The sequence below is a fragment of the Lytechinus pictus genome, chromosome 18, assembly GCF_037042905.1.
Source record: "Lytechinus pictus isolate F3 Inbred chromosome 18, Lp3.0, whole genome shotgun sequence".
Taxonomy (NCBI): domain Eukaryota; kingdom Metazoa; phylum Echinodermata; class Echinoidea; order Temnopleuroida; family Toxopneustidae; genus Lytechinus; species Lytechinus pictus.
In genome coordinates, this window is record NC_087262.1 from 15,800,128 (window position 1) to 15,920,757 (window position 120,630).

General features: G+C 36.5%; 3 protein-coding genes across 3 annotated transcripts; 1 reads left to right on the top strand and 2 right to left on the bottom strand.

Moving 5' to 3' along the window:
• Nucleotides 1-53,166: 53,166 nt before the first annotated feature.
• LOC129281300 (bone morphogenetic protein 3-like) lies at nt 53,167-57,635 on the top strand. The gene is made up of 2 exons (XM_054917239.2): nt 53,167-54,139; nt 54,878-57,635. The coding sequence occupies exons 1-2, from the start codon at nt 53,207-53,209 to the stop codon at nt 55,067-55,069; spliced, it is 1,125 nt and encodes a 374-aa protein (XP_054773214.2). The 5' UTR covers nt 53,167-53,206; the 3' UTR covers nt 55,070-57,635.
• An 11,109-nt stretch (nt 57,636-68,744) lies between these two features.
• LOC129281846 (uncharacterized) lies at nt 68,745-73,265 on the bottom strand. The gene has a single exon (XM_064113355.1). The coding sequence runs from the start codon at nt 73,225-73,227 to the stop codon at nt 72,475-72,477; it is 753 nt and encodes a 250-aa protein (XP_063969425.1). The 5' UTR covers nt 73,228-73,265; the 3' UTR covers nt 68,745-72,474.
• A 26,638-nt stretch (nt 73,266-99,903) lies between these two features.
• Nucleotides 99,904-118,711, bottom strand: LOC129281428 (flavin-containing monooxygenase 5-like). Its single transcript, XM_064113257.1, has 8 exons — nt 117,705-118,711; nt 115,292-115,508; nt 114,510-114,652; nt 114,177-114,313; nt 112,142-112,539; nt 111,593-111,696; nt 108,927-110,919; nt 99,904-101,051 (listed from the first exon to the last, which is right to left on the bottom strand). Exons 1-7 carry the CDS (start codon nt 117,981-117,983, stop codon nt 110,530-110,532), a joined length of 1,668 nt encoding a protein of 555 aa, XP_063969327.1. The 5' UTR covers nt 117,984-118,711; the 3' UTR covers nt 99,904-101,051; nt 108,927-110,529.
• Nucleotides 118,712-120,630: the final 1,919 nt, after the last annotated feature.

Genomic DNA, 120,630 nt, shown 5'->3' on the forward strand with positions numbered 1-120,630 from the left:
TGGAGACAGCAGCGCATTTATAATGAACAGATATGAAATAATAGTCCAACCGTGGCAACAGTACCATGTCGACCACTGATTGTCGAATCATTTTGTTCCCATTCCATGTGCCAAATCCTGTAAGTGTTGGAAGGACGAAAAAAAAGTCAAAAACATACTTTTCATCATCAGGAATTCTAGGTCTATCTAAAAACAAGAAGAAAAACTCAAGCCCCAAAACAGAGTGAAAAACAAGACGATCTCTCATCGCTTTGCACTATGGGTGATAAAAACATGAGCATAGATGTAAACTATAGGGTGTGTTTTTATCAAAAAAGCCACAAACAAAATCATAAAAGACGGCCTTTTGATCACCAAAATCATGTTTTCAGTGCTCAGCATTCAAACATTTTGCTTGAATAAAAACTTATGGTTAGGGCGTGTTGCTTAGTTCTATAAAAACTTTATTGGATAAATAGGCGTAAAAACTATACTTTGGCTATTGTGTTAAGTATTTTATTGAGGAGCGATGTTTTAAATTGCAAAGGTTCGCTGAATTGGCCAGGTCGACCAACTATCATGACTATTATAAGTGGCTCATACTTTGTATGAAATTCGTGGCTTATAATTATCAGAGGAAATATGAAATAGACATCTATTCACTGGCGGATACTATAAATATTATATTTTAGCTCTCCGGCGTGTCCATCTTGCACTCATCATAAATCTCGAACATGAAGAAAGAGGCAAGATGAAGTGCATGGCCAAAATGTACTTCTTGGACCTGTGATCTGTTCTCGTGCTATTTTCTCGCACCAACCATGCCAATGATTTCATATGATATATAATTTTGTAAAGGTGTTTTCATAAAAGTTCTTAAAAAATAGAAAACACGTCTTATGAATAGCCGGTACCTCAACACTCCAATGCTATGCAGGCCCATTTAGGTCAGAACAATTCTGTTGATTCGACTGTATACAGCGTGACATGGTTTCATATACATTCATGTAACATACATGTTTCATTTCAACGACAGTGGTTTAATTCTTGGTATTCCTTCTGTTGACTTTTAATGATTTTTTTTTCGACACAATCTGAGCTCAATGGGTCAATCAATACGACAAGTCACATTTTTTTATTTGAATTTTATTGATCTCAACACGTCCCTTGTCTACTTGTCGTGTAAACAAGGCTACGCTTTCGAAGAGAAACAATGCGATTGTCACTGATACCTTCTGTGAAGTTGCTCTTTGTAGAATGATTAGAAAATGGAAACACTTTGTGTGAAAGAATGGGGAATGAAAGGGGCAGAGGCGTATCTTGAGGGGGCAGTATGCATGTGCCCAAGAAGCCACATTCAGGGTGACGAAAAAGAAAAAAAAGTGATGGTGAAAAAAAAAGAAGATAAAGATAAGCTTTGAATCTTTCACCTCACGAAGAAAGTAAAAAAGCTATATATACACTCTTAAAATCTTGGGCAACATACTGTCCACACAAAAATTGGTTAAAAATGTTGTCCAATTCTGGGTAGTTTTCAACCAATACTGTGTATTTTTCACTCAAAGCACACATCAGTGGTTTAAAACTACCCAGAATTTGATAAAATTTTAACTAATTGCTTGTGTGGACAGTATGTTGCCCAATATTTTTAAGAGTGTATACATACGGTTAAAAGTATAAGCAGGGGAGCCAACTATGCTAGAAGGGGCGAAATTTTATTTCCTAGATTGACATGGGACGAGAGAAGGACAAGATGAGGGGGAGGGGGGAGGAGAGGGGATGAAAGGAGGGCATAGGCAAGGGCAGAGGGTGGCCAGAAAAAAATGAGATGACGGAGAGAGAGAATTGGGGAATGGCATGGTTTCCTTTCATGTGAAAGTGTCTTGCCCAAATTTGATTTCATTTCTTTCTCTCTACCATGGTTTCACTAATCAGAAACTACTTTAAATGGACTGGAACATGTTTTTTTTTCCCCCGAAGAAAAGAGCTTTTTTCACCAACATCATTCTGAACATACAACAAATCCCAACTTCTCCTGTAAGTGTAACTCAGGTGGGATTTGGCATGGAATTGCTCGCACTCATTGACAATAAGCTACAAATGGGGAAGAAAAATATTGGAACAACCCTGCTGCAATTCGTGTCCCATTTCTCACCATTTTCGTCATAGACAGTAAACAACTATTGTACACGCGAATCGTTACCAGAGGTTCGCGTTCTTTTTATGGCAATATAATGCAACAATAAAGTCCTCGCTTTGGTATATTCTTCGGAAAACCAAGACAGTGTCTTGTCAAAACCACGACAATTTCATGGCCACTTTTTGAAAAGCGAAATGGGTGACAGGGGCCAATTAACTGCACAAACACCTTCATTATAGCAGAGCTAACATCTGCGCCAGCCTCGGCAACAGTGGTCGAGCTCAGTTGCCTTTACCCCCTTCTTCGACAAAAAAATGCAATATCCTTTTACAAGAAGTAAGGACATTCAAACATTTTCCGCCAGTGAAATGTCAACAATCTTTCCCGGCCGACGAACGTTTCGAGTTCATTTCCCTTTGTCGTCCGCCGTGTCTTAAAAATCACTTTCAATTAGCTTATTCCCTTATGAATATTATGACCTAATAATATTATCGACTACTCAATCCCTTTTTGAAAGGGTTTGAGAAAGCAAATCATTTGCTTTTCAGGACTTCTGTAAGAGTCTTTTTTTATTGGTTGTTGACATGTTATATCTTTCAGCAAGTGCAAATGCATTTGTTAGCTTTATCTCTCTTTACCATTGACTTAAAATGTAGTGTGCGCTAGGTTTACTTTTCGCACGTTCTCTATGATTTCTTCATAATTCTATTAGCACACTTTATAAAGTCCTGTAATGGCTTGATAAGCTGTCATCACTTGTATTGCACGAGGATGTAGAATATTATGAAATCTACGCTGGAATCGATAAATGGGCATGAATATGATTATTGAAGTTCAGAGGTAATAATTCAATTGAAAAGGGGTGAAATAATAATGACAGTGTGTGTGAGATAGAGGAAAAAAGATAAAGATTTCACAGCGTTGGGATAGAAAGAAGAAGACAAGGATAAAGAAGAGAAAGAAGGAGGTAGAGAGGGGAAGGAGACATAGAAATTAGATTAATATTCTTTTAGAAATTAACAAAAAACAATTTTATAGTTTATTTGCATCAAGGAAATTTCCCATTAGCTACATTGAATATAAAAGAAAAAATAGGCACTGATTGATGTGTTATACATAAAGAAAATAACCTCATGAAGAAAACGTTTTAAACTTTCTTTCCCTGTGGGTTTAGGTTATGCAATACTATCATGGCATATTAAATGTTTCGATAAAAGCTGAGAACAAATTACACTGTTCCTTTATTACTCAGCGAAAAAAAACTGCCCTCATAATTTGGAGAGTCTACCCGACAACCACTCAAGCTAATTAGCGTACAAATTGCGTCAATTCATGGTATTAGACATAATTTGATGAAATTAGTTAATTAGACGGAAATACACATCGACACCTCCATGTAAATCTGGAGAAGCAGGTTCAGATTTGGAGCAACATGAATGAGAGAGGGCGCGCTCTTCAGCAAATTATTCATATTACGACATGATCTGATAAAAGGGCCATCTCTAAATTTGTTGATTTCTTTTTATATCATACATCCCAAAAATAATAAAATATGTTATTTTGACTCGCCATAACAAACAACCCACATAAATATTTGTTTGAGAAATTAACATTATTACATTATATGTTTTTGTTATCATCTGATTCATGGCGCTTAAGTAAGAGATGACGTATCTTTCCGAAATTTACAAAACAAAAGAAATATGACACATGGATACAATTTGGCCAAGACAATTTGCCCCAGAAAAAAAATAGGTCTGGCCAAGTTTTGCTTTGTCGAAACTGGGCCTTACATTCCCTATGCTTCATTATTCCACTTTCAGATTTAAAAAACAAGAATAAAATACTGGAACTGCATCACTTTTGTGCTTCATCATGACTAGGTATTATAAAGATATGTCGCTTTCTTACCAAGTCGAGTTCCAACGATACAAACGACTTCCTATAGCAGTATTAATGACGTCATCGTCGAGGGACCGTTTAAGACAATGAACTTGAAGGAGTAATCGTAAGAGCTTACACGATTTTGTAATTTAGAACATTGTTGGCCTCTATTTTTCCTTCCTGACCATGATTCTCGAGGTTGGATTACTCTTGCTGAGTGATGGATTCATTTTCAGCTAAGGAATTTGAAGAAAATGATGAGGTTGATTCGAGCATCAAAACTTATTCTTTCTCGCATTTTTGCCGAGTGATTGATACATTTTTCATATGAGAATATAGGAATGAACTTGGTGGTTAAAATATTATTCTTAATTGTCGCTCATTTTCTTGTTCTTATCCCTGTTTAATTCTTTTGGTCATGAAAAGAATAAAGAACATGAAGAATGATCTTTCGGATTTGTTCATTAAAAATAATCATTTGCACTGGCCGCCATGATATCATTGCCCTTTAGCAGAGAACATCTCTGAGATGACATTCTAGTTAGAATGTTCTTCCACTCGGGTAATATAATTATGATTATCTATCCCATGAAAATTGCGAATTCATGTTATGCCTCTCCTAATATTTATATCCGTATCGTATTGATTAATATCTTTAGTGACAGTTCGCCAATCCTATGAAGTTACAAGCACGAGATCTTTGATGTTGTGGGCATGACGTAATACCATTATTTTGTCTGATTCTTAACTGGAATCTTCGGAAATTGTCTCTATTTATCAACACAGTCAGAAGGCTGACGGTATAGATGTTCAGTATTTTCTTAAAAAAAACATTTAATTTTGGTTTTATTTACTTTGCGTTAGTCTGATATTTTCGTTTATTCATTTTTTATACGTTTATATTCATCCAGTTATTTACCACATTATTCATAAGATGATTTATTCTTTCATTCCTTTATTGATTCATCTATTTTCTTAACTTATTATGGATTCATTCGTTTATCAATAAGTTTATATACATATATTATCGAGTCATTCGATCAGTTATTAATTCACTAAAAAATATTAATAGAAAACTCAATAAAATGAAAGAAAAAAGTTTGAAAATTATGATTCCTAAAACTCATGTTTATGAACTTTCTGCCTGTATGGGATGAGCATCGTGAGCGTATGATATAAACTATATTTCAAGGGGACGATTGGTCTTTAATTTTGGGTTACATAAGGTTTCCTGTCCGATTTTAGAACAGTAGTGGCAGTGGTAGTCAAATATTAAAAACAATGTGTATTTTTTCAATGATTTCCTTCTGTTGGACGCTTGGTACAACACCTTTTGAGCAAGTCATAGTTCAAATGAATGGTCTTTTACACAAAAGTATGAATGTGACCGTTCTCTTTAGCCGAATGTATTTGGAATATAAAAGATGACAATCGAAAGCTTTTATTGTTTAATTTCTTCATTTTTTAATATTGGACCTATCGTCAACTTATACACACAGGTAATAGGGAGTGGCGCTCAAATCACCGAATGAGGTCAACTACTTCAAGAAAAATGAAAAGGGGGAAAATGAAATTGTCATGGGGAAGGAATCTATCTGTCTTCAGATACTCGAGATTTTCCGTTTCTCTTTTCATCCATACATCGAGATAAGACAAGTTCAACGGCAGCCTTCGTGTTATTTCATTGGTAGATGCAGGCTGAGAGAGAGACTCACTCACAGAATGAGAGAGAGAGAAGAGGGGCATTGACCTCTGACTTTTTATATTCACATAGCTCCAATTTTCATGATTTTCCTCTTTTTGATCTAAATGATCATGATCATTGCAAAATAAAGATTGAAAACTTAAAAAAATTTCGGCAACTGATTGGTCCTGAAACACTGTGCAGTGCATACAAATTTTGTTCGTATTTTTACAACAGGTAATGTCAAAGTAAACTTATTCAAGATACTGAAAACGGAGAAGGTGCAACTGAGTTTTGCATCCCACCAATGACATTCCCTTTAGGATGTAATATTGTACCCTAAAATTTTAAGAGATGTGATTTTGCCCTCTACCCCCCCCCCCCCAAAAAAAAAAAAAACCCGCACGTGCTAAACAGAAGAGAATGATGCAAATATGCAATTATGTCTGTGTGACTTTGTACTACACTTCAATTATTGGATAATTCTGCACCCCATGGGTTGCAAAATAAAGCTCTCTGCATCCCTAATGGTGCACAGTGCTACTACGGGTTCAAAGTCGCGCCCTTGAGGGACTCCTAACATTGTTGCAATAAACATTGAAGGGCGCAAAATTGTATTTTTTAAGTTCGCACATTCGTCATGTTCGTGGTTAAAAGCCCCCTCATGCACACCTGACCGAATGTAGGCGGACGAAGGGTGACGAATGGGAAAATAAAATTTCCGTCAGATCATGCGATCAGTAACTATTGTCAAATTTTATCAACGAACGGTAAGCGAAGGATAAATATGACATTCAAAGGATATCGACTTTTCGGTTCACCTCTTTGAGAAAATTGCTGCCGAAGGCGAGCGAATGGTTGATACAACCCGATAAGACGAAGGAACAGTCACCAATGGTTTGAAATGGCGTGCGATTAGAAACGAAGACGAGGGAATAGATCAGGCAATCAAGTTCGTTGTGTCATCGTGTTGCTTCGTTACGGGTTCTTTCGAGATCGGTCCACTTTGGCAAAAGCGCGAAGAGGGACTATGTGCGACAAAAACACACGAACGATAAACAAACGATTACCGCAAACTAAATAAGAGATGCGAATTCAAACAGATGACCAACGATTTTTCAATTCGTCGGGAAATATTAAACATGCTCAAAATTTCCGCGTGAATTTGAATAATCGCAGCTGTTAGTTCAGAAGATGTACGAACCCAAACACGAAGGGTAAATATGATTTACCATTAGTTATCATCGAAAACGATTTTTTTTAAAATGCGTTTCGCCAGCCATTGCAAGGCATATTTCAGGCAATTCGGTTAGGTGTGAGGGGGCCTTTAACGGGGGATGCTATTCGTAAAGTTATACCTCAGCCATTTGCTCTACAAACACCACACACAATTATGTAGCTAATACAAAAATGTTTAAACGGGTGCTTTCGACTTGCCGTACTGCCGCCATCAATGTGACTGAGGCAAGAACTGGAATGAGAAATTCCAAATTATGAGCTAAATATATTTACAGTTTAACAATAAAGTCTTTTAACTTAGGCAACATTTGCTCTACAAACACCACACACAATTATGTAGCTAATACAAAAATGTTTAAACGGGTGTTTACGGGTGTTTTCGACTTGCCGCCATTAATATGACTGAGGCAAGAACTGGAATGAGAAATTCCAAATTATTTACAGTTTAACAATAAAGTCTTTTAACTTAGGCAACATTTGCTCTACAAACACCACACACAATTATGTAGCTAATACAAAAAAAAAATTTAAACGGGTGTTTACGGGTGTTTTCGACTTGCTGTAATGCCGCCATTAATGTGACTGAGGTAAAAACTGGAATGAGAAATTCCAAATTATGAGCTAAATATATTTACAGTTTAACAATAAAGTCTTTTAACTTAGGCAATATGTTTATGAAACCTATCCCTTGGTATGGAATTTTATTCTACCAGTATACTGAATGTAACGTCTATAAGATATTGGAATACATAATATGATAAAGTTGTAGAAACGCCTGAAGACTTCATATAAAGTAAACAATGATTTGTGTTCATGGAAGACGCATTATTTCAAAGGAATTCACCAATTCCCAATATTTTTTCCTGGCATCATTGAGCTTCAAATCAGAGTTGGATAATAGCGATGAGATTATTGATAAGATACCGCGGGCCAAAAAAATATTTTAATTGTGATCAGCTAAAAGACGTCATTGTCATCCTAATGAGTAAGAGCAACATTGAAATCGAATGTCAGACTGGCTTTTATTTCGCAGAGACATACTCCCCAATCTTGTCTTTTGGACGCTGGCGTCTTAGTTAATTTCAAATTGAATAGAGACCATTACTACACGAGTCTCCACTCCTCACAATTAACCACCAAGTCATTTTCCATAATCAAAAGACTTAAAAATGGGAAGCAATTCCCAAGTCATTATAGACCTGTCTATACTACGTCAGCCAAAGCCAGTCAGATCAGTCATCAATAATCATTAAACTCTCCATACAGAGCATAATTTCTAAAATCGGCTATTTCCTCGTGAAAGGAATGTTCATGTTAGGGTACTGCATCGCGCCGACGTTGTCGGCATGGCATGCTTTGCCATCCAGCCATACAACATCCCCTCATAAGCAATATCAAAGAACACTGTTTGGTTACGACGCTGATAATACAACGAAATAGGAGGATCCTATCCCATAAAATAGACCCCTAATCCCGTCATATTGGTGATGAAATGAATGGAAAAAAAAGAGGAATACTTTTGAAAGAACTTCGAAATAGATGCTCCATCGCCGGAGGGTTTTAGTTGATGATGTTAACGATAACAAAACCCTCAAATAAAGTCACTACAATAGGGGGCTGATTGAACCACCGGGGTCACGTTTTTTTTTTCTTTTTTTACTTTGAACTTTAAAATACTGCCAGCCTATTTCGTGCTTCCAAATATAAAAGTTTTTGAAAGAATAGCGTTTTGCCGATGTTGGAGCCAGGCGCTATGAAAGAAGGGATTGATTTTGGATTTTTGAGGGGTAATTGGAGGGTACATGTATAGCAAATATATACGTATTTGGATGGACCTCAACTGATCATCGGAACTTTTGTATATGATTACGAAGTGAAGGTAGAGTATGCAGTACGGAGACCGAGGGGGGGGGGGGGGTGACGAGACTGGGGAGAGGACAAAGGAGAGTTCAACGATCATTATTAATCAACTAGAGTGATAAAAAATAGAATTTCCCTGTATTGCCAAAAATACTCAAGCATTTTTCAGTTTCCATGAATATTAAATTGATTCTTTTTCATAGCTTGAATCATTGGTCCATGCTTGAATTCACTGTCGTAAGGTGATCTGAACGGAAAGTGGCCCCTGGCCTGTTGAACTTGCAAAAGATCATAATTACATGGCAATGTTACGTTTGTTTAATGAAAAGTGGGGGTGGGGCTGAAGCCCCCCCCCCCCCACCCCCGTTCCACTGATTATTGTCATCGAACTGTTGTAGGAATGGAATGTTAAAATGATATAGCATTTGGAATATTTTTTAAAACTTTAGAAACAAATAATTTAAAAAAAATGTAGGCCTATTAACATGGTATCGACATCGGCTTTGAAATTTAATGAAATCATATAACTGTAAAATTGCTAAAAATGAGCAGAACTTGTATGGGAATACATCGGAGCTTCGCTAACTTGATAACTGTTACGATAGCACGGTTACCAAACTGTTTGAAAATTTGGAGTAGGCAGGCTAATTGATAACTACAAAAAAATAGTGATTACTGAACCAAAACTTTGATGTCAATATTATAATCTTATATGAGAGATGTTGTCATCAATCAAATATAGACGTTGTAGATAGTAATAGTACTGATTCAGTGTGAATACCATTGAATAACTATAATCCCATTTTTCTGCTTATTCAAATAAAAGTGTCATTCCTATTTCAGTTTGATTGATTTGGGGGTCGAAGAGCCACACGAAAGATGCTAAATGGTGTCAACCCTTTGTATTTTAGTCCAGAGCTGATGCTCGTAGCCGTTCTAGTTTCTAATAGTGCCTCTGCATCCGGGCTCCTAGCACGTGATACGAAGGGGGTGAAATAGTAAATCGTTACTCTAGTTATTTCCCATCCAAAAGTATGATATACGGTAAAGCTAACAATGACATTAGTTTCATTATAAATTTTGCCATAAATTATCATGATTATAATGTGGTTATGAAAGAGCGTGTTAGGGTAGCAGTCTAAAAATCCCATAAACACATTTGAACGAATAAATTGTAAGACAGAATTAAAAACAAAAGTATTCTGATTATTCGTTAAAGGAACGGGACCATATTTCTCTTTCAAATGTCAAATTAGGCTTTCATTACAGATGACTAATAATCAATTAATTATGATCGCTGTATCAGAAACCATAGGGCCTATAATAATATGTTATACTATTGATTAATTTCATCGTAATCAGTAGATTGTTTTTTTATTAGTTTTTTTTCCTTATTATGATAAATTACGTAACGTTTAGTCACGTGATGAATCAAAAGTGAGAAAGAAAAACAAGAGGAAATATGAGCTATGCAAACAGAAAATGAATAGAAATAGAGGAAGAAGAGCAACAAAGAAGTAAGATAAGAATGACGATGCAGAAGATTGTGAATAAAATTAAGAAGGTGGAGCAGGAGAAGGAGAACAATACGATCTATAAGTTGGAAGAGAAGGAGAAGGAGGGGAAAAGAAGATAAGATAGACGTAAAGAAAAGTAGAAGAAAAAGGAAGGTAGAGAAGAAAAGGGAAAAAAACCTTCCGACTTTTACCCATCTTCAAAATATAGCAGCATTCATCACCACCCTATTCAAGAGCTAGAGAATGTGAAGATGATATATCGTGTCTACATCTCTGCATTCTTGCTACACCTCTCGGCAAATTCTTTCACGCAACTCTTCAGACCAAGTGCTTGTTCAAACTCAATAGAATGATTAATAGCTATCTACTTAATTTTGTAAACTATAGAACGGGACAGGTTTATGTCATGATGTTTTGGACGTTTTGGATGACACAAGTTTGTCATCGCAAATCGAATCAATGCATTGATAAAGTGCAACGAGTGAATAGATCAGTGAGGCTATGTTTATATGAAGGAAGAACAATAATTTCCTACAAGAAATAGATTTTCTAAAATAGTTTATTGAAATTCATTTCAATATCGAACACATGACATTCGTTCCATTTTGTTTCTTCAATAAATCACTTCCATTCATTCCATCTGTTTACTACCGATTTGGTATACTATGGTTCTGCATTTGGGACCCCATATTCATTAATATAGATCGTTCTAATTATGTGATTTGTTTTTATTGAAGGTATTTCATTTGTTTTCAATGAGGTAATTCTTACCAATCTTAATCATTAATATTTCAAATATGTCAAATTATTTTTTATTTTGCTCCAATTGTTTTTTTTAATTGCTTAAGTTAGGTCTTTTGATTTTATTCGTCTGCAACAAACCGGCTATAAAACAATATTCATCAATCGAATGGGACCACACAATTTACTTTGACCTCTAAAGGTTGAAAAGGGAGACTGGGATGAAATTCAAGAAGATGGAAATATGAGTATTTCAAAAAGGAATTCGATCACTGACGGCATCTATTATAAACTACTAAATCATCTTATTCATCATGTTCATCGTAATGTGATGCAATTTGAAGTCTGAAAACATTGTTTTGGTAATAATTTACCTGTTTGTTTTTTTTTCTTTTCAATTTCCCCGTGTGTACATGATGCCTCAAATGATTTTGTTTTCTGCATATTTTTTGTGAGGAATGAATTTGTTGAAATATGACCAGCCCAATCTTTGATCAAAAGGTAAATTGATGTTATGAAGTGCATTTGACGTCGTAAAACTTCTGTGTATGCGGCATGGGAAGGAGATGAGGTATGCCCCCATGTACCCCTACCCGTACATCTCCAGTGATATATCTCATTCATAAAAAGTCAATGCCAATGGATTTGTTGGGAATGTATTGCCTTTGGTGGAATAAGACCCGCCCATCTTATGACTAAGGTGTAGATTACTGCCATAAAATATTACAAAGTGCATTTTACATATTACCATTTATGCATATTTTAACGTACTAGTCAATAATCTAATAATCATACCGATATTCAAAGGGCATGCGAATAGCAAATATATGAAAGACTAGTAGTAAGCCTATTTCAAATATGACGTCAGGCATTTATTTTCGAACTCTTATAGGCTTTGTATAAGTGAATGGTTTTATCCCTTAATTCAATCGTTGATCGTTATCCCCCATGACGTTCATCAAGCAAATCAAATAATTTTACCGAGGACATAATATTTTGAACTCGCCACTGATCCACTAAAATTGAATTCATAATGTATATCAGTATACTGTAAAAACTGTGGTGTTAACACAATGAGGTGTTAAAATTACACCCTAGAGATTGAACATAACACCAAAGAGTGTAAATGTAACAACCAAAGGTGTTGTAATAACACCTATAGGTATTAAACTAACACTGTCAATTTAACACCGGTGTAAAATAACTGGTGTGGTCCTCTCTGTACACCGGTTAACACCACAGTTTTTGCTGTGTATCAAGCTATTGAATGCAGAAAGGAAAACAGGAGTTAGAAAGAGAACTGGAGAAAGTGGGCATGTTGGGAGGAGAGTGGAGGGGAGGATGGAGAGAGAGAGAGACAGAGAGAGAAGAGGAAGAGGATAAAAGGGGAATGATGGTGAGAAATTTTAAATGGAGGGGTACAGTGCACAAGTGATACGGGTCATCACTTTCGTTCCTCGAAAATAAAAGGACTTTTCTTACCAAAAAAAAACCTCTTTCTCTATTCAGAAAAAATAAATTATTTCCTTTGATAATTCATCAAAAGCAAATGAAAAAACACCATTGTCCAAACATAATTTATGTGTACATTCTTTTTAAAAATAAAATTACATTCCTTATTTCTAGTTTCGATAGGTTTATCATCTGATCATTTGTATTTCTGAATGAACAATGAAAAATGGATTACTTATTATTGTTTATTTATTTATCTATCGATTTTCTCATTTTGATAGCGTTGAGACAAACCAGCCCCTTCCCCCACCCCTCTATCTGTCTCTCTCTCTCTCTCCCTCACTTTGTGCATCTCTACATGTAACATTCCTTGATATTGTGGGATGTGGAATGGATGCCGAAATAGGAATGTTTTGCGGAGGACGCCTTTGGCCCAACCTCACGTCATCGAAGCAATTGCTCCACAGCAGGCATTAAATATGAGCTCATAGTATGTACGGTTTACAACATATCAGACATGTCCACGGCGAGTATTTTAACGGTGGGATGAAAATAAAATTCGTTCGGGCGGGGGTGGTGCGAGGGGCGTGCTGGGGGGGGGGCGTAAAGGGAATAAGTCCCGCAACGAGCAGACGACATGCGCATGCCACTAGACGCCCCGTAGAGCAAAAATTATTTCGCACAATTTTTGCGGTGAGTGCTTAAATGCCTGTGGGATGAACATGATGAAGAGATGAATTTTAAAGGTTTATATATATAAATGAATAAATGAATATATATATATATATATACATTTCATGCATTAGGTTATATCAATTTCCCCAAAGCCATAAATATGAAAACCCGAAGATCATCTAATATCAACAGGGTTTAATGTTCCCTGATTAAAGAGATGGTCCGGGCTGGGAATGTTTATATCTAAATAAATAGAGTAAAATTCACAGAGCAAAATGCTGAAAATTTCATCAAAATTTGATAACAAATAACGAAATTATTGAATTTTAAAGTTTATCAATATTTTGTGAAAACAGTTATATGCACATCGTCATGAATTTTCATTAGGTGGGCTGATGATGTCACATCCCCACTTCCCTTTTTCTTATTTTATTACATCTGATCATAAATGTTTCATTTTCTCATACATGTGTTAATGATGTGTCTCCATTTATATGTTGAAATGAGTTGCGGCAATAAATAACTAATTTCATTTCATTTATTCAATACTTTCATTAAAAAACATATAACAATGTAGATATATACACACATATAAAGGAGTATAAAGAAAACATATAAAACAAATAATACAAATGTACAAATGAAAGTATTAGGAGAGGCAGAAAGGCAGAGCCTTATATTAAAAGCCAATCTCCATACAGATCAAAAGATTTAAAAATTGAATTGTTGATTAAAAGTAGCAAAGTAAAATTAATTGAAAATAGTACATTTAAATAAAACACCCATACATCAACATCAACACACATACACCATTCGTAATCAAACACCCGCAAACACACAGACATACATTTCTTATTTAAAATATCAAACTGTTACATTTTAGAGGTACTTATGTAATAGTAAAGATTTCATTTTTCTTTTAAAAGTATTCAGCGTTGGACTCTGGCTTATTGTAATTGGTAATTCATTCCAAATTAATGGACCTTTAATAAAAAATTGTATTTTGGTAGGTTGAAGTTTTTGTTAAAGGAAAGTGAAAATTATTGGAATGCCTAGTTTGATATTCATGAATATTTCTGTTCAGTTGGAAATATGAAATAATAGATGTTGGTAATAATTTGTGGATACATAAATACATGAATATTGCACATTGGTATACATATATATCAGGCATTTTCAGAGTCTTTAGATTAAAGAATATAGGGCTAATGTACTCAATCAGTTGTCAATCGGATTGTTTTAGTTCTTGGTAGAAAAAATTTGAATAAACCTAATTTTATATAATAAAATACAAAAGAACAAGTGAATATATGATATCAGCAGCCCACCTAATGAATATTCATTAAAACTTGCCTAGAACTGTTTCACCGTATTTGCAAATCTTTAAAATTCAATAACTTCGTAATTTGTTATCCGATTTTGATGACATTTTCAGCATTTTGCTTTGTGACTTTTACTCTATTTATTAAGATATAAATATCTCCAGCCTGGACCATCCCTTTAAGTTTCTACTTAATAACCAATATTTCCTTTTCAGTTTACCGTGTATAATGCTTCTGAATATATTTTTCCCGAATATTTGTATGTGCATTTTGTGTGCTATTTGTGATTCTTTTATCGATATTACACGTATTCATCTTGAAGTGGAAATCAATGCAAAAATTATTCTTTGATTAGCAGGTTGTTTGATATCATTTGAACATCTGCAGTTTTCTGGTTTGGGGGTTTATAATCTTTTAAAATTGCTAATTTGATATGTTTCCTATTCAGCAAGCCTTTAAAACCTGTTCAGAAAGATCACTATTCCACTAAAATCGTTTATTTTTTTGTTTGACAGATAAACAAGAAGAATTTAACCACCACAGTAACGACAGTCTTGAACTTCATACATACCGCACACTTTGCAACGTCGCGACGTGCCGTTTTAATCATCCAAAAAATATTTTCTTCAAAAGATTCATTATCAAAGTAAGCTCTGTTCATGTCATAAAATTGATGTAAAATAAAATGCGAAGCAATGTGACTAGTATAATATTTACAAAGGATTAAGCCGTGCAGCCTCATGAAGTGTTTAATTGTCCTTGACAAAGCTGACAATCGTAAACCACGTAATGACTTCATTTGTAAATTGAATGATTGTTACCTTTTGAGAGAAAACTAAAATTTACTCGTGGTACAAGCATCGAATGAGTTGACGAATGTCGCGAATATTTAGCGCGAGCTTTTCGAATTCAAGCAAATCAAACGTTAATTTGAATCTACATGGATTCTTTTTTTTTTAATCCAAAGACGAGATAAAACATGGATCAATTGGATATTACAAGGGCCTGGAGATGAAGAGGGAGGGGATAAATGCCCCAATCTGATTCGTGCAAGTGATTTTTTGGGGGGGTGGTGAGTCTCCAACACTTCTATTTTGAAAAAACGATGGCTATATTTTTTTTGAACTTCTGACTCGCTTCACCTATCCCAGTTCATTCTCTTTCTGTCATATTTGTGGATGTTTAGCACATACTTAAAAAGTAAACCAGAAAGAATTATATTTTTCGATGTAGTCTTGAAGTTTTTTTTTGTTTAACTACGAACACACATCAGAAAGGTATAAATTCATCTTACTTTTATAGAGAGTAAATCAAATTATCTTCTTCATTTGTCTTCTAGCTTGACAAATTCGTTTATGCATGTCTATTTCTTTTTCTCATGACGAAGGCCTATTATCAAAGTTGTGTATATGAGCCTTGGATCCGAGGTCAAGGCCAAAGCCAAGGGCCCAAGAACAAGGAATGGGTGCCCGGGGTCAATGACAAGGCTACGGCCATACAATTTGTCTTGTGTCAGATGTTGGTCTCGAGGATCACAGCACTGCTGGCCAGTGGCGTAATGAGCTCTAAAAATAGTGACAAAGAGGCCAAACACATTGTAGCCCTATGGGGCAAAATTTATTTTAAAAGTTTCGAGAGGGCAAAACGTTAACATGCTCTTCACCCATTTCCCTTTCCTTCTCTCATGTTTTTTTTTTAGTCGTGGAACTTAGGGGAGCATGGCCCCAGCCCACTAGCGTACCTACGGGGGGGCAGGGGGGGCACTCTGCCCCCCCTGACGAGCCACAACCCATACAAAATACATATCACTGCCCCCCCTGACGAGCTTGAAAGACCTTTTATGCCCCCCCTGACGAGCTTGAAGACCTTTATTGCCCCCCCCCCTGACGAGCTTGAAGACCTTTTTTTTTTTTTTTTTTTTTTTTTTTTTTTTGCTTGTCAATTTTTTTTTTCTGGTACAATAACCTTAATTTTTGATTGAAGACCTTTTTTTTTTTTTTTTTTTTTTTTCTTTTTGCCTGTCAATTTTTTTGGCGGCCGATTTTGCCCCCCCCCCCCTGTGGAAAATCCTAGGTACGCCACTGCCCCAGCCCCCCTCCATCTATATGCCAGTGCTAGCTGCTGGCGCACACTTTCAAATTTTCATTGTCGGCAGGGGCACTCCTGCAAATCCGTGACGCTACGCCATGACACTGACGATGTTTCACCTAAATCACGTCAATAGACATTGGATGACATACCTCTTTTTCAGCTCTCGAATCGGAACACGTGCTTGGCTTAAATTTCTACACATCGGATATTAGGATGAGAAAACAATTTATTGAATGTAATTCTACATCCTGGAAATGGAGATGTTTTATAATGCAAAATATGATCACGTGATTTCCCCATGAGGGAGCCCTATACAATGACAGATACAGGTGATTATAATTGTTTGAAAGGATATATCCCGGGATATGATTCCTAATATTTTCTTTCTCACGGTCCCTTAAGCATGAGCAGCATATTGCTCATAAATATCACGTTTTAACTGAATACCTTTTCATCGCGATTTATTATAAATAATGTTTATTTTAACATTGCCAAAATACTCGTCTCCGACCCTTCATTTGTTATCAATGTCACCCCTCCCCCTGCCCCCCATGCCCCCTCTCTCTCCCTCCCCCTCTCCCTCTCTCCCTCCCTCTCTCCCTCTCTGTCACTTTATCTTGTTTCTCTCATGTATATCTGTCTTTCATTGCGTTATGAGCAGATTTGCAGAGTGGATTTGGGCGCATTATTATTATCATGATTTATATTGAACTCGATTGAATTGAAATCCTATGATTTAGTTTTAGTAAAATGTTACACATCATCCAAGCTTGTAGATTAGATAACACCGCAATAACAAAGGAAGAGAGAGACTGTTTCGCTTTACGGATCAAATTAGATTCACATTCTGCAATCTCTCCGAGAGCAAAAAAAGGTTGCATTACTTTATTATTCATTTTCACGTAATTTTTTTTAGAAAACTTAACCAAAACATCTACTTCTCTGTTATATTTGGTGGAATTATTGAAAATCTTCACTGTGGCTAGAAATTGAGTGTAGATTTCGCCCCCTGTTCCCTCACTGTCATGTACAAACCCCACGATTTCAAATATAAAAAATATACAGTAATTGAGGAGGACAGGAATATATTCGATTCGGAAGTCTTCTTTGATTGGATTCGGAAAATGGTTTTATGAGGAAAAATATTATACAAAGACTTTCTTGGGAACTGTTTAGGATTCTGCCAAATTCATACACTGTCTCTTCTTTGTCTTGTCTGTAGAACGTCACGAAATCATGCAAAATTTGTTTTTTATCCCAAAAAAATACAAAATATTGGGAATTGGTAATTGTTCGGAAGAAAGATTTGTAGAATAGTCGGTTGATGAATGAAATGAGAAAGGGAAATGAAAATAGAGAGATATTAGACAGTTATAAAAGTGGTTTAATACCAATTTCCAAATGTTTTTGTAACATTTTGTTGTATATTGAAATGTTAACAACAAGGGGATGTGTACCCTAAATTTCTTAAATTAGAAAATGATTTTAAAATCCAAAATTATTGTGGAGGTATATTTAATATTGAATTCAAACAGATAATTTCCATTTTAGATTTGGATCCTAAACTAATTTTGGAATGGTCTAGAATCGTATATGTAGATAGTAAGAAACCAGAGGATCTACGGCTCTAAATCCTCGTCAGTATATATATATTTTTTCACACTGCAGTCATACTTTATTAGATATTTTGAAATGGATTAACAAATTAATTTGGCGAAAAGGGCACAAAGAATATAGGTCAAAGTCAATGTTCAGTTTTTGGACATCTGGGGGGCATTTCATCAACATTTCTGTCCGACAAGTTGTCAGATCTAACATCTTTCCTTGATTTTGATTGGCTGAGAAGCACTGTAACTATGGTAACTGTCGGATAAAATGGGACTTGTCGGATAAAACGTCTGACATGTCCTTTCATGAAATGCTCCCCTGTTTCAGAAGTTAATGTCAACATGTTCGGTGTAAAACGGAAACCTAATTTGTAATAAATCTGAAATACCAATCACCATGGTTGATACAAAATGTCATTTTATCATAATATCTAACCATGGCCAGCTTTGTCAATTCATTTTTGATGCATTGCTATATTATTCAAATGACATGAGAGGAAAACTAAGATTAAATCGATATTTTATAAACATTTCAATATGAAGGATTCTCATTCTGCCTTAATTTGATCCAGGTGCGAAAATGATGAGCTGTACTTACACTTTACAAATCGTAATATAATCTCGACTATTATAGGGTTCTGCAATTTTGGTGTAATATTCGTGATTTCAATTTTGTTATCTCATAATGACGCATTTGATTTTAATCTGGGTACAAATGGCATAGGAACTATCCCACTTTATAGTGAGAAAAGCATCTTTACAGATATCTCATCGAATTATCCTTAAGCGAAAATGCAAGCATACAGATTTAAAAAGATTCACAGCTCCCGGATGGCTTATAGTCCCCAGGGGTGTGTTATAATGGGGGGGAAACTTGACTTATTGCGTCCTTCGAAATTTGATGAGTTCTTCTTCATTTTATAACTGCTCCTAAACTTTATTCTGGAAGTGCAGGGTGACAGTTTTATTAACGAAAAGGACAAGGGTGAGATATTAATCTTTATCAATTTTTCTTTTTTATGTCAAGTACAATGAAATAGACTGAAATGATTGAAGATGCGTATCTTGTATAACCTTGAATTTTGTGAATGAAATTGTTAGACACACCTGCCGAATGACTTTAGAAGAGTCAAGAGTATTTCATCATCTTTTCACTCTATTTCCTTTACTTTATTTCGCAATTATTTTTCTTTAATGGGTGGTTAGTGATTCACTTTTCATTCATTGTTCATGGAGATATAGGGTAGGATTGATGAACGTGATAAAGGGAATACCTGCCAGATAGCACGGAGGCGTTGATTTTATTCACCCCATTTTGATTTTTATTAAAATAGATTTAATCAGGTCACGCATACATTTTTATTCAATTATTTGTGACAAAATTTTGAAGGTGTCATTTTAGATGATACAGTTTGTTGACAATGTTGTTATTTCGAATTTCCGAAATTCTCTTTTGCAGCAATAAGCTAATTGTATTGTGAATACAAACTTTATATTAAAAAAAATACAATATTATCGTAAAGCGTGATGACCCAGCTAACGGAATTCCTCAGAAATGAAATATTAACTGTATTCATCGCGATGTGCTACTCTCTAAAAAAATTGTGTAACTTCGGTAATCATTCAATCAACAATTCAACATTCTGCTGAAGTAAGATTTTGATTTGCGATTCAGAAAAAAATATATAAATTATTTTGCACCCTTCCAGTTCAAATTCACTTTGCAGCCATTTACAAGAATTGTGATTAAATCTGGGCCCCGTTGCATAAGTTACTTTTATGGTAACTTTGCCATCCAATGGTAACTACCAAGCTAACACCGATCAACAGCCAATCAAAATGAAGGATTCCATGCACGTTACCATTGGATGGCAAAGTTAACATAATGGGAACTTTATGCAACGAGGCCCTGGACGAATTATGGCTTGCAATCGATTTCAAATTTTCCCGCACTGCTCCTTAAGTCTACATGATAGCCAATGCACGGTCTGACAGAAAAACAATTCAGACCCCATACATGCCATATATGAATCTATAGGCCTGAGATACTATCACACAAACAATCAATCAATCGACAATTCACTACAAAAGAAATTACATAGCCGAATTAACAATCGCAGATTTCTATCTGGACTTTACTGAGTGATGTATTCATTATGTCTCTCCAGTCCTGTGTCTTTTAGTGGTTTCCATTTTGTTGTCGATTTGTTTACTCAAATATTCGTCATCAGTGAACGATTCACTCACCCACCAACTTGTGATCGATAATTATTAATCGATCAAAGTATTACGCATCAATCAAACGGTCAACCATGATGACAACTTCAGTTTGGATGAACATATCTATACATAAAAATTTGTTTAATTTATTTAATTTTCAACAATGATCATGATGGTCATGATGACGTATGCAGCTATTTACATTTCGTGCACACTTTGAGGAGTTCATATAATATTTGTAATAAAATTTCTAACTCCAAAGTAATACAAGCTGTTTAATTAAAAGTATACAAGTATCAAATTATCATAGTTATAACCAGTGGCGTACCTAGGATTTTCCACAGGGGGGGCAAAACCGTCCGCCAAAAAATTTGACAAGCAAAAAAAAAAAAAAAAAGAAGGTCTTCGATCACAAATAAAGGATTCCGTACCAGAAAAAAATTGACAAGCAAAAAAAAAAAAAAAAAAAGGTCTTCAAGCTCGTCAGGGGGGCAATGAAGGTCTTCAAGCTCGTCAGGGGGGGGCAAAACAGGTTTTTCAAGCCCGTCAGGTGGGGCAAAGATACGTCTTTTGCATTGGTTGTGACTCGTCAGGGGGGCAGAGTGCCCCCCTGCCCCCCCCCCCGTAGGTACGCTAGTGGTTATAACCAATTATTATTGTTTAAACTTATTGAAAGGAAAAAAAGACACAATCTCTAATTTCCATTCCATAATGCATTGCGATAATGACATGGACATAGTGATCAATATGATCTATTACGGTTGCATACTAGGTGTCATATTTTTTCTTTGCGTATTCTCAATACTATTCTAAAATCATCGAACTGCCTTCTTTTGAAACTCCAAAGGTGATTTGTAAATTTGAATTAGCTTTCGTATCTTCTTAATGGGCTCCAGTCCGGGGGACACTTTTTTTGTTCTTTAATCCACTCATCGCATATCGCTTTCAAAATCATGCGCGCCATTTTTCAGATAACGCGCGAATCCCTCACCTGATAATGTTATCTGATGGAGAAAAGATGTTAATGGCGGGTATGAAACGTATCTCTTGATGGCCATCTTCCTCTGTGAGACCCACAGATGTGCATCCGCCATTCAACTTTCTAAGTCTCGCTGGATGCCCAAAAGGAACAAAGAAAGGGGAGCACCGTTCTGTTTTTAAAAGAGCAAATTAGTGTGACAGCTTTGACAAAGCCTAAAAAAATGAAAAGAAAGGTAACAATTCGTTGGCGAAGAATGTTTGCAGTGATGTCGATCTTTGAAATCATCATCAGAGTTCATGCTTTGGGTTTTTCCCCCATATTTCAAATAACCACTCTTAATCATAGAACGGGCATTGAGCTTTATTTTACACTGGCAAGAACTAAACTTGCAAACTCTATAAGGGATGAAGTGTACCTCATTTTTACCAATGATTAATTAGAACAAGGGAAGAAACAATAATTTGTAATGTGTTTTTTAATTTAAAAAAACGACGTCTTTTCTCTATAGGCTTTTAAGATGTCCACTATTCAACTGTTATTAAGTGGAAGACTCATGGAATATTTTGAATGTATAAAGACATCATTTTCTCTCACCCTATACTCATGTGAATTACACAAGTTTCAATTGACTACAAAGGGTTTAGGGGCAGAAAAAACAACCCTTCAAACTCTGCTAAGTGGAAACTGCACTGAGCTACTTTATCACCGACAGTGAATATAATTACGTGATACATCCTGTATGATCTTTTAATAATTATCTTTCCCATCCTCATCAATTCATCATGATATCCCCCTAAACTTCAATCTTTTTTTCATTATTTCCTCACGAAATGAAACAGTCCCCTACCAAAGGGTTCATTTAGGGGCTGAATTAGGGATCTAGGTTTTCCGGGAGGTTTTATTGAAATCGAACTTTCCGACAAGGTCAGGTTTTTTTTAATCGAAGCGAACAAGGATAACTCGAAAGTACAAAATGGCGGCGAATTATTGAGTCCCCTTTGAGGTCTTTATGTTAATGACATTCCTCGTCTAATGATGGAGGATCAAGAAGAATTAATATGATCACGAACTTGGATTATTGTCAAATTACTGAGCAGTTTCGTCCCAGTGATTCCTTAGGAGCGGTGGACCCTAATTGTTGTGGCTTTGCCGTCGGACTATTGTTGATAAATTATGATTCAGAAAATAATTGTCATCGTGGGTATACGATGGTAGATCGTGAATTGAAATTCGATCTATACCCGATTCGTGAGGAATAATCCTATTTCATCAGGACACATACACATTTTTATTGATGAACTGATTTCCTCTAACGATTCGTTCAGTTTTTATATGTTAATTTATTTTCTGACTTGTCACCTATCCCAGTTAAGTTAACTGGTTAAGCACAAGTGTTCAGGGCCAATCCCCCCCTCCCCATTTTCACCTCATTCGGGATTTTAAAGAATTTTCCTTCAGAGGTAAATCTAATTTATTTCAAACACGCAAAGATGCGCGACTGATAACCTTTACAAGAGGTTTTCAAAGTTACCTACACATACACCGGGTTTCCAAAAATGTCTGAACAAAATTTTATAATAAATTTTGAAAGGCAATAATCTTGTAGAGATGAAAAATGAACAAGAGACTTTAGCGTTACGGTATATAGCTACTGTACTATACCGTATACGTCTTGAATATAATTATACTCGGGATGAAGAAATCATCCCTGTATGAATAGAAATTAAATCTTAATATCCATTTACTCAATTCATTAGTTAATATTAAGTCCAATTAAATAATTTATCAATTTTCAGTATTTGCCATACTTGTTGTGGTGTATTTTCTTCTTTTAATTTTCAAACGTTTCTATTAAGTTCGTCTAAATAAACAAAAGCTGAAACACTAAAACTGGTTCACTGCGCCATCCTTTTGTTTGTTCCCGTAACAGTACACTGCAAAAAAAACTCCGGTGTTAATTCAACACCAGCCTGGTATCTAAATCAGTCCACACCAGAGAGGTGTTGAAACAACACCGGTTAAGAATCAAACGATATAGGTTTAAGACTAATTGGTGTTGCTTAAATGCCAAATTGGTGTTAGCCTAATGCCAAACCGGTGTTGTTTCAACACCTCTCCGATATGGACCGATATAAATACCAGGCTGGTGTTAAATTAACACCAGCGTTTTTGCAGCATACGGTATATGTATTGAACATAATATATGCAAGTGTTATAATTATATGCCTACTGCTACTCTCTACTTGTCAAATATTTTTGGACATGAAAACATGTTTTGCTTTTCATATAACCAGATTTGACCGTGTCAGTTCTAATAAGATGATTAGATAGTGATTCACTTGTTGCCCCATAAGTTGTTCGAAATATTTTTCCCTGTCACAATTAGATCATCTTGGTTATATTATAAGTTTTCCTCCTGCAATTTGATTTTCAAATTACGATTGTAATCACACTTCCGTTAAAATTACGAACGATATTATTCACTTATTTTGCTTCCTTAAAAACATATATTGATATCGATCGTGTTAAAGACAAGTCGGTTTTTATTGGGTGGTATAAGGTGACATAAACATTGTTAAGTTTAGTTTCACCTCCCAAATCAAATAACATGATTGCGATAAATATTAATTAAAGCACATCCGAAATTCGTAGCACCTTTTTAGAACGATAAATGTATAAGGTCCAAGTCTAAGTAAAATGTATCAAAACTTGATAAATTTTGTTTTTCTTCTATTGTGTCCATCTAACGCGTCGGCGAATGAACAAACACCCGGAACCGTTTCATCTTATTCAAAGTGAGTCAATAATTTCTTTCACTATTTTGGAAACCTCAGTTGTAATAAGATGAAGTCATGTTTGGAGAAGATTCACCCTTTCCCCTCGAGTAGATTGTTATTTGAAAACAATTTTGTCACCTCTGGGAGTCTGGGACAGCGCTGACGAATGTATACGTGTGACTAACTTTGTAAGCGTTTGATAATTTGGAAAAAATTAGGAGTCTTTCTTTTTTCATTTCCCATTTTACTTTTCCATGAATATATGCATATGTCAATGTTTTCTTTGAATTCATCGTGTGTCATTTTATTTGCGTGACATTAAATCCTTTGGAGGTCGTCATAGATAAAGACTATATCATAAGAACGTTAATATATATAAATTTTATGTAGAAAAGATATTTTTTTTTTGTACAAAAATATAATATTCCAGACCAGACCGAATCTAGGCATACCTCCTGCTTTCAAATTTACAAGGTATGTTGTCTTTGGGGTGCCCCTTTTCGGGGAAATGAATATTCACCTTGAATAAATAATAAATGAATAAACTTACCATGTTAATAAAACATGAGACTGCCGCTCTTCAGTGCTTTGCGGCGTCCTCATTGGCCAATCCCTGTCACGTGATACCCGCACGGCGTCCACGGAAGCCACACACACACGTCCCCTTGTTGATGCAAACTCATCGATCACACCCTCCTTAACACGTCACTCATCTATCATATCAACATTGCTATTTCTTACTTGGACCAGGTAACACGAGAATGGGGGCGAGATTAGGTAATTTGGTCAGGGATTAGCCGCCGACAAGAGAAGGGCTTTCGTCCGATGAGCTCGGAGGTCCGAGGCCGAGATTTTAAAACCCAAAATGGGATGAAATTTTGTTATGGTTTACTTGAAAATGGAAGGGGGTTTAAGTTCATGAGACATCAAAGGAATATAATATTGAGGAGCTAACTTGGAGGTAATCTAGCGTGTGTGTAATTGTTATTTGAAACAAGTACGAATTTGGGGGAGATGAAAGGCGATAGTGTAGGCCTGTAGGAACATTAAAATATGACAATATATCAAAGTTCGACAACTAAACATGGTAACTGTTTCCTATATAATCAATCAAACTTGCTTTATCAAAAGTTTATAGTTGACGCTTCTTCCTTCTTCAGCTCGACTTATTGATTTTTTTTGGGGGGGGGGCGAGAAACCATTAGCGAAAATTTTAATTTGAATTTCAGTGTTGACGTTATTTTTTTTGCAAATTTTTTTTTAAAACAAAAATATATACCAAAAAAAATACGTATCTATAATTTGACGTCAAGATTTTACGTATAATTCACCAAATGTATCATAAATGTAGGTCCTAAATAAACAATTTAAATGGTATTTTCTGTTACACAATGAATACGATGGTTGCAGCATACAGGGGCCGCGGAACGGTTTTCAAAGTGGTGAGGGGCTGAGCTAAAAGGGGGTGGGGCTGGTCATTTTTACGTTTTTGTACACGATTTGGGAAAAAGTGGGGGCTGAAGCCCCCCCCCCCCCCCCGCATCCCCGGCCCCTGGCATATATAGGGTCGTTTAGTACTTGGATTTGAGATGTTAAATTACGAATTCGTTAATGATGTAAATTTATGTTCAATCAAATGAGTGCAAACTGGACCTTGTATTCGTTTGATCAATTGAAATTTCGAAGATTACTCGATTTTTGATATCGCTTGAAATATAATGACGGTCGAAAAGAAATCCCTTTTTTAATCAAACAAAAAAATATTGATATCTCAGGACTCCGGGAGTCGGGAGCCTATACACATACAGGGTCTTCCTACATCTTCAACTTTCGAGAGTATACCTCTTCACCTTCAAGTTGCTTGCTTGCTGGCGTAGGATTATTTCTTTTAGATGGTAGGTAATCCGGGCTCTTACAAGACGAGCTAGTTAATCCCTATAGATGCATTTCCTCGTTGAGTGATGACAATATCTCAAGTTCGATGACATCTCAACCTTCTTACCTGAGAGTGGAGATGCCACCGACGGAAGCTTGTTTTTGAAGTGGGGGTCGAATTCTGACGGGGCGGCTCGAGAAGGCAAGCACCAAAAAGGGGGGGGGGATGGTTCTCCTATAAAACAGAAATCACCGGCCTACAAAAATTAAAAGTGAAAGAAATAGCATCCGTAGTCTTAAAAAATGACGTAGTTCCTCCTCCAAATTAAATGGCATGCAAATTGGGGGTTGTTACCTCTAAAACAGGAGCAATTCTATTTTTAAACAGAGGCACAGGGGCGGGGCTCGGAACACTAAGTTGTGATAAACCTGACTTGAGATTTTCATAAATAGTATTATAATTTTCATTGTTTTCGAATAATAAATTCTTTACATGTAGCGTTCTCTGGAAGTTTTTGTCGACATAATTTGTATTCGCATAGATGTAATATGATTGTAGGAAATCCAGTCCCATTTTATTGAAACACCAGGGAAAGCTTTTGGGGTATCTCACACGTACAAGGACTATGAAGATAGGTCAGGCATGAGACGTGCTTAAAGTCGAGGGTAGAATTCGGACAGCTTTGTAAAACTTCTCTTAGTGATACTGAAGAAATAAAGATTCTTTGTTTGTATTATCATAAGAAAGGGTATATGTTTTCATATTTATACTTCAAAAATCATTAAGGATCATTCGATTCTGTCTGAACATACAATGAAAATCCAACACGGGCGACTACCTCTCTCGTTCTTTTCTGCCGAGTTGCCTAAAAAGTCATTCATAGACCTGACGATCAAGCGAAAAGCTTATTGTGACGTCACCAAGGTGACCACCAAACAGATCCCAATAAAAACAGTTACCTGTCGAAGGTGTAGGATATTGTTTATTCAATTCCAACAAACAATCATCGATATCAAAATAAGCATCTTCGCCTTCTCTTCTTTGCCCAACGCCCCACCCATCCATCGCTCCACAAACCTCGAAGTGCTATGAATGTGACCAATGCCAAGTCAAAAGCATGAAGTTGCAGTTATGTGAATACAGAACAAAAACATTTGAAGTAGCAACAACAACAGAATTATGAAAATATGTTGGATATATATCTCCGAATGTCGAGCTAAGATTTTCAGCCGAGTCACGAAGTTTCTGGGCCAGGGGATTACCGGGCTGCCTGATGCCATGGGGACGTTGTAATCGCAGGGGCGGTAAAATGAGATCGAAATTCATGCCTTTTTGAAGAAGAAGAATGGAAAGTAGTTATCGTCATATAGATAAATAAAATCGGATGACACTGCAAGAAGTCATGTTTGACGTACGGACAAGTAAAAATGAAATGAGAAGTTGAGTGACAGTAAGATGTTCCATGTCAAAGAATATAAATAGATTACATTGATATAAAATGACATGACATGACAAAGTTTTGAGCCCGATGTCGTTTCTTACCATTTTCTCAAATAAAAAAATAAAGCGATTACATTTGAAATTGCAGAAAAATATTTTGCACTAAGATATAACTCAATCAGCATCTACATAATTATCTTAGATAATCTTAGGTATTTTATGATATCAGGAAATTATCTCTTTAACGTTTAGATATTCATAATTCATTCAAAGTTCAAGAGGATTGCAAAACTCTTGCAAAATTATGGAACACCGGTTTTACCTTAACACACTATTAAAATGGTAACAAAAAATCAAGCCCTCACAATACTACCATGTTACAAAACCACTCACCTTTGCTTATCATTCCCATCTCTCACCTGTACAAAATATTACCTGCCCTTTTGATGCCTATCAAGGCAAATTGCAAAGAAAACTATGGCAGATATAGAAAGCCCTGAAGAACGGCACACAGGTACTTAAACACATCCCATACCTCATACCTTCATCCAATTTAGCAGAGCAAAGACTTAATCTTTTCTCTCAGGAAAACAGGTATGAAGCACTTGCAAAATATAAACAACATTGCGTCTGCTGCTTGGACATCTCCTGCCAAATTCCATTTTTTTTTAATCTCTCTAGAAAAGCCTGTCATATGAAAGTGATTTTTAAAGGGAATATTTATTGGAATAATTACATTTCGCTGTTTACCTCTCGAATCTATGGAATTAAGCTCTTCGTTCATGAATATCAACTTAATCAAGGAACTGAAACTGGCATTTTGTGAAATTCATTTACACTGTTAGAAAATTTATCCTTAAAATAAAAAAAGTTCCTGCAGCAGAGTCTCGAGAACATCTGTAATCTTACCAGATTGCGTAATTTTACAGGAAATTGGTATTTGGTGTATGGAATCTTACAAATTTCCTTGAATAAAGCACCCTTTTCCCCCTTTTAAACAGACCTGTTCTGTTAAATTGCAGAAAAATCCTGTTTTATGAATTTACAGAATGATTCTGTTATTGCTTTCTGCAAAATCTTTTTTTTTATCTGTAAAATCACAGTTTTTTTAACAGTGTATAAAACAGAATATTAAGACTAGTGAGGCAGACTCGTCACCATTTCAAGCCGGGATTTCAAGCTGCATATTCTTCTGTTTTTTTGTTGTTGCCAGGGTTACTGAAAATAACCCCAAACTTCGTGGTTTGATTTAAATATTGACCATAGATACCTTTACTATGGTTTTCATACACCATTCTACATTCCTGATGATATGAAATTGACTTGATCGCATGTTCGAATCATTGAAAACGACCTACTCATAACAAGTTGAACAGCCCAATCAGTTTGGTGATATTTATCATTGGAAAGCCAAGTTATTTTCCGTTACGCACTATTTATCTTGCCAGTTTCGAAAAAAATGTTTTCAAGTGTTTTACAAGCTTTAAACATGTTAAAATGGGATTTTGTACATTGTTGGTTAATAATGTTTGTACACTATTCTCCAATTGAGACTTACGTTACCAGACGGGAATGCTCCCGAGAAAGCTATAAAGTGCACATTTTCCCGCACGCAAGGCAGACGAGGGTTGTCTGGCCCTTTGGTCTGGCCTCTTTAGGGAATACGACGGATTCAAGAACATAGAAAGTGTATTGTCAAATGACCTTCATGACAATTAACAACCGAAAGTTCTTTGTCGAAAATTATAGTGAATCAAAACAGCAGTTTCGTCTTGGACTCTGGACAAACGAAACGGCATAATTTAAGATTTTTTTTCGTCAGCTCCTATACTTAAGATGAAACTACTATTCTGGTTCACAATTTTCGACAAAGACCTCCCAGCCGTTCCTTTGTCATTTTGACGGGTATTTTCAATACAAGTCATGTAGTGTGTTTTTAAATCCGTCGTACCTCGCGGCGCGAAATCTCCATCTTCAGCGTTTCGGGAACGTTCCCGCACTGTAACGTAAAATCCATGTTACCTAAAGATTCCACTAGCGCAAGTGTCAAAGTACTGTGCCACTTTAAGATGTCGTCCATGTAGTCAGAGATAACGGTCGTCTTGTTCTATCCAAATGTAACCTTTTGTTATTCTGATGGGGCAGGAGGGTTCTGCCAGATGGCGAGGGTTTACTTAGGGAAACTCGTCCGCATTTTCTAAAGTGATATCTTTTATTGGTTAATGCGATCAATATGGACAGGAAAAGAACATAAATGGATTTCGCATTGGCATTCGGGAGTGCAGTGTAGACGCCGGGCTTGGGGGTGGCGTCTCAGCGTTAAGCCTTTGGCTGCCGAACTCTTCTTTCTTCGTTTTACGTGTAACCGAACACAAAACACGGAACCATAGATGGGTTAACCAACTGAAGTTGGAAACGAAACGTGAGTATCGACCTTTGTGCAAACATTGTCAAGGCTAAACGCCCTCTTAGCATACTAAGTGAAAGAAAAACAATTGAGAAGAATTTTGAAACATTAAGGCTCAGATACGTGCCTATAAGACGGGGTCGTTCAACTTTTTACAGAAATATGAGAGAGAAACACTTCCGTTCGAGACGTCGCTTAGGGTAAAGGAGGGGTGGGCAGGGCAAGTTCATCCTCAATCGAATATCTTTTAACAATACCATATTAGGAAACAATGTTTGACGGGGGACTGAGGAAGTGGCAGATATGATGATGCAACCTCCAATGTCATCCAAAACCAACTACTCACCAAGTAAATCCAATTTACGTCATAAAACAAGTGCCCACCCATAACAATTCTACCCCACCCCTAAGATGTGGAAGCGCCGTGATGTAGCGGTTCTGAATCTCGACTCGCAAACAAAGGGTCGTGTGTTCGAATCCCACCGCCAAATAGCGTCCTTTGGCAGGGTGTCAATCCACACATTGCCACTCTCCAATCAAGTGTTTAATGGATGCGAAAGCTTATGTAGTATGCCTAGCAGTTTAGTCTTAGAACTCTTGCTGGAATACTCCCCTAAGGAGTGGAGAAAGTGCATACATTGTATTCGGACATGTCAGGATCCGACGACCGGGGTAATAATATACTGAGCGCTATATAAAAGAGGAATATTATCATTAAATCTAGGCTACCTCGCCGAGAGAAGATAAAAGTGTGATATGCAAATAAAGCAGTCACACCGAACCCGACTCCAAACCGACCAATTGTAAGTCATTGAAAACAAGGTAAAAAACATAATTGGACTGGAGTCGGTACCCCAGTGGAACGTCGCAGATGAAAAATTGCGGGAACAACGACGAAAACAATTGCCAGACGTAGAATATAGAGTTCAATCAATTCATCCAGGTCATCAGACTACATGGGTTTTTGTTTTTATATGCACTTTTACCTTATTAGACGCCCGCATTCAATTCAGAAATATTAGGTCAATAACAGCAATTGGGCCAATATTGATATTGGTACACAGATCTTGCTCTGGAACGATGTATGCTAGATTTATGTATGTAGGATGTTCACGAGCAGTGCAGGTATATACGAGTACACTGAAAAGCTGAAAAGCGCTCTTTATTTTCTTCATTTGGGACCCTCTAAATCGTCCTCATAATAACCTGGCCACGAAGCTTGGTGTGGAATAAAATATAACAAAAGATGAATGATGGGTTCTTTTTCCTGATATCTGAAGAACAAATATTTTTGAGGGCACGTTTTTGATCTGAGACTTTGATTAAATACCAGACCTATTTTATTATATTGTTGGATAAGATATTTACCAGTATGAAAACTTGTACAGCACGATACCTTGAACTTACCCTGGAATAGACAAAAAGCAGTTGTATGTTAGTATAGGAGTCATGAAATAGTTGACATTTGTGGGTAGGCTCCGTAGCGCTATGGGGCAGCAATACGTAGAATGTAAGGGAACGTGGCTTATTTGGAAGAAAATGCGATCGAGCCGATACGAGAGCGTTTTCTAAACTTTTCATTGCTCAGAATTCTGTTTAGAAAGCCCCAACTTATCCCTTTTTTAACTTTTGAAAAGTGACATTTTGCATTTTGCTCAGTCATGCATGACTTAAATGATCAATTAGATTTCCATACAAAAATAAAAAAAGAAATCAAAGAGAAGACAAAAAATTGCCAAATTATTTGTCCAATTTAATTTCGTTCGAAACGTAGGTATATGAAAATACCGACTGCTGCATTTTTGTTGTGTTTGATTTGGATAAATTTAACTCCTAAAAGTAATGAAACATGTTAAATGTTACAGATTTATCTGTCTTAATAATATAGGTTTTATGCAATGCAGAAACAATTAAATATCACTTTTCTTGATCAACTTTAGACATTGCAAATTCTAATATGAAATTTGTACTGATTTATTGAATATTGCAAAAATGAACCAACCAATTAATTTTCATTTTTAAGCCCAGTTTAGACCTGTCTTCTCTCCGTATATTTCATCGAGTCGCTCTTGTTCAATCACCCGAGACCATCGGGGGTCTCGAAAAGGAAACCCTCGTTATCGCGCTGCGAAAATCCTCGGCCCACAAACCGTAATCCATGAATGTCGAATCCATTTGCGCCATTTCCGCCAACAATCAACAGGTCTTGACAATGTTAAGTGTGTTAAAGCTACAATTTTTTTTTACCATAAAGGGAATATCCATCCTGGTGTGATCATATCAATATTTCATTAATATTTATTTTTACGGTCACACAATAATACAATAAAACGTGTCCATCTATCCACAAATGAATAGATAAATAGATAAATAAATGAATAAAAAGAATATATATATATATATATATATATATCTATTGTGAAAGGAATGGATTTCCAAAGGGCAGATAGCTCTGGGGAACCTTGATTTAAGCTACGCCTACCATTGTTCTCTTTATCCATTCTGACTGATTATCTTAACATTTTATGTAATTTCTAATATTATTGATAATACATACTCAAACATGTCAAAATATTAAATTATATTGAATGTTTTTATATTAATACCCATTCATATTTCCAGAATGGACTAATAACAACATGAACACACCCTACTTTGTTGAACGTTATTTCATAAAAGTGAATATTTCATTGGTTTTCACTTTTTCACAATATTTTTGGCGATACAATTGGCGCCTCATAGTTCATCATTACCATTTAATGGCATTTGATTGCTTCAGTATTTCTTGATATTAATTCTAAAGATATCGAGAAGTACATATTTAGATGCTGATTTCCGGGGGGGGGGGTTTTTTGCCGTCTTGTCTCATCTTCCCATCCTGGCATCGAAAAGAGATTTTTTATTTCTCCAGTTGGGAAACAGAAACAAGCGGAACAATAATGTTTATTGCGGGGATGGGTAATTTACGACGCTGTGAAATTCTTGTGAATTGTTTCTGTTGGTTAAACTTGAACTGATATTTATTTTGCTCTGAGGAGCGAAACGTGTGAAATGGCGGAAAATTGGAAGCCATTATTCGGCGCTAACAAGGGAGAAAGGTCAATATCTTTTCCTTATTTATTTACGATGCGTCAACCGGGACTATTTTATATCAGTGATGTGTCTTGTAAAGTTTGTGTGATGGCACTATCTTGCAGAGACGTTGAACTTTCGTGACCTTCAATTTGTAAGATCTCCGGAACTCTGTGTTTTTGAGTGATTAAACGATATTGTGATTTTATTAACGGCACCAGTTTGCCAATAGTAGTGATATTCAGAATATAATGTTTACCTTTTTATGCATAAAATGCATTTACTTTAGTCTATGGTATTCTATGCAGGCAGGAAAAGAATCGTGGACATGCGCCATTCTGTACATTTCAAACAATCTTTCAATACATAGGACCTATTGCTTTGTAAATGGTCATGATGTATAAAACTTAGGCCAATATGTAGATGGTTTGTGCCATCACGTCGGGTTATCGCGTCTGGTCGGGATATTGCGTTACCCGACCATTCGGCTAAATTCACGACACGTTGGGTCCAGTTTACCCATGGACTTATTACAAATAGGTCCATGGTTTACCCAACCATTCGAGAATAAGGGCCCCAAATTCCCAAATGGTCGGGTCAAATTTATCCGATGTTTCGTGAAAATTATAGCAAAATTTTCGAATGGCCGGGTAAAATGGACCCTATACGTTTCGGGGATTTAGGGAGCCCTTTTCTCGAATGGTCGGGTTTCGCAATTGCCCGACCCAAAGTCCCGAATGATCGGGTGTAATTTATCCGATGTTTCATGAAAATTCTAGCCAAATTCTCGAATGGTTGGGTAAACTGGACGCGACGTTTCGAAAATTTAGGGAGCCCTTTTCTCGAATGGTCAGTATCGCGATTGCCCGACCCGACGCGATAACCCGACGTGATATGTTTGGCCTTCCATAACGTGATGGCACAAGCCCATGATTGTAGATCGCTGACCTGTACCACACGACTTAAACAGGAGTGAGACATTCTGCATCCATTATGAAAATATATAGAAATAACTAGTAGACATGTCCATTCATAAAATGGAATTTGATCTTTTCATTTTATGAATTCCATACTTTGTGGGGAATGCACTGGCCGTTTGTATTACATTGTCAAAAAAACAGCCCCGCCGGTTGAAATTTCTCGCCCAACTGTTGCTTTTAAAACCGTCAAATCGTTGCTTCGGGCCAGCCATTTGTCACAGCCGTGTCAAAGTAAGAATTAAAGGCGAATCCAAATAGAAGAAATATGCAAGATTTATGTTTTTGATAAGCAAAAGAATGACATAAATTCATACCCTTTTTCGCCCTTTCTCACTCATTTTAACTATCCTAATGCGTGCATGAGGGAGAAAATATCGCAGGTGTGCTGAAAGCTTTCAAAAGACTTCTGCTTCTCTTGCTCGTGTTAGCCTTGTGGGCATGTTGTGGTGTTAAAAAGAGAACTCCGCTAAAATCTTACCCTTTCTGTCCTTCGTATTCGAACCCTATATGAAGCCGTTGGCATCTTTGGTTTTGGAAGTTTTTTTAAGCATTGCCAGCTTTTTGATTTCTTGTTTTGAGATCCTTCGGAGAATGTTTTGATACCAGCTATTAAACCAGATTAAATCCCTTTGAACATCATATTGCACTGATGTGGTGGGATGACAAAGAATGCTCATCATTTCTCGTGACGTCCATCTGGATTAAGAGGGGGTTGATGACACCGTATTTTGGCAACAGGGGGTCATTGCACTCTTGTCTGACGTTGGTCATTTCCTATAGTTCACCTGACCCTCTCGCCTTGTTTGAAAATTCGACAGAAAGTTGTAAACTTTTGAAACCCCCTCCCATGATAAATAAACACCTTAAACTATAAAAACACCGGTGTTAATTTAACACTATATCGGTCCACACCAGAGAGGTGTTGATACAACACCGGTTTGGCGTTAGGCGAACACCAATTAGTGTTAAACCCATATCGGTTTGATTCTTAACTGGTGTTGTTTCAAGGCTTCTCTCGTGTGGACCGATAGATACCAGGCTGGTGTTAAATCAACACCGGTATTTTTGCAGTGTATAATTTCATTACTAATACCTGAATTAAGATTTTTAGCAATCAACGCTAACTGACAAAAAAATATTACCTACAGTCACATTTCCCCTACGGTGAATCGAAAACAGCCGTTTTATCGGCTCGCCGTACGGCCGTCGTAGAGCAAATGTGATTGAGGTTTCAATGAACATTCTAAAATATATTTTAATCAAGTAAATCAACCCAAGTTAAACACCATGACAATTTATACCTCTTATTCGTCAACGCAATGTATATTGGCACAGTTTGGCTAGTACTGGTGTAAAAGCCAATACGGTAACGAAATACATGTAAATAATAATTGTTTTGTGCAATTTCACTTTTTTTTAAGTAACAGTCGGTCTGTTCATATTTTCACCAAACTGATATTCTTATTGTCAGAGTCAGGGGCGATGCAGTGTATTTTTTTCAATTCCAAATTATGACATACTTTAATTTCTACATTACTTTTGTTTTATAATTATAGGAATCATATATTTTTATGACTCTTTCTCATAGCCATTGGGAAATTATGAAGTAAATATCAACTAATATCTTTTTCCATACACTGTAAAATTGAAGTGCTAGTTTAGCACTTACAGTGCTTGTATATTGACTGCACTACGAGTGTTGATTTTCTAGTTTAAATTTGAACTAGAAAATCAGCACTAGTAGTGCAGTCCCTATAAAAGCACCGTGAGTGCTAAATTAGCACTTCATTTTTTACAGTGTATGTTCTATTTTTTTTAACTTGTTGTTTTTAATTTTCAAATTGTAAAAAGTTCGTAAAATATGAAGAAGAGGAAGAAAATCCCATACTTCCCCACTCTGGTCCGGATTGCATGTTAGATCGATCCGAATGCATCCAAACTGTCAGGATGCCACATCCATTGTGATTTTGATTTATCTGATGAAATCCAAAACATGCTGTTTTTCCGCCGGCAAATTTTCGCATTCCATAAAACCCAATCTATCAATGCACAAGGGAGCAAGGGACATAAAAGAAATCCATGACAACACAGAAATTAACTAACTCTTATAGGATCATTTCTGGATATTAAATGAGTAATTGAAAGAGATTCTAAAGATCCGAATTTTCGAAAACAGGTTTTTTAGTCTACGTCCCAGGGATGTCAACAGTCCGACGTATTGTATTTTTTGCACCCAAGAGAATAATAAACATCCCCATGTCTTGTGTTCATAGATTTCATTCGTATATCCTGCAGTATATTCCATATACAATAATGGCATTGATATGTGTTAGTTACAACATAACCATACTTTTGAAGCTTTGAAGTTTGACCATGTTGGCGAGACGATGGACCCTATCGCGAGATACAGATAGAATTTAATCGACGCCTTTAATTCTAAAAGACGTATAGGCATGACTTGTCGATTCCCCCTTTTTGTTGTTTCTGATGATTTTGCATTTCATCAATATTGAATTTATGCCGTTGTTGAAAAATCCATGATGAAATTTAATGAAGATATTATTCAAGAAAAAATAGGGTTTAAGTATTATATCGATTCAATCAATCAGTTCTTTTTATTGTCGTTTTGATAAAAAAAACACAAAACTTGTCGTCAAACTCTGACTGAAGAAGTGCATGGGAAAAAGTGTATTACATTATAGGCATAATCACCATTCATTTTGAGGAAATTAAATGTCAAAATAAGCAAAAGAAAAAAGATCTTGAATCAAAGACTCGAGAATGTCAAAATGGTAAAATAATTTTACAAAGGTCTTCACTCTAGCTTTAAATCTTCCAGCATGGTTATTCTCACATACTAATACCAACAAGGAATTGTCAAATCTTAACCTTTATTTCACGAGTTGGTATGTCAGCTCTTATACTGATATGGTTATGCGGATAGTCTATTTCCATCAAATAATAATAACCACCAAATGTTGCGGGCTCGGAGACGGTGTCCATTAAACTGTCTTGAATTTTTTGTTCCGCGAAGAACATGTCTAAAATGATGGCCATCCGACAAAAGTCTTGGACCAAACAGGAAAATGCATTAGTCGAATTATGGCTAAAATTACACTTGCTCTTCGTTTAGTTTCGCTATTCTACATATTCAGACACCATTCTGTTATTGATAATGGTATTGGTCAAGTCTATGGTGGGTTCCTTGGGGACGTGATAAGGCAGTAATTCGTGCAAAGACTCGGGTTCGAAACCAATGTGGCGTTCAAATGTCCCCATTTTGGTAGAGAAAGCTGGTCCTCATTTACTAGGCCAAGAAGTGGGCAAGAATCCCAAATCATAATTTTGTCTGTTCGATCCGTAAATTATAAAAGGCTTTACAAGATACGAAATAGAATACTATAGAAAAATTTGTGTTTTCTTAGAGATCACATAAATAAAACTGCTATATACAGAATCACTTTAAATTTGATACATGCAGCATATGACACAATCACGTCTGGAGCATTATTAATATAGAATTTATCTAAATAGCTTAAGAGTGAATCCGAGTTTATTTAAAGAATTTCGAAGACCATTTGTAGAACAATTCAATAGCAAAAGATGATACTATAATGAAAAAAAATCATACTTTAACACCTCCAAAACATTCTTCTCCCACTTATTTTCAAATTAGGGCTTTGAGATTTCAAAGAAAAAAATACACTACCCCAAACCACACTAAAATCGTTACAACTCATTATGCATAGCAATAACCGAAAAAATGATAATGAGCCCGTTAAGTTGTTTATGTTTCTGAAACAAAAATTGAGAACAAGAAATTCGGAAGATCAATCTACAGCAAACATCGAATCATTAAATTCTAGTCTTAAAAAAAACCGCTCAAAACAAACATTTTACCTGCTGAGATCACATTTGGAAATAGTAGTCTTTTTTTCTGCCTACCAGATATTAAATTTTGCTCTTATCGTTTCAATGTCTGCAAATGAAGAATAACCAATCAATGTTAATGACATAAAGACATCCGCTGTCGCCTTGGCAACCGAAGAAAGGCGCGAAGATTCAGATCGTCTGCTTGAAATGTCATTCAGATGTAGGCATCCGATGAAGTATGATTTAATTCACAAATATGATGATAGGTCGTCCCGGAGGATCGCTGTTATGACGTGTAAATTGTTATTTTTAGACGCAATTTCAGACAAAGACATTGAGAGGCGAGAGGGTGAGAAGGGGAAAGGCGGGAAGGGGTTAAAGATGTCAGTATTATGACCATTCGAAATCTTATGGTTAACAAGTGAACACTTTTATACTTTTGTATTTTCAGCAAACTGAAGCCCTATCAGTGGCAGATCTACTGGGGTATGGGGCGTAGGGAGTTTAACCCCCCCCCCCCGGGCCCTTTTTGTACTTTTGAAATATTTTGGTAACTAAAATGACCCGCTTTTGGTAGTGAATTTTTTTTATGCTTGTCAAATTTCTCATGCAGTCTCAGTCAAACCTCCCTCTTAGAAAAAAAATAGATCCGCGCCTGCATGTCAAACAAGACCCATATTGCCCTTGCCTGCGACTCGAGGCAAAACAAGACTGATTTGGGTAATATAATCTTAAAGGGGTTGTCCAGGCTGGAAATATTTATATCTCAATGAATAGAGTAAAATTCAATTCAATGAAATTCAAAGCAAAATGCTGAAAATTTCATCAAAATCGGATAACAAATAAAAAACTTATTGAGTTTTAAAGATTTGCATTATTCTAGTGAAACATTTCTAGGCATGTCTTCATTAATATTTATTAGGTGGGTCGATGATGTCATATCCTCACTTGATCGTTTGTATTTTATTATAAGAAATTAGGTTTATTCAAATATTTTCTACCAAGAACTAAAGCAATTGGATTGACAACTGATTAAGTGCATTAGTTATTTATTGCTGCTTATTTCATCATAATGGCGACACATCATTTACACATGTATAAAAAAATGAAACAATTAGTATTTCATGTAATAGCTTAAGAAAAGGGAAAGTGGGGATGTGACATCATCAGCCCACTTAATGAATATTCATGACGACGTGCATAACTGTTTTCACAAAATATTGATAAAGTTGAAAACTCAATAACTTTTTTATTTGTTATCTGATTTTGATGAAATTTTTAGCATTTTGCTCTCTGAATTTTACTCTATTTATTTAGATAAAAACATTTTAGGCCCGGAACATCACATTAAGTAGTAAGGCGGATCCGGGAATGGCCTATTGGAGGGGGGGGGGGGAGTCTGACAGAAAATAAGAGTTCAAAGGTCATCATCACATCATCACATTTTAAAAATCAGAAGTAAAGAGACAGGTGAAAAGTTACTACCAATTAAAGGGATGGTCCGGGCTGAAAGTATTTATAGCTTAATAAATAGAGTAGAATTCACTAAGCAAAATGCCGAAAATTTCATCAAAATCGGATAACAAATAACAAAGTTATTGAATTTTAAAGTTTAGCAATATTTTGTGAAAACAGTCGTCATGAATATTCATTAGATGGGCTGATGATGTCACATCTCCACTTGTTCTTTTGTATTTTATTATATGAAATTAGGTTTATTCAATTTTTTTCCTCCAAGAACTAGAAAAATTGGATTGACAACTGATTTAGTGCATTAGATATTTATTGCTGCAACTTATTTCATTATAAGGGAGAGATATTATTCACACAAGTATGAAATAATGAAAAAATTACGATTTTATGTAAACATAAGGAAACGGAAAGTGGGGATGTGACATCATCAGCCCACCTAATGAATATTCATGACGACTGTTTTCACAAAATATTGCTCAACTTTGAACTTCAATAACTTTATTATTTGTTATCCGATTTTGATTCTACTCTATGTATTAAGATATGAATATTTTCAGCCCGGACCATCCCTTTAACGAGAGGGCGAACCGACCGAATGTTCGATTGTGATTTATGCTTTTTGTTGTTTTATTGTTTCATTAACACACGACCCAGAAATGAATTTGAGGGCTTTCGAACAATGTTAGATGGAAATTGAGGGATATGGTGCTAACCTACTTTTAAGCTATAATGGGAATTAAACATAAATTTTATGTTTGTTACTTCAATAAAATATTTTGCTTCCTAGATGTTGTCACTTTTAAAGTGACAAGATCTATGAAGCAAAATATTTATTGAAGTAACAAAAATAAATTAAAACGATGGAGGTGTACCGTCTAACTAGGAGATTTCTTAATCCGTACATAGGCCTATTAGTGAAAAATCCAATATAAAGGGGATGATACGTGTAATTATAATTGTCCATCCTTGATTTTAAGAATAAATTCTGATAGGTCAATGGCTTAATGCAATACAAGAATAGTCATGTCACTCATCAAACGCGTACATCCTTATCATAGAAGAAGCAATCGTTCTGTTCGAAAATATGTCCAGACTTATCCCAGCGGAAACACATTTTTCTCTCGGGTTATGTTCCCTAAACTCTTCCCTCCCTGTTCTCCGTCTTTCACCGATCCTGCGTCCATTGAGGGATTCATCTTCCGATCAGAGCCAATTAGCATCCTATCCTTGTCAACATGTTTCAGAATTACCCAAGGATGGCAAGCACATCCAATGTTTTCGACATCTTGAGGGGATAATAGCTTATTGAACGCGTTAAAGCTCACCATTATTGCCTGTGATAGTTACATTCATTTGATTTGTGAGAAAAGAGTTTTAAGATTTTCTTAAATGTTGCTGAATCGAAATGAAACAAACTTTAACTTTAACTAAAGTACATTGCTGAAGATCTCTGTCGGGAATCGAACGCAGGACTTTCGCACGCTTTTTATAGAACAATCTACCACAGCACCTCCACGATAAGCAGCAAATTAAAAGTATAAAATAGGCTTATATTATGTGTGAGATCAGTTGATCATGAAGTGATTTCTCTACGACTTCAGGAGCGGATCCTCATTCGAACTTTAACGGGTGCGAATGTGCCCTAAAACTTTGACCAGCAAAAAAAAATTGTTTTAAAAATGGGCCATCAGTAAATTTGGTGGACATTTCGCCCCCGAAAACAAAAACGAAAAGTCGCCGCTCATTTCACTGGGTGAGCAATCAATGCATTCTACAATGTTATACGAGCTGTTATACGTCATTAAAATATTTACGGGGTACGCACGCACCTTCCGCCCACCCCCCCCCCCCCCCTGGACACGTGTCTGGATTAAACATTACACTCATGATTTTCTGTGAATTGCAATGTAGTGCTATGTAGGATCCCGAGGTTATATAAAATACTTTAATCAAACTTGCCATTTTTTATTGGAAAATTGACCCGAATATCAACGATGAAATATAGTCCACCTCCATGATTATGTTTGTGTTCAACTTAAAAAAAAAATGTTCCAATGTACATACTTGATGACATGACTCCTCAATGTTGCTAATATGCATGGATAATGAATTCACACACTCATTTTAATTCATTCTGTATTCCATATATTATATTTGAAAATATTGATAAGGTATTTATGCGTTCTTTGTTCTTTTGTTCTGACCTATGAGTGTAATATATAGTTCTTAAACTTTTGTCTTTTGTCCTTTCTACAAATCGTATCACATAATCATTTTATCGGATTTAAGGAGGCTTATCTCGTTTTCATTTCTGTATGACTTTGTGGAATGGTTTCGACGTCTGATCTGTATCAGTCTACGGTGAAAGTCGATATGAGATATCATATCTGGATTATTGTCTTAAATTCTAGTTAGAGATTTATGGTGGTATTGTTCGAAATGTAGGACAGGAGACAAGTTGACAGAATAAGGTTAAGGATCCATTTGCTGCACTGTTAGAGGGGTAAATGTGCACCCCTTTGATGCTTGACCCCCCCCCCCCCCTCTCTATCTGATATGGGGAGGGGGTGCCTTGTTGCACGTAAGTCTAGATTTTTCAAGGCATGGGGTTTAGTGCCTTTTTCTTTCCTCTTTCTCATTCTCTCTGCCCCCCCCCCCCCCCCGTCTCCACCCCTCCCCGATCTTTGCCGTCTTTCCTCTCTTCATCGCCATCTCTATCTCCTTCTCTCTCGGAAATAGTTTCATCGCATCAATCACAAGGAGGATTTTCTGCCCAATAAAGGAGCTTTGGAATATCTTCTGGGTCAACTGAAGTTACCGACCCATTTTGAAATCTTCCCAAAACACTCCTCAAATCTTCGATCCTTTCCTCTCGTCTCACAATGACGCGGCGAATAATTGAATGCTCAATCATTCTCCATTTTAAGGCCCATTTTCAATCATTACAGTAAGAAAAAAATGACAAATCACTATTTATTCGAGCTCTGTACGTTATCTAGCGCTGTGTGATGTTTGCGATATCAATGAAAACAATTGAAGTATGCTACTTGATCTGGGTGAAAATGTGATAGCATTGTATTGCCGAAGCAGTATACTTACCGGTGATTGACCCAAATAAAATATCCCGATCCTTCCCCTCCCCCTCCTCACCCCCCCCCCCTTATACCCATTCGCTCCCCCTCTCTCTCTTTCTCTCTATACACATGCCTTCATAATAATATATTATATTTGAATTCGCCTCCTATACTTCAACCATGTTCATGATGTATGAAATATTGAATGCGGTGCTTCGACGCCCAGAAAGGGCAAAATAGAGACTAAAAGCATACTGTAGAGTACATGAATAAAAAAAATGCATTCTCCAAATTACATAGATTCAAAATCAGCTGTGGTTAGTGACGAGTCGAATCATGGATGTACCTTTTCTCTTGGAGATTATTTTTAGATCTCAAATACTTGTAATTGTTTCGAGTTCAAATCTGCCTTTAATATATCCAGCGTTCGGCTTGTGACGAACCGCAGCCAATCGAGGTTTGTTTTAAATCCACAAAATGTATAGGCCTATCAATAAAATGTGTCATCCTATCTATATTGTCTACTTCGGAATATTAAACACATTTCCGCTATGTAAATTGTGTCAAGTAAATTCTCATTGTTTGAATATAAATCAACAAAAAGTCTTTTAAATCATAAAATACCACACAAAAGACTATACGCCACCTTTACACAAGGCCCGTATGAAAAAACATCTCTGTGAAAACTGAAAAAAAAATGACATCAAACTTCACCAAAATGATGCATCAAGACTCCATTATTTTTGTCAGCTTTTGTTGTCCCAAAAGTGATCGTTTCCGCGTTGTGCAATGCGAATTTCCTTTCCATCGTTTTCTTCAATCAAATATTACAAATCAAAACAAATCTTTCTTTCCGCTTGTTCTGTCTCAACCGCATTTACACTCTGTGTATTTCCTGCCAACAAAGGGGGAAACGAACGTAAAATTGTCGCAAATAAAATAGTGAATTGATTTCTTGACCCGTTAGTAAGTCTTCTTAAAAAGATGAAGAGAATTGATTGGTGTAGCCCCTCAAATTTCTCGCTCGTTAGATGTGGCAATAAACAGGTGTTTTTGTATTGTATTTTGATATTGATCAGAATGATTATATACGGACGTTGCTGGATTTGATTTCTGTCAATTTCTTTGATTATTTCTCTCCTCTAAACAACGCCTTGCACGGCATTGGCATTTTTATTATACATGTTATGTGTAGATATATAAGATTTGATGTCTCATGAAATATTTATGCAGAGCGATCCAAATTTTGCAAAGTTCATATTTTTTATGACATGTGAAAACATAGGTTGCATATAAATATCACCCCTTTCATCTTCACACAAAACCAAAATTCAAATCATGTTGGATGAACATTTTTTATTCAAATTTTCTTTCGCAATACTGTTTTGTGAAAACAAGAAAAGGAGGTTTAACTTTATATTTTACAGTTATTTTATGAACTTTTCAGCATAAAAGTCGTGTTTGATTTCTCTATTATTCAATCATCTCGCTGTTGTGGGTGAACATGGTGAACTTGGTCTTTAATTTGGCTATTACCGCGAGTGCCCAGGAGGTTTCGAAGGGTAGAAATTGGTGGATTGCGATTTTCTCCTTCCAAATGTCTTTCATTGCTCATCATGGTCGATCTACTATGTCCATAAATGTCTCGTCAACTTGTCAAAATATTTGGCCAGGTTCAAAGCAGTTAAACTCAACGGGTGCCGCAGAATGGCAAGGTGTTCTTAAAATATCTCATTTCTTCGAACACCGGCATAACATGTGGATATAGATGAGATGCCCCCTCCCTCAGCCATGTCTGTGAAGAAGTAAACTGGAATCTATATTTCGTTTGATTCAATACAGTGAATTAAACATGTTGCTAAATTCCCTAAAATAACACAGCTTCCCAACTACCCCAAAGGATTTTTTTGTAATTTTCAACGCTTTCAGAATTTTTAACCAAGTTGTTATTACCCCTACCAAAGCATGTTCCAGTCAACTATATAGGCTAATTTTTACTATAAGATAATCTATATCCGTAAGTTGTTACCAGAAAATGTTCGTTCTATATTTCTTATTGTGAAGATGAAGAAGAATGGCTTAAGTTTAGCTCAAAATGACACTAAAATTTAGATTTTCGTCGATTCCCTGCACCGACAACACCGACGTGATGACCCCGACCCCTCGCGTGCCGATTTCCAGTCATATACGGTGGTCTCAAACTCGACATCATGGCGAAAAAATAATTCTGTCACAGTATGCAAGGTGTTAGACGGGAATGACCTCTGACCTTTGTCCTCATAGTTGGGCTACCATTTCGCCTGCCCCCTGTTCTAAAGCGCAATATAGTGTCACAAAGAGTCAATCGAAAACAGCGGTGAACAAATTCGAAGTCCCAGAGGCTAATAACGGTAAATAACTTATCACTTTTCGATCCAGGATGACATTTTTATTTCTTGACAGGTAGAAGCATCGTAAAATAAAATCGTTACATTAGATTTTGGCAGCTGAGGATTTACTGGTTGAATTCAAATTGTATTTTAAAATTATAGCATGGAATTTGAAATGAAAGATGCATTCTTGGCCGTCTCCACTATAGCGCCCTCAACGTTATTTTGGTCCTTATTTCAAAACTTTGATGCCCCCCCCCCTCATTATTATTTATCCAGTGACATCGAATACATCTTGATTGAAACATATATATACGTCAATTTTAATATCAACAATAAATATTAAATGATGTAAACATTTGAACCCAAGCGTATGTCTATGAAGGTAACCCTATGTTCAATCATGGACCTATTAGGTCCATAGTTCAATGAAGGATGGGGGTAAATGTAAATGATGTAAATTTGAAAGGAATCTGGCAATAATTTTTTTAAGAGTCATTGCTGTTTTGAAAATTGTGATCATTGGTCTATGTTAGTCTTCAATTGTCATGACAATGTCCCCTTAAAACAAAAATGTTATCTTGCGTAAAACTTTTTGAAATACTGCATTTAATTCATTTTGTGTGTTGGACCGTATACGATAATGTGTGACAAATTTGTTATCGCCTTTATGTATAGTGCTTCACCGCCTTTTTACCCCTATAATGTACCAAAATAAAACGATTTTTTTCGAATCTTTATTTTAAGTGATCTAACTGCGTTTTTTAATTTCCTTTCATACAAGTCCTTTGCTTTCAAGTGCCAAAGTACTCACAAAGAAAAGCAGATACCACCCTCTCTCTCTCTGTCCTCAAAATGCTTCTCATTCTCCTCCCTACTTATACTTACTCAAGGTCTCCCCTTCATCATTTTAGCAAACGTCCAATAAAAGCGTAGCCTGCTCAAAATCAAACTTGACCACCAAACTTGACTTTTTGACATCTTGAGTAATGATGGAGTTTATATCGTAAAACTCTACTGGGAAATCATCCAGTCTTGGTTTCTTCCAAAGTCTATTGACATCCGAGAAAATGGTCTTAAACAGTGACTCGTGATTCATTCGAAAATGTGGCGGAGCCACGATATTCGCATGGGGTTGGGGACGACCGAATTTAGAACAAGAGAGAACTAGGCCTAGAAGGTAAAGGCCAATCAGTCACAACGTTTCAATTTTTGTGTTTTTGATTGGTTGCAATTTAAAGAGGAAGTTCACTTTTACGAAATTCATTGTAAAAATTGAACATAGAATAATAAAAAATATTGGTGAAGGTTTGAGCGGAATCCATCAAAGATTTTAAAAGCTATTAGAATTTTCAAAATTTGTTGTGACGTCTTATGAGAGCAGCTTCCTACATAGCGTGAATTAAAGATATTAATGACATGTCATTTTCTCAAAAATTTGAAAATGGTTTATATTGTACCTTCAGTATATCAACAGACAAATCATTTCACACTCGCTCCTGAGAGAGAAAAAAGTTAGTCATTAAGAACAATGGAAATTTGAAATTTATGAATTTTGTATCATTTTGTTAATTCTAATACTATAGATAATCATCTTGATAAACAATATCCGCTTCCTTCCATATTCCTCGTTCTGTATTAATCCTTATGCCAAGAACATTTTATGTATGCAATTTTTCATGAAACATACCAAAGCACATTCTTTTAACACAAAGAATGAAAATGTAATCAATAAACGTGTAAGTGAAATGACCAGACAAATCTCAGAAGTTTGGAAAAAGACGCCACTTATCTTGTGTTTAGGTTCATGGTAATTTGGACCCTATGAAGTGTCTGAGTCCCCGAAGTCATTTGCCCCACACTATGACGGGCATCGTGATCTCCCCCGAGATCAACGACCACCGTAAATTGAAGAGCGTGTGGCGCTAATGCAGACTTAAAGGGGCGGTCAGCAAGTAACTGGCAAAATATTGAGGATGTATGCAACTAGTTTTATGAATGACAAAGGAAATGATTCTAACAAAGATTGCACCAAATTTTCAGAATTCCCCTCACAATTTTGACCCCATGTCATGCAATATTTCCTTTGATTTCTCCTTTAACATTACAGTGAGCCTCGAGCCCCATGCAGCCCACTCCCATTAAACGATACTCGCTCGTTTTCGTTTTATTTAATACGCATGATTATCCTTTATTCCGAAATGATTATCCCTTTTCTCTTTTACGCGCTCATTAGAATTTAGACCCCTAAGAACAAATTATTTCGTTTGACTGATATATGTAATAAACATAGATTACAATTAGGGGATAAATGAATTATTTAAGAAGAGAATTGTCAGATAAATAAAGAAAAATAATATCAGTTCAACTGATTTTTTTCTGTCATGGTGATGGAGGTATATTTCACCTTTAAATCCAGATTCCTGGGAGCTTTTACAAATAGCGGGCAACCTTCTCCCCTCGCCTGGAAAACGAACTTACCCTTTGTCCAATTTACCCATCTTTCATGAAGCAACACAGATTGAGTGGAAAATGACATGTTCATTCTCAAATCAGAGCTGACACAAGGCTCGCTGCTGGCTCGCCTCCACGGCTGGACCAGGAAAGGCATGACGATGTATCCCTGGAGAGGCGGGATGGTTGTATGTATAGGGGAAAGGGGATATCGCACCCGATTGAACGATGGAATGAATGTTGTGAGCCCCCTGAAACATAAAATAAATAAAATATATGAGAAATATATTATATATCGAGGATTTATTATTCAGGCCTTTAATTGTGACATTGTTATGTCTTATTTGTTTGGGTTGTTTTTGTTTATTTCACCAATATATTCACTTTGACAAAATAGTGTTACATTTGCAGAAAAAATGAATAATAGGAACAAAATATATATCTGAAGTACAGAGCCCCTTGAATAGCATAGTAGACAAGTAAGATTCCTTGATAGAAAACTTGATTTGAAATAAAGCGTTCGTAGTCATGGGCGTCAGCGCAGAGGATTGTCTTTTGTTCCTAGGGGGCGTGACATCTATTGTTGCTTCCCCCAATACACACACAAACAAAAGATAATCCTGTGCGCTGACGGCCACAGTAACGAAAAAAAATTAAACTGAATATAAAAGTATGCCTCTATAAAATATTAAAATACAATTTAGATATTAAGGTATTGAAATATTAAACCCGACTCTTGCTTCTGGCTGTTTGCCGCCCTCCAACACCCACCCCCCCCCCAAAAAAATGAAGAGGATCTCGTTTCTCCATCATTGACGTAATTAAATAGAGGTAGGGCGGGATCTGAGGCTGGTGAGAGGGGATTGGTGATAAACAGTGTAAGATGAAAGAAAATGAATGAAAACTAATTTATTCTTGACAATATTGAATTGATTGCAGGTCGAGTTTTTATTGATGTAATTAATTCTCTCGAGATGAAATACGCTGAGCCGTTTTATATTCATCTGATTAGACTTAGTTATGACAGTAGGCATATCACCTTCCGACGAAAAACAACTACTATGACCACCCCGAATAACTTGGATTGATTAATGATATTTGTAGATTTTGTAAGCGTTTGTACAGACACCATACAACCAGTCCTTTTGTATTCATGTTTCCTTAAAGAATATTTCGAAAATAAATATTTATGTAGGTCAGATTGTGTCGATGAGTAACATCGAGTGTTTGTCACCCCCTCCCCTTATTTTCATCCATCAAAATTTATGAAGTACCCTGGGATTACCTAACTACCCCCGTTTTTAATGACCCGTAATATTAATCGCCTCTTGGAAGAAATTATCATTCAGAAACTCGCGGTTGTTGTGGTTTTGCTAACAAGGGTTGTGCTCGAAATGAGCTGTAAAATATGGTCATCTTTATTTGTAGGTATACAATAATAACTAAACAAACAAGACGAGTATTTTGAACTACGATGATGTTTTCATGTTCCTAAGAAACCTTGGTGTCTTTTGTAAGAAGGAATGTTTGGGTTTTTGTTTTCAATCTACTAAAGGGCGAGGTTGAATTTAGGAAATGAATGGTTCGACTGACCCCTCCCCCTTTTGATTGATAATTACATGATAGATTTACTGATATACAAGGTAAGTGATTGATTGGGAGATAAGTTTGTCACAAGGGGCCATCGATGTGTAGTAAAAAATAATTGATATTACTTTTTGCAGTCAATCAATGTTTTGAATCTGATATATTGGCCTTTGATAGCCTGAAAATAAATAGTAATGCATCAACGAATGATTGACACTTGCACCAATCGCAAAGCAAAGTTAAAATCTTAAATTAGAGAAGGGAAAAAGAAAAAGATGATGGTAATTGTTGAGATGGCGATAATGTTCGTGGTGATAATTTGTATTATGTTTATGGTGTTGATGGAAGAAGAAGAAAAATGATAATAAGAAGAAGAGGGATGGGGGATGAGGGAGATGGATAGAAAAATAAATAGGTAAAGAGTTAAATAAATATGGCAGAACGAAAGAAAGAAAGATAGAAAGGAAAAAAGAAAGAATGAAAAAGAAAGAAAGAAAGAACATGAAGAAAGAAAGAAAGAAAAAAAGAAAGAATAAAAAAGAAAGAATAAAAAAGGATAGAAAGAAAGAAAGGAAGGAAGGAAGGAAAATCGACATGAGATGCTGAAATAGAAATCGACCTTGCTTTTGTCTAGTGGTTGCACTATTTTCCTTTTTTTGTCAAAAGAAATATTCATGAATGACACTTTAACAACATACACTTTCTTCCATTCGTCGTACCACCCACAACGGTAATAAGCTCTATCATAAACACGATTAGCTGTCTGATCTCAGTCATTTACCCCTGGAGATCAAAACTCAACTAAACTTTTTTTTCTTCTGAAATTGTGAAAAATGGCGCAAAACATTTTTTTTCCGCCTTGATCTGGGATAAAAGTAGGTCTAGAAAAAAGACCTGTTTGGAGGAATTTCCCTCTTTCCAAAGGTATCTAAGTAAATATTGCAGAGTTTATTTTTCCTGGATTTTCTTTGCATGCTCAGTGTAAAGGTCCGTCGACAAGTCAGTTGAGTTCTTCCCCCGTGTCAAAATTCTTGATTTTCGTCGGCAATAAAGAAGTGTATGCTATAGAAGTAGGGGTGTCAGCTCTTTTATAGCAATTTATCATCCCAACACCATCAGTGGTGCACAATGGTTTTCCGTCAAGCAAAAATAAGTAAATGAATAAATAAATAAAAAGAGGTCAGAGGTCTCTACCACCGAAGCAACTGGTAAAACGAATGGGTCAAACGAAACGGGGGATCAAGGCCCCTTCACCCCCCCCCCCCCTCCTCCCTGAGTCCACCCCTATACCCCGTCATATTTCTGTCTAATGTAAGGCTGATTGCACGTGGTAAACGAAGTGTATCAAATGATTTGAAATCGTATTTTTCAATCATTCATTTCGATGTTTTGATACAAGTTCAAATTCAAGATCAGGTTTTTTAGAAGAATATCCCATACAAAGCGAGAAATGAATCTTACCTTTTTAATTCTTTAAACAAAACATCGTTAATAAACTTTCATCGAGATCTCTCTTTTCCAATATCAAATCAAAGTAGATTTCTCATTGACACAGAGTAAAACAAAAAGAAATTTTAATAGAAAAGATTACGCAGAGTCCTCAAGAAAGGAAAAGAAAAGCAAAAACTCTCCATTCGATAATTTCATTCATTTCATACATTTTGTTGCAATCTTGGTGTTATTTGTTCAGCTGAGATAAAGTGGGGGAGACCGAATCAAAGAGTGGTGATAGTTTCTATTTACAACTTGTATATTTTTCAGCTTTTTTTTTACTACGTTCGTCATGATTGATCGGTGTGAATACAAAAACGCGTATGATGAAAGACCAAAATGGCGTGCTAATTCCGTTTTTTTTTTCTTACAAGTGCGTGAATGAGGGAGAGGCTGGTTCGTGCGAGAGGCTTGGGGCTTGGGAAGAACCCATTTTCTTTATTCTTCCTTTCAATGTATTTTTCTTTCTCCAAAAACATTTGATAGGTTCTTTCATGATATCTGATTGTGTATCTGTCTTCCTATCTATTCATATGGGCTTATCTACTTACCTATCATCTACCCGCCTGTCTGTCTGTCTATCTATCTATCTATCTATCTATCTATCTAGCTAGCTATCTATCTATCTATCTATCAATCTATCCATCCATCCACCCATCTATCTATCTATATATCTATCTATATATCTATCAATCTATCTATCTATCTGTCTGTCTGTCTGTCTATCTATCTATCGATCTATCTATCTATCTATCTACCTATCTATCTTTCTAAGTTAACCTGGCTTTCTTATTTATATCTATCTACCTTTAAACATATATCTTTCAATTGATTCACCCATCTGTCTTTGTCCTGCACCCCCCCTCCCCTGCCCAACACGAACTATGTATTTTATGCAAATACAAGTGATGATTTAGGGCCGTGAAAGCTGTTCGAATTCGAAGGTGTTTATTGAATTTGTCACGTGGCTACTTAGCCCTAGAAAGAAAATGACAGCGTAGGTGATATATAGGAGGAATAGTATTTTTATTGAGTCATTCATCGGCGACCAAGAACTTGTTGTTGATGACCATGTTCAAAGCCATGATAAACACGATGGAAACAATTCTGAACACTGGCAAGTAGGATGATGATAACTGATTACTGAAAAATATGCTTGTATCCCATTGCTTTGTTTCATAAAATTTCGCACGAATTGAGGATATTAGACATACATTAATACCTTATTGTCATTGTTTCACTCGATTTTCTGTATATTTCCTATGATGCCATAATCAATTCATTGCTTTCATTTTAGTAGGGTTTTTTTTATCAGTGAATGAATTATACAATTAGTAGTTTTAAAATTCGTAACTGTTCTCTTTTGATGACTTAAATATTTCAGTTTTATTCATACTGTCATTTAAGTAAAAATATTTGTTTGTTTATGTTACCAAGCATTGTTATCTTTGACTCAGATTTGACTTTATTTTTATGTATGATATGATGATTTTTGTTGTTGTTGTTTATGTTTACATCAGGTCATTGATGAAAAACAGTTTTATGCTGATCTTTTGTACCTGAATAAATATGTTCTAATAAATAAATAAATATTTTTTTAAACCTCTCTTGATTTTTGATACCCACCCCCTTCCCCCGAAAAGGTTTCTACTATTTTTACCAGTTTCAACTGGCATTGTTCAGTACGTTAGTTCACCACATATTATGAACATGTGTGTCTGGAAACTTTTACGCTGTATATAGATGAGATGGAAACAAAATTTCGATTTTACATGAAATTTATTTTTTGTCGGGACTCCGACAGAAAATGATATTGTGGTTCAAGGCAACCATTGGTTAATTTCCCTTCATATTTTCGTACTCAATTTCTTGCTTTCAAATTAATGTCATATTTGTAAATATATTCAAGTAATTCCTTTGTGATATGATATTTGTTCCATGTTTAGGTCTGAAATCAGAAATGAAAACCCAGCTGAGCCCATATTGGCGTAATGAGTGCCAATCATGTCAATAGGGCAGTAAATATTGGTAAACTATTCCATTGCAACTATTTAAAGGAGAATGAAACTCTTGGAGCAAGTTAGCTTTTGTGAAAGCAGAAAAATCAAAGAATAAGATCAACAAAAGTTTGAGTAAAATAGGACTAGCAATAGAAGAGTTATGAGCATTTGAATGTCGAGATCACTAATGCTATGGAGATCCTCCCATTGGCAATGCGACCAAGATCTATGATGTCACAGATGAACAACTCTCCCCTTTTGGACACTGAAAATATACCCCAAAACATCTCTTTTTGCTCATTCTAATCATATGACAAACGATTCATCAATGATATAATGTTGTGAAACCTCTGTACTCGTCCTCTCATAAAGAGAACACCTCACCTTGTGATAGACTCTATAAAAGTGAGAATATAAGTGAAATAAGTACTAAAGTAATGAGGGAGTTGTACGTGTGTGACATCACAGATCTTGGTCGCATTGCCGATGGGAGGATCTACATAGCATTAGTGATCTCGACATTCAAATGCTCATAACTTTCTTATTATTCATTCAATCTTCCTCAAACTTTCAACAATATGTTTCTTTGATTTTTCTTTTTGATATGGATTCAGCTGGTTTCAAGGGTTTCATTCTCCTTTAAGAGTGTTGTAACCCATGACGTTAGATGTCGCTGTTCAATTTTCGGATTACATGAAATCGAGTCCGTATGGCAATGCAGAGTGTACGCGGGAGTGAGCGGTGAAGCCGAGGGGTTGCCAAACTATGCTTGATATTGATCCAAAAAGATGATCTATATAATGGTATTTCCGTGTTGTTGTTGAATTGGTTTTGGTTTCTGAATAAATTTGCTAACCATTCTCTTTCATTTTACTTTCACTATCCTTTCAAATCTGCAGGACAAAAATGCACAGGACTTGGGGAAGCGTACGTCTTCACGATGCGACCAATGCACTCGCTCGACGACCCGGAAGAACTTAAATATGCAGAGCTTCACTTCTATGCCAAGAACTTCCTGGAGATTGACAGCCAAGAACATGAGGAGATCCCCATCTCATTCTACTACATCAAAGCTTCGGAGTGCCATCCAATCGGCGTCCAGAATTTGAAAATCCCGAAGAATGGTTGGCTGGTGACGAATGTGACGTCATTGCTCAATCACGTCTTGATCGACGCGACAGAGAGGGTGACGATAGCTATGTACATCGGGGAAGGCGTGGTCAGTCACCAGGCCACGCCCTATCAAGACGGCTCTCATGAAAAGTTGGTAAAACCGTTTGTGTTCTTGTACACGGAGGACGTCTCTGCGGAAAAAGGAAACGCGCAATCGAATTGGCAAAGATTAGCCGAGAAGTTAGCGAGAAAAGAAATGGATTCGCTGCTCCCTGATCAAGAAGTGAGGCGACGCAGAAGCGCGGAGGCCAATGACACCAACGAAACATTCGACGACAACGATACGCTCTTCAGCAACGAAGTAGTAGACGTCGAGCCGGTCGACAACAATGAGTACCCCCTGCATCCTGTCGTGAAAACCTTCCCAGCTACGACGCACACGGCCTTCTCATTTTTCGCAGAGCAGAACATGAGGCGCATCAAGTCGAACAGGAGGCGAGCGCGGAATCAGCGAAAAAAGGAGAAGAGCAAAAACATGATGTTGGACGCGGAGGAGAAGTCACGTGCACGGAAGAAGAAGCTGAACAAGCCACGCCCAAAGCATCTCGACATCGGGCCGGTGACGGAAGCTACCGATGTATGTGACAGGCACTCGATGAACGTTGACTTCCAGGCCATTGGATGGGATGATTACGTCATCGCACCAGCAAGGTTTCAGGCGTTCTACTGTGCTGGGCAGTGCTCCTTCCCAATCCAAAAGGTGAGAAAGAAAAATGAAAGTGGATGTCCTATTCGTAGATACAGAGCACATTTACTAGTAAAAAAATCAATCGAATGTCCATTTGCCAGTTTACCTCATATAAATGGCGCTGATAAAACTCCATTCAGAGTCGTGGTGATTATAAGATTTCTTTTTCGACCTTGTATTTCAGACCATCTTCAAGAACTAAAGATGATTCGGTTCTTGAAGGTGATCTCAAATAAAATGTTGAAATGGAGCTCACAATCATGACTGTCACATGAGTTTTATTCGTTACCATGGTTACCTGCTTATCGGATTTGAGGAATGATCGTCTGTCAAGCTGTCTGTCGATTTGCTTTCAATATGTACTGATAAAGTGATTCTGGATATATACACTGTCTTGATGTTATTATGTTATCCATGCAGTTCCCTCGTTCTACCAAAATGCACTTGACGTTTATTATTTCAACTGAGTCCTCCGGGTTTTTTTTTCTTCAAATGAGTAAATAACGTGATACATGAGATATATTATATAAGGCAGGTTAATTGATACCTTCAAGCGATAGAGTTTTTGGTTGTTTGGGTGTTAACGGACATTTTGGATAATTATCATTTCGACATTTTCTATTAATTTTACATCGTATATGATTTTTTCAATATGTTTTCACAATGCACCATTAACAAAGCAAACATTACATAAATATACTACTAATGTTTTTTTTCTTCTTCTTCTTTCCTTTTTTTTAATGATTGCAGGAACTTCATCCGTCAAACCACGCCCTAATTCAGAGCATAATGCACTTGCTGGGGGTCCAAACGGGGGTGCCAACTCCATGCTGCGTCCCGGACAAGATGGAACCGTTAATCCTTCTCTACATCGAACGGGACTCGACAGTCACGCTAAAGAAATACAGCGATATGATTGTCGAATCCTGCGGATGTCACTGAGCCTGAACAGATCCTCTAAATGGCAACGTAAAGACACTTGAACTGTGAAAAAAAACAATGTGTTGTCATTTAAATTCTATCGGAAAGGAATATTTTTAAACACAGTCATGTCAGAGAAAACTTCCACAGGATTATTACAGTTTATAATCAAAGTTGACTGTGCTAAGATTAAGGAATATTAAGCTGAATTATTGGAGGGGAAAATTAAAGCAACTGCCTGTAGTCACCTCACCAATCATCAAGACTACTTGAAATTATTATCCAACTTAGCTTCACCCTGCTTGCCGGGGATTGACATGGTTGATGATATCAAACATAAGAGCGACCTCTATCGTCAAAGATTGTTGATGGAATGATTTGGTTAGCGAGTTGGACTGTTGTACATGTATATCAGCGTAAAGCAAATCAACTCAAACATAGACAAACGAGAAAAGAATCCGTTTCATACTTCGTCTTAAATGTTCATTAATATCAAAGTGATTGCTATACTCCTGACGTATCTTGCAATAATTCAAGCAATGTTTTATCTTTCTCTCAGTGAATGTGTTATTCATGAAAGTGATGGGGCGGTGATTGCTTTTCGAGGCATCATTAATTATTTTCATTATAGTCTTCATCAGTGTCAAGTTGTCAGTCAAAGAATCAATAGATGTCTTTGTTTTGAATTTGGAACTGCTGAACAATCATTGTTTCTATGGAAACTAAAGTTAATACCTATCAATAGCATATGGTGACGTCAACCAAAAATGAAAAGTTTAGGCACATAAAGCTAGTGCGTTGATTTATTAATAATTTTCTGACAGGCGAATAGAAGGTATCTCTTTCCAAACAAGACACTAAGCTGCCTGAGAAATTTGACAAACATCCCACCCCCGCCCCCCCCCCAAAAAAAAAAAAAAATAAGATAATTATTTTAATAAAAAAACAAACAAAATATTTCAATGACAAATTGGCGCGTCTCTAAAAGAGGGCGCACGCTACACAATTTTGAACTTATGGGGACACTTGTCCCCTGAGCTCACCCCCCCCCCCCCCCCTCTCACTCTGGATCCACGTCTGCTAAGATTTTCTGCAATTGACTACAATCATTCACATAATCAAAAGTACTTGGTTGGCTGGTGTTGCCATCCGGTGTTGCCGACTTATGGGGCAATGCAGGAAAACTTACACTTCAAAAACACCGGTGTTGATATAACACCAGCCCGGAATCTATATATGTCCACACCAGAGAAGTGTTAAACAACACCAGTTTGGTTTTGGTCTAACACCAGATAGGTGTTCATACAACACCAATTAGTATTAAAACAGCATCGGTTTGATTCCAAACCGGTGTTGTTTCAATACGTCTCTAGTGTGGACATATATAGATTCCGGGCTCGTGTTAAATCAACACCTGAGTTTTTGCAGTGTACAATCGATTGCAAGTCAAGTTTAGGTATTACAATCAATCACAAATCTTAATTAATTGCAAATTTGCAATTGATTACTGGGCTCCGTCTTACAAAGAATTACGATTGATCTAATCAATCTCAACTGTATGGAAATCCATTCCATGCCATAATTTTTTTCTGCAGGAAATTTGCACAATCTCCTTAGTAAACAACGAGAATCACACTGAATCTTCAAGAGAACAATGAATGTATGAATATACATCAATTATCTAGACTATATTTTGAAAAATTGTATTTTAGATGTTGACGTTGCTGGCTTTCCATAGTTGTGGTTAGTCGGATCAATCGCAACTCTTTGTAAGACGGGACCCATCAGGTCTGCTTCTTGCATTAACAAGTATAAATTGATTTACTTTAGATAAAACTGATTTATCATTTGTGACTTTTCAACTGAAATTGATTGCAAATATTTTCTTGCAACAGCCCATAAAAGTAACAAAGAAGGAAGTTAATGAAATTACTGTTCGAATTTTTATGAAATTGAATGTTTATGATCTGATGATAAAAGAAAACAAAACTTACGATACACCTGTATGATTACTCATATAATTTTCATATCTTGTATTCATTACTTTGCACTTTGTCCTAGGTGGTGATTGGTATTCATTCAGTGAGGCTGAAAAGAGGAAAGTATTATCCTGAGAAAAATGGGAGAAGTTTTTATTTGTATTTAATCTGCATCTGCAAGCTATTTAACGGATTTATGTATATTTGTATTTCAATATTAAGAACATAGAGCATGTTTATAAATATGTATTGTTTTAACTCTTACAATTGATGTAATATATGTTTGTCACCATGTAGATACGCGAAAAGGAGCTTCACCATTTTTAATGGAGGCCTTTTTAATTTGGTATATATTAGACGTATTTCAACACTCGCAATTTATAGCTCCTGATGTAAAATTTCCCAGCTATAGTTTGTCATTAAACTTGTTTTCCTTTCAATCAAATTGCCAATACTATGAAATCATTTTATGCAGCATTTTTAATTTAAAAATATTCAAATTGTTTGGTTCTACAAATAGATCTGTAATACGAAACTAATTGTATTGATGTTTGTATAAAGTACTGTATAAACTTATTTGGTGTATATTAAATATCTTATTTACTCAATCGCACGTTTGTCGTGTATTTTTTTAAATCTTAAATACCAGATATATTAAGAATGCACAATTCAAAATGCTATGGCCAATGTATTTCACAATCATTCCAGAAACTAAAACCTTCACGTGTTTTTTTTTCCAAGCCTTTGTAACGATGGCATACTCGGGCGGATCCATGACTTTTCACAAATCGGTCCACACCCCCCCCCCCCCAAATGAACAAGAATTGACGTCGCGGGGGTGGCAAACGAAATAAAATGCACACTTTTCTAGGTAACTGTCCCTTTTCTGAATTTGCAGCCTACAATTTTCACATGGGGGAGGGGGGAGGCTGGATACACCACTCATTCTCTTGGGTGTAATTTTAACATCACGATAACTGTTGTCAGTTTAATAACCCAGCTTTTTAGAGTGTAAAATATATGTTGAATGTTTTGTTCATCACCTCGCGATGTTTTTTTTTTTCAAACTTTAATTCATAATTATATCAGTGGTGAATCTAGCCCACACCCCGTGTGAAAAATATAGACTATTAATAGTGACAACAGAAAGAGTATAGAGATGGGTGTATAGCGAAGGAAGAGAAGGGCATGAGAAGGCCATGCAGAGAGAGAGGGGGAGGGAGAGAGAGAGAGAGAGGGGAGGGGGAGAGAGGGGGAGGGAGAGAGAGAGGGGGAGAGAGAGGGGGAGAGAGATAGGAAGGAAGGGGGGCGAAAGAAAGAAAGATAGACGGGGAGGGGGAATGGTGGTTTTTATTTTTATTATTATCTTCTTCTTCTTCTACTTCTTCTTCTCTTGCTTTTTCTTCTTCTTTCTTTCCTTCTTTCTTTCTTTCTTCTTCCTCTTCTTCTTCTTCTTCTTCTTCCTCTTATTCTTCTTCTACTTCTATTTCTTCTTCTTCATGTTATTATTCATCTCCTTCTTCTTCTTCTTCTAATTCTTCCCCTTCTTCTTCTTCTTTTTCTTCTCCTCCTCCGTTTTCTCCTCCTCCCTTTTCTTCTTTTTCTTATTTCTTCTTCTTCTTTCTGTCTTTCTTCTCCTTCTCCTTCTTCTTCTCCTTCTTCTCCTTCTTCTTCTTCTTCCACCTCTTCTTCACCAAGGATTTCAAAATTGCTGTTGCTAAAATCATCTCATAGCAAAAGCAATCTTATCGCCGCAAAATAACCACATTAAGCCTAATGGAAAGTGGATGAAAAACAAAAACCTTTTTAAAATAACATTCTTGTAATGTAATTTTCCATTATGCATGCAATGATGAATGTGGTATGTATATTGACGGATTTTTAACCATGCATGATTGAAAGTACGTAAGCAGTTATTTTCTCTTAACATACCCATCTCTACATCCGATAAGCTATTTTCTCTTAATATCGATTTCTTTCACTCAATTATTTTTGGTCTGCTTAGATTTAGCATTTTATTCTTGTTCATATTTGGTAAATTGGTCGAAGCTCACTTCGCGTAATACAATCTCAGAATATGATTATGAAATACAAAATTAAGCTATAGAGTTGACTGGGCAGTCAATAAGAATCATGTTTAATCCTCAGAGCTTTCTCGCCTTCGATTTGTCTGTAACCGTAATCTTTAAGATCTTTTTAAGCTTTTCAAGTTATCACAAGTCACCTTTGAATTCAAATTACATATCCAATCTACGAATTAGTTGGTCCAACGAATATGTATTGTGTGTACCGAAATAGCTAAACCAATAAAAAAACTCATGTATACCGATTTTTTAATATCATGTATAAATAGTAACAACTTGAGTTTAAACTAGGTGTGTAATCAAGGGAGATAAATAAACTTGAATTTTTGAGAAAAAAAAATTTACAAGGAAATTCAACGGACAGAACAAAATTGGAGGAAGAGCATATTTGTCGCATGATTTGAACTTGCTATATAATGGAGGGGGGGGGGCGTTGGCAAAACTTTGTGCCCGCGGGTTTGGTAAATTGGTCGAGGCTCACTTCACGCAATATATTCTCAGAATAAAATTATGATTATCAAATATAAAATTAAGCTATAGAGTTGGGCAGTCAATAAGAATCATGTTTAATGTTTATGGCGTATTTTGCTTCATATCCAAAAAGGACGGGGAAGACCCAGATCACATCTTATGAAAATATAAATCAAGACAAAACTACAAGATGCAAGTCAAGATAGTCATGATAACACTCTCATTAACCTAGAACTAACCCCATGTTGATATTTGAGCGTTGCAATCTTCAGAGCAGTTTATTATCCGACAGTGATGCTGGTCAAGATCTTCCAAGAAATGTATTCCCAAGCAACGCAACATCCGCATCGTCACCGTTTATCTCCTATTAGAATGTTGAATGGAACAGATGTAAACCACTGGCTTACACGACCAAGAAAAAAAGAAAAATAAAAAAGGAAAGAGAGAAGAGTGAAATCAATTTCTGAATATTATGTAAAAATGTATCACAAAGTTTTATTTTTGTAGTAGAAAATGTCGAAATTTTTCGCTCGCTTTACTTGCAAATTTTTTGTGGTAAATTTTGTCCGCTATGCCTTATTTGCCGCAGTCAAAATTTTGGCTCATTACACCACTGATATAAATAAATATTTATGAATTACGGGTGTATATCCTATTACAGGCATCTGCCTACTGGGATTTACGCCCTCTTACTGGTTCACATAATTTGTAAATATTGCATTCGTAATATCTTTGTACTACATAACTGATTTCTATAACTTTGCATGAAAAAAGTCAATTGGAAGAAAATGAATGTTGATTGAATCGAATTGGAAATCCTATTATAGTCACCGGATGTTAATATGACAATTACTACGATCCCAGATCAAACCACAGTTACATTTTCTCTGGAAGTGTTTCTCTATTTAGAAAGGCAAGGTTCTTGCAATTGTCAGACTCTGTCAATAGATATTTAATGGTCAAGATAGGGGCTTTTAAACCACCCTCCCCTGTTCATTATTCAACTAATTCTGGAAGTCACTGTGTTGATTTGATCCACAGAGATTTTATTCAGCGTGAATGACAGTCAAATTATTCCATGAACCAGTGAACTGTGACCGTTGCTGTTTCTATCCAAAGACTAATGGTAAACAAGGAACGATTTTGACAGAGGGGGCTGAACAAAAAAAACCCTCACTTATGTGATCGTGATATTAACTAAACAAGAAGAGATTGAAGCACTATACAATGGTATGTGTCTATACCATTACATCGGGTTAACTCGTTGAGAAAGGGGACTCTTAATCTGTTAATCCCCGAAAGGTCGGGTCCACTTTACCCGACCATTCGAAAATTTTTGCTATAATTTTCGCAAAACATCGGGTAAACTGAACCGACGGGACCATTCGGGAATTAAGGGTGCCCTTTCTCGAATGGTCGGGTAAACTGGACCCGACCTCATATTTCGGGAAATTAGTGGCCCTTTTTGTTTTCGAATAGTCGGGTTTCGCGATTGCCCGACCGGACGCGACAACCCGATGTAATGGCACAAGCCACTAAATCACGGGGTCATAATTTTACTACTTCGTAAGTGGAAAAAATGAATGAAATATTCATCCCCCCCTTCCTCAATAAAAAACACTAATCACAGTTGACCACTTCAATCTTCAGAAACTCCCTGAGAGGTTCTCTTCAAAATCAACCATAAAGATAATAATACAAATAGTAATATAGGTATATTTACCTAGGGTATCCACTTCAGTTCTGAAAACTGTTCTCCCAGCGGGCCCTGTTATTATTAACTATGAAAATATCAGACGACGGTCAATCTTTTCTGATTTCTGATTTTCCTATACAAATCAAGCTTTCCATATATGGGAGGGGTTCTCTTGACCAGTGGCGGATCCAGGGGTGGAGGGCACAGCCGGCCCGTGCCCCCTTCGAGAGCCATAATCAAAATTTGCAATGTAAATATACCATTTTTACCCAAGCGTGCCCCCCCCCCCCTTGAAAGTGAGGACATATTTTTTTTTTTTTTTGCTTTTCAAATTTACCGCGGACGAAATGACCTTAAATTTTCGGTGAAAACATCTTTTGGAAAACCCAGGATCCGCCCCTGCTCTTGTCCACAGCTATAGAAATCACTTGATGCTAGGCTGCTGACCATTATCCTCATACGTTCTTCAACACATTTGAAGTATCACCCGACTGACAAATTATTCCTGGAATTGTTATTTTCTTCACGGTTTGTCTCAAAAGAATATGAGATGGAATAAATATGAAAATACTCCTCCTGACTGCTTCCCCATGTATTCTTCAACTACTAGTAAGTATCATCAATGACGGTTAAATTATTCCTGGAATTGTCATTTTTTCAACGGTTTGTTTCATAAGAACATGAAGAATATGAGATGGAATGGATATGATAAAAGTACTCATCCTGATAGCTTTCCCAGGGGTTCTTAAACTATGCTAGTATCATCAATGACGGTCATATTAACTATTCCTGGAATTGTTCTCTTCTTCGCAGTTTGCTTCATTGTGGGATTGCATGGATGGAAGTATTCCTCCCGACTCCACATCTGAGGCCCGTTGCATAAAACGTTTGCCATAAAAAAACTCTGGCAAATAAACAAAAACTCTGGCAAACCAAATTATGCAATTGAAAATTACACATTAAATTAAATTGATGGCAAAAGTTTTATACAACGGGCCCCTGATGTCAGGCGGGTGGTTCTCACATTCCCCTTGTTATCCTCTTTGTTATCTCCCTAAGATCGGGGAGGGTAGCACATCTCATTGATAAGAGGGCTCTTAAAGTAAATAAAATTCTTCTGAATTTTCTGACAAAAAACACCCCTATGTGCGGCCCTCACCTTGGAATTCCCTCCCCAAGAGATCCGTAATAGCAAGTGTGTCAAAACATTCAAGATTAAGCTAAAACTTACACCTCCTTTTATCAATGATTTCTGTGTTCCTGTGATGTTGTGTTTACTTCCTTCCTTCACTCCTGTGCGCCTTGAGCATTTCTAACGAGATGGGCATGGCGCCAAATAAATTGCATTTGTTATTATTATTATTACATGTTAATATGTTCTTGCACGAAAAGGAAAACAAATGAATGAATACAATCAAATGAAACAGTCACTTCGGGAAGGGAAGACATTTAAAAAAATACTGAGGCAGAATTGTATTTTGTTTACTATACAGGGAGCGGTGGCGCTCCTCCCCTGGATCTGCGTCTGCATATGGAGACGTTGCAAATCAAATACAAATTATGTTTAATCGAAGGACTTGTACTGTGATTTGGGGGCTTACCCTGGAATTGGTTTTGAACGCTTTAAAGGTTCTTGCACCCCCCCCCTAGTCATTCTCTTCTATCCGTTTTGTTGATCAGTCCTGGCAATTATCGGCCCTAGCGTGTCAAGAAGTATCAGGTGGCGGTGAAATCATATGAGGCGCCGAATGTACCAATATTATATAGAACAATTATTTGTTATATAATCATTATTTATTAAATAATAACTATTATTTATATATAATTCACATTTTATTTGTAAATAACTACTATTATATAAAATATCATTTCTAATTATTTATATATAATTCCAAGTAATACTTCATTATTTGTAAATAATAATAGTTCGACATTCCATTATTTATAAATAATGATTATTTGTTTTTCATTATTTATAAATAATGATTATTTGTTTTTCATTATTTATCAATAATGATTATTTGTTTTTCATTATTTATAAATAATGATTATTTGTTTTTCATTATTTATAAATAATGATTATTTGTTTTTCATTATTTATAAATAATTTGTTGAGTTTTCCATTATTTATAAATAATGATTATTTGTTAAATAATGAAAACGTCTACTTCATTATTTATAAATAATTTTTTCGAGTGCACCATTATTCTCATTATTTATAAATAATCATTATTTAATGTTCGAGTTTTCCATTATTTATAAATAAAGATTATTTGTTAAATAATGAAATATCTACTTCATTATTTATAAATAATAATTTTGTTTCAATATCCCATTATTTATAAATAATCATTATTTATAAACAATTTTTACAGTTTGCCATTATATACAAATAATCATTATTTATATACAAATAACCATTATTTATTAAATAATGCCATTATTTATTAAATAATGCCATTATTTATTAAATAATGGAAAACTCGCTATAACATGCAAATGTGGGACCGCCCATGATATGAATATTCATGATGCGATTTCCTTTTTCGTGATTTTTCTTCACAAATTTTTGTCCATTTCCTCTTCATAATGACATTTCTTGAAGCAATTTTCTAGGGATATGGTCTGATTGTAATATTCTTCATTTTCTATATAACTTCGTCTTCGTAGAAATATCAAAAAGTGTAATTTTATACGATTTTTCCTACAGTTCACAATCCCCATAGGCGCGCGTGTATCGTAGGGACAACCGGTGAATCGATCGAAATACTACGTTGGTTGGTCCCCGGAAGTGGCGGGCAGAATTTAGCCCGAATCCTCGATGGAAGTCGATCAAGTGCATATGAGCTGAGAGAGTGAAATATCAGTGTACTTGTACAGGCCCTTCTACTTTTTATAAATATTTCTTGTTGCTTTTTTTGTTAAGTTAATTTTTCCTGGTGTAGAGATGAGTTTCAGTTCTAATAATGCACTTCAAATACATTTTGGAATGTCTCAGTGTTTGAGGCGTTTGGGGCGATTTCATGCACCCTGGCCCCAAAATGCTCGCAACGACAATACGGGGGCATGATGACCCCTAAATTTTTAAAAACTTATTTTTCTATTGAAAATTATCACAAAATTCACCAAAAGTGTGCACGAAAGCCTTCGTATTTCACTTTTAAAACTCCAAAAAGTGCCCAAATGACAAGCTTGGTCGCTTCGCTGTGTCGCTTTCAACTTGAGAACGTTTACGCGTCTGCTTCCCCCCCCCCCCCTCCTCCGAAAGAAATTCTGTATACGGCCATGCTCTAAAGAGCCTGGCACATTGATTTATGTATACTTCATTTTCATTAATTTTATCTCATTATCATCATGGCCTTACGCAGAATTTTTTCCGGGAGGGGGGGGTGGGGGGAGCAGGACACGCGTAAACTTTCTCATAAAAATCTTGAAAAAGCGAAGCGACCAAGCTTGTCATTTGAGCTTGGTCGCGTCGCTGTCTCGCTTTCAAGATTTTTTTGAGAAACTTTACGCGCGTCCTAGCTGCTCCCCCCCCCCCCCGGTAAAAATTCTGTGTAAGGCCATGATGATAATGTGATAAAAATAATGAAAATAAAAAGTACATATAAATCAATGTGCCATATGCTCTTTTGAGCATGGCCGTTCACAGAATTTCTTTCGGGGGGTGGGGGCAGACGCGCGTAAACGTTCTCAAGTTGAAAGCGAGACAGCGAAGCGACCAAGCTTGTCATTTGGGCTTGGTCCCGTGGCTGTCTCGCTTTCAAGATTTTTTTGAGAAAGTTTACGTGCGTCATGCTCCGGCCCCCGGCCCCCCTGGAAAAAATTCTGCGTAAGGCCATGTTGATAATGAGATAAAAATAATGAAAATGAAAGTATACATAAATCAATGTGCCAGGCTCTTTAGAGCATGGCCGTATACAGAATTTCTTTCGGAGGAGGGGGGTAGGAAGCATGCAGACGCGTAAACGTTCTCAAGTTGAAAGCGACACAGCGAAGCGACCAAGCTTGTCATTTGGGCACTTTTTGGAGTTTTAAAAGTGAAATACGAAGGCTTTCGTGCACACTTTTGGTGAATTTTGTGATAATTTTCAATAGAAAAATAAGTTTTTAAAAATTTAGGGGTCATCATGCCCCCGTATTGTCGTTGCGAGCATTTTGGGGCCAGGGTGCATGAAATCGCCCCAAACGCCTCAAACAGACATTCCAAAATGTATTTGAAGTGCATTATTAGAACTGAAACTTATCTCTACACCAGGAAAAATTAACTTAACAAAAAAAGCAACAAGAAATATTTATAAAAAGTAGAAGGGCCTGTACAAGTACACTGATATTTCACTCTCTCAGCTCATATGCACTTGATCGACTTCCATCGAGGATTCGGGCTAAATTCTGCCCGCCACTTCCGGGGACCAACCAACGTAGTATTTCGATCGATTCACCGGTTGTCCCTACGATACACGCGCGCCTATGGGGATTGTGAACTGTAGGAAAAATCGTATAAAATTACACTTTTTGATATTTCTACGAAGACGAAGTTATATAGAAAATGAAGAATATTACAATCAGACCATATCCCTAGAAAATTGCTTCAAGAAATGTCATTATGAAGAGGAAATGGACAAAAATTTGTGAAGAAAAATCACGAAAAAGGATATCGCATCATGAATATTCATATCATGGGCGGTCCCACATTTGCATGTTATAGCGAGTTTTCCATTATTTAATAAATAATGGCATTATTTAATAAATAATGGTTATTTGTATATAAATAATGATTATTTATAAATAATGGGATATTGAAACAAAATTATTATTTATAAATAATGAAGTAGATATTTCATTATTTAACAAATAATCTTTATTTATAAATAATGGAAAACTCGAACATTAAATAATGATTATTTATAAATAATGAGAATAATGGTGCACTCGAAAAAATTATTTATAAATAATGAAGAAGACGTTTTCATTATTTAACAAATAATCATTATTTATAAATAATGGAAAACTCAACAAATTATTTATAAATAATGAAAAACAAATAATCATTATTTATAAATAATGAAAAACAAATAATCATTATTTATAAATAATGAAAAACAAATAATCATTATTTATAAATAATGAAAAACAAATAATCATTATTTATAAATAATGAAAAACAAATAATCATTATTTATAAATAATGGAATGTCGAACTATTATTATTTACAAATAATGAAGTATTACTTGGAATTACATATAAATAATTAGAAATGATATTTTATATAATAGTAGTTATTTACAAATAAAATGTGAATTATATATAAATAATAGTTATTATTTAATAAATAATGATTATATAACAAATAATTGTTCTATATAATATTGGTACATTCGGCGCCTCATAAAATCATTCCTAGAAGTTTTAGAGCGGCTATTTAGCTCTTTGTTTCATGTCCTGCTTGTTGGTCGTGATACAGATACATCTTTCAAAAGGTAAATGGCCTTATCCTTATTGGACATGAACACCCCAACAAAAAATGATTTAAATATAAAGAGAAAAGTCGAACAAGCATATATAACACTGAAAATCTATGTAAAATAAGATAGTTATGACATTTGATATTTTCGCTTAATTTAAAAAAAAACAGTTAAATGCATATCCTGGTTAGTATGCAAATGAGGGGACCGATGACATCACCCACTCACTATTTCTGTTGTATTATGAAATATGAAAGATTTCAATTATCTCCTCATTGTCATGTGAAACAAGGTTTTATTCCTCCCTGAACAAGTGCAATTACCATTGCTTTTAAATTTTGTAGTTTAGTAAAGAGGGAACTTATCATGAAATCTGAAAAATTGAAATACTGTATAAAATTAATCCATAATAAAATATAAAAACAAAAGAAATAGTGAATAACATCATTGACTCTTTAATTTGTATATCACTGAGTTGTGCACATGTAACGTTTTGTGTAAAATAAGCGAAACTGCAAAAATTGAATAAATTTCTTATTTTACATCCGATTTTGATAATTTTTTCAGCGTTTTGCTTCTGATTTTCTTTATTGATTTATATAATTTTTTTTTCTGGGGCGGAATCGACCTTTGATTGTAGATAGGAACCGTCTTTGAAACTAAATTATGACAATTGTCGTTTTTTTTTACTGACGAAGGGCAAATAAATATACTAGTAAATGACCGAAATGTCACCAAAACGGGTCGGCTACCATTCTATTTGGAACAATCTTCTGTATTCTATAATAGATGAAATATCGCGCCATTTCGTCAAAATAAAGCTTTAGTCGTATAAGAAAAAATGGCACGTCTGAATAATATAATATCTAACAAATGCATGATTTGAAACATATCAATGCAATTTGAATTATTCTGACTTATAAAACAACGCCCACACCCAACACATAACTTGCTCACGGTCAAGCCTTTTGTTTTAAGGACAGTGATCTTCAGCCTATTCAATTATGTCTTTTTCCGCTCGTTTTCTTGGATTTCCGGCGTCAAAATGGCACCCACGTGACTTCATGAGGTCACATTCGAATTCCTGCGAACGTGACTCTGCGATAAATTTCTTGCGTTACAAAACCAGAGAATCTGAAAGAGCACAAGTTTATAAAAAAAACGTACATCGGGTTTTCGAAAGGAAAAGGTAAAGTATTGCATTTTGTTTGTTCCTTTCGTATATCGAGGCCGGGGCATTTGAAATATAATTCAAAGATATACAATCGATTAGTTTTATAGACAGAATCACGCCGCCTGAGTATTAGGAGGAAGATAGTTAAAGTGTGCACTAACCGAAACGGAGAAGATGTTCTTCTCCACAATGAAAGCACGTTTTAATTAAGCTTGCAGTATCAGGTCGATTTATATCACGACTTATGAGGGAAAGCTTTCACCATGTAAATTTAGAGTAGAAAATCGAAACGCCTTCAAATTAAACTGACTTTAAAAATTTGAATTTAAATGCAAAACAAAATTATTATGTGAAACTCATATATCGTATATTGGAATTCTACGTCAGAAAAAAAGCAGGATGCAAAACAAATAGAAATATAAGAGACAATATTATAAACAAATATTAGGCTGATATCGTTTTATAATAATCATGTTGATGTTGATAATTACGATAATATTAATAAAAAATAATAGCGGTGAGAAGAATACGAAGCACCAGAAGATGAAAATCAGACAAAACGAGGGGATGAAATAGAAGTGGGATGTTGGGGGAAAAATGTTAAAAACGTCATAAATTATAATATCTCTCTCTCCTACTCTCTTCTATTAATATTTTTCTCACGTACTACATGTAACTCCCCCCCCCCCCCCTCTCTCTCTCTCTCTCTGTCTATCTCTCTTTTTTACTTTCACACGAATACACAGATAACCCTCTCTGTATCTGTATCTCTCTCTCTCTCTCTCAGTTTAAGAGAAAATAATTATAACTTCCCACACAAGTAAAATCCAAATGTTTCATCATTTTTCTTTTATTTATTTGATTGGTTTCCCATTTATGACATGTGAATGTTTCACAATAAACAATACATTTTCAATAGTTTACTATGTCATTTACCCATTATATTGTCGCATGGAGTGCCATGCAAGACACCACTGGTGTCAGAGTTTCGTCGTTTAACATGAACAACTTACTTTGTATTTCATTTCACCATTACTTTCCTCGTGTGTGTTTTTATCCAGTTATTTCCTAAAAACAACCCCTAATTTATCATTGGAATGGTTCAGTTATTGAATATCATATGTTGATTGATTACGACATTGATTAAAACAAAGTTAGTTGACATGACTGTCGCAATAAGTCAGTACAATGTTTGCCTTAGAATAACTGTGCCTATATAAGGTACTGAAAAATACAAAAATACTTGTTTTTGTTAAGATGAGTGTGCAACAGAGCCATGGGAACGACTTCTAAAACGGACGTGCTGGGGGTTTTGTCCGGGGGGGGGGCGGGGTTGTCGACCGAAAAAAAAAATTGACAAGCATAAAAAATAACCATTATTGCTCCCAAACTTCAAATTTCCAGGGGGTGGTGCCTTTGGTAAATAACATACACAACACCTCCAACGCCCCTGCTTCCCAGAACAATGCTGTGAAAGTATTTTGAGGTTTGAAAGGCAAAGGTGCAACACTAAAAGCGGCTAAGCATGTTAAGAGTGACGTATAATTACTTTAACGCCAATTGAAAATGGGGGGAATGCGTGAAACGTGCGACATGATGGATAACAACTGAAAACATTGGAAAAACTTTACCCTCGGGCAATCCTAGTCAATAATGTGCATACTCGATCTTTGTCTTAAGCACGCCGCACAGTACATACTACACGCCGCACAAACACCGCACTAAGCCCGCCGCAGACTACGCGCGATTTTTTTTTTTTTACAAAGCGCATCTTGCATTAAATATGAAAGTTTCAAGAAATAAAAAGATTTTATATGAAATTTTGAATTCGGCACAATGCTAAGATTACAAAATCAGACTTCTTTTTACTGCAATCCTTGTGGTCGGAGTGAAGTCCAAATCGGCTTCAAATCGCAGCCGATAATAACGTCATTACGATTCGAATTAGCTTTTATTCCTACAGGGAGGCTCAAAATTGACTGGAATTTCGATTTCAGTATTCTTATCAATGTTCGGAACTTTTATCGTAAGATTTTATCGGTTGGAATGTTCATATACCAAATGTTCTTATAATAATTGCTTTGAAAATCGGATCATATTGGATAGTGTATGCGCCGGGGTCAAAGTAGATTGAAAACTACTACTCCGCCACCAATGCCGTATCACCCAACCTTTATGACTTAGAAAGTTATCTTGCGGGTACGTCAATATAGTCATTAATCAATATTTCGGGAAAAAAGAAGTGTCAAATACACTGCATGTATATTGTATTAAAATCTAAATAAATATGGAGTAAAAATTAATAGTGATATAAACACATAAGAATGTATAAGTGTATGTTATAAAAACGAATTTAACTCAATACGCAGATTTATGTACAAAACCACAAATTTTGTCGGTATGCATATTATTATCAATTGAGCTTGTATGATATTGCACAACTCTACCAATCCACATTGTAAACATAGGTTGAGTAAGATTTCATCGAATTTTTGTATTTTTGTTGCTTTCTTTTTATTAAAAAAATATGCAAATTTGCTTGGTAGAGTACAGTATTAAACGTTTCATGGTAAATTGTCACACAATACTCTGTAGAGTTGACAAAATCAAAGTTATTCTACTGTAAGAAATAGCCTCTTTTATCCCAAAATTGATTATACATGCCGTTTTTACAGTGCAGCAGAATAAAATACACATAAGACAACAGCATCCTTTAGGCTACTTTCTGACGTATATATTTCATTACTCAAACAATAAATTGTTAATTACAGTTAAACGATTGCATTTCAAATAATTATGTTTCGAGGCTCAACGTAAAAAATATACTTTTAAGAATTATGTTCAATCTTGCAAAACTACATATATATTTTGTTTTAAAATAGCTCTCTTTGAAATGATAAAATACCTGTTGCACCTAATGAATTATACAGATCAAAAACATATTTATTGGACACGTCGATTTTTAAAACGTTTTATTGGTTTTTATAGATTCCCCAAATCGATTAAAATCAGGTAGTCGATTTAAGCAAGTACTTCGTATCGTATATTAATCTGAAGCATATAACAAGGTGATGCATGATGGATACAGCAACATAGAAAACGCATTGTCAAATGTTCTTTACGACAAAGAACAACCAAGAAAATTGGTGATTCAGAACAACAGTTTCGTCCTGGACTCTGAATAGACGCTCATGTTCCGGTTCACCAATTTTCGACAAAGACCTCCCAGCTGTTCATTATCATTTGGCGGGCATTTTCAATACATTTACTGTGTTCTTGAATCTGTCGTGCGCCGAGGTGCAAAAACTCCCTAATACTGATCACAAGTCTTGGCTAATATTTCCAGCACCCCCCTTCCGCCCAACCAATACGTCACCCCCACCCCCCCCCCCCCCCCACACACACACAAACACACACATTAAATCATAATTATTATACGCGTATTCGTTGGATTATTACAAATCAAAATTCACGATATCAGTGGCGTATTTTTTCAAAACCATGAGAACCTCAGACGAAAAGAAAATAATGTTGAAGCATGGTAGGCGGTAAAGAAGCTCTACTGCTACGTTATTTGCATATTTGTTGGATTATCACAAATCAAAATCCACGATATCAGTGAGGTAGCACTCCAAAACCATGTAAACCTCAGACAAAGAAAAATGTTGGAGTCTGGTAGGCGGTTAAGAAGCTTTATTGTTACGTATTGTGCTTCATTGTCTTGACAACCTGAGGAGCGTTTCATCAATATTTCATCCGACAAGTTGCCAGATCTGACATCTATCCATGATTCTGATTGGCTAAGAGGCACTGTTCCTATGGTAATTGTCGGATAAACTGGAATTTGTCAGATAAAACGTCTGACAAGTCCTTTCATGAAACGCCCCCCCCCCCTCCCCAGAACTGCTGAAAGCTCTTTATGTCGCAGTCACATCTACAAAACCAACTCAACACCGACCAAATATGCGTTAGTTTGAATAGCATATTATTGGTCGAGTTGGTGTCTGTTACATTGGTGTGGCTGAGATATAAGCGTTAATGTGGGGCCCCGCGGTGTATAATATATATATATAGTTCTTTCCATACGTCACCATAGAAACATACAACCAAACTGAAATTAACGATTAAAAATAGATTTTCCTTGTCTATCAGAGTTGTTCAATAAACGTGTATTTGTCATGGAATTTCAGTTGAAAATAAAACTTGAAATAATTATAAAATCTTACTATATCCTGGTAAAAATGGGATATAGCGAGGTTGACGAGGTGCATTGGTTGGCTGGTGCCTGGTCGAGGATAGAACTTAAAGCACTAGGTCCGGCACTTTCCAACAGGCTTGTGCATGATGATCTTTGGCATAACAGCCACCATTATTCTTCTGAGTTTATCCAAGCATAATCCTAGCAACTGGAGCGAATAGCGAGTAATCTTTACGATTCTAGACAAGCGACTTGTTCTTCAGTTTGCCATGATTATCTAGAAGATTATCAAAAGATCAAAGACAAAAGTGTTAATTGGCCAAGATGGCTGATAATTTTCTGGTTTAACCTGACATCGCTATACCAATTGAATATCATTAAGGTGTTGTCTCTGATCCGGTACATGCTGTTCGACATCGGTGGAATGCACACCCGAGTCCGTATGCCCCTCCTCGGAGGATTTCGGCAATATTTCGGCGGGACTCGTGGTCCCTTCGGAGTTCGACTGTGAATCGTCTTTCACTTTCGTATTCTGTGTTGTTCTCCGCTTCCGATGTCGTGTCCGTCGAACATTCTTCACCATGAGGCTTGAGTCCGCTAGAGGGAGCCCCTGACCGTATGCATCGATGTCGCTCATTCGTTGCAACACCGAGTTCGGGTCGATCTTTCGTTTTCGGCCGTCGTTCACGTTCGGACTCGTCTTGCAAGATGAATACCCGGGGGAGCTACTCCTATCACTCAATATCCTCCTATCGATTGACGGCGACGGAGTAAGGTTCATATTATTGTCTGACAACATGTCGTTTTTGTAGGCATTATCCGCAGTTAGATCAGATCCCTTATTAACTGGGAACGAGATCGATCGCTTAATGTCGACCACCGAAGACTCCCGAATTTTAATCAACTCGTTCCTTAAATCTTCGTTTTGTTTCTTCAGCCTGTCATTTTCCTTGATCAAATCGTCTGGATTCAGCTCTTCCAGATCGGATAGTCGGTTCTTTAACCGTGTGTTTTCTGTCTTAAGTTCGTTGATGGTGACCTTTGCCTCCGAGCCGTTGACTCCTTCCGGTTGAATTTCCACACTACGTACTCGAGTGGGTCGACTTCCCATGTTGGCCGACTGGTTTGTCTACGTTGGGACGAGTCAAATCTGCATGAGACATGATATGAAAAATGGTCATAAATTATTACAAATAGAACACCTCGACGGAATAACTTAGAAAAATGTATATAAAATATGATAATAATGAAAACAGAGCCGGAAGATGAAAACAAGAACTAATTCACTCTTTTTTACACCAACTCTCATGAGAATCACAATTTCTTACTCCTTATTTCATAACAGACACACTTAGGCTGCAATCTTAGAAAAACGTGTCTCCAGACAAAAACACCTCGTCATGAACATTATAGTGTCCATGGCAACCTGGCGAAACGATCCAAACAAACTGAACAGACCTTGTACTCCAGTCCAACACGAGCAATTAAGAGGCGTTATTGCGCTAGATGAATGGTGCTGATGGGAAAAGCTTATCCCTTCTTGTTCCGGGAACTCTGAAATTGATTTTCATCTCACCGCAGGGACTATGGATGGTGATTCGATATTGAATTTATTTCACGATGAATTGGAATGCTTTAAGCAACTGGCATTGGGCAAGAACATTGGAAATATGAGCGATGAAAGCTAAAGACGTAGGCCCGTATTCTGAAGTCAGGTTTAACTTAGACCATGGTCTAACTCTTTGCTAAAATTATGGGAAGCCAAAGGTGTCAAAATTTTTATTAAGTTGTATGTTTCTTATGTTTACTGTGCTGTTTCCTGATTCATCGATGGTGAAGACAATCATCTATTTATACTTCCTGGACAATCATGAATGACTTGAGAGCCAAATTAGCTGAAATATACTATCTCTACCAATAGTGATTTATGTAATAATTGGCTATCCATACTTAAACCACAACTTTAAACCTGAGTTTAAGTTAAACCCGACTTCAGAATACAGGCCATAGACTTTAATTTTCTTGCTTTTCCCATTAAACAACGAGGATTGAGAGTATTTGGTATCGCTCATTACATTGATTAAAATGAAAATTAAAGAGGTCTTTCCAGGATAGCCATGAACGATTGATAAATCTTAATAAAGTATAATCCCGAGTAAAATTAGATCTTTCACGGGTAACCACGTAACATACATAGAAAAACGCTGTTTAAAAATTGTAGACAACGCTCTTTACTATATGAAACTTACCATCGTTATTTAACATTTTAAACAACTATGTTGAAATTGAATTTAAACAGTGTTTTAACCATGTTTACTGCGTATAGTAATTATTGTGGGCCATGCTGAAAATGAGTCAATTTGACTCGAAAGGAGTTGACTCCTAGACGAAGCTATTTCTGAGTTTGACGTCAAGATTGACTCCAAAGAACAACGACTGCATCGTCCGTGTGGACTACTGAATGTCTTTATAGGCCAAAATGGGGCTTCGAATCCCAATCATATGGATTTAGGGTCAGGATGGAGATCCTCTGGACCTAACCACTTGAGCTTTTTTATCGACTTAGTCAGAGTCGCATACATTAAAAGATTTAATTAAAAGTTCTAATAAAAAAAAGCATATTGTGTAGACAATGAAAAGCGTGGTACGTCATCAAACTATATGGAATTGCTGTTAAAATAATTAGGTAATTCTTCTGTTGCCATGCTAATTGAAGACCACAGCCTAGAACTAACGATGTATTCTCAAAATAATATATTGATACCTCATTACCCGTTTTCGGTCTTGCAAGTCTCAATCATTTCATATTTAGAATGCATTGAATGGCAAGCGGTTGACACGATAATTGAAAAGTACACCAAACAATAATTATTGCCGTGGTACGTCGCTCACGTTTTACCGCACGCTTCGTGAGATAGATGTTGTATAATATTGGTATAATTATCAGTTGCCATGGACACTGTTGTGATGATCGAGGGAAGTGAAACGGAGAATGGGGGTAAGATTGAAGGATATGATTTTCTCTTTTGTTATGTTTTCTTTTGATCTTAGAAGTTAATGTAAATCCCTCATTTTGCAGCTAACATTACTTTTTATTGTTTGAATGGAAATGAAATACAGAATTGAATTGAATTGAATTGAATGCGCGGTACGTCATCAAACTATATGGAATTGCTGTTAAGATAATTAGGTAATTCTTCTGTTGATTGTTCATTCCCAATAGAATGTGATGTGTGCTTCGAAGCCTTTAACAGGTGCAAAACAAAACGATAAACCAGAAATATAGCCAGTGTAAAAATAAAGTGATGTAAATAGGCCTATACATGGTACAGAGTGGAATGGAGGTATAGTGATAGTAACCGATGGTATCGAATGGTGAGATGAATAAGCCAGATCACGGTTAGCTCATGATCAACTTTTCTCCAATGACCTTTGTGATTTTTCATTAGGATAAGCACTATCAATTTCAAATGTAGATGTTGCGTAAGCTTTACCGGTAGAGTATTCAAATTCTAAGAACAAAAGGCATTGTATAGACCAGGTGACTAGAATAGTACATCAGGGATAAAGTTTGGAAATCTGTTTTATTGTCTGTCTTTGGCACATTTGACTATTGTTTAGGCTACTGTCAAATACCAGTGATTATGAAGGCTCTATTTATTACTCTTCAGCTTGGATGTGATAAATATTTTGAAAGGAATACATGAATAATCATCAAATCACAAATGCCTATGTCAGTGAATTTGAAAGCCACCTTCATGGTTGTCTCCAATGACCTTTTTCTGCTCGTGCGCAGTTTACAACCGTGAACAGGCTTATTAGAGAAGAGAGATAGTGGGTTGGAAGAAATTATTTAAAAGGGGAAAAAAGGTGGCAGGTTAAAAGACTGGAAGAAAATGAAAGAGCCACGCGGTTTGCCACTGGGGATGACAGGCCTGGAGTGGGGTAGAAATTGAGAGAGGGTGCGAGTGTGACAAAGAGAATGGGGGGGGGGGAACAGAAACTTGAACATGACCACTGATTGTGTATACACTACGTGAGTTGTAGAGAGAGGGGGGGGGGTAGATAAGGGAGAAAAATAAAATGGATAGAAAGGATACAAAATACAACTTCTAGAGAAGTGCATTGCAAATTCAAAGAGAGAGAGAGAGAGGGGGAGAGAGAGAAGAGACGCGGACAATAAGAGAGGGTTTCCTTGGAAAAGTAATAACCAACATGTTTGAAAGCATCTAAAGAGAAGTACTCCTTCCGCATCCACCGAGCCGGAAATTTGGCCGGAGTCCACAAACTGGAAGTCACCCCTTTTCACGTTTTACTTGAATGATCGATGCTCTTTTATCTTTGTAAACCTGGACAGGGTGCTTTTGGGGCATCGAGTTAAAATTGATAGGTTGCCTCCAATGTCGTTATTGATCTTCCAAGTGACATTTCCGAATTTAAGAAAACACATGCACGGTTCATAAAAATCTCATTAGCATTTGGGAAAGGGCAAATGGTGCGTTTCTAAAAGGACACAACTGTGGACATGGTTTTTATGTAGCAGCTAAGCGAACTATGCGTTCTCCTGATATCTGATATTTGAACGTGAATGAAGAGAAAAACGACTCAGAGTAGAGAAGAAAAAGAATAAGGAAATGGAGAAGGGAAGAAGTGGAAAAGAAGAAGGAGTAGGGAGAAAGAGAGGATTAAGAAGGAGGAGGAGGAGAAGAAGAAGAAGAAGCAGGAGGAGGAGAAGAAGAAGAAGAAAAAGAAGAAGAAGAAGTGGCAGTAAAATGCACAAATATGCATTTTTACCTATTTACTCAAATGACTGTATAAAAAAGACTCTTGATTCATGCAGATTTATTTCATTTGTTAATGAATAAAAATGCATACCGCATTGCTTGTCAAACAGACCATCAGTGTATGTTTAAATGTGTACTCATTATGTTGACATTCCCTAATCGATTATGATTCACTATCACAAGTACATGCTATGGACTATGTAATCTCTGTCTTCATAACTCCAAGCGAATCTGGGTTGTTTACTATTCTAATGAGTAAAGTGAAGAGGTAGGTCGTTTTAGTTATAACGCTGTACAAATAGGCAACGTACAAGACAGTGCCGCTGTTAGTAGGAAGGGATTATATCAATTGTTGGTATAGTTCATAATATTAGGTTTACCATGGTATATAATAGAGGCAGTCTATCGAACTAGAAGTGGTGGTGGTGGTGGTAGTAGTAGTAGTTGTTGTTGTTGTAGTAGTAGAAGTAGTAGTAGTAGTAGAAGTAGTAGTAATAGTAGTATTAGTAGTAGTAGTAGTAGAAGAAGTATTAGCAGTCGTAACAGTGGTAGTGGTAGCATAAGTAGTAGTAGAAGTAGTAGTAGTAGTTGTAGTAGTAGTAGTAGTAGTAGTAGCAGTATAGTAGTAGTAGAAGTAGTAGTATAGTATAGTAGTAGTAGTAGTAGTAAAGTAGTAGTAGTAGTAGTAGTAGTAGTAGTAGTAGTAGTAGTAGAAGAAGTATTAGCAGTCGTAACAGTGGTAGTGGTAGCATAAGTAGTAGTAGAAGTAGTAGTAGTAGTTGTAGTAGTAGTAGTAGTAGTAGTAGTAGCAGTATAGTAGTAGTAGAAGTAGTAGTATAGTATAGTAGTAGTAGTAGTAGTAAAGTAGTAGTAGTAGTAGTAGTAGGAGTAGTAGTAGAAGTAGTAATAGTCGTAGTAGTAGTACATGTATATAGTAGTACTAGTAGAAGTATTTAGACGAATTATAGTAGTAGTAATTCTAGTTCCTATTGTTGATTTTGAAAGGGGGTTGATCATGCAAATAAACACAATCAGATTTTTTTTTACGTTTGTGTATGCGTTATGGGGAAACCCCCCCCCCTTCCCCTTCCCCCTGTTCCGCGCCCCCTGCGATATAGGCCCCTTGCCAGTAGTAGACGATGGCAAATTTGCCTTTAGCCAATCAGATGCAAGGATTTCCGTACCTTATAACAGTTTCCATCGCAGTGAAAGTCACTGACAAACAAGTCGCTTCCCGGCACCTGGATCTACAGTAGATATGAAACAAGTCACGTATCACTGACATGGACGGTCATCGAGGTCAAGTAACCAAATAATACAAGGGACCGGTATTTTATTACAATTAATGATCCTCCATGCCAGTGAGAGTGAGACTACGAGACATGCATTACGAGGTCAAGTAAGCGAATAATACCAGGGACCGGTATATATTCTGTGATATTGATCTTCAATGCCAGTGAGAGTGAGGTTACGAGACATGCATTATAAATGGATAATTTCCATTAGTTGATTGTTTAACCTTGTATGATCACGGGGTCTTTAAATGTATTGAATAGGACGGTATGGTATACATCACGGTTCATCATACAACAACGGCATATATACTGAGTTAGTGGGCCACAGTGCACTTATCAGGATTGGCCAATCAATATCTTATAATTAGTGTTACAATTTTAAACTTCATTATCAAAACAGCTTTTTACAACGGAGAAGGATATTTCTTTATACGAAACTGTGTCAAATGTGTCTTGTGTTTTTCCCAATCGAATACAAAGGGTAATATAATTATTCTACCCAAACCTCCCTTTTTATACCCTTATTTCATTATTTTCTTTCATATTTAAAGAAAAATAGTATAATGGTCGCCTCCTGCCCCACCCCATATTGGGCTGCTTCTGAAAACAAAGATAGATAAGATGCATGTATACTGTGTGCATAATAATTGGGGGAAATCATTGAAGAAGAAACCAAATATCACTATGCATCTAAGCGACTATTCATTGTAGGTGGTGTGTTTTATTCTTCCATATTTTTATATTATTGTACGCAATAAAAACGTTGTTTAAGTGTTAGTACAACGCCGTTGACTATATGAACCTCAGAGTAGTAAATTGTTTAAACGGTTTAAACACTGTGTTTAAAATCTTTTACAATTTTAAACACAGAGTGTAAACCGTTTAAACATAAGAGAGTTTAATTTTTAACATCTAATCAATAATAAATTTAGCACGGTTGTTAAAGCTGTTACAGAACTACCGTTAGATTCATTTAGTAAACAACGTTGTATCAAATTTAAACAGCATTTATAATGTCTTCTCTGAGACTTGCCCTTTCCTGTCATTATTATTATCACAGCGAATAGTCGTAAGCATGGAAAGGCCGGCCGGAGTTTGTAATTTGCTGTTTTCTAGGTCAAGAAAATATGTCTTGGGGCAATTACCATTTTGATATTAATGAAAAGTGTATGTAGGTCAGACGTTCGAGGTGATTTTCTTCCCGACGTGTAAGGAAGTCATGCGGCAATGGAAAATCAAATTGAAATTCCAATATTTTTGCTTTGTCAGGTCGACGCCGTTTTTTCTACTAATGAAAAATTATGTTCATTAGGTAATAAAGGCACCATGGAACTCGTCAGCTATATACATGAGTACTGTGTACTCAGATATTGGATAATGGCAAAAAGTTGCTATGGTAATGAAAGCAATTAAGTTGCTATGGCAACGAAAACAATTAGAGAACATTCATGTTGGTTCATGGTCCAACGGGATAACAAACAACTTTAATCATTTTGCCTCAGATTTTACAGAATATAAAAATCCCATTAATTTATTATCGACTCTCTCACACAACACGGTGTCGAATGCAAAACAAACATGGATTTGGCGCTGAAGATTGTTTTCCTTTTAGTTTTGTTCTGAACCGAGATGCTTTCCTCAGATCGTGTTGAACGAAGGCGGGAAGCTACGGAGAGCGATGTCTTCAGCAGAATGTCCGTTCACACGAGTCAACGTATGTTAGTTGCGAAAGAAAACGTGCTTGCATGAAGACGGAATGTGGGTTGTGTGAATGAGGGGGTGGGGCAAAATGATTGAAAATTGTTTTAATTACGAGTTATGTTGACGTAGGCATACCTTGCAAAGCGGAGATGAAAATATTATCACAAAGCTGGAACAATTTAGTAAAGGGAAAATTGGATCGGGCATAAAGCAATGACTAATGATAAATAGAGAACGGATAAAATAAAAGTTAACAAAGGAGGAGAAGAACATGGAGAATAATAATAAGAAAAACAAGAACAAGAAGAAGAAGAGAGAAAAAGACGGGGAAAGGTGATTCACGACTGATCTACATTATTATGCGTGGGATTATGAATGCGTTGGCACTATCTAAAAAGGGAAAAGAGCAAAAAGAAATAATTAAACCGTGCATGGTGGCTCAGTGGTAGAGTGTCCGCCTCATGAACGGGAGGTCGTGGGTTCGATCTCTGGCCGAGTCATACCAAAGACTTTTAAAAATGGGACCTTCTGCCTTCTTGCTATGCACTCAGCATTTAGATTGGAGAAGTTTGATAATAACATATTATGTTATGCAGGGCCCGCTGGAAGAGCAGTTTTATAACTGAAGTGGCTACCCTGGGTAAATAAAAAGTTATTATTATCATTATTATAATTACTATTATTATTATTATTATAAAATTCAATGATAATGAAAGACACAGAGAGATAGAGAGTGGTAAAAAAAGGGATGACCTTTAAAGGTGGAGTTTAATGAAACCATACTTTCAATTTATTACGCTTGTCAAGCATCCTTTTTTCTAAATGTTAAGCTGGGTTTAGTGACAAGTGACGTCGTACGATTGATGAGTAAATGGATATAAATCTAAATGGTGTTTACCTACTACTCAAGGTATATATGAGATCTAAATTAACGTTTGGAGCTAGTTTAGAACATCTTCTCTAATCAGTGGCATTACTACGGGGGGCACGGTGGCACGTGCCCCCCCACCCCCTATCGCCTGGCCAAAAAAAGGGGGAGTAGAAAAACTGGGAGAAACTAAGAGAAGCGTAGTGGGGGAGAAGAAATTATTGTATATTATATTATATTATATGATACTGAATTATAAATTGAATTATATTGTATCATATAAGAAATATTTATGTCATAACTATATGAAACATAATCTGCTTAGGGTCTATATGTTCATTATTCCTGGTGATCGCATTATTATCTGTTTAATGATCCGGTTCTACTAAAACATCCCGTTTTCAAGTCCATATACACCAAATAGGCCTGTATTTCCTCACACTTCGAGTTATTATTGTATTATGTAGTGACATATGCTTCTTTTTCATGACTACTTAAAATGAATGTCCGTTTTAAAGGTCTGAATACAAAACATTTCCAGTCGTGCTTACGTTCGCATTAGTGGAATAGCAAGATATGTCTGTTCTTCATGAATTCTTAAAAATAGTCGTTAAAATGTCCCTTTTTTAGTCTGAAAATTTTCATGCTCTTCATTAATTTTTAAAAAATAGACCTTAAAATGCCCCTGTTTGGGTCAATATATAAAAAAATTACACCCGCGCTTCGCGTTGTTTCTTTAGTGAGACAGGTAACATGATAACAAAAATATGCTTATAATGTCCCCCTTTTTAGGTCTGAATATCAAAAATTAGCTCGCGCATAGCGCTCGCATCATTTGATCTGTAAGATACATATCCTTTTAATGGCACGGTCCTTAAAATGTATCTATTAGGTCAGTACCTGGCAGTTTAGCGCGCTTCGAGCGCCCACTAAGTAACTCAAATTTTTTACTGGTGACCCAAGGTACGCCACTGTCTCTGATGATTATGAACCCTATTGTGGCGATTTAGTTCTTGTTCTGTGGTTGTTCAGCTCAAAAGGTTTTATATACATGATATATAGTTTTAAATGCATTACATCAAATTTTGATAGATTTGAGTCAATATATCGGTACATCATTTACTCTGTTACATGTTTAAAAAAAATAAAAAGCCTAAACCAGTTATTAGAAAATGGGTCCCTAATAATAAAACAGTGCTCCTTCCATTTTCCTTTCCCTGTAGCCGCCTGTCCCAAATTTGAATTTGAATTTTTAATAAGAAAAAAGTAGATTATGGCTCAACTCTCCCCCCTCTTCTACCTCTGTCTTCGTTTTGCCTACCTTTCCAATGGCATACACAGTTAAATTCATAAAGCGTCTTTATCATTTGTTTTCTTTTTTTTTGTATTATCATCATGTGAATAAATAGCATTGTCTTAGATGTCAATCGAACCCTGGGTTATTGAACAAGGATTATTATACATATTAATTTAACATGATGTCAACGCGCACAGACACAACAATAGCAAATAATATTGATAATACTAGTACTATTTTCCAGACCTGCGCTGTTGAGGGAAATAATGACTATATTGCCCTTGTCATGCTTGTGGTAACATGGCAACAACCGGTGTATAATTAACACTATTTCATCGATCGGCCAGAAAGAAAGAGTGCATAAGTGAATGATATTGCACGTGCCAATGGGTTAACAAACTCTCCTTTCTTTGGCGATCGTGATATTGGAATGCACAACGATATACCTGCGTGCCTCGAACGAGGACATTCAGCTTCATCAATACGGGTATTGTATAGCAGCAAAATGGAAGAACAAACTCCAATGGCGATAAAAAGAAAGCGTATGCACGGAAAGTCGTGTGCTGAAAATGCAATCGGGATCACTTAACACAAAGGTTAAGGATTGATCGCATGATCCATATTTGTGATTGATTGTACACTGTGAACAATGCAATCAATCGTAAAGTTATTCTTACATGATGATTCTAAGCTTTGTGTCACTGTTCTCAGATGCCCTGCACTTTTGGAACGATATCCTGGGCCCCGTGAAGGTTAGCGATTAATCGCTAATTTGAAAGAACAATTCTGATTGGTTCCCAATCAGTCTACTGAGCAAAATGTGCATGCAATGATGATCTTGATAGGTCATTTCATTTAGCGATTAATCGCTTACCTTTGTGTTACGAGGGCCCAGGTAATATTATGAACAGTCGTGATAACGACAGACCCGTGCCGCGATATGCACGTGGTATACAGCAAAACAAGTTGAATTAAGATTTTATAAGGAATAAGTGGAAGTAAAATGTCACTGCTTTATTATTTTTTTATTATTTTGAAAACAAACATTAATACTTGGTGATTGTGTGACACGTTATGGGGATAAAAGTTTATATTTTGTCCAACTGTTGTCGGCGTGTTTCATGAAAATGAAATGATATCTCTATCATTTTGTTAAAAATGTATTTTTATGGATTGATAAATGAAAGATTCTCCAAGCGCTTATACACATTATACAACACATACTTTCCATCATCATTATTACAGCAATAACAACAACAAATTATTTAACGTGGAGAAGGTTTACGGTTCACCATATGTAATATGAAGAAGGGAAAGGAAATACAGGCAGAAAAAATGAAATGGAAAGACGAGAAAGGATGCAAAAGAGGAAATTAGAGGTATGTTGCATCCTTTCTCGTCTGTCCATTTCAATGTTTCTGCCTGTATTTCCTTTCCCTTCTTCATATTACACATGGTGAACCGTAAGCCTTCTCCACGTTATCAACTCCACCATGCAAACCTACAAAGAACAAATTATTTTATGAAATTTTGCAATCTTGTTCCAAATGATACATAAGAAGAATTAATGAGTATACTCAAACAGAGGGAGAACGGTTTACAAGAGGATTACGGGCTGCCGTAGGCCCTCAATTTTGTTTGTTGGTTTTTTTTTCAATCCATGGTGTTGCATTTTTCAACCTCGTAATTTAATCCATTTACCTTTAACACTGTTACACAAATCAATTCCAAGAGTTGAATTTCACTGGCGTAGTATGTTAAGGGATGTAGCCATCAAACCATCTACACTGCAAAAACTCCGGTGTTGATTTAACACCAGCCCGGAATCTATATATGTCCACACCAGACAAGTGTTAAACAACACCAGTTTCGTTTTGGTCTAAAACCAGAAAGGTGTTTATACAACACCAATTAGTATTAAAACAGCATCGGTTTGATTCCAAACTGGTGTTGTTTCAATACTTCTCTGCTGTGGACATATTATAGCTTCTGGGCTGGTGTTAAATCAACACCGGAGTTTTTGCAGTGTACCTCCTTGGAGGGTGTGGCGTAACCTGGATACACCAGTGAATGATTTAAAATCGATCATGTTAAATGGGAGATGCTTGCTTTGTTCTCTTGCAAATTTCCGTAAATACATGCGTATTTCGTATCTAAATCTCACCCCTTCTTCGTAATCGCCCCCATTGAGGGGGGGGATGGAGGAATGGGAATAAGGGAAAGTAAAATACTGTATGTGGGCGAGTTTGCAAAACTGTATTAAAGAAATACAGCAGAAAGAAAATTATGAATAACAGAATGCTTTAATGATTGCCATGCCTATACCTCTAAACATTCGCAGACTATAAATCATGAAAACATTATTATAATATAGGGTATTTATATTGCGCACATATCCACCTTGTTAGGTGCTCAAGGCGCTCCTATATTACCCGGCTAAGCTAGGCGTTCATAGCGCACACAGCTTTTTAAGGAATTATTTCCTACCGGTACCCATTTACCTCACCTGGGTTGAGTGCAGCACGTTGTGGACCAGTTTCTTGCTGAAGGAAATTACGCCATGGCTGGGATTTGCTGAAGGAAATTACGCCATGGCTGGGATTCGAACCCACGACCCTATGTTTCAAAGTCCGAAGACTAATCCACTGGGCCACAACGCTCCATCATCATGATCATGGTGATTGTTATGTTGGTGAAGAAGCCCTATCTTCATAATAACAGACAAAACGCACAAATGAGGAGAAATTCGACCTCCAAACAGGAAACGTATGAGAGCGTTTGCTCATTAATAAGGCAATTACTAAACTGAGGGGGAAAATGATGACAATACAATATAACGTCAGTTCGATCGTCAGAGTATAGTAAGGCTGCATGCAGGCAACGACAGGCAAGGCAACAGGAAGGGACATGGGCATGACTGTCCTCATAATTGTTTGTTTAAGTGTGATCAAAAGAAAAAAATGATCAGGGAAGAAAGCAAAAGAGAAAGAGAAAGACAAAAAGGAAGAGTATGACAAAGAGAAATATTGGACTTGTAACCCTATATTACCCCTATAAATTCAATCGAAAACAAATTGGTCATCCCCCCCCCCTCAAGTACATTTGCGCCGCCCCTGCAGATAAAAGACCTAATACACTGCGTCGATGTAAAGTAGGCACTTAAGTGTTTCATAATGTTGTTCATAAAGTTACGCAACCTAACGCATGACTTAACGTGTTCTCAGGTGCTAAGTCAGCTCAATAGGGGTACGCACATGTACTTAAAGGGATGGTCCGGGCTGAAAATATTGATATCTTAATACATAGAGTAGAATTCACTGAGCAAAATGCCGAAAATTTCATCAAAATCGGATAACAAATAATAAAGTTATTGAAGTTTAAAGTTTAGCAATATTTTGTGAAAACAGTCGTCATGAATATTCATTAGGTGATGGGCTGATGATGTCACATCTCCACCTTCCGTTTTCTTATGTTATTACATAAAATCATAATTTTTTCATTATTTCATACTTGTGTGAATAATATGTCTCCCTTATAATGAAATAAGTTGCAGCAATAAATATCTAATGCACTAATTCAGTTGTCAATCCAATTTTTCTAGTTCTTGGAGGAAAAAAATCGAATAAACCTAATTTCATATAATAAAATACAAAAGAACAAGTGGGGATGTGACATCATCAGCCCACCTAATGAATATTCATGACGACTGTTTTCACAAAATATTGCTAAACTTTAAAATTCAATAACTTTGTTATTCTTCATCCGATTTTGATGAAATTTTCGGCATTTTGCTTAGTGAGTTCTACTCTATTTATTAAGCTATAAATACTTTCAGCCCGGACCATCCCTTTAAAGTATTTTAGCAATCACTTCGTATAGACGCTCTCTATAAAATAAACGCAGAGGATCTTTCGTCAAAAGCCCTTTATAACAAAGCAGCCTTTGTCGAAAATTGGTGAATCGAAACAGCAGTGTCGTCCTGGACACTGCAAGGACAAACGACATATTTGCAATTTTTGTGTCCGTTCCCAATCCTAGAGACGATGTGCTGTCCCGGTGGGTGTTTCATAAAGCTGTTCGTAAGTTAAGAGCGACTTTCATAACGACTGGTGATCCTTTCTTGTGGTAAATGGTAGATTCATTGGCGATGGTTTAGAACGTAAAAAGGATCACCAGTCGTTCTTAAAGTCGCCCTAACTTACGAACAGCTTTATCAAACGGACCCCCGGGTCCATCAACTTTCAAAAGATGACGTCTTAACTGTCCATTGTGAGTTGACGGGCATTTTCAATGGAATTCTGAACGTTGCAGAAAGCGTCTCCGAAGTGAATACTACAATACGCTATTATTTTAAAACAAGAACGGATCGCCAGTCCTGCGTATGAATTTATCCGTAATGCGAACAGCTTATGAAACATTCCTGCATATGACATTGCTGCATCTTTCAAAATAAAAATCAGACGTTGAGGAGTGAACCTTTCGGGTGGCACGTGCTCAAGAAGTCACACGCCATGTCGTGGGCTCTGATAGACGATGTTGATCGGTGGTACTTCACCACGATCGGTCCCGCGTGTCATATTAAAGTTGGTAACGTCTTAATTTAGAACTATATTTCATGTAAATGTAACAACCTATCGGTCGAATCTGCATAAGTTCCCACAGCAGATATGGCAGAGACATTAATTTTTCTAACATGTTAATGGAAACGGTCCATGATAAGATGCTTCATGCTATAAAGTCACACCACAATATTCGATACGCCGATCGATCAAAGCTATATTTCGAATTATTTATCATCCAAGAGTGTATACCTGATGAGTCGATCGGGGCACATCTCTTGAAAGCGCCACAAAATTGTGGTGACCCTTTTCCCATTATCTTGCTTATCAGATTTTTGTTTGTTCCGAAAATGGCATTGACCTTTGATTAATGTTCAATTGTCGGAAACTTCTGCCCTCCCTCCCAACCCATGACCATTTTTTTGTTTTGTTTTATGTTTAATATTTTTCTTTCAGATACGCCACTGATACAAGGGTTGGTTTGGAATCAGTTTCGTTGGTGTGACTGTTACCGTGTTTACACTTAATCGGCTTTTGCATCGGCTTTTTCATAGCGTGTAAACGCGATTAACTTGCACCGGCTCGCGGTTCAGAACCGGTAATTTTGTACCACCAAAGTAGTAGGTTTAGAACCGCGAGCCGATGCAGAATCGGCTTTTTTACTACATACGTGTAAACAGAAAGCCGATTCTGCATCGGCAATTGGTGCGCATTTCATTTACTTTGCCATTGTGACGTCCAGCATTGTCTTTATCATGACGTATATTGTTGGTGTGCATATCATTTCACGTTTTTGCATCGGCTCGCGGTTCTGTCAATTTTTGTCCGACAAGTTGTCAGGTCTGACATCTCTTCTTGATTCTGATTGGCTGAGAAGCACTGTTCCTATGGTTACTGTCGGATAAAATGGGACTTGTCGGATAAAACGTCTGACAAGTCCTTTCATGAAACACTCCCCTGAACCGCGAGCTGTAACAGCGTGTAAACGCAGTGCAAGATAAACCAAAAGCCGATTCTGCATCGGCTTTTGGTTCTGAACCAAAAGCCGATCAAGTGTAAACACGGTATGTACCATTTTTCTTCAGAAAAACATCTCTTGAAAGCGCAATGATATTCTAACACCATATCTAGAAATGAACCTAAACATGCTTCGAGAATGTAGGGCTGAGTTAACCTAAACCATACTGACTGGGTTTCTTTATAATCCTTTTATTCGGTTTATCTTGTCACTTTATCTGTCTGGCAAGAGTACAAGTCTGAATGTCAGCGGTCTATCATTATGACGTAAAGAAATAGAGAGGTAGAAGTAAAGAGAGTGAGAGAGAGAGAGAGAGGAGGCCTTGGAAATACAGTACATTTCTACACTGTACACGTTTTCCTCAATTTTATAGCAATCGATATTTATGCCTTGTTTTTTGAAGGACCAAGGAACAGCATTTCGCTCATCTGTGTCGACTCACCGTCGTCATGTTTATCGACAACTAATGCATTGGCAAACAGAGATCTCAAAAAGATGGAAAAATGAATCGACCCCCCCCCCCGTCTCCACTCCTCTTTCTTATTTTTAAAAAGATGCCATTATTATTAAGTCGGTATCCATGCAGCAGACCTGCTTGCGATGTAGATAATTCACATCACGGACTACTATGCACGATGCATATCGTGTTCGTCAGAGTCAATACTGTCTGTGAGCTGAATCTAAATCATCTTCACTTGTTAATATTCTGAGAGCTTTTCATCTTATTCCATGGAATAGAAGCCGACAAAAGACTTTCACCAAACAGGGTCGTATAGAATAAGATTTCAAATGGTTTAACAATAATAATTGAAAAAATTTTAAGTCTATCTTACCAAATTGCATGTAAAAAGTTGTAATCAATTTGCAATTGTTGCCTATAGGGTGCTGTAACAGGTCCCAAATTACAGGAAATAAACCAATTCAAAGCAACGCGGCATTTTTATGAGGTGAATACATGAAAAATAATTCCAACATCATGATCATGAGCTTTATGAAAGGTGAAATTTGTGGTTATGATCAATATGATGCGCCATTTTGGACTTTTATAGTGTTGAAATGCATTATACGATATGGCGATTTTTAATGTATAGTGTAGAACACTCGACGGGTCAGCTAGTACTGGCTGCAAAACAATGGTGTTCTATCAGCCCGTGTTTACATGGAATGGCGGCCAAGCAGTTCACACAAGTATTAAATGTATGGTGTTCGTTGAACACCTGTAAGTGTTATATTGACACATTATTCTAGTAATGCTAACACTGCTTGTGTTCAAACACCACGATATATTCTTATTTCTAAACCATGTTTACATTCCAATGGGTAATATTTCTCCATATTCCACAGCCTTTGTGTCCATCTCTTTAGTTATTCTTTCTTTTGTTGATATCGCAAAAAAAAAACAAGATCATAAAGATGACAACCATAAAAACAGTCTAGAATCCATTATCCGGCAGTCATGAAGTACTTACGGTACGACGTACATTCACTGGAGAATGACGCACGGAATATAACGAAGACGTGAAATAAACGAAACAAAGGGACAATATTGCCGATTCAAACCTTGTCCTATATTAAAATTCTTGTCAAAGATTTACAAGGGGTACTTTACGTTCTAAATTGTGCCTTACAACCATTATTGGTTTTACAAGAAACATTAGTTTTACTGATTCCTGAAAATACAAAGAACCTTCTAAAAGGACTAGATGAAAATTCAAAATAGACGGGAAAATTGTTATGATTCGCACCGATTTCATGAGAATATAATTTCACTGACTACCCCCCCCCCTTCCCCTCTCTCTCTGTGTACACCCCCCCCCCCCACCTGCACTTTAGTAATGATTATAAAGATGTCAACAACGTTCCTATTCATGCTCACTAAACTGATTGTATTGGTTGAAAATAGAAAAAAAAATGAAAATAAAATGAAAATGAAATACTTAGGGAGGATATCTAAAGTAGATGTGAAAACATGGGCACGTAACACAAAACTTAGCAATCACCTTATAACATTTTTTGTTTGTTTTTTGTTCTACGATTGATTGCATTGGCTACAATGTACAATCGATCGTTAGATTCAAACATGAGATTCGGCGAGGTGACGTGGCCGAGTGGTCTAAGGCGCCCGACTACACTATGAAATTGCGGGGTTCGATTCCCGGCACGGCCCTTTGTTTATCAACATTATTCTTTTATCTTACGTCAAATAAATAAAATGCTTTATGTATTATTTATACAACGTGTGCACGTTAAAAACCCCGGAAGATTAATCGCTAACCTTTGTGTTACTGAACCAGGTTTCTATCTCCTTATTATGAAATGAAGTATCATGATTATAGCTTTTCGGTTAGATGAAACAAGGGATGAAATGCATTTGTATGTATTTAAATTGCATTTGATACACTGACTTAGAATAAAACGGGCACAGTGCAAATATTATGTTGTCATAACGTAGGGAGTCTTCTGGGATTATTGTATTTTTTTTTGGGGGGGTGACTTTTGTTGAGACAAGATAATTTTGAAAATGTTTTAAGGGTGTTAAAATGAATCCCGGATGACTCATCGTCGTTTTCATCGACGTATTTGAATTTGAAACGTATATAGTTTCCATTGAGACATAATGAAACACAAATGAAATGATCGCACATGAACAGAAAAGAGAGTTATACGTACCATCAAAATACAAGGTTTTATCGCTGTTATTTTTCCATTCCAATCTGTTTCGATTGAAGTCGAGTATAACTTCACATTTTCACCGTTACAGTATCTTCTTTACATCACATGCCACGTAAAGGTATTGTATTCCGTTTGTCAACTTGAGATGTCGAGAAGTACAAAATGATAAAATACAATTCATCGATGAGTAAAGGTAATTTCATCGCTGCAACATACTTAATAGTGATAAACGAAACTGATGCGTTTATTAGGAGTGCTGAGCCGAAGTGTATTAGGTTAACCGTATAGCGTACAATAACTGGCATCTACATTCGCGGAATATGAGCGACTTCTGTTCGGAGAAAGCCGCCTCGCGTTCGTTTAATGGCTGATAAATGAGCTCTCTGGAAGGACACACGGCTGGCACCCGTTTGCTCCGGGGAATCTTTTGCTTCGCGCAGTTTGACGTCACGAAGTAAGTGAAAGTGGTGACGAATCTTCCAAGAGAGTATAATGAAATGAATGGGGGCGAGGGATTACGGTCAAGTATTATGACGATTGTGATAGGAGAAAGATAGCGGGATAGGCAGGTAGAAGAGAAGAGAGAAGTGAATATTCTAGAAAGGGAGAGAGAGAGAGAAAGATAGTTTGGGATAGGAGGGGAATTATAAGATAAAGATTGAGATGAGCAAATGCAAATTGATAAAGATAAATGGAGGAATGATACAAAGATAAATGGGAGACAGATAGATAGATTTAATGATTGGTTGATTTGCTGATAGATGGGTAGATAGATAGATAGATAGATAGATAGATAGATAGATAGATAGATAGATAGATAGATAGATAGATAGATAGATAGCAAGAGTGAAAATAATAATAATGATGATGATGATGATGATGATGATGATAATGGCGATGGTGATGATGATGATGACGATTCAGATGAAGATGATGATGTTGGCGATTATGATGATGATGGTGATGATGATAAAGATGATGATGATAAAGATGATGATAAAGATGATGATGATAAAGATGAAGATGATGATGTTGGCGATTATGATGATGATGGTAATGATGATGATGATAAAGATGATGATGATGATGACGATGATGATTTTGCTGGTGATGATTCTGATGATGGTGGTGATGATGATGATGATGATGATGATAAAGATGATAAAGATGATGATGATGGTGACGATAATGATGATGATGGTGATGATGATGATGATGGTTGTGGTATGGTAGCATTATGAGGTTAAAGTGATTATATTTTAAAAATATAAAATGATTATATTAAAGTGATTATATTGAAATAACGTTTAACCAATAATTCTGTTTTGCCAACCCGACTAAAATGTATGTAAATTACAAAACCATCCAGAGTAGTCATTTTTAGTTCGATGGTATCAAAATATTGGAAGAGAAAGTACACTCACTCACCATGCTCATGCGTTCATCGTTACCTTAGTTACGCTTTTTAAACACTGTTATATAATATATGATACGATGACAAAATTTTAATATCGATACGTCTCATTTGCTTCGTAAAAGCTCCTATTGTGTCATCCTAACAGATGTCTTTTTAAACCTGACTCAAATTAGTTTGTGATGATGAATTTCTAGCCAATAACAATATCCATGCAGTATCTAAAGTCCATCAGTGCGAGTGCATAATCATCATCATCATCATCATGATCATCACCGTCATCATCATCATCCTCATCATCATAATCATCATCATTATCATCATCATCGTCATTGAAAAAAACATTTCCCAACTCCGCTCTCTCCCCCTCCCTCTTTCTCTTTATCTCTCTCCCTCTCTCTCTTTCTCTCTCTCTCACCCCCTCTCCTCTCTGTTAACTTCTCTCTCTCTTGGAGGACAGGTAAGTGAAGATGTTCCTATCTCCCTATCTGATCTTCGTCTCGCATCCCTGATCTCATTTGACCAATTCCGTTGCCATGGAGACCGGGTTATAGTGAGAATACGTGTTCGGTGAACTATATGGTCGTTCCATTATCCATGAATACAATGAGGGAATAAGGTTATGGTGTGTAATTGTTCGTTTATACAAATCCTTTTAAACAATATGTTATTCAATTTAAATGTTTCGAGGAACCGAATGCCCCAACGCCCGTAAACATGATAAAACGTTTTACCTGAATTCCATGAAACAGTGAACCACCTTCCTCTTCAACGTTCAAATATCGAATGGTTAAGAATCTTTTGATCATACAGTACATAATTTATAGATTATTTTATCATCATTTCAATTATTAATCACTTTGCTATCATGTCATAGCCCTTGAAAAATAATGCATTACTATCACTATTCCAAAAGTATTTGAGGTTGTAGACATTGATCTAACAGAGACAAATCAAACTAGCATAAAAGTGATAATGTCATCAACATCGAATGTAAAATAAGAAGGTTATATGCACATCCTGTTCGGTATCCAAATGAGGGGACTGGTAACTCACTAGTTCCTTTTTATTTTATTATATGAAATATCTTAATTTTCACATCATTGTCTCGTAAAATAAAGTTGTATTCCTCCCTGAACATGTCGAATTAACATTGGCTATCATTTTGTAATTCAGTCAAGTTGGTCAATATTGTCAAATCTGTAAAAATTGAAATATTGTATAATTCAAACAATAAAAAGAAGTAATGGTGAGTGAGGGACATCATCCACTATTTCATTTGCATATGACTGAGTTATGCATAAACTGATTCGGAAAGTATAAAATTTCATAACTTTCTTATTTTATACCCGATTTTGATGAAAATTTCAGTTATATCCTTTTCTTATTTTTATATATTGAATCAAATAAACATTTGTCTGGGGTGGACTTTACCTGTAAGTCAGTTTCTGTTTGGGTTAGTAACAAGTAACTTGGGTGATAGACACTCTATTTGTAAGAATCAATTTGTATTATTATGGGACCATGATACGCTGATTGACCGAACCACTTTAGAATCAACCAGTTGACTAAATTAGCGGATCCCACTCGTAAAGGCACGAATCCTGTCAAAATGACCAGAATTCTAGTTAAAAGGACGATATTTTGACTAATGATAATTCTGGGCCTTTATTTCCGTCTTCTCTGTATATCCAGTCCAATATTTATTGCCATTGTCTATTTTATCTAGTACTTAAGCTTTTTGTCATTTATATTTTACCTATTTAATTAAAACTTTTCTTATCATTTTCTTTTTTATCTATTTAATTGAGGTTTATTGGCTTTATCTCTTGTATCTATTCAGCTTAGTATTTCTTGTCATTGTCTCTTTTTATTTATTGAGTTTAGTACTGCTTTCATTTTACCCTGTATTTATTCAGTTTATCACTCAATGATAGTGTCTTTTTATACCTTTTTAGTTTCGCTTTTACTGTCACTTTTTATTTAAATCTATTTAGTTTAGCATTTATTGTCATTTTCCATTTCAGTTTTAGTGTTTCTTAAAATCAGGGCCCTGCACAGAGCAGGATTATTCTATTGTTACTGGGGGTGCTGAGCATTGTCGCAGCACCCCCAGTAACAATAGATAATCCTCCGTGGCCAGGTCCATGTTGAAAAGTATTTCTTTCTTCCTATATCAGATTATATTCGTTCTTGTCGATATCACTCGTTATATATTCAGTCTAGTATTTCTTATCGTTCTTTTTTTCTATTTGGCTTAGATTTATTCTTATTCCTTTCTTGCCATTTTCTCATCAAACTTTCAGCTAAGGGTTTTTGTAATTGTTTTATTTATCTACGTATAGTTGGGTATTTATAAACGTTCTTTTCGAACACTAATAATAATATACAGCTCTTGTATAGCGCATATCCCATTATGAATAATGTGTCTATGCGCTTCCAAAGGACTTGGATATTATTACCCCAGCTGTAGCTTGGCAGCAGTAATTACTAAGATTACAGTGCACACGCATTTCAAAGAATAAATTCCTGCCAGGTACCCATTCACCTCATCTGGGTCACTCAACGGTTGAGTGCAGCACAATGTGGATGAATTAATTGCAGAAGGAAACTACGCCATGGCTGGGATTTGAACCCACGACCCTCTGTTTCAAAGTCCGGAGACTGATCCACTTGCCCACAAGCTCCACTTTTTTTGTAAATTCAAACATGTGAGAAATGATGCACGTGACACTTTGAAAAAATAATGACATTTCAAAGTCCGGAGACTTATCCACTGGCCCACAACGCTCCACTAGAAACTTTTCTTCAAAATAATGTGGTGACATACTTATTTTTTTTGGGTAAATTCAAACATATAAGAAATGATGCACGTGACACTTTGAAAAAATAATGACATTTTAAAGTCCGGAGACTTATCCAGTGGCCCACAACGCTCCACTAGAAACTTTTCTTCAAAATAATGTAGTGACACTGATTTTTTTTGTAAATTCAAACATGTGACAGAAGATGCACGTGACACTTTGAAAAAAAAATTACATATATATATATACATATATGTATGTCATATATATGTCGGCTCAGATTATGACGTAAATCACGTCTTTTGATCATAGCGTTTTAGATTATGACGTAAATTACGTAATGATGATAACATAATGATTCCGTTGCTACGCAACGCATCTCATCAGCGTATACATGCTTAGTATATAGCGCTAGAGCGCAATTTTGTATGAATTCGTTGTGAATCAATATTTCACTTTCTGAAGAATTAAAGACGAAACTAGTTAAAGTGGTATATTTGAGCATTATTTGACTATTCTTCATTTAGTTTGATTATTATATATATATATATATATATATATATATATATATATGTACTTCAAAATAAACTCTGTTGGAACTAAGTACAATGCATTACCACTTCGCCTCTTTTATATATATATATATATATATATATATATATACATGTATATGTATATATCATCAAGTCATGATTATCTTGAGAATCACTGAAAGATTAAGATCATACAACCTTGGAAAAATGCTTGGTCAAAGTGGTCTTTTGGCCATGATGAATTTTTTAAAACTTCACTCTTGACTCATTTGTTTTCTTAGTATGATTATCTGATGCAAATTCCCACCCACCCAACAAAACATCTTCGCCCTGATGACGCAAGCTGTACAGACAGTCGTTATCATTTTGTGTTGTTACGTAGACTTCTGTTGTTATCGTATTGACTTACCATTGATCATGCTGGTACACTTTTCATTATTCCTTTTCTTTTCACATATATTAATTTTCAAGGGTTTCGCGTCTGTTTTTCATGAATCTGTTTGTTTTCAGTTCTCCTTTTTTGTACGTGCTATTCACAAGTGATTCATGAGCATAGAGTCAAATAGCGCGTATTTAACTCTAAGATCATGATGACTGCATTTCTCATTTTTGTTATTCTAATGTTAATTGAGATCTAATATCCTCCTGTAAATTTTGTATTTTTCTGATGATGATACACGAGATAAAACATAAAAACTGTAATGTTTGTGGTATGAGTTTTCTTTATATGGATATCCAAGCAAATTGCATTGACTATAACATCGCTATCGCATTTCATTTGACTTATTCTTTCTGAAAAATATTGGATCTACCGTAAATGATATTGAGCGCCTTCTTTTGGTTATGTTTTAGTTTAAAAGGTTCCATCAATGACTAAGGCCTATCTTACAAATGTATACAATGATTGCATAATATCATAAGTAATGTTCGAAAATTCTCTCCTGAAATTTTCACCCTGATTTTTTTTATCTAATAATAACGGACTCTTTTTCAATGAGTCTGTTCGCGGTTGTAAGCTGCGCACAAGGAGTAAAAGGTAATTTGATATAAACCATGAAGGTGGTTTTCAAATTCACTGACATAGACATTTGTGATTTGAGGATTATTCAATACTCTTGAAATATTCTTTTTCATTGCATACAAGCTGAAGAAAAAAGTCTTCATAATCACAGGTCAGTAGCCCGAACAAAAATCAAATAGGCTAAATGCAGACAATAAAAAAAATCCAAACCTTACCTCATACAGGGCTCCGTCTTACAAAGAGTTACGATTGATCAATCATTCTCAACTGTATGGAAATCCATCCATATCATTTTTATTCAACAGGAAATTTGCACAATCTCCTTAGTAAGCAAAGAGAATCACACTGAATCTTCAAGACAACGGTGAATGCATGAATATACATCATATCTAGAAAATATTTTGAACAAATTTGCATTTTAGATGTTGACGTTGCTGGCCGTCCATAGTTGTGATTGATCGGATCAATCGTATAAGACGGGGCCCTGATGTACTATTCTAGTTACCTGAGGACTTGCAACTGTTGTAACTCTGCCAATATGGCAACTACCGTGGTAATCTTGATTCTGATTGGCTGATGAGCCCTGTTACCATGGTAGTTGCCATAATGGCAAAGTTACAACAGTTGTGAGTCCTTTATGAACCGGGCCTCTGGTCTTTTATACAATACCTTTCGTTCTTAGAATTTGAATGCTTTGCCACAAAAGCTTGTAACGCAACATATTCATTTTAAAATATTAGGTCTCATCCTAATGAAAAATCGCAAAAGTCATTTGAGGAAAGTTAATCGTGAGCTAACCGTGAACTGGCTTATTGTTAGGAAATTTTCGCCTGGACGACGCACGACATATTTAAGAACACAGTAAATATATTTTAAATGCCCGTCAAATGACAATTAATAGCTTGGAGGTCTTTGTCGATAATTGGTGGCAAACCGGAACAGCAGATTCGTCCTAAGTTTCGGAGCTGACGAAAAATTGCAAATATCGTATGTCACGACGAAACTCCTGTTTTGACTCACCAATTTTCGACAAAGACTTCTCGGTTGTTCATTGTCTTGAAGGTCATTTGACAATACATTTTCTATGTTCTTGAATCCGTCGAGCATCGTGAAAGCGAAAACTTTATCGGGTACGCGCCCTTTTTAATCTGTAAATTTTCATTGTTAATTTTATCAATAAATATCCGATAATGACCCTGAATCACATCTCTGATGTTTGATGTTTACTGTCCATATTTGCTGACAATGGTTTTGACCTTTGAAATTCGATAATCTTAAGTTAAAAACTTAATACAGTCGTTAAGCAGTTGTTGTTATCATGGAGTCAGGTTGAAGGTATTGCTTACTGTCATGAACAAGAATGTTGGGCTCCAACTATTTGAATCAGACGAAAAATAGGCCCGTTGATTCTTTTGAAAGTTTTAAATAGAAATGCTTCTTACGGATTTATAGAATGCTGCATTTCTTCTGTTTTTCATTTCTCTATAATTTGTTGTTTTGCCTTACATTGTAATCTTTTGTTGAATATGAAATGAAAAAGAATAATGCAATCAATCAGTCAAACAAACAATTATTTTTGAAAAGAAATGGACGTCGTTTACTTTCTATATTTATAGAAGTTTGCCATACACCGTGTTTAAGGGAACCCAGCGGGGCAGACCATTACCAAAATTTACCCAACGATGTCGTAGTATATTGGAAAAATATACCTCATGCAAACTGTTGTATACGCCGTGTTACCAGAGAATGCAAGTCGTCAAGGCGACCAATCGGCACTGTGCAATTAACGCGGTATAATGCTAAGTTAACTTGGTATGTCATATTTATTACATGAATTATTAAAGGAAGTGCAATTTATAGGAAATCAATTGAATATACACGTGAATGGATTTTTAAGAGGGAACGAGAAAATTTTACTCTGTTCAATTACATGCGTAACAAAGAAGGGAATTGAACTGATACGCGTCACAGAAACCGCGTTTATCATTCTTATTAATCGTCTCCATGACAACAGAAACAACGCATCGTCTGCTACGATCGATCTTAATTAAACGCCATCAAACCGCCAACAAGTATCTAATGATTGTGACTAAGCAAATACTTTACTCTGTAGATAATGTAGGTACTTATGTAATTGCTTTGAGGAACAATACGGAATCGCAGTTTCAATCGATGAAGTGTTCAATTCTGGTTAGGAAAATGAAATGAGACTACAATTTTCAAAATGAGTTTGTTGAACTTTATAGGATAAGACATATTTCACAGATGCTGCATTCAAGTTTAGGGAGGAGAAAGCCTCCACTACAGTAATATTTGATGTTTTTATTTTATTGATCATTATTATACAAATATTATCCATGGATAACTGCTTTGGGACTTGATGCATGGATGACCTTTTTTTTAATACATTTTTACAAGATTTTTTTATTTTAGTTACATTTCGCATTGATAAAAAATAAAGGGAAAGTTCGTCCTAACGTAAAATTGGTTCTGATAAAAGCAGAGAAGAGAAAGAAACATGCCAATGGAAGTTTTACCGAATTCCCTCAAGAATAACCAAGTTTTATAGTGCTGATTTTGTGACGTCGCGTGTGAGAGATTACTACCTCATATTGTCGTGTAATATAAATTCAATGAAATGTTGGGGTCTTTTTTTAATAAAATCTAAAACGGTTTCACCAGTGCATTCAATGTTATCATCATACATATTATTTCAGATATCCACACGTTTCTATAACATAATCAAGCAATGAAATGGGAAACCTGACTAACATGTATTCGGCAGCTGCTCGCGTATCATTACGACACAAAATCAAAACTTTGATCGCTCTCAATCTTCATATTGGTTTATAAAAAAAATAGACAAATTCTACAAAAAGGCTCGTCCTCAGGCAATCACTTACCACAATGCATAGCTCGTAGAGACCCTTGTTATATCACATCTTTCGGTCAAATAATGTTATCAAATTCCACTTGGTAACTGGACATTATTTACAACGCACATTCAAAATGATTTTCCACAGTCGGTCGTAAACATATCTTTTTGAGAGAATTGTCCAAAAGATATCTTTTGGAATTTTAGTTCCAAGTGAACTAGTTTCTTTACCACCAGTACGATTCACAGTATTGATTTAATAAGTCCACGGTACAAAGTCAATGGTCAATATGGGCGGTGTCAAAGAGGAGGAGGGTCGGGGACCTCCCTCCATGATCTCACAAGTGCTGGGGTGGAGGGGAAAAACACAAAGAAGGAAATAAGGGGGAGGGAAGGAGAAGAAAATAGTGCCGAGTCGTCACATCCCTACATCAAAATCACTGTAAGCTCGCCTCTTCCCGTCCCTCCAAATGCTATGTGGCTGTACTGCCATAGGCGGCGGAAGCGGGGAGGGGGGCGGGGGGTCCTGTCCCCCTAAATTTGAGGTGGGGGTGATAACCTTTTTTTTGGCTTGTCAATTTTGTTTCCTGCGCCCCCCCCCCCCATAAATTCAAGTGGACCACCTAAAAATGTTGTGGTTTCCCCCCCCCCAAAAAAAATATATATATATAGGTTGACAACCCTTTTTTTTTTGTCAAAAAATGTTGGTGATCCCCCTAAAATTTTGGTTGATAACATAATAGCAACTCCAAATAGGATCAGGTGAAATTGACAAAATATGTAACAACATGACGTAGTATGTAGTCTATCTATATGAATATAATCAGAAAACGATAACGAGGGGAAAGGGGCAGGAGACCAGGATTTAAAAAAAAGAAAGGATAAAAAGAGAGAAATGAATGAGACAGGTAATAGCACTAAGAACAAAATGTGAATAATTGGGAAAAATTGAAAATAGTTTTTGGTATTTAGGTTGAAATTGAAATCAATTGATATTTAGAGGGAAATAGAAATATAAGTGGGTTGATATACACTTATCCTATTCTTGTAACACATCTTCTGGGACATTTCAACAGCGTTTATATGAAATTTATGCAATTTTTAATCATTTTTTAAATCTATAGGTATGTCTTTAATTTTTATGAGAATATATCTGCACCTATCTTATAAATGTATTATTACCCCGGTCACCTGATTCAATTGTTCATTCGTGCACACAATGTATAGCACATATTTCATCAACATTGAATATGTGTATACTATACTCCCTGGTGATGGCGCTCCAAATGCTAGACAACCTTCCATGACTTTCATAATATTCTACTGAGTTTCCATTTAGCCCCTGGGTGGAGAGTGTCAAAGTGTGGGTTGACATCTTGAAGCAAAATTAGCTCTTACATTTTAAAAATCCCTACTTGTAATTCAATCGACACTATCAATCTCAAGTTTTGCATTATCTATGGCATCGTTAACCACGTCTCCTGGAAACTGAGGAAAATACCGGGCAAATCGCGTTCAAAATCTCGTCACGTGACCGGAAGCGCGTAACCTGAACCCGGCGCTCGTCATCTTCTAGCAGTAGTTTGTAATCATTGATGCAGACGATCCGACCGTTGGGGTAGGTCAGGCAACGCAGTGGTAAGAAAGTATAGACGCTGATCTACCTCTGTGAAGACCTTTGTCATTCTCAAGTCGAAGTTGGATGTGGTGATCGGTCGATGAGGACGAATGTAAATCAACGACACCCAGCCATCCTGGATGTCACGCCCGTAGGTATGGCCGCATCTGATGGGCTGCATTCTTCGCTGAACTGGTAGATTATAATAATAATAATATGGTCCATTTATATAGCGCAGCTACTATAATTGCATATACTCTACTGCGCTTGATACTTGGTATCATTATTAGCCCGGCTGTAGCTGAGCGGCCATATAGGCGCTAAAGCATTCAAAGAATAAATCCTACCGGCTACCATTCACCTCACCTGGGTCGAGTGCAGCATAATGTGGGTAAATTTCTTGCTGAAGGAAAACATGTCATGGCTGGGATTCGAAGCCACGTCCCTCTGATTGAAAGACGAGAGTCGTAACCAACTCGTAACCACTCGTAACCACTCGTAACGAGAGTCGTAACCAAGGCCAAACCCATTCTCGCACAACATGTACAAAGCTCTACCGGATCAGCTTACCCCCAGCCAGAGACCTGGGGAGCCAAGCCAGGTAAGCAGCCCTGCCAACACATCCGTGATTACACCTGTTAACGGAACTAACACCTCTACGCCTGACCGCACATTCCAAGATCAAGACTTCGAACAATCTAAATTGGATTTATTCCTAACAAAGAAATTCGAAGCTATGCTTGAAAGGGCTGTTGATCGGCTTGCTAAGAAGATTGAAGCTGTTGAGTCACTTCTAGGGGATTCCCTGGAGTTCGAGCGACAAAGGGTCAATGACCTTCAGGTCAAACAAAATCATCTAGAGACCAGGATCAAGAACTTGGAAGAAGAAGTGGCAAAGAACGGAGCCGCTACTAACAAATCGGAACGATTCTCCAGGAGAAATAACATTCGTCTGGTTGGGATCGACGAGTATCAGCAACCAACATCTCTTCCCGCCGATAGCGCATCTTCATCCGATAGTTCATCAGCTTCTGAACCTCACCAGGAAGATTGTATCACGCTAGCCGAAGACAAACTACGATCTTTCTTTGGTATTACGTCGAAGGTTGAACGAGCTCATCGTGACGGTAGGAAAACCAACGGAAGACCTCGTCACATTCTTGTGAAGCTTTTGTCATATCGCGATAAAGTTGATGTAATGAAAAGAGCTCGCTCCGTTCTGAAAAACCAGAGTTTCTTCATCATCGATGACCTTACCAGCGCTGACCTCCAGGAAAAACGTAAATGGTCCAAACAGGTCCAGGCCCTTTACGCCCAAGGAACCAAATTGCGTTTTTATGCAGGAAAATGGCGACTCCGTGGAGGTGACCCTTTCAATTTTGAGTCTTCATCCGACGACACCTCTCGCATCACAACCATTGGTCACGCTGGAGTAGTGTTCTAATTTTCTCAACCCGCTGTATGAACCCAGGTTAGTTTCAAGCTCCCTGTGACGGCAACGTTCCTTCTTCTTTTTTGCAAATATACATAAAGAGATTAACGTTTTCACCTTTGTTTTTTCCTTTTTTTTATCGCTATTCATTTCGATAATGAGATATCATCCTTCTCAAGTGATTAATTTTAGTCTCCGAATCATCTGAAGACCTGTGGTTTTGATTTTTCGTGGGATGTTTACAACTTGGTCACTGAGATCTCGGACTATTATCATGATTATACAATTATTATCAATAACTTCCTCGATCGTTCTTAAGACGGCACGATTGAATTTTATCTTTTCGCATGATTCATGTGTTTTTGCATTCATGATTTTCCTCCAGGTCAATTAAGCCTCAAGTACTTTTTTTGCAACAATGATGTCGACTCCTTGAGAGAAAATTTGATGTTCATTTTGATTTTGATTCAACTATAATTATGTCGAGAAGAAATAACTCGATGTTCGTTATAATTTTGCTTTGACAATATGCATCTCCTCGATCTGGATATCAATGTTATTATTCGTATAAATGGTAAAAAGGGGAAACTGCTTTTTTATATTTCACTCTCTATAACATCTAAGTGCTGTTAGTGGATATTTCAATTAAAGAAGGCCTACCATGTACTAAATCATTCTTATCTCGCCTATATACGATCTATTTAATTGGCACCCTTTCACCAATAGGCTCTACTTTTATATTTCCCAACATTGATCCGTTTTTTATGCATCTAGATACCTTATTCGTTTGCATGTTGTGTGTTCACCTAGCTTTAGGTTCAAGCCTGAGGCAAACCATAAATTTATAAATCGAAATCATAACTGAATCTCACAAAAAATCTCGTTCATCAAAAGTAGTTTATGTTGCTTATTAATATAATTCATGTATAAATCACTTACACGGATGTTTGTGTGAGTGTGCTTTTAAGTCCTAGTATGCACCAATTCTAAACAATCTAGCTACACTACTTTAGTCTTATTAAGCAGTTAAGGGTGGATGCAGGATCTTACACACTCTGATTTACCGGCCATCAATCATTTGTATTCATTTAATGTAGAATCGTTATCCCACATGATGTTGGCATCTGTTTTTTGTTTGTTCTTTTTGTAATATGTGCAATCTAATCACTTATATACACTGGTTTTATTGTTTTCCTTTCTCGTACGTTCATGATTTTCTTAAAATGGGTCGATTAGAAACCACATGCGCTTTAGCACCGTGTTTACAAAAGACATTGACACGATAGAGGCATTTACTTTATTGTATCATAATTTCTCACAACTTGAAAAGTCTCCCTACCAAATTTGAGAAATCACAATGTTGAAGCTTACAGGGTATGATTGTCTCTTTTTCATGTTCATCCAATCAAAGTGTCAACGAGATCCAATATATAAAAAGTGTTTACTTTCTGATTGATATCAATTGCCATCTATTTTGAACAGAATCACGCATCTCCTTTTCACGTTGGTCATCAGTATTTGATTTATGTTCTATAGGTACAGTTTTCCCCACTTCGAACATGCTGCTTTGTAATTTCTCTTCCCCGTTATAATATATCTGAATTGATCAGTAGCAAATAGCTATTTGCTATATACTACGTTTTATTTTCCTAAAATCATACTCAATTTCAGTAAAATCAAACTCATGGCTACGCGCCTCTTGTTACTTCTATCAAGACACCTATACTGTTTTATCGCCCAAGGTGTGCTTGACGTTAAGCTTGATGTTCATCCAATTTCAAGTTTTATCAGGAACCAAATTTGCAAATTTGTTATATAAGGTTAATACGACTGATTGAAGTACACTTCATTGCTAATTTGCTTACTACTCCTTGATACGGATAACACATTTTGCAGATGTCTCCTTTTGTATTCATTACGCACCAGCAAACTTGACAAAATAGGCTACATCAGAAATTGAACTTTACTGAATAAAGCGTGCTTGGAGCGCGAAGCCTTATCATTGGCTTGCTAATGACCTCCTTTTCTCTTTTGTTTGGAAATGACTCATTAAAGGGTTAAATGCAGTGAATTGTTATTTTATTTGTCAATTCAATATCAGTGACGAAGGGAAACTCCCTGGTATATTTTGGACTTATCGAATTTACCGCGTAGAGGCTCCCTGCATCGCGCCGGTTCCTTGGGGTGCAGTTCGGGTCGCGGTGGGGAGCTGTGAGGCTTTTGCCGGGGGTTGGTGGACCGGGACAGCACCGGAATCTCCAATTCTGGGTGGCGACATGTTTGCGTCTGTTCGTGTGGTGCAAATATTCGAATTTTCTGCTGTCCCGGTCCGCCGGCTTTCGGCGGGAGCCTCGGGGCTCTCCGCTGCGACTCTGGCTGCATTTTCAGAAGAATCGGTGCGTTAATGAGTTTCGCCAGCGTCCCTGCAGTGAATTTGAGAACTACCTAGATCTTGCATCGTTAACACAATCTTTAATCATTGCAATGTTTTGGGTCTTTTTAATATTTTGCCTCTTGTTTTTTCCCTGAGAACCACTTACCACTGACGTATATTTACGCAATTATTTTTTGTATGTATATTCATATGATCGATCTTTCTTATTCTACATATCACACAGGCTTAAATCCTGCTTCCTGCTTTGTTTTTTTTTTTACTATTTAGCTTTCTCTATTTGATATGACCTCGTTTGTTATTTTTGATAGATTTCATCACGCTTCAGGAGAGACGGACACAGTATGATTATTTTTTTTCTTCTGTCCTTGCCTTAGTTTGCTTACTTACGTTCTTGTTGATATTTGTTGCTTGTTTGTTTACATTTGGCCTATTTTAAGTTATTCACTTAGGATCAGTCAAGTTTGCTTTGTTTTCATTTTTGTCCTGTTTTTCATCACCTTTATTTCCAACCCCCCCCCCTCCAAACTTTGCACTGCACAAGGTCATTATATATCTTGCACTAGTGTTCAATTCCCCTGCTTTATTTTTGTTCTTTCTTCTTTTGCTCCTCTTTTATTGCCTTTTCACTGACACATTTTTTTTTTCTCCTCTTCTACACATACTCGGGAACAGGCACGTAGCACAGTGTATTGCTTCCTTTAGGTTTCGTTTATACCCACCATCTCCCCTGCTAATGACGGATTTTTCTAGGTTTCCATTTAGCTCTCTAAATAACGATGACTTGTTGTCTCTCTCGGCGCAACATGGCGTTACTCGCACACTAGATAATCATGATAACTCCAACTATGATGCACACATACAGAATTTTATGGACAATAATACATCCGATCTTAATTACAATTTGGATGCAAATGATCACTTCGGACAGCTCACTACATCACATTATTTTACAGAACAACATTTCAAATCATACATTACATCAGATAACACTGGCGAAAGTTTTTTTCTTCTCCATTTTAATATCAGAAGTGCCAGTAAAAACTTTGATAAACTTAGACTATTTCTAGATAAGAACCGGTTTCCGAAATCTTCATTTATTGGTTTAACCGAAACATGGTTCTCTGATAATCCATGTTCCCTCTTCACACTCCCTGATTTTGATTTGATTGTTAACAATAGAACGCTAAGACCTGGGGGTGGTGTAGCTCTTTACATACCGCAACAATACGACCATACTCTTATAGCTAACATGACCATATCTAACGACGTTCTAGAAACCTTATTTGTTGAAGTCACAAACCCCAAAGGTAAAAACTTAGTACTTGGTGTTTTTTATAGACCCCCTCAATCTAATGTTAATACTTTTTTAGAATCTCTTAATGAAATTTTATCAAATCCTGTTTTGAAAAATAAAGATTGCTTTTTTATGGGTGACTTTAATATTAACTTAGTAGATTGTAATTCAAACAGCACCTCACATGAGTTTCTTGAAATGTTTCTTTCATATTCTTTTTTACCGCTTATCACTAAACCGACAAGAGTGACAGATAACTCGGCCACTTTAATTGATAACATTTTTAGTAATACAACTCAACAAATTCCCAAAGCCGGTATTATCCTTAGTGACATTACTGATCACTTTCCAATTTTTGCTAAATTATCTACAAATAAAATTATCATGAAAGAAGCATTCAATACTCCATTTCGAAAGATAACTGATGACAACATAAACAATCTAGTTAATAATTTAAATACAACAGACTGGTCAACTGTTTTTGAATCCACAGACGTTGATGACGCATATAACTTTTTCATTTCCAAATTAAACTCTTCTCTAGATACTCACGTTCCTTTTACCACTAACAGAAAATCAAATTATAAAAAGGTTCCACTCCACCCTTGGATTACTAAATCACTTTTGAGATCAATCAACCGAAAGAACAACCTTTACTATAAATACATAACTAAACAAAGTAACGAATCTCGCTTTAAATATACTTCATACAAAAACACACTCACCACTTTATTACGCATTGCAAAAAGAGAATATTATACCTCCCAACTCAATTTGTTCAAAAACGATATGAGGAACACATGGAAAATAATTAATGGAGCATTAAACAAAAACAAAAAAAGTACTTCTATAACAAAAATAAAAGTAAACAATACAACTACCGACGACAACATCTCGATAGCACAAGAATTTAATTCATATTTTTCAAACATTGGCAACAATCTGGCAAGCAAAGTCCCTCAAACTCATAAATCTTTCAACAGTTTTCTTGACAACCCAAATCCAAACTCTATATTTTTTAATCCTACGAACACAAGAGAAATTATTAATATTGTTAATAATCTACAGACCAAGAAGAGCCCAGGTTTCGATGGTATTCCTAACTTCCTACTTAAGAAAATTATTTTAACTATCGTCGATCCTCTGGTCCACATATTTAATGTTTCTATGAACACAGGGAAGGTACCTAACCTAATGAAAATAGCCAAAGTCATCCCCCTTTACAAAAAAGGTGATAATCAACTTGTTTCTAATTACCGTCCTATTTCATTGCTCACTTCGTTATCTAAAATTCTCGAAAAACTTATACATACTCGTACAATTACGTTCTTTAATAAATTCAATACTTTTTCGAACTCGCAATTTGGTTTCCGCGAAAATCATAGCACCTCGCATGCAATTTTGACTTTTATTAATAAAATTACTTCTTCCATAGATATAGGTTGTCATACTGTTGGTATTTTCCTGGACTTCTCCAAGGCCTTCGATACCATTAACCACGATATACTACTTCATAAACTTTCTTTTTATGGTATCAGGGGGAAGGCCTTGGAGTGGTTCAAGAGCTACCTAACAGACAGGTCTCAATTTGTGTCAGTCAACAACGTTGTTTCTTCTACTCTTCCTATTACATGTGGAGTACCACAGGGTAGTTTACTTGGTCCTCTTCTTTTTATTACATATATTAATGACATTAAAAAAAGTTCAAATTTACTAACATTTGTATTGTTTGCTGACGATTCGAACATTTTCTTTTCTCATGATAACGTAAACCAACTTGTAAGAATTGTAAACTCAGAACTTATACATGTCACTGACTGGATTAAGGCGAATAAACTATCACTTAACTTACAAAAGACGAATTTTATGCTTTTTAGTAACAGAATAAATACAATACCTGACAACATAATTTTTGATAATACTGTTCTTGAAAATGTTTCAGAGACAAGATTTTTGGGGGTTACTATTGATAATAAGCTATCATGGAAACCACACATCAATAATACATGCAAAACAATTTCAAGAAACATCGGAATTATCAACAAACTCAAATATTTTCTCCCATCTCACACTTTACTTACACTGTATCATACATTAATATTACCATACATTAATTATGGCATTTTGGCATGGGGTTGTGCGATCCAAACACAATTACAAAGAATACTGTTGCTGCAGAAGAAGGCTCTTAGAATAATTTTTCAAACCCAATTCAGATCACACACAGATATACTATTCTTCCAAAATAATATTCTTAAAGTGAGTGATTTATATCTTTTCCAACTCGCCCAATTTATGTATAAACTAAACAAAGATGATCTCCCAACAATTTTTTCAAATATGTTCTGTAAAAACTCCTCTATACACGATTACCCAACGAGACAACGTAATTGTTATCACCTACCCCCTACCCGTACTATATTAGCGAAAAACTCTTTTATCTTTTTTGGACCTGTGTATTGGAATTCCCTGCCCAACGACTTTAAAGAATCTACAAACCTTAATATTTTTAAACGCAAACTTAAAAAGATGCTCATTTGTCAATACTCCACACCAACAAGTCAAACTAACACATAACCTAAACTAGAACTACATAATAACTTAACCTTTAACTGCCAATAAATTTGTCAAACTTTACTTATAAAAAAAACAACAACACTACAACATGATACAATACATTACGACCTGTGCACCTGCCATGTTCCTCCTTTCATTTGCACTTTTTATTTGCACCTCCCTTATCTCCTTCTTTCTTTCCTTTGCCACTTTTCACCCCCTATTATGATTTTGTAAGTACTTTTTTTTGTGTTACCACTGTAATTATTATTATTTGAATTACTTTCTCTTATTTTTGTTGTCGCTTATTCGTTTTATTTTGATATTTGTGGATTACTTGTTTTAAGTTTGTCTTCTGTGTCCGTCTCGATTTTTGTATAGAGTTGTATATATAGTTTGTTTATAATTAGTATTGAAACTAAGTTTAGGGGCTTGCCTTCTCTACAAGCTTTTGCTTTTCTTGGCAAGTCCCTCCGTTCATTTCTTGTTTCTTTTCATTGATGATATTACTGAAACAAATTGTAGTTTTGTTTAATTTATATTCAATATTTGTTACGAAATTTCATTGATTTGTCTGTATTATCGATTATATTGAATATGTATTGTTACTTTGATTATATTTTGAAAAAATTGTTGAACGGAAATAAAATCTAAATCTAAATCTAAAAATCACTAGACCACGCCTGTCCTTGACGCAAGAATCGATACTGCATGTAGGAGTCGAAGTATACAGGCGATACCTTCTCGAAATCGAGAGGAATCAATCGAAGTATCGGATAACCCATTCCAACATCGAACAAATGCCGGGAACCTTGATTGGTAAGGTTTTCAACAATCACCATGACGTGGATATTGTTGTAGTGAAGATAGTCACCGGGAACGAGAGATACATCGAAATCAAGAGCGCGAAGTATCATCCAGTATGTAAAGCAGAAAGGATTGAGTTGGTAACAGAGACCGCCTTCTTGGGACGATATGTCTTTCTTGATATCGGTTGCTATGGGTAATCTCCGATCATCATGGTGTGTCGAAAGAGCTGTGACTGTCTGGTAGGGGATGTGTTGTCCCGTGGCTCTTTAAGAACGACTGGTGAACCTTTCTCATGCGCTTAACCATCGCCAATGAATATACCATTTACCACAATAAAGGATCACCAGTCGTTCTTAAAGTTGCTGTTAACTTACGAACAGCTTTATGAAACACCCAGTAAAGATTCACTATACCAATCACAAATAAGTAGGTCCTATGATTTCAAACAAAGTCATGATTTGAACTGTGATGACCTGAAATGTTTGTTTGTGGAGCTCTGTCTGTGTCATCCACACAAAACTCCGATTTCGAACCTACTACATGAACTATATATATAGTAGGTTCGAAAAATTAGACCACCGATTTCGACAATAGATTAATTTGAGAAACTTGATAGACCTACATGTCATGTGGCGCTATTTTTTGCAGATTTTAATTGCAACTTCATGTGTGACATAACATATACAAATTCAGACAAATTACAATTCCTATTTGAGTTACATGATCTAAATTGATTGACGTACCTACCCGTATCACTCAAAATTCATGCTCAATTATTGACTTGTTTTTTGTCACAAATCCAGAATTATTTTCTGAGACAGGTGTTAAAAAAGGCAAGTATCAATGACCTGTGACCATTATCTAACCATGACACCCCATATGCATACGCATCTCTCGTAGTTTTTTTACAATTTGAAATAAATGTTCAGGAGTTTTGAATCCATTACGCACTTCATATCCAAAAAAAAAATCAACTAAAGTTTGCAGTAGATAGTGCCATGAAAAACATCCCGATTGGTGGAGGGTCGTCGTGTGGTTTAAAGTGACATAATTAGGGGTTCGACTCCCATCAAGGTAACTTATGCCCTAGAGCATAAACATGGCTTTTTATCGTACATAAAATAAATGGAAAACATGGTGTATCAGTGCTATCATCCTCAACAGTTGTCAGCATATCAATAAAAAAGCGAGCAAAACCGGCAAACAAAAGCAAAAAATATTGAGCTATCAAATACTGTCTTTCAAAATGTCAAAATATATTTATTCGACAAGGTTGGCGCCACACGGGGGAGGGTGGACGTGGACGTTTAGGTCAATCCATCACAATCATTTTCAAGCAATCCAAAATGATGGGGAAACGTATAGACATACATCAAGGGCACCTTGCCCTTGCATCCACCGCCACCACCCTCCCTTCCCCAATCAAAATATCCTGGTGCCATCGGAATGTGTAATCTTCCTGCAAACTAGCGTCTGAAGAAAGCCAGGGCCACATCGATCGTTTGCCCGAGCCATGTCGGTCGACGGTACAATGCCAAACCGCAGGTGCTGATGGCTCCAAGCAACAAGAAAAACTTGAGGAAGCCGAACCCTGACCTTTGGCTCTCAAATATCTTCATAGACTCGTTCCCGCCGTGCCTGGTCTTGTAAGGCCTCATGATCCTGGGCCAGACGGTCATCATGTGCTTCCTGGCCCTGGACCAAGGATGGGGGCCAGCCACGCGGTACTGGGCTGGGATGAAGGGTGAGAACAGATAGTGGTAGGCCAGGACCGGGTCGGTCAGAAGGAGCCAGAAGAAGTTAGGCTTGGCTTTGATCTCTCTAGCGACTTCGTCCATGTATGGCAATACGTCAACCTGTAAAATGCCAAAATTAAAATATCATTCCCCTAAAAACATTCTCACAAGCTCTCTGAAATAATCCCGGGTCAGATTACCCGAGACCGTTGATGCCACTTCTGATTCCTGGTAAAAAAAATTAACATGAATCGATATGACAAGGGAAGGTCGGATCTGTCTCAGAAAAGGTTACATCGGAAGTTATCCCGGGTCATTTTTGTTTATCCAGAATCGGGTGTGGCGCCAACATACCTGGTTTTCAGGTCAATCTAACCCGGTACTTCTATATAGTGTACATTAAAAGTTAGTAAAGATGCCATGGATAACATTACTTAAGACTTACAACGAACTGATTCTATAGGGACTGCCTTCGCAACTCTGTTGAATAAGTATGAAATCGCTTTTTAATTTGAATTTTTCGGTTGTACCGAATATATCAATTCAAACGGATTAAAAGTCTTGTTCCCGTTGTTAGTGAAGTTGTCCAAGGGTTTTTGGTATTCTATTCTGGTTTGTCGTTCTTGGCGCCATTTGGGTGTTGATTTCTATAATTTTGATTGAACTCGTTTACGATAAGTTCACGGGTTCGGTTTCAAAGCTGTTTCTCCTTTCAAACGTCCAATGCCTGAAAACGCGAGGAGAATTTAGAATTCAGGCAATCGAAATTTAATAATGAATATGATATATGCACCTGAATTGTGTGTCTTGGAGATTTCTTGTATCTTTTTGCCATGTCGTCGTTTCTCTTCTTAATTCGTTTCGTCATGACTTCCCTAGAAGGCAGTTGGTTGATACCTGTAACAAAAAGGACAAAATACCGGATACAACCATATTGTGATGATGTGTGGAGATTATCATTAATAGCATTACTGATCATCATATGGTTTATTATGAGTCCTATTCTTGTCATTATCATCGTCATCATCACCATCTTCGTCGCCATCGTTGTCATAATCATCATCGTCGTCGTCGCCACCATCATCATCGTTGTCATCATCCAATCATCATCATCGTCGTCATTTTCAACATCATCATCAATTATCGTCGTCGTCGCCAGCATCATTATTGTCATCGTCGTCGTCATCATCAACATCATCATCTTCATCGTCGCCATCATCATCACCACTGTCATCATCATAATTACCATCATCATAATCAGTAACATCATCATTATCCCCATCAGCGGACAAGACGTAACTTGCAATCACTGGTTTTCCGTGAATTTTTCGGTCCTACCTACCTTTAAAGACTCTAGAAGCCCAGCGGGCTTGGAGCTCAGACACGGGCATTATGGGCCCAATGGGTTGAACCATGCCCAACACGGCCATTGTTGGGTGCTTGTGCTCTGGGTTAAACACAAACTTATACATCTCCACATGGTTATCATTGATAGGGAGGACGCTCTGTGGAATGTAAGGGAAGGCGATCTTGTATCCCGTTGCGAGGACGACCAAGTCGAGAGCTTCTTCAGAGCCGTCATCGAAGACCACGCCCCTTTCCGTGAATCGACGGACGTTGGGCTTGATGTTGACGAAGCCGCTGGCGATGCAGCCGGGGAGGTCATCGTTGACGGTAGGATGGGCGGCGGTGATGCTGAAGTTGGGCTTAATGCCGAGGAATTCATGGTCAACGCGATTCCTAAATTGATGACGGAAAACAAAATCAAAATTTTCATAATTCTTCAATTTTTTGTCCTACCATTTTTAGAATTTCATTGATCTCATTTCTTGACCTTTCTGATTTCATCTAATTAACACTGTTTAGAATGTTCCAAATGCTGCCCCCTTCTCTTTTTGTAATTGATATATACTATCAAACACAAAATGATTATCATTCAAGAGAGAAATGTCCAGATTGAAGCAGCCTACTTATCATCATGATGATGAGTAAAAATTTACCAAATTTGGGTAGAAAGAGAACATGCATGTTTGCTGGGTATTGTTTACCCCCTATTGTGCTAAATGTATGTTTTAATGGTAAATTTCAACGCAACATTGCGTAAAATTTACAAAATATTTGGTATCTTTTACCCAACCAAAATCCATGTTCATTTTACCCAATATTGGGTAAACCCTTTTTTAGAGTGTGCATGTGTACTGAGTTCAGTGCCCCTTTCAATGGTAACCGATTTAGATACAGTGTATATCATTTATCATAAAATTTATATCATGCCGTGTTATATAGCTGTCATACTTTGGACTTCCAAACAACAACGTCTGTGATATTTTGAGCTTTATATACTCGACCCATGAATGTAAATAAGTCATTTTGGGATGATAACCGATGGAGCATGTTGAGTGTTTCGAATGTAGTTGACCCCTCCCCGGAAAATGACTTTGCATTTTAGTGCTAAACAAGAAATGAAAATGCCAGGCACGTTCCTGGTAAAATTTAGAAGAATGGTCGGCCTACAGGGATAGGGGCGACCATCCCCTATGATTTATCAAGGAGTGAAATAATAAAGAAAGAGGAGGAAATGGAGTAAAGGAAAAAGGAATGGATGAGAGAAGAATGAAAAGCATTAAAAAGAGAGCTATAAAAGGTCTTTTAACTCTATATTACCCCTGTAATAAATGAGAAAAAGAGGTAATTTCGCCCCTCCTTCCTTATTAAAATACTCTTGCGTCTCCCTGGTAAAGTGACTTTTGAAAAGCATTCATGAAGACGCTTTAACCTCTTACTTATCAAACATGTGCTTTCCACATATTCGAAATCGATTCAATTCTCGTAAAAATGGCAATATATTCTAGTAAAACAAATACTAGCTATCTGGATCGCAAATACATGAAATAGGTCATTTTAGATTCGTGTCATATTAATGTAGAATATCATGGCCATGGGTCACCCGTTCCATACAGGGAAGTTTAGAGGTGTCTTGCTCAAGTTGCAGTAGGGCTATGTCTCAGAGCAATAAGGTTTGAGATTTGAATTCCACCAAGGCACTAATGTCCTTTTGCAGTTAGACCTTCTTTTGCTGCACTTGCCACACTCGAACCATGATATGAGATGATCAGAAAAATGGAATGGCAATTTTTCTTCAAAACATTTTGACAAGCAACAAAAACAGCAACACAAAGGTCATCATTCAAATCACACCCCATTTTTACACCACCGGGCAAACAATTTTTTGGGGTATTTTTACAACAAAAAATACATGTTCATTTGAGTGGGGGGGGGGGGGGTCCGCCACTGAACAGGAGACGACGATGCTATTCAAGACTGATACGGCATGTGTTGCCTTTTGAAAGGGGAGGGTGAACTGTGTGTGGACTTACATGCTAATGGCCCTAGCGTAGTAGTCTTGAAGCCAGAGAGGGTATGATCTATTAAATCTATTCACTAGATCACCAGGTAAACATCTATCGACCATTCTAAGAGTGATCCAGGCTCCACTCCTCGTGCTCAAGAATAACTGAAGGTGAAAAGGAGGGAATAGCAGGAGGGAAAAGTATCAGCGTCGTTGTTGAGTCGAGATAGTAGTTACTGTAATTTCAAGCTCGTACCTTTTTTATGTAGGTTCATTCCATTAAAGGAAGAACACGAAGAATCCGACAAGAACACAACCACCGACAAAATATAAAGACTTCTATCATGATTATCATTTTTACCTTTGAAGCCACTCTACCGAGCTCAACCGCCGCATCGACCCCAGAGTTTCCCATGCCGACGACCACGATCCGTTTTCCTCGGTATTTATCAGGGATGAGATAATCATGAGTGTGGAGTACCTCTCCCTTGAAGTCATTCATTCCTACAGACAGATGAAAGCAGTGGTATAAACACAGTAATGATGTCGTTGATGATGATGAGGAGGAGGAGGAGGGGGTAGATGGTGGTGGTGGTGATGATGATGATGATGATGATGATGATGGTGGTGGTGGTGGTGGTGGTGGTGGTGGTGATGATGATTATGATGATGATGATGATGATAATGATGATGAAGGAGATGGTGGTGGTGGTGATGATGATAATGATGATGATGATAATAATGATGATAATGATGGTGGTGGTATAGTGGACGGTGATGATGATTAGGATGATAATGATGATGATGATGATGATGGTGAAGATAATCATGCACGATCATCACCATCACCCTACTGATACTGATGATAGTTATAATAACAAATACATTGATTATAATGCACACTAAAGATCAAAATGAACATAAACAATCGTGATAAAAATCATTTTAGCCGGATCAACAAAGGTTATATTGGTTACAGATACTTTTACGCTTTTTTGTGTGTTTTCTTATTTTTTCAACCATTTTATGGTGTAGCTTTTTTTTAATAGGATGAACGAAATGTTGTGCCAAACGTCTCCTTTATCAAATTGAAGTTCGAATCATCAACTCTTCAAATGAGCATCAAGTGTATTAACCACTAACCCACGAACTTTGGAATGTTCGGAGTGCAATGGTGACCAGTACATATGAACACGGCATCGAATATCTCGTCCCTCGTCGCCCCGTCATCCGTGGTCGTCAGCGACAGCTTCCATCGCCCAGTCAAGTCGAAATCGTCGGCGGGGAGAATGGTGTTCACTTTGGTCTTGTATGTGATGTATCGCAACAGCCCGAAGTGAACGGCATAATTCTTGAAATACTGGGTAAAAATGATATCAATAATTATAACTTCATATTTATTTGCGTACTGTATTATTCATCCCATAAAGTCGGTAATCGAATCGAATGAAATGAAATAACAAGTGGAACGCCTCTGGCAGTCTCGCCTGCATTACGCAATTTAATATAGCAGCAGTGCTAACTTTGAAAACTACTATAAAATAATCATTCACAAAAACATCATTCATATAATGACATAATACCACGTTCATTGACCATAGATGACATTTGAACGGAGACTTAAGACTGTCAACTACACCCATGTCCACATTTCATTCACTCTATCCATAAACTTTCAAAGTTATGATGGCACTTCAACAATTACCCCAACATGGCCTAAGTTTATTGACCTTAACTGACCTTTGACTTGGTTTTGTGACCTGAAACTCACAGGGGATGTTCAGTGATGCTTGATTACTCTTATATCCCAAGTTTTATGAACTAGATCCATAAACTTTCACAGTTAGGATGGTAATTCAACAAATACCCCCAACACGGCCAAAGTTCATTGACCTTTAATGACCTTTGACCATGGTCATGTGACCTGAAACTCGTACAGGATGTTCAGTGATACTTGATTACTCTTATGTCTAAGTTTTATGAACTAGATCCATAAACTTTCAGAGCTAGGATGGTAATTTAACATATACCCCCAACACGGCCAAAGTTCATTGACCTTAAATGACCATTGACCATGGTCATGTGACCTGAAACTCACACAGGATATTCAGTGGTACTTGATTAACCTAATGTCCAAGTTTCATGAACTAAATCCATAAATTTTCAAAGTTATGATGGTAATTCAACAAATACCCCCAACTTGGCCAAAGATCATTGACCCTAAATGACCTTTGACCATGGTCGTGTGACCTGAAACTCAGGCAGGATGTTCACTAATACTTGATTAACCTTATGTTTAAGTTTCATGGACTAGATCCATAAATTTTCAAAGTTATGATAGTAATTCAACAAATACCCCCAACTTGACCAAAGTTCATTGACCCTAAATGACCTTTGACCTTGGTCACGTGACCTGAAACTCGAGCAGGATGTTCACTAATACTTGATCAACCTTATGCCCAAGTTTCATGAACTAGGTCTATATACTTTCTAAGTTATGATGTCATTTCAAAAACTTAACCTTCGGTTAAGATTTTGAAAATAATTTTCCCAACATGGTCTAAGTTCATTGACCCTAAATGACCTTTGACCTTGGTCATGTGACCTGAAACTCAGGCAGGATGTTCAGTAATACTTGATTAACCTTATGTCCAAGTTTCATGAACTAGGACCATATACTTTCTAAGTTATGATGTCATTTCAAAAACTTAACCTTAGGTTAAGATTTGATGTTGAAGCCGCCGTCGGAAAAGCGGCGCCTATAGTCTCGCTCTGCTATGCAGGCGAGACAAAAATGAAAGCAAATCAATTCAATCTAAACCCATGTATGGTAGTACAGATGGGGTTGTACCCCCTCCTCGCCCCCCCCCCCCCCCACAAAAAAAACTATGCATGATATTAAAGCAGTTTAACACTTATAGCATGAAATAAAATGTTTGAATTAATCCAATCTAAATACTTTAAAGGATATTTACTCCAAGCTGAAGATAACATGTTTAAATTATTTTCTACTGTTGTTTTTTTTATGGGGGGTTGTTGGTTTTTGTTTTGTTTTTGCTACACAGCAAAAACTGTGGTGTTAACCGGTGTACATAGAGGACCACACCAGTTATTTTACACCGGTGTTATATTGACAGTGTTAGTTTAACACCTACAGGTGTTATCACAGCACCTTTGGTTGTCACATCAACACCCTTTGGTGTTATGTTCAATCCCTAGGGTGTAATTTTAACACCTCAGGGTGTGGTCCCCTATTAACACCAACTGGTGTCAGTTTCAACACCTCAGTTTTTACAGTGTATTGTTGCTGTTGTTGCTGCGGCTGGTGGTGGTGGTGGTATAAGCAGTGGTGTTGTTGATGTAGATTTAGAACCACGCCTGGCTAATCTTCTTCCTGGCTAAACTGTAAACAAACCCACTCAAATCAAGTCATATCATTTTGAGACTCCCCCTCCCCATAAAACATTGGCAATAAATGTCCATACTGAAATAAGCCACATACGAAAGAGTTTAGCTATCAATTCGAATATATACAATTAAATCAAATGATTATAACCTCTAGCACTTTAATGTTGTGTAGAAAATTTGGCCAGTCGTCGGGGATGGGGTAGTCACTGAAACACATCGTCTCTTTACTGGTGTTGATGATGGTGGAACGGAACACACACGAAAGCTCGGTCCGGTCCTCCCGGTAGTACCACAGGCCCCCGAGGGTGTTGGTCTTCTCGAAGCACACCGGTTCGAGACCCTCTTCCAGACATGCCTTGATCGCCGTCAAACCGGACGGACCAGCCCCGATCACTGCTACCCTCTTTGCCGGTGCTCGTTTCGCCATGATGGATAGACGACGATGATGATGATGGTGGTCCAAATGGTTAAAAAGGAATTGTCGATCTGCTGATTGGTTTGAGTAGAACCAGTACACGTTTCTCTAATCTTTCGGAAAACATCAAGTGGTGGGTGTAATTTGCTCTTGAAATAGCATGCAACTGAAATGTGCGGTCCAGAGTCTAACAACTTTGAATCGGTGGATAAATATCGTTGTAATATCAATAATACTATTATTTGTTTTTGCGAACATTGATATAGATTGCGGCGGTGGATCGTGAGGGTTAGGGGTTTACCCCCCCCCCCTGGGATCCCTAAAAGTGGAAGGGGATAAAATTTCCACCGCCCCCCTTTCCCTGTTGACGAGGGTCGCAAGCAGAACAGTGGCGGATCTATATGGGATGAAGGGGGGGGGGGTTAGGACGCAGTACGTCGCAGCTCACTTTCATTAAGTCAAACCAACCTGGCAACCCATCCCCCCCCCCCCATCATGTTAGCAAAAGCCAACAAAACGTCCAACAATTCCTGTTTTATCCGACAGTTACCATAGCAACATTGCTTCTAAGCCAATCAAAATCCAAGAAAGTTGTCAGATCTGACAACTTGTCGGACAAAAATATTGATGAAATACTCTCCAGAAAGGGGCCATATCATTCCCCCATTCCATCCTCAATACATCTCAAATAGCCCAGTCATTTTAGAGTTAACTTCGAAACAATTATCACTGAAAAGTGTAAGACTTTGAAACCCGCCAAAGTTAGATCACATGATACAATATTGTATCACGTGATGAATCCTGCAATAATATGGCCAGACCCCGAGGGAGGCGGGCCTGGGGTTCGTTAGATTGGTCAAATATAAATTCCTATCTTTGGATCCTCTTCGAAATTATATATCTATTCATTATGAAAAAAAAATTAGCAAAATTTCTCCAAGTCAAATATTGAGGACGATGTGCCTAATAACAAAAGTAATACCAATATAATTGTACGTACCCATAGCGGTAGGATAATCAAACGGCCAGACAGGCTAGTCTTGTAAAACGTTTTAAAATACAAACAAAAACAAAATCAAAGAAAAAAATGAAATAAAAATTACAAAAAAAAGTAGCTCAAGTATGATACTAGTTTTTGTTTATTTAATCTATACAATCCATATTAAACTCTTATGCTCTGTGTTATATCATTCATGTACATTACATGTCGTATTTACTCTATTCAATACAGGCTGAATATTTTTATATACTGTTATGTTCATATTTATTATGTTTGTATATCTATTGTAAATATGTTTCTATGTTTGTACTCTCATACCCCGAGAGGGGGTCGATAGAGTCAATAAATCCTATCTATCTATATATCTATTCATAACGGAATCTATTTATCTATTCATTATTTACATAACGGGAATGTTGTAAACATTATCAATATACATGATGTGCATGTTCATATACTCGTATGATAATCTTAGGTGGACTACACCTTCATGTGCGGGGATAGGGGCACTCCTAGTAGGACCCCTTCTGACCCCTCCCCCATTTTAGCTTAGAATCGTAATGAATTTAAAAGGAGTAGAGAAAGATTGATTAAATAGTATACATGTTTTTACCCGAATACTTAAATATTTTCATTTGCCTTAGAAGCGAAGTTCATCCTGACAAAATTTATATTTCTAATAGTAGCAGAAAAAAATCATAAAAATATTGGTGAAAGTTTGAAGAAAATCCATCAAAAATTTAAAAAGTTTTTAGATTTTATATATTTTATTTGTAACGTCATTTGTTAGCAGGTACCCAACTTATCGTTGGGTAAAAAATCAATGAAATTTCATTTTCTTCAATCATTTCACACCAGCTCCAGAAAGGGGGAAATGGTTCCATGACATTTGCTCCGAACACCGACAATTGCACCGCTGTAAATTCCACACACTAATAGAATGACAAACTTCAACCATGAATTCAACACTATACCCTACCCTAAACCTAACATAAAATCCTATTGCAACCCGAATCTTATATCGTAGACGATATAAAGACCAGAGCAATTGTCGCCAGAGCAAATGTTGAGTCCCCCAAATGGTTGTTATTATAAACAATTCAAAGTTAAAAAAAAAAACATGCATATTACATCACATATGGGACAGCTGCTCGTGTATGACGTCACAAATCAAACACTGAAAATTCTAATACCTTTCTTAATCTTTGATGGATTTTTCTCAAACCTTCACCAATGTTCCTTTTATTATTTTTCTGCTATTTTAACAATAAATTTTTTTGTCAGGGTGAACTTCCCCTTTCAGTAGAATGGGAAAGGAACACTTGCCCCTCCCCATGCGAGCCCTGAAAGTGATTTGTATGTACTTGGTCCATGACTGAGCAAATGGCCCAATTGTTAGACCATCTAACACCATCATGGCTAAACCCACTTGGTCTACCATCAATTTGGTCCACAATATCACTAAACAGGTTCAACCATCACTTTGTATAATAATATTCACTGGGTCAAACTGACCAGATGACTTGTTTCCTTTTCATAAACTTACTTTTTTGATTCGCCCACTTACATTTTCGCACCTCATCATCTGAATATTTGGTTCATAAACAGTTCAATTTATCACATAGACTATTAAAGTGCTGTTTGACCAAGTGAATATTA

Bases quoted from the DNA above. Each gene is read 5' to 3' on its own strand.
- LOC129281300 (XM_054917239.2), top strand. From the start codon at position 53,207: ATGCGACCAATGCACTCGCTCGACGACCCGGAAGAACTTAAATATGCA. The intron at 54,140-54,877 runs GTGAGAAAGAAA...TAATGATTGCAG, and splicing joins GCTCCTTCCCAATCCAAAAG to GAACTTCATCCGTCAAACCA.
- LOC129281846 (XM_064113355.1), bottom strand. From the start codon at position 73,227: ATGGGAAGTCGACCCACTCGAGTACGTAGTGTGGAAATTCAACCGGAA.
- LOC129281428 (XM_064113257.1), bottom strand. From the start codon at position 117,983: ATGGCGAAACGAGCACCGGCAAAGAGGGTAGCAGTGATCGGGGCTGGT. The intron at 115,509-117,704 runs GTTATAATCATT...ATTTTTACCCAG, and splicing joins ACAACATTAAAGTGCTAGAG to TATTTCAAGAATTATGCCGT. The intron at 111,697-112,141 runs GTAGGTAGGACC...TTTTTGTTACAG, and splicing joins GGCTTCTAGAGTCTTTAAAG to GTATCAACCAACTGCCTTCT.